The sequence below is a fragment of the Humulus lupulus genome, chromosome 6, assembly GCF_963169125.1.
Source record: "Humulus lupulus chromosome 6, drHumLupu1.1, whole genome shotgun sequence".
NCBI classification, from domain to species: domain Eukaryota; kingdom Viridiplantae; phylum Streptophyta; class Magnoliopsida; order Rosales; family Cannabaceae; genus Humulus; species Humulus lupulus.
In genome coordinates this window covers 88,229,618-88,373,796 of record NC_084798.1, presented here as the reverse complement: position 1 = coordinate 88,373,796, position 144,179 = coordinate 88,229,618, and the positions used below count along the sequence as shown (strand labels likewise).

The window sequence follows — 144,179 nt, the reverse complement described above, 5'->3', positions numbered from 1 at the left end:
TCACTGTGCTACACGCATAAGAGACTGTGAGCAGTTTCTAGGCTCCACAATTTTAGTTATTTAAATATTAAATAAATAATGAGATATTCTAATATGATTAAAATATTATTATTTAAACAAAAATCTGATAACTAATTAGTTATTTTCAAATTGTTTAAAATAACTAAGATTTTATTTTAATATATTGGATAAGATAAATATAGGATATCAGTTTTTCAGAACGTAACTTTTCAGGGATAGAAAAATATCTAGAAATCTCTCTCAGAGAAAGAGAACAGTGATACATACAAAAGTCACTGTTCTTCACAAAACCTAGGTCCAAACTTTATCAAATCTCATGTGTTGAGAACATCTGATAAATAGATTTTGCCTATTATTTTGTATAGCGAGCCCACACTCGTTCTTTGTGTGCTGAGAACATTTTGGAAGATCTTGGTGTGAGATCTCAAGGATTTAGCCATACAAAAAGATAGCAGCAAGGAAGGACCTAAGGTAATTTTTCTATTCATGTCTATGATTCAATATATATATGCATGTGAAGAAGTAGATCTAGAAATCTTGTGGGATTAAATTAACAATTTGATTGTTGTTCCGCTGCGTATAATCTCTAATTTGATCAATAAAAACCAACAAATGGTACATATATATATATTGAATCTGTGTGGGTTTACTTTTATGCATTTATTTATTTTGATGAATGAATGGATGGCTTAATATGATTGAATGCATGAGAATGTTGAATCGTTAATTGTATGGTGTTTTTGGGTTAGGATTTATTTATGATTAGATCATTGTGTAAGCCATTAAAGGGCATAGGATTTATGTAATTTTATTTGGTTTTTGACACCATAAAATTGTAATTCCAATCACACAAAAGTCAGAACGGAGCCCGGGGTTCAGAATTTAGCCACCGCTACTCCGAGTCACTGCCTAGACGTCGTACGGACCGTACAGACGAGTCCGTACAGATCCGTACGGTTCTGTACAGTTCAGTCCCAGCAGCCCCGTTTGACGCCATGTGTCCCCGTCTTGCTGGTCCCGAATTTTTTTTATTTTTCTGAAATTATTCTGTTATTTTTTAAAATTTTAAAATGTTAAATATCCTATTTATTAGAAATTTGATATTTAAATAATGTGATAATTTTGTTATCCTAACAAACTTTTTGAAAATATTATTTCAAAATTTAATTTTAAAAATAACAGATTTTAATTAAATATTTCAGTTTCTAATTTTAATTGAAAAGAAAAATAAAAATAATGATTATTTAAAAGTTTGCTTTAATTAATCAAAATAATTAGAAAATTATTTTCTTATTATTATTCTGGACTAACAACGACATATATCTTACCAACAGTAAAGTAAAGAAGCCTGATGGAGATCAAGGCGATTTTATTTTATTTTTATAATTTTATAAAGTGGTTGTAAAATTAGAAATACTCAAAAGCACCCAGTTCAACATTTATTGTTTATTTATTTATTCATTTAAATAATTATTTTCATGTGATTGATGTGATTGATAATATGTTCATGCATTTTATGACATAACATAAAAACCCACACAGTCATAATCATGCATCTCATTAGTAGAAACATGATTATTAGGATTGTCCTATATGTTTATATATGAATTGTTTTGCGAAATCAATTGCATGTAAATTACTTAGTTTTAATTTTGAAAACTTGTTAAAATATCACACCAATTTTTTAAGTCTTTATGAATTAATTTCTTTAAACCAACTTTATTTTAAAATTATTTTTTTAGTAAAGTTTAAATGAACATAATTGGGAATTTAAAATTGGATATGGACCTAGAAACTCGCTTTCTTTCCAATTTTAATTATGTTCTAAAGGTTTAAAGATGTTATAATTAATTTGGAATTAATTAGGTTAAAAACACTTATTTCATAATAGTGAGTGGGACAGGGTTGATATCTCAAACATAACCCATGGTCTCCATTATTAATATAACACGGTGAGATATGAATAGCGTCTCGCGACGACTTTGTTTTCGTCCCCCTAAGGAAGGTGTCTAGACATATTAATAGCAAGGTTGTATTTCTTACAAAGATAGGAACAAATGATGTATTTTAGGCTTGACCGACCCTAAGGCGGCATGTCCTAAGTTAAGTCATGAACTCTGAAATAATGGGTTACACTCACAAAGCTATGATTAAGCATTTGCAGTGGATAATCATAACTTGACCAAACTAAGCGGTACTTTAATGTTTAAAAGAGAAAATAAAGAGTTATTTTAAGTTTTAAACAATAAAGATAAGAATGTCTTATAAATTCTCTAAAATTAATTTGACCGACCCTAAGGTGGCACTTTAATTGTTAGAAAAAAATTTCGTGGAAATTAATCTATATTTTATGTGTTTTAATTGTGCTCATGCATCATGTTTAATTTCCGAAACTTTGATATTTATTTTTCTAAATATAATAATATTTATTTGTATTTATTTATTGCCAGCAAAAATGTCTATTGGTGAATTACACACCGATGCTTTTCTCAAATCCTTGGTTTTTGAACCTGAAAATATGCAACATTGGTTTCGAGGCATGTTGACCATTTTTTCTTATAAGAAGATGATGTCAAAAGTCTGTGAAAAACCTCCAACAGAACCACCTCTGGCTACTAGCTATGAAGCAGAAGAAAAATATGCAAATTGGATGAAATCCGATCGGTTGGCACATTATTGCATGCTTTCAACCATGCTTGACAAAACAAAGGAAAAATATATACACTATGACTCAGCACATGAGATGTGGCGAGCAATGACAGAGGACGTCTTTGCTGAGTGTCATCGTTTATATCAAACAAAAAAGGTAAATAAGATTTACATATATTTTTTCAACTTTGAATAGTAGATTCAAATACTATGAATATCATATTCAAAATTTTGGATAGTAGATTAAAAAATATATGCCACTAATCTATTTTTCTTTTGTTTTTCCTTTTGCAGAATCAGAACCCTGAAAAGGAGGAAGAGACTGATGAGGATTTTGGTAGCGAGTAAAGAGCTAGAGAAGTTGGAGGGTAATTTTTATTTAGTAATTTTATTGTTAGTTGAACAATTTAAATTTCTTTATTTTGTTTTAGAAATTTTAGATTTCTTTAAACAAAGAAAACTACAGTCTAGAAACCTAGTTTATTATTAATAATTTTGATTATGAATGTTTGGAAACTTATTTCTAATTTTTTGCATAACATTTATTTCTTTTATTAATAAAGTATTTATTATTGAAAGAAATTATCTATTTACTTGTTATGCAAATGCTTTGGGATAAACAAAGTTTACATACTTATAATGAATGAAATTTTTTTATAATTCTGAATTATTTAAAAACAGCTAATCCTAAATCTATTAAGCTGATTCTGATAGTGATATCTGTAGCACTTGAGATTGAGCCATATTGGTCTAGACAGAATAAATAGGCTTGTAAAGGATATTCCTTTAAGAGAACCATCTATTGGATCTCTCCCTGTTTGTGAATCCTGTCTAGAAGGCAAAATGACCAAGAGACCTTTCTCTGCTAAAGGTTCAAGAGCCACAGAACCACTTCAGCTAGTACATACGGATGTTGCAATCCACTTAATGTACAAGCAAAAGGAGGTTATGAATATTTCGTCACTTTCATTGACGATTATTCAAGATATGGTTACCTATACTTGATGCAAAGAAAATCTGAAACTTTTAGAAAGTTCAAAGAATTTCAAGCAGAGGCTGAAAAGCAATTAGGTAAATCACTAAAAGCTCTTCGATCTGATCAAGGAGGAGAGTACTTGGATTGTGAATTCAAGGACCATTTGCGTGAGCATGGCATTCAATTCCAACTCACTACATCGAAAAAGTCACAGTAAAATGGTGTTTCAGATAGACGGAATAGAATGTTATTAGATATGGTTAGATCAATGATGAGTTTCTCATCATTATAACTGTCATTCTGGGGCTATGCGATTCAATATGTTCTATACATATTGAATGATGTTCCATCTAAGTCTATCCGATAGACACCCATAGAATTATGGAATGGTTGTAAACCTAGTTTACACCATTTTCGAATTTGGGGGTGTCCTGCACTTGTGCTTAAAGGAAAGACCGGGAAGTTGGAATCACGTTCTAAAAGTGTGCATGTTTGTGGGATATTCCAAAGAGACTAGAGGTGGAATTTTCTATAGTCCAAAAGAAAATAAAACATTTGTATCGACAAATGCAACTTTTCTTGAAAATGACTATGTTAATAACCACTAACCTCTCAGTAAGGTTGTTCTAGAGGAGAAGGTCTCAAATGAAGTCGCAAAGTCACCATCAACAATTAATGATAAAACAAACAAAGAAACCACAATTCCTAAAAAGGAAAAACCAGTGCAACTTCATAGTGGGAGGATTGTGAGACAACCTATTCGCTACGAACATGAGGCACACGTTCTTGTATCAGACACTGAAAAGGACGATCCATTGACTTTTAAAGAAGCAATGGAAGACCATGATGTTGATAAGTGTCAAGATGCCATGAATTAAGAAATGGAATCAATGTATTCCAATTCAGTCTAGGAACTTGTAGATCTGCCTGACAATGTTAATGCCATTGGATGTAAATGGATCTACAAGAAGAAAAGGGGTGCAAATGGAAAGGTAGAGACCTATAAAGCAAGGCTTGTGGCCAAAGGCTACACACAGAGAGAGGGTGTGGACTATGAAGAAACATTTTGTCCTGTTGCCATGCTTAAGTCCATTCACATACTTTTATCCATAGCTGCCATCTATGATTACGAGATATGGAAAATGGACGTCAAGACAGCCTTTCTGAATGGCCACCTTGATGAAACCATTTATATGGAACAACCAGAAGGGTTTATTAAGAAGGGTCAAGATCAAAAGGTATGCAAGTTGTTGAAATCCATATATGGATTGAAACAAGCATCAAGATCTTGGAACTTAACATTTGATGAAACTATTAAAGCATATGGTTTCAAACAAAATGTTGACGAAGCATGTGTTTATAAATACATCAAAGGGAAAGTTGTGGTTTTCTTAGTTCTTTATGTTGATGATATCCTACTTTGGGAATGATGTAGAGACATTATCAAATGTAAAGAAATGGTTGGCTAACAAATTCTAAATGAAAGATTTGGGAGAAGCGAGCTATGTTCTAGGCATTAAAATTCTAAGAGATAGAAAGAACAAGCTCCTAGCACTTTCACAAGCAAATTATATTGATAAAGTGCTTGAAAGATTCTCTATGGATAATTCCAAAAAGGGTCAATTTCCAACCAGACATGGAATTACTATTTGCAAAGATCAGTGTCCAAAGACACCACAAGAGCAAGAGGATATGAGAAAGTATCCCTATGCATCAGCTGTAGGGAGCCTAATGTATGCAATGTTATGTACTAGACCTGACATATGTTATGCAGTAGGGATTGTCAGTCGTTATCAATCAAATCTAGGTTTGGAACACTGGATTGCGGTGAAACATATTCTCAAGTATCTCAGGAGAACGAGAGACTATATGCTAGTATATTCGGGTAGTGACCTCGAACCTACTGGATACACTGACTCAGATTTTCAATCTGACCAGGATAGTAGAAAGTCTACTTCTGGGTCAGTATTCACTCTTGGTGGTGGAGCAGTTGTCTGGAGAAGCATTAAGCAATCCAGTATAGCTGATTCTACCATGGAAGCTGAATACATAGCAGCTTGTGAAGCAGCTAAAGAAGCAGTTTGGCTGAAAAAGTTCTACACAGATCTGGAAGTGGTTCCAGAAGTGGAGAAACCACTTGTTCTTTACTGTGACAACAGTGGAGCAGTGGCTAATTCTAAAGAACCAAGAAGCCACAAGAGGGGAAAGCATATAGAGTGCAAATACCACTTAGTCAGAGAAATCGTACATAGAGGAGATGTGTGTCCATTCTGAGAATCGCATCAGAACACATCCTGGCAGACCCGTTCATGAAGACGCTTCCTACAAAGCAATTCGAGGGTCATGTACAAAATATGGGATTGAGAGAAATGGGAGATTGTTAGGAGTGTGTCCTAAAAGCATGTAAAAGACATTTGTTTTTTTCTGTGAATAAATAAATACAATGGTTTATTATTATTGTTATATTTAGATTGTTAAATTATTGTTTGAATAATTTTGTAAATATCAGAAAAATTCCATATTCATTATTGAGGATGTGATCTTGTATTAGTACGAGAGAATTAAGATCACATGAATGAATAAAAATAGTCAACAACAACAAATTAAAGTTATGGAATTCTTTAATTGGAGTTGTAAGTACGGTTTGCTGAGTATCATAATGATACAAATAATCTAGATTCAGATTATTGATGTGGTAAGACATCTCGGTAAAGGTGCTTTATATAATATGATTATATATGACATGGACAGATATGAATTAAAGTCTTTATCCAAAAACCATTTAACAATAAAGACTTGAAATTCATATCATAACTGATGATCATTTATAGATCAACCTAAATCCTGAGTGTTCATGAACTCTTGTTCATGTTTATTAAATCTTTTGATTCATTCGTTAAGGTCTCTTCAAAGAATGAGGCTAATGACTTTTGTTTTGGAGATTTAATATCATGGATGGCTGGGAACATGTATCAACAATACGGAATCTAATCTTTCCTAACGGATCGTATATTAGTTCCCTTAAGGGTTAATTCTGGAACTGAATGATTTTGAGCTCAAATTTATAATTAGATTATAGATTAATTATTCGCTAGTGAATTAATGGTACTTAAGGAATAAGAAGTAAATTAGAAAGGTAAAATGGTAATTCTTCCATTCTAATTTATGAACTAATTTATTAGAGGGTTGAACTATTGTAAGATGGTTATAGCAATGGACGACTTAAGATAAGATGTAACGCTCTACTACCTTAGAGTCGTTACTAAGTGAGTTTAAAACATAAATCGTGCTTTTGACTGACTCTACGTGGTTTCTAAAACCAAAAGTGTGACTAAACCAGAGTTTAAGGCTGTACTCTTTGAAAATGTTTAGTTTCATTGAAAACATTAAGTATCAAACATCTGGGATCCCAAAAATAAGGTTTACAAAGTATTTACAACTCAAAAATAGATTTACACCAGGTTAACTATCAAAAGAATAAGTTAATACAGCCATATACAAAATGCCCCCAACCAAAGCAGTCGGGCAGGCCGAACATGTACGCGCCGCCCCCACGCTCTCCATACTCATGGCCGGTTGACTTACTCCTTGCTTTTACCTGCCACACAGAGCACCCGTGAGCCGAAGCCCAGCAAGAAAACTCATACAGTATATAACATATGCATAGAATATAGGTGACATATAATCCACTAATAAATAGGAAAACCATCAGACTGAACAAGCACGGCCATGCCGCCCCAGAGGCCTTACCTAAGCCTGGGGTCTCGGTCCTTACCGTAAGGATAACTCACGTATCCATTGGGCCCCACCCTGGCTATAAGCATCCCATGTGCTAAGTGTTACTTCCGGCCCCAAGGCCGTTCTCGGCCTTCACCACTCTCGGCCTTAGTCGTTCATTTCATTATAATCACACGTGTTGATGGTGAGAACTCGTCAACTAAGTTGAGTTGGAAAAATTATCAAATCAAGTTCACTAATCGGAAAGCTGTAAAAATTTGAACAATAACTCAAGAACAATGATAGAACAATAATGGAGAATTCAGTCGTTCATTCACACTCAAGCCTCTGCTACAGTAAAATTTCCAACCCCTTCCCAGGTGGTCTTAGAGTTCATTTTATAGTAGGCTCTAATGGCCTTAGGTACATAGTGGTCCAAGAGACCAAGTGGTACATATGTACTGTGTCAGGGGAGTGGCTTCAGAGGTTGTGGTCGTACATCCCGTACAGAATCAGGTGTCAGGAGGATGTCTCCACTACTTGTCTGTACCCATGTCTGATGTGTGGTGGCAGGCGTAGTGGCGCAGGAGGTAGTGTTGTCAGCTCTGACCTATGGCCGTAGACGTATGGACCATGACTCTTACACCAGCAGTCTCACTGGCACTGGTATCCGTACTCAGTACTAGGTCGTACAAGCATGTCCCATTCGACTCGTACTGTGCCCCCTAATCATAGGGGTCTCAAGGTGTAAGGAACGGGACCTTTGGTGTGAGGTGGAGATCTTGTGTCCTTGGCATGAGATGCCTGAAGTCTCCCAAGGTCACTCACGAGTCTGGGCAATAGGCATATGGCCTTGGCGGACATCTAAGGATGTGTGGCGAGGCCCTTCTTGGCGAGGCCATGCGTGGCGAGGCCAAACTTGGCGAGGCCATGCGTGGCGAGGCCCCTCTTGGCGAGGCCATGCGTGGCGAGGCCCCTCTTGGCGAGGCCGTGTGAGGCCAAACTTGGCGAGGCCATGCATGGCGAGGCCATGCGTGGCGAGGCCCTTCTTGGCGAGGCCATGCATGGCGAGGCCCCTCTTGGCGAGGCGGGGACACTTGGTCACTTCAGCCTATGGCAAGGCGAGGGCTCACGGGGGCACTCGGGTGCGCGCACAAGGACGCGAGGCGGGGCCTCGCGTAGACAGACGGGTGCGCGCATAAGGACGCGAGACGGAGCCTCGCGTGGGCACTTGGATGCGGGTCACTGATGGCTGCGCGTCACGAGACCCTTGAGACTTAGGCGGTACCCACGCAAGGCCAGGCCAGACCTTAGGTGAAAATTGAGCGTCTACACTTGCCCCCCAGTCTAGGAGAGGACCTTTAGGTGCTCTCATAGACTATTCACCTTGATTCCTATAAATAGGTCCTCATGCATGGCCTAATATTTTCACCTTACTCCCTTGGCTTATTGGTTTGGAGAGCCCTTCTTTTTTCAAGAGGTGAGGGGTTCAATCCCTCACAACCTCATTTTCACCATAGTTCCTTTTATTTGTTTTATATATATATTTTTTTTTTCACCTCATCATTTTTTTTTTTTTACATATGAGCTAATTTCTTGGTGTGTCTATTTTATGACGCGCATCTTTCTGGTTCATTCTTGCAGACGCGCATTTTCGACTCTTTAGTGCTTTTCGCTCGCCGACCTCCTTTGGACCCCAACCTCGCTCTCTTAATCGCTTGAGGTATATTTTCTTTCCTTCTCCCTTTTATATATATATATATATATTTTTTTTTTTGTTTATCGGGTCCAAACTAGCAGTACTTGGGATGGGGTACATTAGTCTGACCATATGCACGCCCCTCCTCTTTGTTTTTTTTTTTTATACCCTATAGTAGGCCATTTAGGGCGTTTGCATCTAGAGGTATTAAGCCTATTCCTTTGTGTTTTGTAGCCTTCCCCTCGTTTATACGTGAGCCCCTTTTTGCTGTTGGGACGTGGTTTCATGGCCAGTGACGGCCCGTCCGACATACCCCCGAGGGCTGAGTTTATTGACCTGTCCTCAGACTCAAAGTCCCCTGAGGGAAACCCTCACCAAGACTATGACTCCTTAAGGCAAGCCCGTATCCGCCACCTTGAGTGCATGGCTGAACTTAGGCGTAAAATTTGGGTGGTGGAGAGCGAAATTGACTCGGTGTCGAGAGGAGATGGAGGATCTTCACCCCTGGGCCTTAGTGACCATATAGCACGTCTTAGGAAGACCCTTTTTGAATTGCGGTGGGAGTTAGAATTTATGGAGGGACACATTCCGCCAGAACCTCCCACTCCCTCCTCGCCTGATGACGGTCATGGGGCTTCTAGCTCCTCTCCCCAGCCCCTAGTCTCAGTTTATCCTAGCTTAGTGCTTCCGCCATCGCTCCCTCGATGGAAAATTCTTGCTAGGAAGAAAAAATGGAGGGTTAAGTGTTCTGCCTCTTCCTCACATATTTCTTTTGATTTTGCAGATATGCCGAAAGCACGCAGACAGGTGTCCGTCCAGGAAGAGGACGACGCCCCTCCACTGGCATCCAGCCTAGTGTCCCGTGTGTCTTCGAATAAATTGAAGGAGATCGTGAAGCACTACCGTATTGCTCCAGAATACGCCCTATATGCTCCCCAGGAGGCATGCCGGGCCGATCGCCCTGAGAAGGGTTTTGTGGCTTTGAGTGAGCAGATTTTGAAGGTGCGTGGCACCATTCCTTTGCACCCATTTTTCGTGGCGGTTCTCAACTACTTTGATTTGGCCCTTCTTCAACTGTCGCCCAACAGTTGGTTGACTTTAAGTTGCCTTTTCATTTGGTTCAAGGGGAACGTCAAACGCGCCCCGACGGTGCAGGAGGTGCATTCCTTGTATAACCTCATGGGAGTGCACAAGTCCAAGGGCTTCTACTACCTGCAGAAGGCCAACAACGAGCTCCCCTTAATAGAGGGCTCAGTGTCCAACACAGGGCCTTGGAAACAAGACTTTTTCTGGGTAAAGGGGCCTCTCTCGGTCCGTGAAGGCTTTCGCGTCGGCCCTAGTAAGTATCCTGGTCTTTCTCTTCTTCTTATTAGAACTTACTGTTTTGCACTCTTGCTTGTACTGACATTGGCGTGGATCTTGCAGGGCAATTTGCTGATCCCTCGGTCATTGGGCCGGAGGCGGAGGCCATAAACAATCTCATTAATGCAGACTCCGCCCTGAAGAAGGCGGCGGTCCTATTTACTGTGGCGAACCTCAACCGCCACCAGCTGTCCCCTGTCTCTGACCCCAAGCTCTTGTGGTCAGTTACTGGGTCTAAGAAGGCTATGGCTATGCCGGCTAGGCCGTCCCTACACGACGGTGAGGCCGAGGAGGAGATGGAGGATGCCCCCCTCGAATGTGGGGGATCTCATCAGCGCCCCCTGTCCCCCGGGGGATGCCCTCTCTATGGCTCCCATGACCAGGACATGGCCTTTCAATCTCTAGACCCGCAGGCCGCGGCGAGATGTTACGCTCCCCCTGGCCTTGGTGGCTGTGACGCCTTCCCTCAGGTCCCTCATGATATTGGCTTACCGGATGCTGATTTCGTCGACCTCGCGGAGCCCCCTTCTAATGTACCAGGGTCTCAGTTTTTCTCCTTCCCTGCGCCTCCTCTTGCTTCGGCGAGTGGGTCGTCCATTCCTGTCCAACAAGATGCTCCTAGCGCGGAGGCGGAGCCTTGGGTGACTAGGATGGCCTCATCTTATGCGCAGCGTTTCATTCAAATTGCCTCGGGCCTCCCTGTCTCCGATTGGAGGGGTCTAGGGAATGTGACTCAACCAGACCTTGGGGAAACCCTAAGGCATGTCGCGGCCTGGGTGAGGTCTTGCACCTTGCGTCGATTAGTATTATGTATAGATGTACATGTGTTTTTCTTTTTGTTACTTGTCGCTGACGCCATTGACTTTCTTGTGCAGATCTACATCGTGTCTCTTCGGCATGCTGACACGTCCGGCGTCCTCTCCACATCTACTGCTGAGAGGGACTGCCTCATGGCCCGGGTCTAGGAGCTCGAAAATGAGCTTAGCGAAACCAAGGTCCAGCTGTCCAAGGCCCGGACTAAGTCTGCCAACTTGTTCTCGAAGAGGGAGAAGGCAAAGGCCCAAATCAAGGAGCTAAAGGGCAAGGCTAGACGCTTGGAACGCGAGCTTCAGGGGGCCAAGGCCACTGCGACTGTGTCGCAGGAGAGGGTTACTCAACTGGAGACCGAAGTCGAGGCCCTTACGGCCGAACTACAGTCAGCGCAGGAGAGGAACGCTTCCTTAGAGGCGGCGAGGGCTTCCTGGGAGGCGGAGAGGGCTTCCTTGGAGGCGGAGAGGATCACCACCGAGCGCAGGTCTATAGATCGTGCTCTTTACAATGTGTGGAGGCAGGATCCCAACTTTGACTTCTCCTCTTTTGGCGAACAGGCCGTTGCCCGAGTGGCCTTGTGGAGTGCCCACCATAGGAGGCCTTGAAGTAGTCTTGCTCCTTTTTTATTTTCTTTTTACTTTGTAATATCATTATCAGTGCTACTTTTCTTTTGGTAACTCTTGTACTATTTCAAGAACTCTTCTTTTTTTTAATGTATAAATACATATGTTGCAGTTTATTTCTTGTTCTATTGCATTTGAGGCCCTTTTAAGCCTGTATGATGGGGTTTGGTTGGTTCCCCTTTTTTTATCTATCAGGCTGGAGGTCCTTTGGAGCCCATGCGAGAGGGTTCACTGGGACCTCTTTTGGTGCCTCTTGGTTGCTTCTATAAGGATATTTTGACCCCTTGGGTCTTAGTTATCCTTTTACGTTTTTCTTGCGCGCGCTTATTATTTCTTTGCGAGAAGCGTCCTTCTCGTCATTATTCATAGTACTATTTTTGCAAGGGTCTCCTTTGGGACCCTTTTTGGCTAGGCGGCTTGGTGGCCGCTCTAGACTTATTATTATTGTCATCACCATACATTTTTTGTAAGTCCCTATGGCCTCCCTTGGTGTTCATAAGGGTAGCTAATCCTTGTGATCCCAAGGGATGCCTTGTAAGGACTTCGTTTAAGGCCCTAGTATAGGGGGTCCCTTTGGTTTTGGGTCACTTCCTCTTGATAGAGGGCCCTTTTTAGGATACTCTTGGTAGAGGGTCCTCTTCTTTTTTTTTAGGGGCCTCCTTTTTAGGAGGGCTAGGGGTCCTCTTGGTAGAGGGTCCCTTTTAGGGGTCTCGTTTTTAGGAGGGCAAGGGGTCCCTTTTTAGGATCCTTTGTTATAGGGCCCTTTTTAGGTTCCCTTTGCTAGCCGCCTGCTGTCGCCTCCTATCCTGCCCCCCAAGTGTCTGGTGAAATTTATTTCGGCAGGCACTTTGGCTGATGCCCACGCAGCGAAGGAAAATAATACATGAGGTTGCGAACAGTTTCACCCATAACATGCAGTTCCATTCATCACATTCATAATAAACAGTCTCATACAAATAGTTGCAATGGTACATATGAGGTTTTCGTATAAAACAAAAATAAAAAGACTCACACCTACTTAGGAGGCTATCTAAGTAACCTCTTTGATTTCTCCCTATCATATTAAGACAGCGTGCAACACTTGTCCTTTTACCATCGGACATGGGCGCCTTACTGGTAGTACTTCCTCAGGTGCTCTGCGTTCCATGCTCGGGGTATGATGGTGTCGTCCATGCGAGCCAGCTTGTAAGTGTTCAGGGGGACGCATTGAGCAACCTGGTAGGGCCCCTCCCAATTCGCCCCCAGCACTCCTGCGCCTGGGTCTCGTGTGTTAGGGAGTACCTTCCTTAGCACCAGGTCGCCAACTCTGAAAGTTCTCTCTCGCACCCTCGAATTGTAGTACCTTGCGGCGCGCTGCTGGTATACCGCCACCCTCATTTGTGCTTTTTCTCTCTTCTCTTCAAGCATGTCTAAGCTTTCGGCCAGGGCTACGCGGTTGGCTTCGTTTCCATATGCCTGTACCCTGTGGGACTTGACTCGCATCTCGACTGGGAGTACGGCCTCACACCCATAGGCCAAGGAGAATGGGGACTCCCCAGTAGTCGTGTGTGGGGTGGTTCTATAAGCCCACAGCACATTTGGTAGCTCATCTACCCAGGCTCCCTTCATTTTTTCTAGCTTTGTCTTCAGGTTCTTCTTAAGGACCCTGTTTATGGCCTCCACTTTCCCATTGGCCTGGGGGTGCACAACCGCGGAGAAACTCCTCCTTATGCCCCTTTCCCTACAATACTCATCGAAAGCTCCTCCCTCGAACTGGGTACCATTGTCGGAAATAATCTTGTAGGGTACTCCATATCTACAAATAATGAATTTGTTGACGAAAGAGGTGATATGCTTGGCGGTTATCTTCACAAGGGGTTCTGCTTCTACCCACTTAGTGAAATAATCCACTGCCACCACAGCGTACTTTGCTCCACCCCTGCCTGTAGGAAGAGCGTCTATTAAATCTATCCCCCAAATAGCGAAGGGGGCTGGTCAATTCGCTTGGGGTTTTCCGAGGGTAGTTGGCGTGCCTCTGGCATTTGTCGTATTTCGTGGCAAAGTCATGCGCATCTTTCTCCATGGAGGGCCAGTAGTATCCTTGTCTCATGGCCTTCCTAGCCGTGGAGGGTCCGCTCTCGTGGTTGCCGCACTCTCCCTCATGTATCTCCTGTAACACTTTCAACGCCTCCTCCTCTTCTACATACCGCAGGAGTGGCATTGAGAATCCTCATTTGTAAAGGACCCCATCTACCAGGGTGTATCTTGCGGCCTTGTACACCAACCTCCGGGATTCGTTTTTATCCGCAGGCAAGGTTCCTTCTTCCAGGTACCTCTTGATTTGCTCGGTCCATGATTCCCTTGGGACACTAATCATGTGCACGTCTGCGCCTTCGATGCTGGGCTTTGGTAAGTACTCCATGGGTATTGATTCCAAGATATCGCCATCTTTGGTAGATGCCAGCTTTGCGAGTGCATCGGCATGGGTGTTCTTTTCTCTGGGGATTTGCTCTATAGTATATGCCACCAACCGTCCCAGATAGCCCTTCACCTTCTCCAAGTAGGCTGCCATCTTGGGTCCCCTCGCCTGGTACTCCCCCTTTACTTGGCATACTACCAATTGAGAGTCACTGAAGATTTGAAGGCGCGTCACTCTCAGTTCCTGGGCTAAACGCAGGTCAGCTAAGAGCGCCTCGTACTCTGCTTCATTATTGGAGGCCTCAAATCTAAATCGTATTGCGCAATACATTCTGTGTCCCTCGGGCCCAGTCATCATGATGCCCGCTCCTGATCCTCCTTCATTTGACGCCCCATTAACATGCAAACTCCACTCCTCTAAACCTCCTAGCTCTTCCTCTGTAACAGGTTGCTCCCCTTCTTCATTCCTTCCTTCATTCGGCTGATGGGTGAGCTCTACTATAAAATCTGCCAGCACCTGTCCATTGATGGAAGCCCTTGGAGTGTATACAATATCAAATTGACTTAGCTCGATCGACCATTTCATTAGTCTCCCCGAAGTCTCAGGTTTATGTAAGACCTGTCTCAAAGGACTATCTATTAGGACTTCAATTGTATGTGCATGGAAGTAAGGCCTCAACGTCCTCGAAGCCACCACTAGCGCATAGGCCAATTTTTCGATCTCTGGATACCGGTTCTCCGCGTCCACCAAACGCTTGCTGATATAGTATACGGGCTGTTGCTGCTTCTTCTCTCCCTTAACCAGGGCTGCGCTGATGGCATGCTTAGACACTGCCAAGTACAGGTACAGCTTCTCGCCCTTCTCTGGCTTTGCCAACAGGGGTGGCTTCCCCAGGTGCTCTTTCAGCTTGACAAATGCTTCCTCACATCTTTCATCCCAAGAGAAATTTTTTCTCCCTTTGAGGATGTCAAAGAATGGGAGGTACTTGTCGGTGGACCTTGAGATAAACCTATTAAGGGCCGCCACCCTTCCCGTTAGGCACTGCACCTTCTTCTTATTCTTTGTCGGGCTCATCTCTATTAGTGCCTTTATCTTGTCAGGATTGGCTTCGATGCCTCTGGAATTGACCATGAAGCCCAAGAATTTTCCTGAGGATACCCCGAAGGTGCACTTGACTGGGTTCAACTTCATCCGGTATTTCCTGAGCGTGTCAAACATCTTACCAAGGTCTTTGTTGAGCTCTGCTGCTTCTTTGGTCTTCACTAACATGTCATCCACATATACCTCCATATTCCTTCCTATCTGATTGGCGAACATTTTATTCACCAGCCTCTGATAGGTGGCTCCCGCGTTTTTGAGCCCGAAGGGCATCACCTTGTAACAGTAGAGCCCTTTGTCTGTAATGAATGACGTGTGCTCTTCATCTGCCGGGTTCATTGGGATTTGGTTGTATCCTGAGTAGGCATCCATGAAACTTAGTAACTCATGTCCTGCTGTCGCATCTACTAGCTGATCTATCCTGGGAAGTGGGAGGCTGTCCTTAGGACAAGCTTTATTCAAGTTCGTGAAATCGACGCAAGTTCTCCACTTCCCATTCGGCTTCGGCACGAGTACTGGGTTCGACACCCACACAGGGTAGAAAGACTCACGGATGAACCCGTTGGCCTTCAACTTGTCAACCTCCTCCTTTAATGCTGCGTATCTTGTTGGGTCTAGCGCCCGCCTCTTTTGCCGGACGGGCCTTGCCTCTGGGGAGATGTTCAGGTGGTGGCACATCACACTGGGATCTATGCCCACCATGTCCTCATGACTCCATGCAAACACGTCTAGATTATCTTTAAAAAAATTCATCAACTCCTCCTTCACGTCACCTTGCAGGCTTCTCCCTATCTTCAATTTCCTTAGGGGTTCCTCCATCACCGTAACCTCCTCTACTTCTTCTACTGGTTCTGCTCTTGACTCATCCACGACTTGAGGGTCCAGCTCTTGCGGACCTCCCGTGGGCATACATAGCGCCTCATGTACCACCATGGCCATTAGCTCACGCGATTTTGCAGGCGTGCGGAGTGAGGTGTTGTAACACTCCCTCGCCTCCTTCTGTTCTCCCTTCATACTAGCGACCCCTCCTGGAGTCAGGAACTTGACAACCAAGTGATATATTGAATATATGGCTTTCAATTCTCTTAGGGAGGATCTCCCCAATACCGCGTTGAAAGCTGATGCACAATCTACTACAACAAAGTTAGACATGACTGTAGTCTGCCGGGGTTGCTCCCCCATGGTAAGTGTCAATTCGATCATTCCAAGGGGTTGCACTGAGTCCCCTATGAATCCGTATAGGGACGACTGGCAGGGCTTCAGGTGACGAATGCCCAGTCCCATCTTTTCCAAAGCAGGGCGATATAGGATGTCCACCGAGCTCCCGTTGTCCACTAGGACTCGATGCACACGCATATTTTCCAATTGAACTGTCAACACCAGCGGATCATTGTGGGGAAAGTGTACCCCCTGTGCGTCCTCCTCAGTGAACGTTATCGAGTCGTTTTCCCCCTTGAAACTCTTCGGGGGTCGTTGTTCTAAACTCATGACGCAGGGAGGCGGACTTCGCCGAGCCTCTCTTGCATATCTATCTCGCCCCTTCCTAGAGTCTCCCCCAAATCCTGGACCTCCAAAAATGGTTCGGACCTCCCCCTGTATTTCTGGGGCTCGCTCTTGTGCCTGGGGTGCTGTGGGCTCGTCCTCTGGCCTTTGCCTTTCTCTCCTGACATAGCGGCCCAAGTGCCCCCGGCAGATGAGCTCCTCAATTTCCTCCTTCAGATGGATACACTCTGCCGTGGTGTGTCCGATGTATTGGCAGTATCTACTGGGGTCCCTTTTGGACCGATCCTTTCTCATTGGTTGGGGCTTTTTGAAGGGCACTCGATCTTCATTGGTGATGTAAATATGCTCCCTGGTGTCCGTGAGGTTCGTATAGTAAGTATAAGCCGTTTGCCTATGATCACCCCCTCGTTTGGTTTTCCTCTGCTGGTCATCTCTTGGCCCATCGTAAGTTCTTTTCTTCTTTGCTACATTCGATCCGTCGTTAGTTGGGGGCTTCGCGTGGGGCTCCTCCTTCCCCGCCTTTAGGTTTGCGTGGCCATCCTCCACACAGATGTACTTCTGCGCTATCTCACAGAAGTCATCTAAGTCAGTGACTTCTCTCTTCAACATGTTGTCCCACAACTTGCTTCCTGGGAGCACTCCAGCGGTAATGGCCATTTTTAACTCTCGGCGCGTTAGGCTCCCCACTTTTGCAGCCTCCATATTGAACCGGTGAATGTAGCTCTTCAGGCTTTCATTCTCCCCTTGCTTCACATTGGCCAGGCTGGTACCTGGCATCGTGTAGTCCCGCACGGCATGGTGATGTTGGAGGAATTCGTCAGAAAACTACTGCCAAGACCTGATGGACCCCGGCCTTAGTCTTTTGAACCATTTGTAGGCGGGTCCTTTCAGAGTAACAGCGAAGCAATGGCACCTGGCACCACTTCCGATCCCCCTCAGTTTCATCAGATCATTAAACGCATCCAGGTGGTATTTCGGATCCGTGTTCCCTTTGTAAGGGGTCATATTGGGCTCCTTAAAATTGGCAGGGAGTCGGATTGCCTGAATTTCTCTCACAAAGGGTGACTCATGGTCGAAGTCCTCCTCAAAGGCCTGGCCGCCTGACGCGGTGACGATCTTGCTCCGTAGGCTCCTCATCTCCGTGTCTAGGTCCTGCCTCCTCTTGCTGAGAGTGTCCCTCAAAGCGGACGGGCTAGGATCCGCCTTTCCCTTGCCTTCTCGAGGCGCCACAGGGGGGCGTGGTCCCTTTGCCCGCCCTCTTCTTATTGAGCTCCTCCCGCAAGTCTGAGGGTGCTCTTTTGGAGGTGACCTCATCCTCATTGCGAGGGGCAGCGTTGGTCCTCGGCGCTGGCTTCTAGGCCTACTTAGGTGGTTCGGGGTGATCACGTTGCTTCGTCAGGGGGGTGTTACTGGTTGAATGTCGGGTTCTCCCATCATCTACCGGTACAGTGGTCTCCACCCCATCCTTGCCCTTCTCCTTCCTCTTAGGCAAAGTTACTCTTGACTTACCCTGCAGCAGGCCGTTAAGGACCTCTTGCATGTTTTCCAAGGTGGTTTCCATCCTTTGGTTCTTACGGTGGAGCTCACGTATTTCCTCTTCGTAAAACCGGGATTTCGAACTCGAGCTCATGGAGTGGACCCGGGGGTGCTTATCATGCCTACGGGCAGAAGGGCCCGGGTCTTGCCGGCCGGAGTTCGGTGCCTGCGGCGGTTTTGGAGGAGGGAACTCGTCAGCGTTTACCGGTGGGGCTCTTGGAGGACTTCCTCCAGGTGGAGCGGCTGGTGATGAGGCCACCCTATCACCTCCGTGAACTTCAGGGTCTTTCGGGGGCTCCACGTCTCTGGGTGGAGGAGCGTCCTTCATGGAGGCCTTCAGCTGGACTCCGTTCAGGTGATCCTCTAACTTCCGCGGCTCCCTCAGTCGCTTCGAGCGTCTTGGCATCTTCTTCTTGCTGGAAACAATGGTGGAACAGTAGCTTGAAACTAACGTTCCCACAGACGGCGCCAAACTGTTGACGGTGAGAACTCGTCAACTAAGTTGAGTTGGAAAAATTATCAAATCAAGATCACTAATCGGAAAGCTGTAAAAATTTGAACAATAACTCAAGAACAATGATAGAACAATAATGGAGAATTCAGTCGTTCATTCACACTCAAGCCTCTGCTACAGTAAAATTTCCAACCCCTTCTCAGGTGGTCTTAGAGTTCATTTTATAGTAAGCTCTAATGGCCTTAGGTACATAGTGGTCCAGGAGACCAAGTGGTACATATGTACTGTGTCAGGGGAGTGGCTTCAGAGGTTGTGGTCGTACATCCCGTACAGGAGCACGTGTCAGGAGGATGTCTCCACTACTTGTCTGTACCCATGTCTGATGTGTGGTGGCAGGCGTAGTGGCACAGGAGGTAGTGGTGTCGGCTCTGACCTATGGCCGTAGATGTACGAACCATGACTCTTACTCCAGCAGTCTCACTGGCACTGGTATCCGTACTCAGTACTAGGTCGTACAAGCATGTCCCATTCGACTCGTACTGTGGCCCCTAAGCATAGGGGTCTCAAGGTGTAAGGAATGGGACCTTTGGTGTGAGGTGGAGATCTTGTGTCCTTGGCATGAGATGCCTGAAGTCTCCCAAGGTCACTCACGAGTCTGGGTGATAGGCATATGGCCTTGGCGGACATCTAAGGATGCGTGGCGAGGCCTTTCTTGGCGAGGCCATGCGTGGCGAGGCCCCTCTTGGCGAGGCCCCTCTTGGCGAGGCCATGCGTGGCGAGGCCGTGCGAGGCCAAACTTGGCGAGGCCCCTCTTGGCGAGGCCATGCGTGGCGAGGCCGTGCGAGGCCAAACTTGGCGAGGCCCCTCTTGGCGAGGCCATGCGTGGCGAGGCCCCTCTTGGCGAGGTCGTGCGAGGCCAAACTTGGTGAGGCCATGCGTGGCGAGGCCCCTCTTGGCGAGGCCATGCGTGGTGAGGCCCTTCTTGGCGAGGCCATGCGTGGCGAGGCCCCTCTTGGCGAGGCGGGGACACTTGGTCACTTCGGCCTATGGCAAGGCAAGGGCTCACGGGGGCACTCGGGTGCGCGCACAAGGACGCGGGGCGGGGCCTCGCGTAGGCAGACGGGTGTGCGCATAAGGACGCGAGACGGAGCCTCGCGTGGACACTTGGATGTGGGTCACTGATGGCTACGCGTCACGAGACCCTTGAGACTTAGGCGGTACCCACGCAAGGCCAGGCCAGACCTTAGGTGAAAATTGAGCGTCTACAACACGTATAGTACATTTCGAAATAATCATTCAAACATATAATAATTTATTTAAGGTTATACATTTGCACATAATACAATCTAGGGCCGTGCCCTGCAATATCACTGTGGGCCCATGCCCTGTTCTCGAGTGTTACGGTTTTCTTACCTTTCAATTCGATAGCCTTGATCAACCGACTCCTTGAGCACGATCCTACTCGAGCCCTAGCGCTTACCTAAGAAAAATCCATAAGTCAAAGTCATTACCAAACCTCAAGTCTAAAACCTAGCCTCGGGACCAATCCCGAGCCCCCGGGAAGTCCTAGATCCCCAAAACAAAGTGGCGGAATCGAGCCCCGAACCCTAGGTCAAAATCCCTCAACAAAAACCCAAAAATCCCCTTCTGTGAACAGTGCAGCGCTACAGCGCTCTAAAGAGGGTGCTGTAGCGCTACAAGCAGAACCACACCCCCCAGAAACAGGGGCTAGCGCTACAGCGCCCACTGACTAGCGCTGTAGCGCTAGTTGCAGACCAGCAATACCCAAAATCGCTTCCTGCGATTTCCTTCTACCATGTCAACCCCAAACTTGTCCAAATCTTTCCCAAGCCCAAAAACAAACTTATCAACACCTCACACTCATCCCAAGCATCCCAAGAACTCATACCCCAAGCTCAAGCAACCCAAAACTCAAGATCCACCATAATGAACCCTAAAACCAGAAATTCATTCAAACATCAAAGATAGGGTCTTAGAAATCATACCTTGGATAGAAATTCGACCTTAAGTTGAACCCTAGACCTCCTTAGCTTGCTCCTTCACAACCTTGACCTGATTTCCCCAAAAATCCCATCTATTTAGCTCAAATACACAGCTCAAACCAGTCAAGCCCTAAAACTGAAATCTCCAAGAACTTACCTCAAATTTATGATGTGATCTTGCTAATCCCTTGCCAATCCTCAAGTCTAGCTTAGGATCCTTGATGCTCAGCCTACCCTAGCTCTCCACTAAGCTTAACTCCAAGAAAAAATGAAGGCAAATGGTGGGAGAGCCACAAACCGATTCTTTTGGAACAAAACCCTTCAACTTTTCTCTCTTTTCCTTTCTCTTCCTTCTTTCTTTCTTTTTCAGCCTTAACTGTTTTTCTACAAAATCCACTAAGTATAAAGCTCCCTTTAACTTATCTCAAACAAGCCTAAAGACCAAAATGCCCTCCCTAATAATTCTAAACCTTTTCGCCCATAAAGGGACATTTTAGTCATATTACCCAAATTCCCACTAATTCCTCAAGTGTTCCTAATAATTCCCTCTCGCTACCCAATACCTAATTAATCACCAATTATACATTCCTCATCATCAAGATTAACCTCAATATATTTTTCCAAATTCTCATTTAAATTCCCCAGGCTTAACCCAAGCCCGGTATAGATTCCCGCTTTGACTTTTCCGCTAACCCGCTCATTCTAGGATCGTCTCGAGTCACAGATCACAGATATCAACACAGTCATGCCCAAAATGGCCAAATTACAATTATGCTCTTTCTAAGATAATCAGGTCTACATGCATACTAATTCACATAGTCATGCATCTCAAATAATCAAGTAGTCATATAACGTGCATTAAATCATAATCATGCATTAAACTCATTAAAGTCACACACAAAATCCCATTATGCCCTCCAGGCACACTACTCAAGGTCCTTAAGCCTTAATAGCGAATTGGGTCGATACATAAGATTTTTGTAAAAGTATATCTATAACATATAGAGTGCAATTTTGAATTTATAGTGGAGAAATATCATAATTAATAAATTAACTATTATAATTAAAGAGTTTAATTATTTAGTTTCAATTTATTGGAGCTTAATGTTATAGGCCCATGGTCCCCGAAATGGCTCAAACAAACACTTGCAAAGGTAAATACAAAAAATGGGCAAAATGACTTATTTGATAAGTAAAATATTTTTCTATGCATCAAACATAATTATTATATAATTATGTGTAATTAATTAATTATTTAATTTAACAAAAATATAATTAATTTTGAATTAATTTATTTTTGGGATTTTTGGTATTTAAATAATAATAAAAATTGGGAAAAATCACATGCCATCCCTAGCATGTGGTACACGTGTAGCACAATGCACAGTCACTGTGCTACACGCATAAGAGACTCTGAGCAGTTTCTTGGTTCCACAATTTTAGTTATTTAAATATTAAATAAATAATGAGATATTGTAATATGATTAAAATATTATTATTTAAACAAAATCTGATAATTGATTAGTTATTTTCAAATTGTTTAAAATAACTAATATTTTATTTTTAATATATTGGATATATTAAATATAGGATATCAGTTTTTCAGAACGTAACTTTTCAGGGATAGAAAAATATCGTGAAATCTCTCTCAGAAAAAGTGAACAGTGATACAAACAGAAGTCACTGTTCTTCACAAAACCTAGGTCCAAATTTTATCAGATCTCATGTGTTTAGAACATCTGATAAATAGATTTTGCTTAATATTTTGTATAGGAAGCCCACACTTGTTCTTTGTGTGTTGAGAACATTTTGGAAGATCTTGGTGTGAGATCTCAAGGATTTTGTCATACAAAAAGATAGCAGCAAGGAAGGACCTGAGGTAATTTTCTATTCATGTCTTTGATTCAATATATATATATATGCATGTGAAGAAGTAGATCTAGAAATATTGTGGGATTAAATTAACAATTTGATTGTTGTTCCGCTGCGTATAATCTCTGATTTGATCAATAAAAACCAACAAAGTTCCCCAGAAAACTTTGTCAATTTGTCAAACTTCAAGGCATAATCGGTCACTGATGAGTTTCCATGAAGTAAACTGCTGTACTCTTCAGCATTTGCAGCCCTGATTGTATCATTGTAATACTTTTCATTAAATAGAGTTCTAAACTCTTCCCAATCTAGGGCATTAACATTTTTAGTCTGGGATATCACCTCCCCCCAGATTCGGGCATCCTCGCGAAACATATATGTGGCACAGGCCAGCCACCCTCTCATTACCAACCACCCTCATAAAGTTTAGGATGGTGGTAACCATGATCATCCACTATTCGGCCTTAGCTGGATCTGCACTACCCTAAAAAATTGGAGGGTACTATTTCTTGAACCTATCATAAAGAGGTTCCCATTTGTTCCTAGCCTCTGGTAGTTGCTCAACTATTGGCACCATAAAGGGTGGTGCCTCTGGCAAGAATTTCCCTACAAGAACATGTTGTTGTCTCATGAGGAAGATCTCTTCTTCTTGCCTCAATACCCTGGCTTGCAAATCAGCAAGCACCTCCTGCCGGTTCTCAGGAGCTGGCAAAGGAATTTGACCCTGATTGTCATTATTGTTACCTTGTCTATTATTTTGGCCTTGATCTTCCTGGCCATCTGATGACTCTATCTGCCTTGGAAGCATACTTCCAAGCTTATACCATGTTGCAATAATCAATTCGGCCAGTTAGACAGTAATAACTAAATCTCTTGCCGCCTCACGTTCCAAGACCAAGCAAATAATCACTCACATTCAATAGTCATGCTAATAAGCATGTCGATTCATATTCATATCCAAGTATGGTGATAATTAGCATGTGTTGATATTCATTACAAATAACAATGCTAATAAACATTTTCTGGCATTCATAACCATATAATAATGTTCATAAACATTTTCTTACATACATGTATCTATGACAGCGCTAATAAGTGTATCATGACCTACATGTCCATATAACAACGCTAATGAGTGCTTCGTTTGCATTCACAAGCATTATCAATGCTAATAAGCATATCCTTTTAAATAATGCAGCAGTCAAGGGCCAGACCCAATCTGAATATCTCATGCTACCTAATAAGGCATGCAGATAAGACATTTATATCCTATTTAAACAGTTAAGCACATAACCACATAAATAGTTACTGAGCTCTGAGTGAAGCTTGTCTTTAGTAGCAAGTGTACATGCCCAGCCTATCTTCAGGAACCCTTACCTTGGCACGCTCTGATATCAAGTTGTAACGTCCTGGTTAGCCAAGACCATTACACTATGTATTTTAAATAGTGCTAAACTTGCTAAAAGAGTCATTCGGCCATAAACGTGCAACTAAATGTGATTAATGGTCCAGGGTTAGAAATTTTGGTTAAAAGGGATGAATATTTCATTAAAACGTTAAGTTGTACATGGGATCCCATAATAAACGTTCACCAAGTTTTTTATGGTTCCAAAAGGATAATTACAACTCAAAAGTTACAACCCATCGACCTAAGCAGCAAAAATAGGGTTTAACCCTAGTTCCTCTGAGAATCTTTGGCTGTGGTGGTCAAACGGCCACACATGTACATGTCACCACCTAAGCTCTCCAACTCATGGCTAATCCAGCTTTTCTTTTCCCTTTCTCCTCTGAGAACCCTTGGCCGTGGTGGTCAAGCGGCTGCATATGTACACGTCGCCACCTAAGCTCTCCAACTCATGGCTAGTCCAGCTTTCCTTTCTCCTTACGTGCACCACATAGCACCCGTGAGCCAAGGCCCAGCAAGAAAACTTTAACATGCTTATAAGCAGTTAATATTACGTTACCAAATCATAATAAGCATGCCCAACAATAATAACCCTACTCATGCATGCATGTCATTCATATAAATGACCACAGTGTCATATGGGGCCAGTTTCCCTAAATAAAATGATTAATTGAATCCTATCGTGGCCCTTTGTCCAAGTTACATGATTAATAAATCACATTGGGGCTCAGCGCTCTGGATATGAGACTAATAAGTCACCCCGAGGCCTATTTCCCTATCCTCTGTATAACCAGCCTTGGAGGTGGCCAAGCATACCTGGCGCTTAATTTTCCACGATCATTGGGTCGGACACGCGTATGATGCGCTCCTGATTAGATCTAACCATATCAATCAACGCTCAGCGCGCTATTTTTGCCCTTGACTCATAAGTCAATGCTTTTCGACCAGCGCTCAATTCTATTGTCATCCTTGAATGATAAGTCAATGCTTTTCGACCAGCACTCAGCGCTATTGTCTTCCTTGAGTCATAAATCAAGCCTTTCCCAAATATATAATACTAACAGGCACTCATCATACAACAAATATCCATAAACAAAGAATTCAACATGCTTAATCAATCATTCACATGCATAATCATAATCATGCACATTTACAAGGGTCCAAGCCCTAATCATGTACATCACGTATTGGGTGCAGTTTTCTTACCTCAAGTCCGAGTGTAAAGTAAAATGATAATGACCCTCGAGCATGACCCTGATCCCGAGCCCCTAGTGATAACCTAGTCACAACCAAGTATATAATCCCGTCAAAAATGAGTAAATAAAGGCTTCCGGATCGAGTCCTGGCCTTTGGGACGTCAAATCCTGCTAAACCGGATAATAGGATCGATCCCAAGCCCTTAGGTTTGAGTTTTCGCACTCAAAACCCTTCCAAGGCTCAAAACTCCTTACGCGTCATGGCTCCAAGCATCTGAGTCGCGGCCTGCCCAAGTTAGAGGCCCCAGCATCTCCTTTCACTGAACACATGCCACGGCGCAACCTCGCATCAGGAAACAACCCCTTACCTCTGGGTTTAGGAGGGTTGCGGCGCTCCAAGAACAAGGCCGGGGCCCGACCCCGCGAACCTAGAATTCTCAGCTCTAAATCCTTCCAAAACTCATCCCAAATCCATACTAAACCCACCATTCAATCTCACAACATCCCTCGAACCTCCTAGGCAACAAAACCCGAGTTTCCACTAGATCAAAAACTCACCACACCGAAAAATCCAAATCAAAACTCAAGAAGCTTAAGGAAATAGAAACTCATAAATTCAAAGCTTGATTACCTCTGATTAAGTTGTTTTCCAGCTAAATCCTCTGGCTATCAAGCTTCTAATCTTCCCTAGAATCGTTGACTCTAACCTTGCTTGAATCGGAGTTCTAAAACTCGAGTTTCCTTCGAAAATGCTATCGAACGCCAAAAAGAGAACGGAAGAGAGAGAGAGAGAGAGAGAGCGAGAGAATGTTTGAACGATCTTTTTTGTTTCTGTCAGGTTACTTCGAGCTTAAGTAACCTTAAGCAAATCCCAAGGCTCGAGGTACCCCAAAAACGTCCCTGAGGGTAAAATAATCAAAATCCCCAGAATTCCCTCCTGATCTCACTAACTCCAAATATATCCTCAAATATATATTCTCATTACCTAATAACCCGGTAATGTACTAAATACCCAAAATACCCCTTGACTCACCCCGAGTCGAGTATTGGTCCCATTGTGACTTTCCCGCTAACTTGCTCCCTTGGATCGCCTCGTGTCGAGTAACCCAAGTATATCCACATAATAATGTGGTCTCACACATATCACATATATGTCAAATATGCCCATAACATGTCAAATTACGAAAATTTCTCTTCTGATAAGAAACAAGCTCACATGCATATTTAATACACCAAACACATGCATATCAAGTCATATCACAATATAACTCACATAGTCATATAATAACACTCGTACATAACACATAAGCACATAATTTCCATAATTTGTTATCCTGACCCAAAGTCTTATTAGGTAATTTGGGACGTTACAATTTTGACTCACAATATTGCTAAGAAAGCATTAAGGTTAGATGATGAGGTTGTTTAGAATGTATTGGTTACAAACTTTCTTGTACCTTTGTAATTTCTTCTTGTACTTGCTTGTTTATCTAATGGAAGCTCTACTTTTTTAAAAAAAAAAAAACTGCACTTTGTATTTTAATAAAATCTTTCTGAACTCTCTAATTTATAAATTATTCAAATGTACCCATAAATCTAATTTTGGTCAAAGTTTTTTAAATTAAAATCACAAATAATTTGTCAAATTAATAATTCAGAACAAAAGCATAATTATGGCTAACAACCGTATTGTTATATTCAATTTTTCTTCATCAAAATTAGATTTAGGATTGTATTTGAATTATTTTACAAAATACAAATCCAAAAAGTGAGTTATCAAAACACAATGTACAAACAAGTAATGAAACAAAATAGAAGATCCAAAATTGTTAATAATATTAAATTTAATCAATTAATTTTGAAACGCCTAAGACTATATTTGGTATGAATGAATGAGAGTAGGATGAATTGAGTATTTTGGAAGGATAAAGATTATGATAGATGAGAAGATAGTAACTCTCATTTAAATTGTTTGGTATTGAAAATAAAGTTGGAAGGGTGAAAAGTAAATTAACTATTCAAATTAGCATAATATCCTTTCTAGCATAAATATTTGTTACTTTTTTTAAATTATAATAATAATATTTAATATATTTTGTTTGTCTTTTTCTTCAATCGTTCCAAAAAAAGATTCCATTGTTTGGAGGGAACTTCTTCTTCCATCTCTCATCGCCCTTTCTCTCTACCTCTTGCCAAACAAATCAGAGTAAATGATCTGAAAGAGGCCATTTCTATATACAAGTGCGAAGAAAATGCCAATTTCTTTCAAAAATAGGAAAACAAAAGTGATCACAAAATCAAAAACAAAAGTAGTGTAATGTTAAAAAGAAATAAGTAGATTAGAAATTATACAAATAACAGCAATTGTAAAACTATATAGTTGGGGGGAAACCCTACATAATTTCAAACAGGTAGAATAAGCACACAAGAGACTCCACAACATTAGCATAGCTTAGCTTTATTACAACAAATAAATTTTGCTCTAAATGATAGCACCTCCATTCATGTGGAGCATTGCATCGATTAGGTCATCCTCTTCCATTCCCAACTGCAAAAACATAGATATGTATACATATCTAAATAAAACATATATACAAAAACACATATATAATAATAAGTATTATTATTTAAAATTAAAGTGAGACCTTTTCTGGAGTGTGGAAGGGTTTAACGTAGCGACCATCGTAAAGGAAGACAAGAGATTTGATGTCCAAATACATTTCTTCACAATAACGCTTCATAAGAACCTCAAGAGGGGCAGTTCTCTTCATCTTAAACGACAGTTCACAGTCATCCTTTACAAAACCAAAATTTAAGAAAAAATATATATGAAAATTGTGACCGAGGCCCAAATATTATTAACTGGGAAAAGCAAACAGAGAATGTTCTCTGTTAAAAAAACAAAAAAATCAAAATGGAAAAACACAAGACTAACCCACATAACAAACAAAGCTAAACTGACTAATACTAACAATAATATTCTCATTCTGTTAAATATGTTATCAGTTTGTTTTGATTTTTATAAGATCAAACAAGAAAGAGAGGTAGACAAACCTGGCCTTTCACTTTGAGGGTGATTTGCATTGATTGAACATCATTAGGGTTCTTACCGTTTTCCTTTTCCCCTTCATCGTTGGAGTTGGTTCTGCTAAACATTTTTTTTTTGCTTTTCAACAGCAATTTCACTGTCTTGTTTTCAATTTTGAAGAAAAGAGCTCTTTCTACTTGAATGATTTTCTTTTCTTTCTTTTTGTTTTTTATAAATTATATAGACAGATTTCACTCTCTCTAACCTTTTTCTTTTTTCGAAAATTTATTAATCTCACTGTTGATATTTTTTCTTGGAAATATGTCTTCGTTTTTTATATTTAATGCTTGGTAACAATATTACCAATACAGATAAATGTTTTCTTCTCAGTCGCATCATTTATTTCAATTTAATTTTATTTTGTAAGTGTAATCGTACGTTTACTAAAAAAAACTAAAAATAACAAATGAATAAATAAACATTTTTTTTTAGTTTAGAATTACAAAGTAGGCAAATTCAAAATCTAAATGAGCAACCGTCTCATCAATCAAATTTGCAGCTGACACTGTTGCCAAGCTAATACTTGCACTAAAAAGAAGCCTATAAAACTGACACTGTTGTTTCTACCGTCAAGTCTTGAAAAAAGCATGCACGATTTTTTTTTTCCTAAAAATTGTTTGCCCTCGTCAATTATTTATTGCTAATTTACACTTTATTTGCAAAATATTCATAAAAATAGAGTTAGAGCATCTCCAATCCATTACTCTATATATGGTTATGCACCAACACCAAAATTAAGAAATTTTAGTACTATATTTTTTTTCCATTCCAACCACAACACCAAAAATTACACCAAAAAATATATTATTTATTATTATATTAATTTTTAATGAAATAGAATATTCTTTTTATTATTATATTATTTTATCATTTATTTATTTAATATTAGAATGTAAGTTTGTAATATTTTAATTATCTTTTGTATATTTAATCAATTTCAATGTTAATTTTATTTTCTTATAGTGTAGAGTAAGAATTTTCACACAAATTAAAATAAATTATATAAAAAATTAATTATGAAATATTTGAAATTTTATTTAAAAAATTAAATTATGTGTATTTATAATTTAAAAAACTCAACATAAAATATAGACCCAAATAATACTCATATGTTTATATATATATATAAAAGATATAAATATATTTATATTTGAAAAAAAAAAAAAAGTTTTGCTGTGTGAACAGTGCACGACATATATGTCGTGTCACTGTTGACACACGGCTAAATGCTGTTAAGTTTCCCATTTGATTGGAGGCATTTCAGCACACCAACCCCATATATATGGGATAATCCCGTTTGGTTGCAGATGCTCTTAGTGAATTGAATTGAATTGAAAACCTATTGGGCATGCTACCCATTTATCCTTCACTGAACTTAACTTAACTTTTGACTTTTGAGTCCCTAGTCTTCATGCTCCAGAGAAATTATTTAGTGGCATTAGTACGGTATAGCTAATAATCACACCTCTCTAATCCTTCAAAATTTGTTGGCTCTGAATCTGACCATTAAAAAACTTGCATAAATTGGCCCAACCCACTACAAGATGAATTGGGTACGGGTTATAATAATATAAGACGAGTTCAATCCGCACCCACTACTTAATTTTTTTTGTTGGTATATATATCTATATTTTAATAAGAATAATGAAATGTGCACCCAAAATCTACACCCAAATATAACACAGAGACATGACAGTATTTTTTAAAACAGTGAGTCTCAGTTTTAATAAATGTAATTGAATAATCAAGTCTGTCACGTCACTGTGTGTGTAATGTTTATGTGTATATTTTGGGTGCACATATCATTACTTTTTTAATAATAATCTAAACCTAAAATTATAACTCATAATCTCTTTATTGAAAGTTATAAAGTTTGTGACTCTTTCAATTTGTTTAATGAAAATATTGAATTTTGGAATGTGAAGTATTGAATTATTTAAATTTATATATGTATGTATTTATTTTAGAGCAAAAATATTACTTATTTTAATGAAAGTTTTTGTTGCTATGAGATTAATGGTGGTAACTTAAGAATTGTATATAAAATGGATTTTTACACAAAATACCTTATTTGGTCATATTCTTACTGTTTACCCAAAAATGGCTCCTGATGATGTGGCAAGATTTCTTACACGTGGTTCGCTCGTGGCAGTTTCGAGTGAAGGGATCCTGTTCGACCATTGACCAGATAATTATTAATGCGTCAAGTCTCTTGATTAGGTGCGACCAGTCTGGTCGCATACTCTCATTTACTTCCTTTGGGATACGCAATATTGTAATAATTACATTTATAATGTTTCCTTTTATTACCTTGATATGATGATCTTAATTGTAATTAAGGCCCATCGGCCCGTGTAACCCTCTTGAGCCTATAAATAAGAAGAGGAGGGCTCAAGGAAGGGACTGCTGGACTTTTGAACTCTTAATCTTTGTATTCAGTGAGAAAAGCATAGTGTGGTTATCCACCGAAATTGTATTCTTCCCAAGGCTTGTGAAACTCAAGAATCCTAGTTCTTTGATCACATTAGTGAGATTCAATATCAATAAGAACACTAAGTGGACGTAGGTCATTACTGTTATACCCATATTTCGAGCCACGATGAGTGTGACCTCGAAAACTGAATGCATAATGAATGAACTCGTAAAGTCTGGAATATGTGCGAAATCTAAACATCGAGCCTGCGAAACAGAGACGACTTCGAAGATGGTAGCCTCGAAATCCTCACAAGCTCGAAAGGTAGACCCCGAGATGCATCTGTTCTCGAGGATGACCTCGAATCAGGGGCTCCGAGCCTGACGCGCGTACGAGCTCGAAGTCATGTGGCCTCGGGATATGTTATAGCTCGAAAGTCAGTAAGAAACCTGGGAGAATATGGCCTTGGTGATATAGGATAATAACTTTTAATATCCTATATGAGTCATCTATAAGAGACACGATCTACATTTATTACTGTATATCCCCTACAATCAAGGGATATTATTTGATTAGTTATACGCCCCCTAGTCTTCAGGGGACGTTTCCTTTTATATTGGATTATAGGCATTTAAGGCCATTTAATTTATTTGGATAAAAAGAGTAACTACCCAAAATATGTGGGATAGTATTCTGAAATCTTCTCTATAAATAGAGAGGTCATGCACCATTGTAAAGGACCGAACTTTTGTGAGCCTAAGGAAAACTCTGGAGAATTCATCCTTGAAGGGTTTTCAGAGATATTCTTAAGTCTTAATAAGAAAGACTCGTGGACTAGGCAGATTTAACTGCTGAACCACGCAAAAAATCGTGTTTGTATTATCATATTTTTATTGGCCATTACTGATTATTGTTTACGTTGATAACTCTAGAAATTAGAGTTATTTTACCACACTTTTTAAGCTAAAAATGATTTAGTTCTTAAGTTTTTAATTAAATTATTAAGTTTTAATTACTTTTTAAATTTATTAGTCTTATTTAAATTTTATAGATTTTTGTGTATTTGTATAGTTATATTATTGTAAAATATTATAGTTTAATTATTTAAAATTAATATTGTTAAGTTAGTGGTAAAAAAATGTTGTATTATTGAACTTAAATGTAAAATATAAATTAAGTTATAATTAATATTTTCAAAGAATTAAATTGATTTATTTTAGAGTTGAAAATATTGTATTATGATTTATTTTATATTTATTTTGTAGGGAATGTATGCTCTTAAAAAGAAAGAAAAATGAAGGACAACATGGCATTTTCAAGAAAACAAAACAAAGAGTTGACATTTATAGAAAAAAAAAGGCTTCATTTGGGCCCAAGCCCAACAGCTTCTCCAAGCTTCCTCCACCTCAGGCCCAACACCACTCCCTCATGAAGTCATCCGCCTGGCACCGAAGCAAGCAATTACTCCAAGGGTCTTCAGCATATACTTCAACCATGCATATACACCCAATATCATCACATGCTACCTTCCTCATCTTCATCACTCAAGGGCCAAACGGCCCAAGCCTCCAAAGCAGCCAAATTCATCAAGTCTTCAGCATATATCACCATTTCCTTTAGCACCCACTCGGTTCAGCAAGCCCATATGCCACTGCCAACACAGCCACAAAAAGACCCCAAAAATCACATTTTCATTCCCAATATTTTTCACCCAAATATCAATTTACTCTTCCCTATTTTTCTTACTTAAATAAACATTCCTAATTCATTTTTTTACCCTAGTTTTTCACTAATATTTTACCCAACCAAACATTTCATCTTTCCAATACTCTTACACTTACTCTATTTATCCTACCACTTCCCAACACAATTAAATTAATCAATTTATTTATTTTAATTTGATTAATTTTATCTCCATATTTTGCCTATAAATAGAGTCTTGTAAGACCATTTGGGGAGCTCTTCTTCTTCATATTTTTCTACCTCTTCTACACATTTTTCTCTCTTCTTTTCACTAGTTTCTCTCTACCATTTTCATCTTTTGAAGAGCATGTCAAGTATGTTATTTTGTAATGTTTATCTAGTTATGAGCTTCTAATCTTTTTCAAAAGTTATTAAGATGATGATGAAGCAAAATGTAACTAGATAGTATTTTTTATTGTATGTTGATTTCCCACTTGTGTAACATTGTTTATGGATTTTTTCTATCAATGATATGCATTTTTCATCTATTATTGAGTGTTAAAGCATATTACACTTAGTTCTTTATTATGCAAAAATATGATATTCTTTGATTAAATGTTTTTCATTAAATTGTTCACATCTAATTCTTAGAGCATAAGTATCATATTTTGCCTAAACATAATCTCTTTGATTTTTTGTAGTTTCATTAGGTTGTAACACAACTAATGCTTAGAAATTATATCTTGTAAAAGTGAAGAAAAATCCTACCTTTTTGAAAGAGTAGCTTGTGCTTGAATAGAAAATATATTTTGAAAAAATATATAGTGTGATTTATTTCAACTATATTAAAACTTGGGAATCAATATACTTATAAATACTATTGAACTTGCATTTTGTGGATTCTAAAATCTTAATAATCTTATTTTATATATCTCATTTGAAAACAATTTTTCTATTCAATCTTAAATCTTTTTTATTACTTGTGTTTTATTTTTCTAAAACAAAATCTCATCAAATATTTGGAACTAGGTTAGAATATTCTTGCTTTGTTTGAAATAGTTTCTTTTGATGTTAGTCAACTCCCATGGGTTCGACCTCGTACTTACATGAACATTATATTCCGAAACGATTCGTGCACTTGCGAGCTTAAATATTAAAACACCCTCTTTTGGGATCAACAAGTTTTTGGCGCCGTTGCCGGGGAGTTGCTAGAAAGAAACGATCTTTCTACAAGGTAAGTAACATTCTTCTACTAGTTATTTTATTTTTATTTTGCACTATCATCTTTAAAAAAAAAAAAGTAAAAAATATATATATTTATATCTATAAAAAAAATCAAAAAACAAAAAAAAAAAGAGTAAAAATCGAAAGAAAAAAAAGTTATACATATATTTATTTATATTGTTATATATTATATTATATATATATATATATGTATGTATCTTGGTAGTTGATGACATTTAGTGCCTCCTACTTACATATTAGTTGAGTGCATTAGTGCCTCCTAACCCTTTTTCTTTTTCTTTTAATTTTTATGTTTGTAGTTGAGTGCATTTGTGCCTCCTAATTACTTGATAGTTGAGTGCAATTTTTGCCTCCTACATACTTGAGCAATTTATCTCTTCTAGTGATGGCATTAGTGCCTCCTAGCTTTTATTTTATTTTATTTATTTTTATTTATCTTAGTTGATGGCACTAGTGCCTCCTAAGTTTTATTATTATTATTATTATTGTTGTTGTTATTGTTGTTGGTTGATGGCATTAGTGCCTCCTAATTTTATTTTTTGTTGATCATTTAGTTGATGGCAATAGTGCCTCCTAATTTTATTTTTTGTTGATCATTTAGTTGATGGCATAAGTGCCTCCTAATTTTTATATAACTATTTACTATTGCTATTGTCATTTTATTTTATTTCTTCTTAATTATCGCATTTAGTTAGTTGTAATTTTATTGTTTAAGAAAATACTTGAAAAAAAAAACTAAAAAACAAAGCTTGTTCTTTCAACATAAGCAATTTTTGCTTAAAGGAAATTTGGCAAAGTTCTCATCCACGCTTATTAATTAACCTCGGGGAGTTGTTATTAAGTTGTGAGTAAGTGGAATCAAATAGGCCTGGGAACAAGTTAAACCAAAAAAATTAGATAAAAAAAAAAATCATAAAAATCATAACAAAAAAAAATTATTTATTTATTTAAATATTGTAATCTCTTCTTGTTATAAGTATGCTCTGTGGTTGCGGTTCTAACTGATCTTCCACATCAGAAATTTGTTTTCTTGTGATTGTTTGTGTTACTTGGTGAAATCTGTGACATTGTATGCATCAGTGGCATCGTAATTCAAAAAATCGTTTGGTGAAAAAATTAGTGTCTGTACGTGAAATTGAAAGTGTTTTTGAAAGTTTAAGCATAATGGAACAAGAACCTAATGTTGTGCAAGAAAAAACTCTTCTTGAATACTTTTCACCTATTTCATCTAATGCTCCATCATGCATTGTTTTGCCCACTACTAATGCTACTCATTTTGAACTTAAACCATCAATCATTCAATTGTTACCATCATTTTATGGTTTAGAAAGAGAGGATCCATACATGCATGTAAAAGACTTTTTGGAAATTTGCTCAACCTTTCGTTTTCAAAATTTTTCAGATGAGTCGGTTAAACTTAGGTTGTTCCCTTTTTCCTTAAAAGATAGAGCCAAAGCTTGGTTAAACTCACTTCCAACTGGAACCATAACTACTTGGGATCAACTTTTTAATAAATTTCTTGCTAAATTTTTCCCCATGTCCAAAACTGATAGTTTAAGAAGAGAAATCTCCGAATTTTATCAAAAAGATAACGAAGAATTTTATGAATGCTGGGAAAGATTTAAATATTTATTATTAAAATGTCCCCACCATGGTTTTGAAAAATGGAGACTTGTGAAATATTTTTATGATGGTTTAACCCCTTCGAACCGACAAATGATTCAATCCATGCATACTGGAAAATTTTTAAAATTGCAAGGTCAAGAGGCTTGGGACGCTCTTGAAGAATTGTCTGTTAATTCACAACAATGGAATTATTCTGAGCCTAGGTCTAGAGCCAACCCGTCACCGAAAAGAGAAGGAAAATATGAAATAAAAGAAGAAAGTGATTTAAGAACATCATTTGATAAATTAGCAAGAAAAGTAGAAGCCTTAGTAATAAGTCAATCTATGAATTCTCATGTGCAACCTAAAAAAGATGTTTGTTCTTTATGTGCTAGTCCATGTCATAATGCTCAATCATGTCCTTCTTTTGTTGAAACATTTTCTGAAGAAGCTAATGCTTTACATTCATATGGAAAACCTTCTTCTAATAGCCCGTTTTCCAACACATACAATCCAAATTGGAGAAACCATCCCAATTTTTCCTGGAGACAAAACCAACCACAAGTGAATCAAGGAACCCAATTCCACATGCCAAATCCAAATCATGCCCAACCAAGTCAACCTTACCCTCCACAAAGAAAACCTTCCTTAGAAGACACCTTACAACAGTTCATGCAATCCACCCAACAAATCTTACAAAATCAGTCTCAATCCATTGCCAAACTCGAGACACAATTGGGTCAACTTGCTAATGTTGTAACTGAGAGAGAAAAAGGAAGATTTCCTAGCCAATCCATCCCAAATCCTAAAGGCCAATATGAAATAGGAACTCCTAGTCATAAAGAAGAAGCTAAGTCTATTTCAACTCTTAGGTCCGGAAAACAAATTGTCAAACCCGATTACATACCTCAAGTTGAAAAAGACCAAAGCCAACCTCAAAGTTCCAACACAAATGACCTTTCAAAAGATGATGCTCAAATCCTTCCTTCCATCCCAAAAGCTCCTTTTCCACAAAGATTAATTCCACTTAAGAAAGGCAACCAATATAGTGACATCTTAGAAGTTTTCAAACAAGTAAGCATAAACATTCCTTTCTTAGATGCCATTAAACAAATTCCTGCCTATTCTAAATTCTTAAAAGACCTTTGCACTGTTAAAAGAAACACAAATGTTCCAAAAAAGGCGTTTTTAACTGAACAAGTTAGCTCCATAATTCAATATAAAAGCCTTGTCAAGTATAAAGATCCCGGTTGTCCAACAATTTCATGCATCATTGGCGATCATTTCATTAACAAAGCTTTACTTGATTTAGGAGCTAGTGTGAATTTACTGCCTTATTCTGTGTATAAGCAACTTGGTCTAGGAGAATTAAAACCAACTTCTATAACACTTCAATTAGCCGATCGTTCAGTGAAAATTCCTAGAGGTATTGTAGAAGATGTTTTAATTAAAGTGGATAAATTCTATTTTCCTGTGGACTTTATTGTTCTTGACACTCAACCTGTTGAAAATGCTCATGCTCAAATACCCATCATTCTAGGTAGACCATTTTTAGCTACATCTAATGCAATTATCAACTGTCGTAATGGTGTATTGAAATTATCTTTTGGAAACATGACTGTTGAATTAAATGTTTTTAATGTTGCTAAATCTGTTGAGTGTGAGGAAGTGCATGAAGTTAACATGATAGAGAGTATGTGTGAAGATGATGGAAGTGACTTACTTGATTTTTGTGAAAAATACTTTGGTATAAACTTGCATATTGATGATTTTCATGATGAAGTGAATTCTTTGTTAGAGTCTATACCCTTAAATGAAACCAAAGTTGAACCATTTTCACCCTTAGATCATGTTCAATCAATTTCTGAGTCTCCAAAGTTAGACCTTAAACCTTTGCCAGAAAATTTAAAATATGCTTTTCTAGGAGAGTCTGAAACCTTGCCTGTTATCATAGCATCTGCTTTAGATAAAGAACAAGAAGATAAATTGTTAGATGTCCTTAGAAAACATAAGGAAGCCATAGGTTGGACTATTGGAGACATCAAGGGAATTAGCCCATCCATATGCATGCATAGAATCCATCTAGAAGAAAATGCTAAAACCTCTCGGGAATGTCAAAGAAGGTTAAATCCAAATATGAAAGAGGTCGTTAGGGAAGAAGTACTTAAACTGTTAGATGTAGGTATCATCTACCCTATTTCTGATAGTCAATGGGTTAGTCCAGTTCAAGTAGTGCCTAAAAAGTCTGGGATCACCGTTGTTGAAAATGAGAAAAATGAATTAATCCCTACTCGAGTACAAACGGGGTGGAGAGTGTGTATAGACTATAGAAAGCTAAATAATGTTACTAGAAAAGACCACTTTCCTTTACCCTTTATTGATCAAATGCTTGAACGTTTAGCTGGCCATGCATATTATTGTTTTCTTGATGGCTATTCGGGATATAACCAAATCCCCATTGCCCCTGAAGATCAAGAAAAGACTACCTTCACTTGCCCTTTTGGAACCTTTGCATATCGTCGCATGCCTTTTGGTCTTTGTAATGCTCCTGCAACTTTTCAAAGATGTATGATTGCAATATTTTCTGATATGGTTGAAAGAAATCTTGAAGTGTTTATGGATGATTTTTCTGTGTTTGGAAATTCTTTTGATGACTGTTTGCACCATCTGTCTCTTGTTTTGATTCGCTGCAAAGAAAAGAATTTAGTTCTTAATTGGGAAAAATGTCATTTTATGGTTAAAAAAGGAATTGTTTTAGGTCATGTAATCTCATCTGAGGGAATAGAAGTTGATAAAGCAAAAGTTGATCTTATTTCAAAACTTCCCCCACCTAAAACAGTAAAAGAAATTAGATCATTCTTAGGCCATGCCGGTTTTTATAGAAGATTCATAAAAGACTTTAGCAAAATTTCACGCCCATTATGTCATTTGCTCGGAAAAGAAAATGCTTTTGTCTTTGATAATGATTGCCATGTTGCCTTTGAAAGATTAAAATCCCTTTTGACTAGTGCACCCATTATTCGCCCTCCTGATTGGAATATTCCTTTTGAAATAATGTGTGATGCTTCTGATTATGCTATTGGTGCTGTTCTAGGACAAAGAATTAACAAGTTACCTCATGTAATCTACTATGCTAGCAAAACTTTGAACGATGCTCAATTAAATTATTCTACAACTGAAAAAGAATTGCTTGCTGTTGTGTTTGCATTGGAGAAATTTAGGTCTTATTTGTTAGGATCTAAAATAATTGTCTATTCTGATCATGCTGCATTGAAATATCTCTTGTCGAAGAAAGATGCTAAATCTCGCTTAATTCGTTGGATCTTGCTTTTACAAGAATTTGATTTAGAGATACGAGATAAAAAAGGTTCTGAAAATGTTGTTGCTGATCATTTGTCTAGAATTGTTGTTGAGACTAATAATGACTCCACCACTATAACTGAAACTTTTCCTGATGAACAACTCATGCATATATCTTCTTTGCCTTGGTATGCTGACATTGTGAATTATTTGGTCACTGGTGAAATTCCTTCTCATTGGTCTAAGCATGACAAATCTAAATTTTATTCTGAAGTGAAACATTTCATGTGGGATGACCCTTATTTGTTTAAATATTGCCCTGATCAAATAATAAGGAGATGCATTCCAAACTGTGATCAACTTAAAATCATATCTTTTTGTCATGATCATGCATGTGGTGGACATTTTAGTGGTAAGAAAACTGCTTTGAAAATTTTACAATGTGGATTTTATTGGCCTACTATTTTTCATGACACTTATGTTTATTGCAAATCTTGCGAACGTTGTCAAATGTTAGGAAGTGTAACTAGAAGAAACATGATGCCTTTGAATCCTATCCTTATTGTTGAAATATTTGATGTTTGGGGCATTGATTTTATGGGTCCATTTCCTAACTCTTTTGGTAACTTGTACATTCTTGTTGGTGTTGACTATGTGTCTAAATGGGTTGAAGCTGTTGCATGCCACACAAATGACCATAAAGTTGTGCTTAAGTTTTTGAAAGAAAATATTTTCTCTCGGTTTGGCTCACCACGTGCTATCATTAGTGATAACGGTACACACTTTTGTAATAGATCTTTTGAGCATTTAATGAAACAATATGGTATTACACATAAAGTCACTACACCTTATCACCCACAAACTAGTGGTCAAGTTGAAATATCAAATAGAGAAATTAAGCACATCTTAGAGAAAACTGTCAATCCATCTAGGAAAGATTGGTCCTTAAGACTCATTGATGCATTATGGGCATATCGAACTGCATACAAAACACCCATTGGAATGTCCCCCTATAGACTTGTGTATGGAAAGGCATGTCACTTACCCGTTGAGCTAGAACATAGAGCCTATTGGGCAATTAAGCAATTGAATTTTTCCTTAGACAAAGCGGGTGAGAGAAGAAAGCTTCAATTAAATGAGTTAGAAGAACTTAGGCATGATGCATATGATTATTCCAAAAAATATAAGGATCGAATGAAGATTTACCATGACAAAAACATTTTGCGAAAAGATTTCTCTCCCGGTCAAAAAGTCCTTTTATACAATTCTCGTTTGCATCTCTTCCCGGGGAAGTTACGCTCTCGGTGGGTAGGTCCCTACATTGTTCGCACTGTTTTTCCACATGGAGCCATTGAAATTGAAAATCCTAATAATGGTAATGTATTCAAAGTGAATGGACAAAAATTGAAACCATTTTTAGAATTGAAAACTGCTAAAGTGGATGAAATCCTTCTTGAGGATCCTATTTACCATGGTCCTTGATCGCTTTCATCAATTATTGATAAATGTGTGTTTTATTTATGTTTTTAGGTTAACTTCTTGTTTTGATTTTTGTTTCTTTTTTATTGCACTCTTGACATGCTCTATGATGAGGTACGACCATTCTAAACTCTAAACTCTTTCACACTTCAATTTATATTTGTATTTTGATACATTGAGGACAATGCATAATTTAAGTTTGGGGGTAGTGGGTTTATTTGGTTACTTCTTTCATGTGTTGAAAATGGTAGAATTTTTTTTTTTTTTTGGGTAGAATTTCTATTATCTCTCTAGTAATATATATTTATATATAGTTTTGTACTTTTATACTTTATTTTCTATCAAAAACTATTAAAAAATTAAAAAAAAAAAAAAAAAAAAAAAACCTTTGGTGATATCCGTTTTTCCTATGATAATACCCTTGATTGAGTTTGATTTTAGTTTAAAAAAATATATATATATGAATCTTTATTAAGCTTTGTGTTTAATTCTTGGGTCAATTTTGCTTAAAAAAAAATGAAAATTAAATTTTGAAAAATAATTATTCATCATAATATGTGAAATAAATAGTTTATTACAACAATTTTTCCTAAATTCACATAATAACTTGATAAATAGTTTTGGACTTCTAATTTAAAATATATTTTCAAAGCAAGATTGACTATGGAATTAATTACATAAGGTTAATGTTGATTCATATTTTTTATAAATTATTTTCAATGTGCAATCTTTGAGGACATTTTTGATATCACCAAATAAAAAAAAAAAAGTGTATTTTTAATTTTTCTTTTGCTTGAGGACTAGCAAAATTCTAAGTTTGGGGGTGTGATAACTCTAGAAATTAGAGTTATTTTACCACACTTTTTAAGCTAAAAATGATTTAGTTCTTAAGTTTTTAATTAAATTATTAAGTTTTAATTACTTTTTAAATTTATTAGTCTTATTTAAATTTTATAGATTTTTGTGTATTTGTATAGTTATATTATTGTAAAATATTATAGTTTAATTATTTAAAATTAATATTGTTAAGTTAGTGGTAAAAAAATGTTGTATTATTGAACTTAAATGTAAAATATAAATTAAGTTATAATTAATATTTTCAAAGAATTAAATTGATTTATTTTAGAGTTGAAAATATTGTATTATGATTTATTTTATATTTATTTTGTAGGGAATGTATGCTCTTAAAAAGAAAGAAAAATGAAGGACAACATGGCATTTTCAAGAAAGCAAAACAAAGAGTTGACATTTATAGAAAAAAAAAGGCTTCATTTGGGCCCAAGCCCAACAGCTTCTCCAAGCTTCCTCCACCTCAGGCCCAACACCACTCCCTCATGAAGTCATCCGCCTGGCACCGAAGCAAGCAATTACTCCAAGGGTCTTCAGCATATACTTCAACCATGCATATACACCCAATATCATCACATGCTACCTTCCTCATCTTCATCACTCAAGGGCCAAACGGCCCAAGCCTCCAAAGCAGCCAAATTCATCAAGTCTTCAGCATATATCACCATTTCCTTTAGCACCCACTCGGTTCAGCAAGCCCATATGCCACTGCCAACACAGCCACAAAAAGACCCCAAAAATCACATTTTCATTCCCAATATTTTTCACCCAAATATCAATTTACTCTTCCCTATTTTTCTTACTTAAATAAACATTCCTAATTCATTTTTTTACCCTAGTTTTTCACTAATATTTTACCCAACCAAACATTTCATCTTTCCAATACTCTTACACTTACTCTATTTATCCTACCACTTCCCAACACAATTAAATTAATCAATTTATTTATTTTAATTTGATTAATTTTATCTCCATATTTTGCCTATAAATAGAGTCTTGTAAGACCATTTGGGGAGCTCTTCTTCTTCATATTTTTCTACCTCTTCTACACATTTTTCTCTCTTCTTTTCACTAGTTTCTCTCTACCATTTTCATCTTTTGAAGAGCATGTCAAGTATGTTATTTTGTAATGTTTATCTAGTTATGAGCTTCTAATCTTTTTCAAAAGTTATTAAGATGATGATGAAGCAAAATGTAACTAGATAGTATTTTTTATTGTATGTTGATTTCCCACTTGTGTAACATTGTTTATGGATTTTTTCTATCAATGATATGCATTTTTCATCTATTATTGAGTGTTAAAGCATATTACACTTAGTTCTTTATTATGCAAAAATATGATATTCTTTGATTAAATGTTTTTCATTAAATTGTTCACATCTAATTCTTAGAGCATAAGTATCATATTTTGCCTAAACATAATCTCTTTGATTTTTTGTAGTTTCATTAGGTTGTAACACAACTAATGCTTAGAAATTATATCTTGTAAAAGTGAAGAAAAATCCTACCTTTTTGAAAGAGTAGCTTGTGCTTGAATAGAAAATATATTTTGAAAAAATATATAGTGTGATTTATTTCAACTATATTAAAACTTGGGAATCAATATACTTATAAATACTATTGAACTTGCATTTTGTGGATTCTAAAATCTTAATAATCTTATTTTATATATCTCATTTGAAAACAATTTTTCTATTCAATCTTAAATCTTTTTTATTACTTGTGTTTTATTTTTCTAAAACAAAATCTCATCAAATATTTGGAACTAGGTTAGAATATTCTTGCTTTGTTTGAAATAGTTTCTTTTGATGTTAGTCAACTCCCATGGGTTCGACCTCGTACTTACATGAACATTATATTCCGAAACGATTCGTGCACTTGCGAGCTTAAATATTAAAACACCCTCTTTTGGGATCAACATACGTGCTCTTCTTTCACTGTTGACGAAAAATGGCGTCAACAGTTTGGTGCTTTCATTGAGAGCCTTAAGCATTCAGTCCCTGAGTAAGTCATGGCCACTAATGATCAGAACGCTCCTGAGGAAAATTATCCAAGACGTCCTGGGAAACAGCCGATGGAAAACCCAGATGTCGACGAAAGGAGTGGATCCTCCGATTCTAGAGGACCGCCTCCCCCACCAAGAGATGAGGATATGTACTACAATCCTGAGTGATATGTTCCTATTGTGGAACTCGAGAACCGGCAACTGAAACAGCAGTTGGCACAGGCCAACAAACGGAATGAGGAGTTGGCAAGGATAGCCGCAGAGGCGCAGGTGGCTCAGCCCCCGCCTCCGCGTGAAAACCAAGCCCCTCCTCCAAGGGATGTACACGTTCCTCCCCGTTGACCCCGTGGGCGTCCACGGAATGATGCCGCCACGAGGAGGCCGGCTCAACCTACGACACCCACAAAGCCATCCGCTCCACCTAGGCCCCAGAGGAGTACTCGGGCTAGGGCCCCAATTAATCCACCTGTGGAAGCACCTGGGGAAATTGAGAACAACCGAGCCCCTGCAGAGGCTCGGACTCAAGCCCCTGGGAATGCACCACACGCAACCAACCCATCTCGGGTGAACTCCGAACCGTTTAGGCCGCGAAATGGGTGGTAGCCACCGTCACCCATACGGTGCCCTCCATCACCAATAAGATATGTTTCGCCTCCTCGCAGGAATACACAACTAGTTCGAGATCAGAGCGAAAGGCATGCGGAAAGGAGACAAGGAAATAGGGGAGCTTACTAGGAACGGAGAGGTGCCCCATCAGAAATAAGTCAAACATCCCGGTCTCGCACGGCAGAGACGAGGCGGCATGGAAGAAATCCATCTCGAAATAACTATGCGATGAGTGTTACCAGCGACGATTCTGGAGACACCAGGTCGGTCAGCAAGCATGACCGAGGTCGTAAGAATACTGGAAGCCGCAGAAATCGCCCCGACCTGCGAGAACACCTGAATCAGAGTCGGGGTAATGTCGACCCGATAAATCCGGACCTAAGGGATCGCTTGAATAGGCGCAGAGATCCCTCACGAAGGCGCGAGCTTGGAATTGTGATCGATGACAACCGACTCCAGGCAGTACCTCTTGCGGACCCAGTCCAAGAAAGAATTGATCAGCTCGAAAAGGCCTTTAGGCTTTTGAAAAACGAGCAAGAGCATGATCGATATGAAGATTCTGATGAGGAGCTTGAACCATTTGCTCCCCATATTTCCAACACTCCATTTCCGCAAGGGTTTCGGATCCCTCACGTCCCAACGTTCAAAGGAAAAACCGACCCATATAGTCATCTGAGTACGTTCAACACCATAATGAGGGCCAGTAACGTGGGTTACGAGCTTAGATGCATGTTATTTCCTGCATCATTGACAGGACCAGCTAAAAGATGGTTCGAAAAATATAAGAGACATTCAATAACCTCTTGGGAGCAGTTGTCTAAAGACTTCAAAGCCATGATGGGGGTTCGACCTGAGGCGTCAACCCTAACCAATGTTCGGCAACAACCAGGCGAAACATTAAAAAGTTACCTTACAAGGTTTAACTTGGAAGTTGCCCGAGCTCGGAACGTGGATGACAGTGGACACTTAATGGCTGTCCAGGCCGGAGTAAGGCTAGGAAGCGCCCTCTGGGATGATATGCAAAGAAAACCGGTGAGGTCCCTAACCGAGTTTAATAGACGAGCGCAGAGGTTTGTTAATGTAGAGGAAGCGAGGTCGACACTTAATGTGACTTCCCAGCCCGAAACTACAACGATAAACGTAAACTTTGCCTCAACCTCGGCGGACCCAGTAGCTTCAAAGCCTGCTGTGGAAAACCCTTCCAAGAGGAAAAAGAACGAAGGAAGTAACCCCGAGGCTGAAGGAGGAAAGAAAAAGAAGGGGGAGAGATATTTCTCCGTGTATAGAGTGTACACCGAGCTCAACGAGTCTCGGGAGAACATATACCTGGCTAATGAAAACCAGGTCCCCTTTAGGCGTCCGGACCCGATGAGAAATCAAAAGTCCAAGAGGGATTCAAGCAAGTATTGCCGATTTCACAGAGACACCGGGCATACTACCGATGAATGTCGACAGCTGAAAGTCGAGATCGAAGGATTAATCTCGAGAGGTTACTTTAGACAATATGTCAAGAACCAGAGTACTAATCAGGCGACTGCGAGCCAGAGAATAGCCGCGCCTTCGACCACACAAAATAATAATTCCCGAGCTCGGGAAAAAGATAGGCCCCCGCCGATAGATGGAGAGGATGTAATAACCATCTCGGGAGGGCCTCATCCCGCAGGAGTGGGCAGGAATGTCCAAAAGAGATACGTTAACGAGCTAAAAACTGGGGATGGGTCTCCTTATGAACCCGAACCTAGGGCTCCAAAAAGCCAGAGGATTGAAACACAACCAATAACCTTCACTGAGGAAGACACGTCCCATGTCCAGTTTCCTCACCATGATCCGCTGGTCATCACTCTCCAGCTGGCCAATAAAAGGGTCCACCGAGTTCTCATAGACAATGGGAGCTCAGTTAACATCCTCTACAAAGCAACCCTCAAGAAGATGGGACTCTCCCTTCATGACCTGAAAGCATGTGCAACTACTTTATATGGATTTTCAGGAGAAAGGACCGCCTGTATGGGATCCATCGAGCTCCCCGTAACCTTGGGAGACTACCCAGTCTCGGCAACCAAGATGATGGAGTTCGTGGTAGTAGATCTACCATCAGCCTACAATGTGCTGCTTGGGAGACCTGCCCTGGTTGGGCTGGGGGCAGTCTCATCGGTAAGGCATCTGGCCCTTAAGTTTCCAACCCCAAGCGGTGTTGGAACATTGAAGGGAGATCAATTGGCTGGGAGGGAGTGCTACAACATTTCCTTGAGAGGAAAGAAACAGACGAGCGCACAAACACTCGTCATTATTCAAAATAAAGACGGGACAGTATTAGAAATTGATGAAGAGATCGATCCAAGGGTTGGGGAGAAAGCTGACCTCGAACCCTTGGAAGAGCTCGAAGAAATTTAGCTTGAAGAGACCAGTCCCGCGAAAAAGGTGAAGGTTGGAAAATACCTCCAAGATGAGACAAAATAGCAACTAATTTGCTTTTTGAAGAAGAACCAGGATGTCTTCGCGTGGTCACACTCGGACATGGTGGGAATAAGTCCAAATATAGCAAGCCACGCACTGAATATAGGTAAAAGCTTCCCTCCGAAGCAACAAAAGCGAAGACAGCTGGACGAAGACAGAAAAAAGGCACTAAAGGAGGAGGTTGACAGGTTAAAGGCAAACCGATTCATTAGGGATGCCTTTTACCCTGACTGGGTAGCCAATCCGGTGTTGGTCCCAAAACCCAATGGGACGTGGCGGACCTGTATTGACTACTTAGATCTCAACAAAGCTTGCCCGAAAGACTGTTTTCCGTTACCAAGGATTGACCAGCTCGTGGATGCCACGGCGGGGCATGGCCTGATGTCATTCATGGATGCCTATTCTAGATACAACCAGATTCCCATGCATGCCCCCGACCAAGAACATACGAGCTTCATAACGAATAAGGGGCTATACTGCTACAATGTCATGCCATTCGGGCTTAAAAATGCTGGGGCCACATACCAGCGGCTCGTGAACATGATGTTTTCAGAACAATTAGGGAACAACATGGAAGTTTATGTTGACGACATGCTTGTCAAGTGTCAACTCAACAAAAACCATGCTGATGACCTCGAAGAGTGCTTCGGCGTGCTCTGAAAGTATGACATGAAGCTAAACCCTCAGAAGTGCACTTTTGGGGTATCTTCAGGAAAATTTCTGGGTTTTATCGTGAACTCTCGTGGAATCGAGGCCAACCCCGACAAGATCAAGGCCCTGATTGACATGCCCTCACCTAGAAGGCACAAAGACGTCCAAAGTTTGACTGGTAGGATGGCAGCCCTAAGCAGATTCATCTCGAAATCTATGGACCGTGGTCTTCCATTTTTCAACCTATTGAGAGGAGGTAAGAAATTTGAATGGACGGAGGAGTGCGAGCTGGCCTTTCAGGAGCTCAAAAAGCACCTTGCGGAACCACCCATCCTGTCAAAACCCGAAACGGGAGAAATACTGTACCTATACCTTTCAACCACCGAACACGCAATAAGCGCAGTACTCGTTCGGGAAGAAGAGAAGGTGCAAAGACCAGTTTACTACATCAGTAAAAAATTACTGGGGGCAGAGTCAAGATACCCCTTGATGGAGAAGCTGGCGCTTAGTCTAATTCATTTGTCCCGTAAACTCCGCCCCTACTTTCAGGCGCATCCCATCCATGTGCTGACTGATCAACCACTTAGACAAGTCTTGTCTAAACCAGAAGCTTCAGGTCGAATTCTTAAATGGGCTGTTGAGCTCGGACAGTTCGAGATCACCTACCCCCGAGAACGACCATTAAGGCGCAGGCGTTGGCAGACTTTATAATGGAATGTACTGGTATGACCAACGATGAAGTCATAACCCCGGCCCACGAGCTGTGGAAACTATATGTCGACGGCTCATCCAATGAAAATGGATCGGGGGCAGGAATCATTTTGATTACCCCCGCAGGAAGCAGATTTCATTCTGCCTTGAGATCTGACTTCAGAGCGTCGAATAATGAAGCCGAATACGAAGCTTTACTCGCGGGACTTCGTGTAGCAAAAGAGCTCAAAGCCAAAGCTATACATTGCTACAGTGACTCCCAGCTCGTGGTTAATCAAATCTTGGGAGAATACCAGGCTCGTGGCACAAGGATGGCAGCTTACTTAGAGAAGGAAAAATCCGCATTAGAGTGTTTCGAATTTTATGCGATCGAACAGGTTCCCCGAGAGCGGAACTCAAATGCAGATGCTTTAGCTTGACTTGCTACCTCCACTGAGAATGATGAACTAAACGTTGTCCCCATTGAACACCTCTCGGCACCTAGCATTAACGAGCCGGAGGAGGAAGACGTATGTATGATCGAGTCCGAGCCAACATGGATGACCCCGATAGTGGAATATCTCGAGACCGGTGTCCTTCCAAAAGACCGGAGTCAGGCTCGAAAATGAATGTATCAGCTTCCCCGATACACCATAATGGACGGAAAGCTATATAGAAGGGGGTATTCCATGCCATTACTACGATGCGTAACTCCACTCGAAGCCAAGAGGATCATCGAAGAAATTCACGAAGGGTTCTGCGGAGACCATACTGGGGGGCATAGCCTGTCCAAGAAAATCATACGCCAAGGATATTTTTGGCCCACCATTAAGTCAGATTCTTTCAAATATGTAAAGAAATGCAACAAATGCCAGAGATTTGCCACGATTCCTCGAGCTCCACCATCCGAGCTGACCATGTTGACATCCCCATGGCCATTCGCAGTATGGGGAATCGACCTCATTGGCTCTCTCCCAACTGGCAAAGGTGGAGTAAAATATGCTGTAGTCGCGGTGGATTACTTCACAAAGTGGACGGAAGCTAAACTGCTGGCAACAATAATTTCCACAAAAGTCCTTGATTTCGTGGTAAAGAACATTGTATGCCGATATGGGGTGCCGAGGAAGATTGTGACCGATAACGGAACCCAGTTCGATAGCGACTTGTTTACCAACTTTTGTGAAAAGAACGGAATAATAAAGATTTTTTCATCAGTGGCTCTGTAACGACCCAAATTCGCTAATAAGGCTTAAGGGCCTTGATTAGCGTGCCAGGAGGGCATGATGGGATTTATGTGTGATTTTAATGATTTAAATGCGTGGTTATGATTTAAAGCATGTTATATGACTATTTGTTTATCTGAGATGCATGACTATGTATGTTAGTATGCATGTAGGCCCGGATCGTGTTAGAAGGGCATAATTGTAATTTTGGCCATGTTGGGCATAACTGAATTGATATGTGATGATTGTTGAGACCACATTGTGATGTGGATGTATCTGTGAATTGTGACTCGAGGCGATCCCAGTGAGCAGGCTAGCGGAAATTCATGACGGGAATTTATACTCGGCTCGGGGCGAGCCTGGAGGTATGAACAGGAATTCAGAGAAATAGATTGAGATTTATTTTGATGATGGGGGATAATTATTTGGTGATTTATCAGGTATTGGGAAGCAACGGGAAAATATTAGAGACACTTGAGGATTAGCGGGAATTGGGTAAATGACTAAAATGGCCCTACTTGGGAAAAAGGGTTTAGAATTAATAGGGAGGGCATTTTGGTCAATTGGCTTTTGAAGATAGAATAAATAAGGCTTTATACACTTAGTGGATTTTGTAGAATAGAGTAAAGGGGCTGAAAAAGAAAGGAAAAAGGAAAGAAAGAAAAGAGAGAAAACTGATGGGTTTTCTAAGGGATCAGTTTGGGGGTTCTAGCACCTCTTCTCTTCATTTTTCTTGAGGTCAAGCTCAGTGGGGAGCTAGGATAGGCTGTGCATCAAGAATCTTAAGGTCACACTTGAAGACTTGGCAAGGATTAGCAAGAACATCTGAAACTTGAGGTAAGTTCTTGAGGATTTCTGTTTTAGGGTTTTGGCTGGTTTGAGCTGTGTTTTGAACTGAGTTGTTGGGAACTTTAGGGGATTTCTGGGCAAGCTTTGAGGATGAACAAGCTAAGGAGGCCTAGGGTTGAATCAAGGTCGAAATTTCATCAATGGTAAGAATTCTAAGCCTTTAACTTTGTTGTTGATTGAATTTCTGGTTTTTGAGTTCATCATGTTAGATTTTGAGATTTGGGTTGAATGTGATTGGGTTTTGAGTTCTTGGGATGCTTGGGATGAGTGTGGAGTGTGTATAAGCTTTATTTTGGGTTTGGAAAAGGTTTGGACAAGTTTGGAGTTGAAATGGGAGGAGAAAATCGCAAGATGCGATTTTTGGTTCTGCTGGGCTGCAACTAGCGCTAGTCAGTGGGCGCTGTAGCGCTAGCCCCTGTTCTGGGGGGAGTGTTCTGCTTGTAGCGCTACAGCGCCCTATTTAGAGCGCTGTAGCGCTGCACTGTTCACAGAGGGGAATTTTTGAGTTTTGATGAGGGATTTTGACCTAGGGTTCGGGGCTTGATTCCGCCACTTTGTTTTGGGGATTTAGGACTTCCCGGGGGCTCGGGATTGGTCCCGAGGCTAGGTATTCGGACTTGGGGTTCGGTGTTGACTTTGACCTATGTTTGTGCCTAGGTGTGCGCTAAGGCTCGAGTGGGATCGTGCTCAAGGAGTCAGGTGATCTAAGCTATTGAAGGGAAAGGTAAGAAAACTATAACACCCGTAGGATGGGGCGTGGGCCCATAGTGTGATTGCGGGGCACGGCCCTATATTGCATGTTGCATGATGAGATGATTGCAGGGCGTGGCCCTATACTGCATTACATGTTAGGGTGCAGATTTAATTGAATTAGCATTTGTTTGAATGTTGCTTGATTTATGCTATGTGTGATTATGATGAATTGAACGGCAAGGGCCGAGAACGGCGTAGGCCGGGTACGACAGTGGGGCCGGAAGTAACACCTAGCACATGGGATGCTATAGTCAGGGTGGGACCCAAGGGATACATGAGTTATCCTCGCGGTGAGAACCGATACCCCAGGGCTTTGGTAAGGTTTCTGGGGCGGCATGGCCGTGTTTGCTTAGTCTAATGATTGACTTGTTTATTTGTGGATTATCTGTTATGATAAACTGTATACATTGCATATGTTATGTTCTGCATGAGTTTTCTTGCTGGGCTTCGGCTCACGGGTGCTCTGTGTTGCAGGTAAGGGCAATGACTGAGTCAACCAACCATGAGTACGGAGAGCGTGAAGCGACGTGTACATGTTTGGTCTGCCCGACTACTTTGGTTGGGGGTTTATTCGAAAATGGCTGTAATAATCTATGATTTTATGATTTCTCAACTGTAACCTTATTTCAAGATGTAATTAGTTTTCAAACCTTATTTTGGGATCCCAAATGTTTAATAATAGAAGTTTTAAATGAAACGACGCATTTTTCGAAGATTACAGCCTTAACTTTTAATTAGTCACACTTTTGTTTCAAAACCTCGGTTAGCGAGTTCATTGCACACTGTTTTGTCTTAAAAACTCACTTAGTAACGGCTCTGAGGAAGTAGGGCGTTACAGGCTCATCCCCAGGCAAATGGCCAGGTCGAGGCTGTAAACAAAACTCTTAAAAGTTCATTAAAGAAAAAGTTGGAGGAAGTGAAGGGACATTGGCCCGAAGAATTGCCCCAAGTCCTATGGGGTTATAGGACCACTGCTTGAACTTCAATGGGACATACCCCGTTCTCTCTAGCATACGGATGTGAGACTATGTTGCCTATTGAGGTCGAAATTCCAACAGTCCGAACTTGAATTTATGACCAAGACTCGAAGCACACTCATCTCGAAGAAACCTTAGACTTGATCGAAGAAAAAAGAAACGAGGCACAACTAAGGAACGCTGCCTACCAGCAACGAGCTACCAGGTATTTCAACAAGAGGGTTCGAGATCGAAGATTCGGTGTGGGAGATCTGGTGTTAAGACGCGTGTTCTTGGCGACACGAGATCCAGCAGCTGGTGTGCTCGGGCCGAATTAGGAAGGCCCATACCAGATAGAGTCAGTCATCCGGTCCGGTGTGTACAAACTTGCAAGATTGGACGGGAGCCTGGTATCGCGAGCATGGAATAGCGAACACCTTAGACCTTACTATCAGTAGTATAGGAAGTGTGTTGCTTGTAACCATGATTGATTATCTGTATTAATCTGTCTATTTTCGAATTCCATTAAATAAGGATCTATTTCGTTCAATATGTTATCTCTTTTTATTTTTGCAATCTCTCTTAATTTAATAACCTATGGTCACACTCATAGGATATTAAGGGGGCATCATTGGTACATATACCATCAGCTTAAAAGATAAAATAACATACACGAAAAACATAAAAGAATATGGATATAACCAGATACGCGAGCTAAGATAGTTTGGACATAACCGAACTATCAAAAACATAAAAGTATTTGGATGTAACCAGATACACGAGCTTAAATAGTTTGGACAACCAAATTATCAAAAGATAATAATGTTTGGATTTAACCAGATGTGCAAACTTAACAGGTTTGGAGCAAACCAGCCAAAACTAATCGACGATAAGTAGGAACCTAAACCTACTTTGAGATAAGTCGAGATCAAGGCTGGAATATCTTAAAAGAAAATAGTTTCGAACTCTTAACCTTGGAGTAAAACCCAAGGACAAGAAAAATTAATTAAGAAAAAAGATATAACTAAACCATTCACATTACACGCCATATAAGTACTTTCGAGTTCGTGGTTAAAGTAATATCCGATTTTGATGAATAACGAGATCGGAAGCGGATAATTCGAACAAACTATGCGTGAATGCATCGAGTTTCGAGCTTAAATCCAAACTATGTTTGTATGAAGAAATAAACATAAACTCATTAATATAAAATATGCAAAATATTTCGAGCCAAGAAATGTAAAGCATATATAAGTTAATATAGAAAGAAATTGTATCAGCCCTGTAGGCATAAATTAAAGTAATTACAAAAATAAGGGGACGCAGCCCCAAGATAAGATTCCCCCGAGATCAGATTTAAGAAGGAGGAGTCTCCTTGGCCTTCTCAGCATCAGCAGCACTGGATCCCTCAGGACGAATAACATGACTATCCTCCTGAGCACATTCGGAGGCAGCCTCCCGAGCAGCCTCTTCCACCTCGAGCCGAGCATTCCACTTATCCAGAAGCTTCGCCTCAAGAGGACCTAAGAAACTGGTGTCCAGGTCTTCGTTGTTGGCCCACAATCTGTACATGGCTGAGTCAACCGCCTGGTCCTTCTTCTCCTTATATTCAGCAAGGAGACGAGCCTTCTCGCCCTCAATTATGTCAAAAGTAGCGGCCTGATCTTCTTTGAGCTTTTTGTTAGCCTCATGGAGCCGAGCGTTCTCCTTCTCAAGCTCCTCCAGCCTGGCATTCTCTTTCTCGAGCTCCGCGAGCCTAGTATTCAGCCTCTCAAGCTTGGACGCTTTGGCCTTAAGCTCCTCGGCTCTTACCTCAAGCTTGTCGTTTGCTGCCTTCAGCTCGTCGCCCGCCTTGAGTTGAAGATCCTTTGCCTCTTGAGCATAAGACTTGCTCGAGTGGATCTCGTTATTCAACTTATAGTTTAGCTGGGCAGTAAAGGCAAGAGACTGATGAAAAAAAAAACCCGTCATTAACGCCAGGACTGTGTAAATATAACAAAGAAGTAGAAGAAAACTTACCGCGGCAGCGAGCTCGATACTCTTCTCATAGAGAGCAGTGAAATCTCGAGCGTTGTTCAGGTATTTCCATTGAGGAGCTTTGAGACTGCTGAAGCTCTGGCTGATTCGGGACATGACATCCGAGCCCAACGTAGACCCATGGGACCCAGCTGCATTGTCAATTACATACTCCTCCATGTGAGTAGAAACTGACAGCTTGTGAGTTCGAGAAGCGGAAAGCTTTCTAGGAGGCGGACCAAGTGTCGGCCGAACCGCTACAGGAAGTTGGGGCCCGGTCATGATAGAGGCATCAACCTGCGAAGTCGGTGCCATGGTAGAGGCATTGACCTGCGAAGTCGGTGCCACGGTTGAGGCACCGACCTGCGAGGACGGCGCGGTGCTGGAATTGGTAACAGGCGGAGCTGGGGGAGGAGGCGTCTTCTCGGCCCTCTTAGGGACTTTGGCAGGCCGGTCCAACTTCCGCGACCCCGCCCTGGGACTCTTGCTCCTTTTGGCGCCACCACTCTCGATGATATTGTCGAGGTCGGAGTCCATGGCACCTGCACGGTTCCAATCAAAGTTAGACATAATGATAATAAGCTTGAAAAATAAAAAAAGAAAAAACCAAGTAAAGAAAGACCTAATTGGAACTCTCCCCCGAACTAGAGCTCGGGGACCATGAAATTCCCCCATCTTCAGAAAAGGCGGGGGGGGGGGGGGGGTACCTTCCCTATAGGTGGACGTCAACCTCGAAAGGTCCCTATAGTCTTTTGTCCCATATTGGACGGCTATCCCGTTCCACACCTCGTTCGGACTGTACATGGTGTCATACTTCCCGAGCCAACTATCAAACCTATGAACTCGATCGTCTACCCGAGTCCATATATAGAAGTGGTATCTATCATACGGGCATGAAACTAACCTATCGGGTTTATGCTTTAACAAGGTGGGGGACCACATTCTCGAGGTAAGGATGACTTTACCTTCTTCATCCGAGTCTGAGCTCGAGGCTTCATCATTAGCCTCATTCCCCGACGGTGGACTCCTTCGGCGAGCTGGAGGTGGAGGCCTCACCTCCCTCCTCGGGGGAAGGATGCCTATGGGCAAAGGCACCTGCTCCCAATGATCATACTTCTTGTTGGACCAGTCCGAGGTGGACTGGCCATCTCCCAAAAGCCTGCAAGCTCGGAGCTTATCCTCATGCAAAAGGTACGAGAGAGACCTCATGCCGTAAGGGAGTTGGAGTAGAGCCTGTCTATGCCCCTTCATTGCCTCGTCGGGAGTAGGATGGAGGAAATTGGCTGGAAAATAAGACACATGGCAACTAAGTACGAACCTACAAATAAGAACCCGAGCACAGAAATAAAGAAGGTTGGAATACTTACGAATCCGCCTGAATGAGTAGCATCGAGACGGGGACAGGCCGTCTGTCCAGAAGAAGGATTTTTTGAAATCAGGTGGATGATTAGGGAGATCCTCAAACACCTTTTTCTCTTTGGGATAGCTCAAAAGGTAGTAAAAGCCATCTCCTCCCCGAGCTTGGGAGGGATTACTTTTCAAACAGAAGAGATACAAAATCTCTTGCGGCGAAGGTCCTTCCCACCTCAGCTCGTGATATAGTGACCTCAGGGCAGACAGAACCCTGTAAGAATTGGTGTTGAGCTGGAACGGAGCCAACCCAACAAAATCCGTGAAGTCCTTGAAAAAAGACTTCAAAGGCAATAGCGCTCCTGCCTTCATGTGTTCCTGACTCCATGCCGCGTACCTCAGCCTGTTGTCAGGGTTCCCAGGGGCGTAGCAGCTCTGCTCGATAGCGGTCGGAGCTCGACACCTCAAGGAGCTTGACAACCTGAGGCCATGGAGGGCTAGAATATCAGTTATCTGACTTGTCGAGGTAACCGAGCTCCAATAGTGCTCGGCTTCGAAGATTTCTCTCCTCGGTTGCGAGGTAGAAGGCTCCCCCATAAGTGAAAATTGGAGCTCTCCCGGGCTGTACGCAACAGTCACTGTCAGTTTGGGGTCGAGTGGGATCGGCCTGGGCCCTGAATTGGATTCTGGGTAAATAGCCTCTCGAAGGATCCTCCTTTTCTTCTCTATGACCTCGTCAATTTGGCGGCGGTAATGAGCTCGAATATCCTCCTGTTCGCGTGCGAGATCGTACTAGCGAATTCGACGTTGATTCCGAGCAAACAGCGACTCCGGGCTCGGGGTTTTGGGCGAGTAAGGGATTGCCAGCAACGACCCCCACCGTTTTTCCAGATTCTGTGACATCTAGCGAGAAAGAAAAAATAGTGAGGGCCATGCATGCAAGAATTACGAGCTTGACAGGACAAGCTCGGAGTTTAGGAACAAAACGAGCTCGATACTAAGATCCTTATTAAAAAGTCAGATCATGTATTCCACGAAAAGCAGGAGGAGAATGGACAATTTTTTTTTAAAATCCCAAAAATCAGGGGAAAAAGAGTGGCGGATAACCAGAAAAGGTAATCTTGGGTATCGTGCATTCATCAAGGCCAAGGTTTTATACCCGATATCTTGGTGTACAAGAAATGTCTTTTAAAATTTTAAAACCCAGAAAAAAGAGATCTTGCTTGAACATCAAAACTGGGTATGGAACCAGTGATGTAAACTCAGTATGGAGACGTAAACGTGGAATCCTATCGGTCAAAAATTCCCTAACGTATCGTACTAAGAAAGTAAACTAGTACATTCACAGAAAAAACAAAAACAATATGAACAGAAACTGGCATAAGGGAAAATAAAGATTGGACACTTACACAATAATGGCGATTGCAGAGAAATCGTTGATTGAAGGAGAAGCTGCAGATATGAGCTTACGGTCTCGAACAGATTGGCGGTCCTCTGTTTCTTCGGCTGAGAAAACATGCACAAGCAAAAAGTTCCCAGGGAGAGCTTTCTGGTTTTGTTTTTGTTCTTTCCTTTGATGCGTGTAAAATAAGAGGAAGAAGAAGACCTTGTATATATAGAGGGAGAAAAGTGATAAAAAGGATTAATCTGAGCCATTGGCTAGAATCCTCATAAAATCCAACGGTCAGGGATCGACGACATGATGGCACCGAAAAGGTGGCAGACAAATGATCGTGGGCAGATTTCCAAGGTACTCGAGTGCCATGAATGAGCAATACCCAACTGACGCGTGTCCATTCTTAAGTATGTGACGGTACGATTCCCGAAGAAAGTAGTTCAAAAGTTTCCTTCTCTTAGGATTCGAACAAATACTTTTGAGGGGGCAAGATGTTATACCCAGATTTCGAGCCACGATGAGTGTGACCTCGAAAACTGAATGCATAATGAATGAACTCGTAAAGTCTGGAATATGTGCGAAATCTAAACATCGAGCTTGCAAAACAGAGACGACTTCGAAGATGGTAGCCTCGAAATCCTCACAAGCTCGAAAGGTAGACCCCGAGATGCATTTGTTCTCGAGGATGACCTCGGATCAGGGGCTCCGAGCCTGACGCGCGTACGAGCTCGAAGTCATGTGGCCTCGGGATATGTTATAGCTTGAAAGTCAGTAAGAAACCTGGGAGAATATGGCCTTGGTGATATAGGATAATAACTTTGAATATCCTATATGAGTCATCTATAAGAGACGCGATCTACATTTATTACTGTATATCCCCTACAATCAAGGGATATTATTTGATTAGTTATACGCCCCCTGGTCTTCAGGGGACGTTTCCTTTTATATTGGATTATAGGCATTTAAGGCCATTTAATTTATTTGGATAAAAAGAGTAACTACCCAAAATATGTGGGATAGTATTCTGAAATCTTCTCTATAAATAGAGAGGTCATGCACCATTGTAAAGGACCGAACTTTTGTGAGCCTAAGGAAAACTCTGGAGAATTCATCCTTGAAGGGTTTTCAGAGATATTCTTAAGTCTTAATAAGAAAGACTCGTGGACTAGGCAGATTTAACTGCTGAACCACGTAAAAAATCGTGTTTGTATTATCATATTTTTATTGGCCATTACTAATTATTGTTTACGTGCTCTTCTTTCACTGTTGACGAAATATGATGATCTTAATTGTAATTAAGGCCCATCGGCCCGTGTAACCTCTTGAGCCTATAAATAAGAAGAGGAGGGCTCAAGGAAGGGACTGCTGGACTTTTGAACTCTTAATCTTTTTATTCAGAGAGAAAAGCATAGTGTGGTTATCCATCGAAATTGTATTCTTCCCAAGGCTTGTGAAACTCAAGAACCCTAGTTCTTTGATCACATTAGTGAGATTCAATATCAATAAGAACACTAAGTGGACGTAGGTCATTACCATCTTATTGGGGTCGAACCACTATAAAACGAGTGTTATTTACTTTTCATTTGATTTTCTTCTTGTTTTCATCTCATTTCTTGTCGTTATTTTGACTCCGTTTCGTTGGCCAAATCAAGGGTCAACATTCTGGTGCTTTCATTGAGAGATTAATCAAGAACTTTAAGAAGATCAAATGGCGAAGACACCCAAGAGAGCTGGACAGACTTCTGGCGCTGCATCCACTCAGCCTCCTCCTCCAAATGTGGCTAAAAACGAGCCACACTTGGATTTTGAGGAGGAAGAAATGGACTCTGAAATGTTGAGGACAACACTAAGTGTGTTGCAAGACAAGTTGGCCAATCTGAGGGCCAATCAAGAGAATGCGGCAGAGACCTTGGCGCAACAACAGAGGGAAATCAAGCGTCAGTGTTAGGAGCTGAATGAGCGGCAGGCGGACCTGGACCACCGGCAAAGAGATGCCATGGCCGCCTTAGAAGCAGCCATTCAGTCGGCTCGGGGACAAACTGCACCGACTTCTCCACCGGATCAGTCACCAAATGCACCACCGCAACGGGCCCCAAATCCGAGCCCTCCGCTTCAGCCAGCAAGCCCTCAAAGGCTGAAGCAACCACTTGCTGCTCAACAGGACATCCCAATTCAGGATACTGAGCAGCAGCCACCTTCTCAAGCTGGTCGAGGCAATCCCCAGCGCCAGAGGCAGAATAGGATCGGGCAGCCTCCTCGAAGCTCTAGACGCCCAGGGGCCAATGAGCCAAATCTACCGATCAGGGGGCAACGTCCTTCTGCTAACAGAAGGCACGATGATTCAAGTTCTGCAGTCAGGGGACCCCCACGGCATAATAATGCACGGGGACCCACTGACCAACCCAGGCCTCCCCCTGACGCTCGGGAGATGCCATATAGAGGAGGAAACAGCGTGACCAGCCGGTCACGCTATAGTCGGTCGCAGTTTAGGGATGACCATGACTATAATGAGGCTGCTTCCGACAGGAGGAATGTTGGTCGAAGGCATGAGGAAAGAGGTGGGGATAGGAACTCCCCACCAAGAGAAAATAGGCCTACGAGCCAAAATGTTGGGGGGCAGCCCAGACATCATAACGTCTTTGATCGGCTGGGCGCTAGCGAATAGAGGTGCAAAGATGATGACCTGAGGGACGTGCTCAACGACAGGTGCGAGAGGTACAATGAGTACGCTCCTCCGGCACCATTCGCCCCAGCAATCCCAGACGCTGTACAGGCCAAAATTGATGCACTAAATCAGGCTGTCCAGCAGTTGGTGGGAAGCCGGACATCCCACATTGAGTACGATCGGAGAAGAGGCACTCCGTTCATACAAAGGATAGCTATGGATGAGACCCCCAGCAAATTCAAAATGTCAGTGTTACCCAACTTCGATGGGTATGGGGACCCAGTGTCTCATGTAAACAAGTTTGAGATACAAATGGATATTCAGAAGGTGTCTGATGATGCCCGCTGCAGAATCTTCCTCGCCACCCTATCTGACACCGCGTAGGAGTGGTTCTTTAAATTTCCTCTTGCTAGTATAATATCATGGGAAATGTTCGTGAAGGAATTTTACAGACAATTCTACGCTGGTCGCGTACACCCCACTGAGGCCAACCAGCTGGTTGAGATACGACAGAAAAAGGGAGAGCCCTTGAAGGAATACATTCAGCGTTTTATGCAAGTGGCTGCTGGAGCTAAAACAGTGGGCGACGGGGGAAAAATGATGGCCCTAACTGCTGGGTTAAGGCGCCATTCTCCCCTCTAGAATAGCCTAAGAAAGAATGGGTTAAAGAGTACCCAGGAGTTTCTTAATCGAGTTGATCGATACATCAAGCTCGAGGACGCGATTGCCAACGAGGGGAAATCGCCTGCGAAGGACAAGGGACCAAAGGAAGATCCCACCAAAGCCTCCAACGGGTCGGATAAACCCAATGGCAATGGCAAAGGTAACGGGAACGGTAATGGTAAAAATGGTGGAAAAAGGGCGAACAATGAGCCATCAACGTCCAAAAATAAACGCCTTAAAGGAAATAGGTACGAGCCGAGATTCACCAACTATACGGCCCTTGTCGAAAGCAAGGCGGAGGTCTACCAGGCAACCAAGCGACCAACACCTATAAGGAAGGATATCTCCAAGAGAGATACAAAAAAAATTTGTTGTTTTCACAACAACTACGGACATGACACCAACGAGTGTAACCAGTTGAAGGACGAGATTGAGTTCCTCATCAGACAGGGACACCTAAGGAGATACGTACGAGCCTTAGGAGGATCTCAGCAAGAGGCTCAAGGGGACAACGAGCAGGCGCCTGCACGCCAATGCTCGCCACCTTTACAGCCAGCTCATGTGGCAGGTACGTTACTCACCATCTGTGGTGGCCCACACCTTGCAGGAGATAGTGGGAAGGCAAGGGAGCGGTATGATTAGACCTTACGCCACGACCAAGACATCGAGATGATGAGTGTGGAGGATCGTGCACCTAAAAAAGCTCGAACAGAGGAGGATTTGATAACCTTCTCCGAAGACGACGCTCAGCACGTACGATTCCCACATTCAAATTCGTTGGTCGTTGATGTCCAGATTGCCAACATGATGGTTAAGAGGGTGTTGGTGGACACAGGGAGCTCAGTCAACATCTTGTATAAGTTTTCACTAGAGAGGATGAAGTTGTCCATCAAGGACCTGGAGCCGTGAAACCAAACCATATATGGTTTTTCTGGTGAAGGACTCGTGCCAACAGGGTCGATTAGGCTCCCAGTTACAGAAGGAACTGTGCTCGTGAACAAGACATTACTCACTACTTTCATAGTAGTTGATTGTCCTTCAGCGTACAATGCTGTAATCGGGAGGCCTATTTTGGTCGACCTGCGAGCTGTGACCTCAGTTTGGCACCTTGCCATGAAATTCCCAACCGACGCAGAGGTATGATGCGCATTGGGAAATCAACGAGAAACGAGGGAGTGCTACAACTCCTCGATATCTAAGGCGAAGAAAGGTGGATCGAGGGAAATCGCCGGAAAAGAGTTGCAGACGGCTAATGAAGTACAAGCCCAATCAGGTGATTATGTCACCAAATAGGGTGTTGCCCAAAGGAGGATAGGGACTTGGATCCTCGCTTTGGGGATTTTGATGAAGAAGTAGGACCCATCGAGGACCTTGAATAGGCCCAACTCGATGAAGCAGATCCGACCAGGGTTGTGAAAGTTGGTAAAAATTTAAAGACAACAACCAAACAAAAACTGGTGGAATTTTTGAAGAAGAACCAGGAAGTCTTTGCTTGGTCGCATAAAGACATGGTTGGAATAGACCTGACAGTTATTAGCCATGTCCTGAACATAGACAAAAGTTTTCCACTAGTACAACAAAAAAGAAGGCTTCTTGACAAAGATAGATCAAAAGCCTTGAAGGAAGAAGTCGAGAAGCTAAAGGAGAACGAATTCATCAGTGTAGCGTTTTATCTATCGTGGGTCTCTAATCCCATACTAGTACCTAAGCTGAATGGAAAATGGAGAACGTGCGTAGATTTCACAGACCTTAATAAAGCCTGCCCAAAAGATTGTTTCCCACTCCCGAGAATAGACCAGCTGGTTGATGCCACTGCAGAAAACGAGATCCTATCATTCATGGATGCATGCTCTGGGTACAAAAAGATCAGTATGCACCCAACTGATGAGGATCACACTAGCTTTCAGATCGATACAGGGCTTTACTATTACAAAGTAATGCCCTTCGGTTTGAAAAACATTGGTGCAACTTACCAGCGACTAGTCAATCACATGTTCAAGGAGCAGATCGGTACAAACATGGAAGTATATGTTGATGACATGCTGGTTAAGTCGAAGAAGGCAGAAGGACACATAGGAGACTTGCAAGAATGCTTCAACGTCTTGAATAAATATCAGATGAAGCTAAATCCCCTCAAGTGTTCCTTCTGAGTTGGATTAGGGAAATTCTTGGGATTTATTGTAAAATCACGAGGAATTGAAGCTAATCCCGAGAAGATCAAGGCCCTGATCAATATGAAATTGCCAACAAAGATCAAAGATGTTCAAAGTTTGACCAGAAGGATTGCTGCTCTAATTAGATTTATCTCCAAATCGACAGACAAGTGCGTCCCGTTCTTTAATCTACTTAGAGGCAACAAGAAATTTGAATGGATGGAGGAGTGCGAACAGGCATTTCAAGCTTTAAAGATGCATATGTCGCAGCTGCCTATCCTATCTAAGCCGATCGAAAAGGAAACTTTGTTCATATATTTGGCGGTCACCGAATACGCTGCTAGTGCTGTCTTGGTAAGAGAGGAGGAGAATGTGCAAAAAGTCGTCTATTATGTAAGCAAAGGGCTAATAGGGGAAGAGCTGCGGTATGCTCCTATTGAAAAATTAGCCTACTGCTTGATTTTAGCCTCCAGAAAGCTATGGCCATACTTCCAAGATCACCCAATCACGGTTTTAACCGACCAGCCTCTACGGCAAGTTTTGCAGAAGCCGAAAGCCTCAGGCCGATTATTAAAGTAGGCGGTGGAACTTGGGTAGTTTGAAATCTCTTACTTACCACGAGCAGCAGTAAAAGGACAAGCTCTAGTCAACTTCGTCGTAGAGCTCACTAGGCTTCCAGACAACGAGCAAACAGAAGAGCCTGAGCCTCAAAGTCAAACTCCCTCTTGGAAGTTGTTCATAGATGGTTCTTCTAATGAGAACCACGCTAGAGCCAGAGTGATTTTGGTGACGCTTGAAGGACATTGATTCCATTGCGCAATCATATTCGACTTCACGGTGTCCAACAACGAAGCAGAGTATGAAGCACTGCTCGCAGGGTTATGATTAACCAGAGACATGAACATAAAGTCACTTGAAATCTACAGTGACTCTCAGTTGGTGGTTAATCATATCATTGGAGAATATCAGGCTCGAGGTCTAAAGATGGTTGCCTACTTAAATAAAGCAAAAGATTTGTTGGCATTGAAAAGTATACTCTCCAGTAAGTACCTCGCGATCAAAACTCAAACGCTGATGCTTTGGCCAAGTTAGCAAGTGCCAAGGATTCTGACACACTGAATATAGTACATGTTGAACGGCTTTCCGCACCAAGCATCCAAGTAGAAGAAACCTCTCTGGTGATTCAGGCGGCGGATACATGGATGGCACCTTTCATTGTGTACTTGACGCACGGCGTGTTACCGACAAACAGAAACAAAGCCAGGACTCTTCAGTGGCAGGCTGTTAGGTTCATCATGGTCGATGGAATTCTGTACCGAAGAGGATACTCTATGCCAGTCAGGTGTATTTCAAAAGAAAAGGTCGAAGAATTGATGAGAGAGGTCCACGAAGGCTTTTGTGGGGACCATGCTAGGGGGCAGAGTTTATCAAAAAAGATCCTATGACAAGGATACTTCTGGCCAACAATGAATGAAGACTCGATGGAATTTGTTCGAAAATGCGACAAGTGCCAGCGATTCTCCAAGATTCCGTGAGCAGCCCCTAATGAGCTAAAGCAGATGCAAAATCCGTGACCATTCGTAGTATGGGGTATAAACCAAATTGGATCTTTACCCACAGGGAAAGGCGACGTCAAATACGCCGTGGTGGCTGTTGATTACTTCACAAAGTGGGTCGAAGCTGAGCCACTTGCAACCATAACGACCAAGAAAGTACTGGATTTTGTGGTCAAGAACATTGTGTGTCGCTATGGATTGCCAAGAAAAATTGTCTCAGACAACGACACACAGTTCGATAGTGATCTGTTCACGGATTTTTGCTAGCGGCATGGAATTATCAAAAGCTTTTCTTCAGTTGCTCACCCGCAGGAAAACGGGCAAGTCGAGGCTGTCAATAAAATGCTAAAGGATACTCTGAAGAAAAAGCTTGAGGAAGCAAAGGGGGCATGACCAGAGCAGTTGCCCGAAGTCCTCTGGTCATACAGAACATCCCATCGAACAACAACAGGTCATACTCCATTCTCCTTGGCCTATGGATATGAAGCTATGTTGCTTGTTGAATTAGATCCACCATCGCATCGACGGATAGCATACGATCAAGATGCTAACAGTCAATTATTGATGGAGTCTTTGGATTTGGTCAAGGAAAGGAGCGAGCAAGTCCAACTCCGAGTAGCAGCTTACCAGCAAAAGGTTGCCCAGTATTTCAATTCTAAAGTACGTGAAAGGAAATTTAATGTGGGAGATCTGGTACTTAGAATAGTTTTCCATAACACCCGCGACTAAGCTGTTGGAGTACTTGGACCTAACTGGGAAGGACCCTACCAAATCGAAGAATTCCTCCATCCAGGCACTTACAAAATTGCTCGCTTAAATGGAGATCTCGTTCCTCATTATTGAAATGGAGAAGACCTGCGCAAGTATGATCAATAAAAAATTCTTCTTAAAGAATTGGCTTGTATTAATTTTACTTTTTACAAGTTTATGAACAAGGGTTAGTCATTTTTTGTGACTGATCACTTATAAGTGTAAGAACATTTTAGTGATCACTCGTATAGACACGATTTGTCCATTTATTACAAGAAATAAAAGGGGCTGTGCGCAGCCAGTCAATCTTGCCATCTATTGTATTTATTACAAGTATTTGCTCATTATATGTGTTGTTTTGCTATATTTTCATTTTTACAAGTATTTATTTCGAGCATAAATGTTCGAACAGGTCCTAGTCAAGGCAAGTGACCGAGGACCTAAAGCTCCTCAATCACTTGGGGGCATATAAGGTATCTAGTAAGCAAAGCATATCAAAAGGTATGTAAACACACGAGCAAAATAAGTGAAAGCATGCTACGGTACTTAGAGTATTTTTCAAAATTTTGTTATTTTGTGAAATCAAACCAAAGTACTATGCTAAGTTCGGTCATGCGAACAAATGTTATAATAAAATGTAAGTATTATAATATAAAAAATGAATCCCTTTACATCGCGAGCAGTTACTGCTCGGATGTAATTGTCTATTAAAAGAAAAGTTGCCCGTGCAGCAATAAAAATAGAAATTGTCTTGACTACAGGATAAAATAAAAGAAAAACAAAAATAACTATGAGGTAGGAGGGTCTTGAGGATTTTCCTGGTCGACGATGGTTCCAACTTCATTTTTCGTGCCTTCAATTCCTGTGGCTAGGGAGATTTTTGGGGAGGCAGGGATATTGGCTCTCTCTTCTACCTCCAGGCGAGCAGTGCAACAGGCTATTTCAGTTCGCCTCAAGCGCTCGGAGAGATAATTGAAGTTGGCCCCACGGTTGTGCTTCCAAAACTCATAATAGCATTGGAGGGTGGCTCCCTTATACCTCTCCAAGTTGCTAGCATTGGTCTCCTCAAGCTCCTTGACACGCCCCTCCAGCTCCTCAGTCTCCTTTCTGCTTGCGATCAGCTCAGCCTCAAGCTATTTTGCCTCTTGAAAGTTAAGTTTAGCACAATCCCTAAACTTCTCTTTGTCTTCATTGGCTTTGGTCAGGGGAGTCTAAAACTGTTGAAGCTCTTGGGCCAGCTTGGAGATCCACTCGAGCAGTTCTGCGTTTTTCCCCTCGAGCACCTTGACCTCCTCAGCATGCTTGGCGTTGGATTATTTGGAATGAGTAATCAAAGCCCCCGTGTGGTGCCAGTCGGCAGTCATAGTCAGCATTCCATGCGATCAGAAAAGATAAAGCTGTTAATAAAAAGAAAATGACAAGGTAAAATAAATAAAGCTCAACAATAGAAAACAGCTTACACTAGCTATCTCGTTCAGTGCTCGGTTTATTATTTGATCGACCTCCATGGAGTCTGTGCCGACGATGGCCTCTCGGCTACGTTTGTGCTTTGAGAGTTTGTATATTCTCTCTTTGGCCGATCTGACCACGGTGCTTGTCAGGACATCTCCAGGTTGATCGCGAGGTGTCTGGTCGGCGGGTGCTGGTGGGGTAGGATTCTGATCAGCTGGTGCGGGGGGAGATGTCTGATCGAGTGGAGACGGAGGGGGCATTGTTTCTCTTGAGGGAATGGCTGCTGGAGGATCCCCAGTTCGGGCCTTTTTAGTTGAAGGAGCCTTGCTGCTCTCTCCATGGTGTCGCTTGCTCCCCTTCTTCTTGCTAGAAGGAGCAGCAGGTGCGCTGTAAAGGTCAAACACATCTCCAGATGACATATCTGCAAGTAAGGAAACATTGCGAGCAGTTAGACAATATGTATAGATGGATTTGAAATGAGAACAAGGAAATTGTAAGTAAAATACTCGAGCTATAACTACTGGTCGCTACATTACTTACCGAACTACCGCTACACTCACTCACTGCCTGGAAGAAATTTGAATTTAAATGGGGTGTGTATCTAAAGTTGTCGTCCCCGTCAAATAGATGACAAGGAATGGGAAAACTATCTAAGAGTGAGAGGTCAGTATCGTTCTCATCTGAAGATTCATTAATGGGCGTAGGGTGTTCGGAAACCTTCTTTTTGCCCTTTCCCAATGGAGCAGGGAAAGCGTCTGCTCGCGGGGGTTCTGGAGGGTTCCCTGATTGTCACCCCAGTTGTCCTCCTCCTCGGAGGTTGTGACACATCTTGGTGCTGCTCGGGAACTTCTCCACCAGTAGCACTCTACGCCGTTGATTCCCTCACATCCTGGTGAGGTGCTAGAAGACCGACCAGCATTAGGTTGGCCTCAGTGACCAGTTCTTTGACGATTTTCTCTGCGTCGGTCATGCTAGCCAGAGATGTTGCTCGAATCTCCATTTCTGGAGTAGGAGTTGGTCATTGCCATGGACTTGCAGAGTACTAATTTTCTAAGAAGGATGCAGATAAAATAAAAAGAAATAAACGACTAGAGAATAAAGAAATTACCTCCTTGGGCAAAGGCTAGGTTATTGGCAACTAGATCAGTGGTTAAAAAGTACTCCTGGAAGTACATTCCTACATTGGACTTGTAGGTAGTCTCACTCAGGAAGATGCGAGTCGATTCCTGGTGACAGAAATGAAAAAACCCCATGTTGTCTTGGTTGGGGCTGGATTTAAGATCGAACAGGTAGTTGATCTCATGTGGCATAGGAACATGCCACTTCTTATGGCTATATAGGATATAGAGAGCAGAAAGCATTCTATACCCGTTTGGAGTTATTTGGAAAGGAGAGACCCTGAAATAATTGGCCACTCCTTGGAAAAAAAGTTGAAGAGGCAAGATTGCTCATGCCTCAATATGGTATCTCGACCAGGAGCTGAAGGCACCGCCAGGCAGGTTTGCTCGCTGGTCATTGGTGGGTTTGAATAAAGTTACCCCAGGAAGTCCGTACTTCCTGAGGTAATTGGTTAGCATCCTAGCGGTGATTTGGCTAGGAGGGGCAACGTACCATTCGATGTCTGGTCGAAGGAAGTCCCGGGGTTGGGCCTGTGTTTGATTCCTGGCTCAGGGGTGTTTTCGGCTCGACTGATAGTCAAAGGAATTTCAGCTAGAGGAGCAGACTGATTTTTTGAAGGGTTGGTTGATTTCTTTTTTTGGGCAGTCGATTTTACTCGGCCCATGTTTTCTGGTCTAGTCGAGGGATTATCAGAAGGGTTGCGAGAGAAAGGAATTTCGTGGATTAGCAACGACGGCTGTTCTTCGTCTTCGAGCAGTTGAGCTAGCAGGTCGTCATCGATTGGCCTCTCACCTCCCCATCGATCTTGCATGAAAATCTGCGAACAGAGAAGGGGAGATGAGAATTTACGGCCAAAAGACCAAGAGGTGTATAAAGTTGGAATAATGTTGCTCGTGTATAAAAGTTAAGCTTTTATACGACCAGCAGCATTCTGACAAAAATACTAAATCCTATGCGAACAGTGTGGAAAATGGATTAAAAAGCAGAAAGTGTTAAAAATTGAATTTTTACTTCAATTTTACGCCCTAAATTAATAATCCCGACTACCGAACTGATTCCTAACCCCAGCAAAGTGTTATTTTCCTACCATATTAAACGCAGATCAGCATACCCATTTACCCCAAAGCAATTTTTTCAAGAACTCAGAAACTCAGAATCTAAAATGGATTGCATGGCATCTCAACAACTGAAAAGTTCGAGAAACATACTTGTATAGAGGATGGAGTAGAGTTCTATGACGCTAACTCAATTTGGCTAGGGAGGAACTTTGTAAATCGTCAAAGACCGTCTGAGCTTCTGAAGATTTTGCGCCTTGTTCTTCGGTGTTCTCGAGGATAAAGGAAAAGCGTAAAAAGTGAAAAATGATTATGAGGGATTATTTATATTAGTCGAGGAGCAGTTACCAAGGTAATCATGAGGGGTAACTTTCCAAGGCATGGGTAAGTGCAACAGCTGTTAGACCACTTTTGGGAAACCGAAAAGACATGATTAGTTGCCTTTTTTTGAGAAGGCATGGACGACTCTGATAGATTTGATGGGGCATGCGAAAGGTCGGTCACCTAAGTTTATTTTATGCTGGTCGTAGTAATATAAACTTGGGGGGGGCAAATGTTTACCCAGAAATGGCTCCCAATGACGTGGCAAGATTTCTTACACGTGGTTCACTTGTGGCAGTTTCGAGTGAAGGGATCTTGTTCGACCATCGACCAGATAATTATTGATGCATCAAGTCTCTTGATTAGGTGCGACCAGTCTGGTCGCATACTCTCATTTACTTCCTTTGGGATACGAAATCTTGTAATAATTACATTTATAATGTTTCCTTTTATTACCTTGATATGATGATCTTAATTGTAATTAAGGCCCATCGGCCCGTGTAACCATCTTGAGCCTATAAATAAGAGGAGGAGGGCTCAAGGAAGGGACTGTTGGACTTTTGAACTCTTAATCTTTGTATTCAGAGAAAAAAGCATAGTTTGGTTATCCACCGAAATTGTATTCTTCCTAAGGCTTGTGAAACTCAAGAACCATAGTTCTTTGATCACATTAGTGGGATTCAATATCAATAAGAACACTAAGTGAACGTAGGTCATTACCATTTTATTGGGGCCGAACCACTATAAATCGTTTGTGTTATTTACTTTTCATTTGATTTTCTTCTTGTTTTCATCTCATTTCCTGTCGTTATTTTGACTCTGTGTCGTTTGCCAAATCAAGGATCAACACTTACATATATAGTGTGAGGTGGTAATTTTTATTCTATACGGTTTTGCTTTTTCTCTTATACAGGATTAAAACTTTTAATATTTCAAAAATATTATTTGACTTGATTTCTGTATAATATTCTCACGATAACACCTTCAAAATGTTTATCTTCCGTGACCGAAAAAATTAGTAGTGTGTCCTGCTTGTCCCCTCTTCTCCTTTTATATAATAAGGGTGTTTGTGCATGATGTCTGTATACAGAGATAAATATATAAAAAATAGAGACAGAAAGAGAAATAGAGCAAAATTGTCTAGCTAGGAAGGTTAATGATTTTTGTCATTTTATGACTGTGAAACCGCCTCACACCTAGCACTTGACACTAGTGTCATCTTTTCATCATATTTCTCACTCAAATAATAATATAAGTTAAAGTTGCATCATCTTTTTTTCAAAAGAGAGAGAAAGATGGGTGAAGTGTAATTTATATTTTTTTATTATAATAAAATAAAAGTTACAGAAAACTTTATCAGGTATTTATGAGGATTTGGCATGTGGATTTTTTTTACTTTATTAATTATTTTCTCTGATTTAATTATTGAATACATATCTTTTGTGTGGTATTATTATGATTATATAAAATATAAGAATATATTAGAGATGATCAATGTCTTATTGTCTTGGTTAGTTACCCTTTACTACTAACAAAATGCAAATAGAAATGTACGCATTAGGGGTACCTCTTATTGTTGTTATGTTATTTTTAGTAGGGATTTATATTGTTGCTTCTAAGTTTATGTTGTGTTGTTAGTCTGTTGTCTTAATGTTCTTGCTATCCATATTATTTTTGTGTTGTTTATTGTTATTCTACATTTATATTACTAAAATCGGTAGTAATTAATAATATGTAATATAAATTTTATTTATTTACTCATTACATTCACTTCTTTTTATATTAAAAAAAGCTAGCTTGATAAGATGAGTCATGATGATAAGTTCATATAAAGTGACATGTGGTCATGATGGGACACTATATCAATTTTCAATATTTTGAGAAGAGTCTTATAGCTAGTTTTTTATATTAATATTAACTATGCAATTAAAAGAAAAAATTATATTTGATGGTATTCGTAACACATTTACTCTCATTGTTCTTTCTTGTGCCCAACACCTCTCTCTTCATCTCTTTCTTTCTTTCTTTCTTTCTTCTTTCTCTTTGGATTTTCACAACAACAACACCATCAAATAACATTGTTGATTTTCTGGTCACCTTGTGACATCACATCTTTTATTTAAGATTAGACTATCATACTTCCAATATTTTTAAAAAAAAATGTGTTTGTAGTTATCGTTTGGTTGTTTTCTAGTTTTTAAGTTTGTTTTTGTTCATCTTTGAACTTTCTATCTCTAGCAGAGTTTGAGCTAATCATCAAAGATTTTATGGATATTATTTTATCTTTGTTGCCTGCATGTGTGTGAAAGACCATGAAATGTGTAATTTTTTTAAAGAAATAAATGGGGTTTGTGGGATTTGACCTCTTATCCAAAGATGAGAAGAAAGTATGATTATGAATTCTATGTTTTTATTTTATTGTGAAGAAAATGCGCCACATTGTGTTACATACCCTATTGATTATTGAATTTTTTTATGGCTATTTTTTCAAATTTGTAATGCTGAATGATTTATTTTAGTATCTGTTTTGTTGTTTTTCAATTCTGTTCTATTGTGTTGTTTGTTAGCTGTCTTACTGTTGTTATCCAGATTATTTTTATGTCGTTCAATATTTTTTTTCAATTGTTATTTTATTTTATTTTCTTTTATTTTTTGTTGCTTTAATGTTTATGTGTGTTACTTTTTGAGGATGTTGTTGACGGGGAGGGGAGAGTAGTGGCGAACAAGATTTTGAAGTTAAAGAAGAGGAGTATTTTGTTATTGAACAATTGTTGTTTATTACTTTTTGGTTCATTGTTATTCAATTTTTTTAATTAATTGTTTTAATGTTGCAGTTGAGATGCGATGATATTGATGTTCCTAAGTCAGATGTTGTTTTTATATATATTTTATTCCACTTTTTTTTTTATTTCTATTTCTTATATTCTTTCTACTTATTTTCCTACCACTCTCTCTCCATTTGTTTCTTTTATATGATTACACGTTACCCTCTATTATTATTATTATTATTATTATTATTATTATTATTATAAAGTGCATGTTTGTGACACTTGGAGGTTGGAGCACCACACTCGATGATATACTGTCCATTCTCTCTCTTTTTTCATTTATTGTGCCCAACACCTCTCTCTCCATCTCTTTCTTTCATTTCTTCTTGTTCTTCTTCAAATTTTTAAGACAATGTTGTATTGTTGTTCATTTGTGTGTTGATCTTGCATTGTCTGTAAATGGTGTATGCTAGGATCACTGACAATAACGTCAACACAACATGCCAACAACCTGACAACAACAATGTTTTAAATTGAAAGTAGAAAATACTCTCCTTGTTCTCATTATATTACTCAAAATTTTAATTTAGTGTTTTCCCTTTCAGATATTCGAAAATAACCAGAAAGAAACCAGACATCAACAAAATTTGATGAATAAATTAGACCATCAAAAAATTTCACTCGATTTGATTTTTTTTTTGGTTGTTGCCTTGAGAACTTGTTGTGGTTTTAGGTATTGTTGCTTTTGCAAAGCTTGATTGGCGGCATCCATGGATATTTTTCATTGCTTTGAGGTTCTTTGCCATGGGTGATCAGCAAAGGAGAAGCTCCCTATTCACTACCAGACAATTTTTGTTATTTTATTTTTGGGTTTCGATTGCTTACCTATTTTTGTCTGACCAATTTTTCTAGGATTGAATGGTGGTTTTCTGTTTTTTGCATGTAGATTTTGCTATTGTTGCTGTCAGATCTAGATTGCTAGCAGCTATGGTCTAGGATTGAATGGTGGTTTTCTGTTTTTTGCATGTAGATTTTGCTATTGTTGCTGTCAGATCTAGATTGCTAGCATCTATGGTGTTTTGACGTTGTTGTGTGATCGGTGTAGTGGGATGCAGGAGAAGGAGAAGCACACTCTGCCTGAGAGAGAAAAATTGTTACTGTATTTATGTAAATAAAAATTTGGTACGGTATAATTAGATTTTGGTTATAATAGAAATTTTCCGTATATAAAACTTGTTTATGAAAAATAGATAAAAAAAGATGTAGTGTTACTTGAATTGATGTTTAAATATTAGGGAAAATTTTCATTATAAAACTCAAATTGTTGAAATTATTAATGTGTGTATTGATGAGTTTAATAAAATTTATAATTCGTATAATTTAGATAATTATTAGAATTTTTTTTGTCAAGTTTGAGATACGACAATATTTTATAAAGTTATTATTCATAATGACATTGATGAGTAAAGATGGTATAAGTTTGAACTTTATAGTCTACAATTATTTACTCTTTTTTTTAAATATCATAAGTTGATAATTTTGAACTTTAAATCAACACAACTCGCCCAAAAAACCGCATAAATTTGCCCATAAAAAATCCGCCCAAACATCATACTTGTTGGGCAGTTATGAGTTGCATTTTGCTAAAATTGCCAAATAAAAAAACTGCACAAATTGCCCAAAATCTGCCTAATCCGCCTGCTGTGCACCCCTAGACATTAGTATCAAAGTGTGTATTATTTTTTTATCATTATTACTATTGGGTGTTTCTATGGTAGGGGCTAGAAAAAGAGTCCCACCGGTGGGGCTCTTTTGTGTTCTCGACCAATGAACAGTTTTCGGCGTGATTTTTTTTATGACAGTGTATATTGTAGTTATTTAGAGCATCCTGCAAATTTTCAGAATATTCTGAAAAATTTACAGTTTTGAAAACTAAGTTCAAACATGTTTTCCACTCGCATAAAAAATTAGTAACGCATGCAACAACTTGTTTTTAAACTAGTTTTCGACACTTTAAATTATTTAGAATTTTTCAAAAATTTGCATAATGTTCTAAATAACTACAATATACATGGTCATAAAAAAATCGCGCTGAAAACTGTTCATGGGTCGGGAACACAAAAGAGCCCCCAACTCTTTTTCTAGCCCCTACCATAGAAATTCCCATTACTATTTTAGAGAAATTATTATTTTACTATCATTATTATTATTTTAGAAAAATTCTATGGTGTGGGCGTACTAAATGCCCGCACCAATGCGGGCATTTTTCCTCTAAATTTATTGGTTAAAAATGAAAGATGCGCCACAACGGGTGTATGCTAACACTTCTCATTATTCTAGGCTCCTCCCTTTCTTTTCAATCTTCCATGTTTCTTCACTCTTTCTTCTATGTTTCTTCACTGATCAAGAAAAACTCACAAAATAAAAATACAAAGCTGGTTCACCTCCCCACCCTTCTCCGTTCACATGCACCACCGCTTTCAGTGACACCCGTCTCACCTCTCTTAGGGAAAGCGTCCACCATGGCGGCGGAACACTACTGAGGAAAACAATACGGCAAGATCAAAAGGCCTATCATGCGGCTATTTTTTTTTACCATAGATCTCTGAACATATATAAGTTAGATTTATTGGATACATTGAAATTATAGTGTCCCAAACCACCAATATTGTGGCTTTAAGTGGCTTAGACATTTACAATTTTACCATAGTTGCCTAATTTTTTTTTTTGGTGGAATTCGATCGGATTTCGATCAGAGGAAGAAGATTAACATTTTTTTTTTGGAAAGTACACATTTCTTATTTGTCTAGAGGATTAGCTTTTTTTTTTCTAAGTGCATGTAGTTGATTCCATTTTAAGTACTGAAATTGCTTATTGAATATTATTTTATTTGGTATATGTGTGTTGGGAAGTTAAAAAATAGTTGCTAAACTTGAAAAAAATGAAGCAGAAAGAGTATGGTGATAATGACTTCTCTCTTCAACTCTTTCAAATGTGCATTAGTGAAAGGAAATAACCCAGAATTCCAAATAAAATATTTTGAACTCTATTATTTTCCCCCAATTACATAGAACTACTCTATTCATTCGGTAAATCATCAACTTATTAAAGGGTCAACTAAAAAACTTGCACTTAACAAAAAGAGACAATCTTTGGGAGTTTGATAGAAATAAAAGAAAAAACCTAGTTTTGGAATGGCTATCTAAGAATAGATGAATGCAAACTAGTAATAAAAGATGGAAAAAAAAACTGAAGTTGTTGCATAGCTAAATTCAATAGTACTCACGGGTTCAAGGAAATATTTTTTATTTTTCTTTTCTTTTTAAAAAAAAACTATATTAATTATATGTAGTGAGAATTACCAGACATCCCATCTTAATTTAAGATTGTGCAACCTTCAATTTTAACTAGTAATATTTATCAAAAATCAACTGTACTCGTACACTCGCACCAGAGATGGACCCTATTATTTTTTAATTATTTTAATAAAATGTATAGGGAAGTTCTCCAGTGACGCTACTTTAGTCCGTATAGGTGCAAATCTTTTTTCAACCTTAGATCATATATCCAACAGCTGCAATTGATTTGGTTAAAGTAAGTTTGGATGTATTGGAATATTATTTAAAGTTGCGAATACTTACTTTCAACCCACATGCTTTCTGGCGTCTACCTCATATTTGTCAGATAGTGAATTTGTAATGACCCAAAATGACTAATAAGGCTTAAGGGCCTTGATTAGTGTGCCGGGAGGGCACAATTGGAAGTTATGTGAATTAATGGTAAAAATGCATGATTATATGATAAGCATGCTTATATGATTATTTGGATAAATGTGATGCATGACTATGTGTACTAGTATGCATATAGGCCCTGATTAGGTTATAATGGCATATTCGTAATTTTGGCCTCTTGAGGGCATAAATATAATTAATGGCGATTAATTGTTGAGACCATATTATTATGTGGATATATTTGCAGCTTGTGACTCGAGGCGATCCTAGTGAGCGGTTTAGCGGAAAAGTCACGGCGGGGATTTATACCCAGCTCGGGGTGAGTCTGGGGGTATTTATGGGAATTTAGAGAATATATTGGAGGCTATTTTTTATTGAGGAAAATAATTGGTGATTAGTTAGGTGTTGGGATGTAAGCGGTAAATATTAGAAACATTCGAGAAATTAGCGGGGACTGGGAGCAATGACTAAAATGCCCTTAGAATGACTTAAAGGTTTAGGATTTATTGGGAGGGCAATATGGTCATTTGGTCTAATAAGAGGATAATTCATATTCAGCCTTTATGGACTTAGTGGAATGTTTAGAATGAAATACAACCTGAAAGAAACAGAAGGAGGCAATAAAGTAAGAGAAATAGAACACTTAACCTCTCCCTTTTTCACTCATTCGGTTCCCTCTTGCATCACCATCTCTTGTGGAATTTTGAAGCTTTAACTCATGAAAGCTTAGGCTGAAGCTTGGGGTTAGGATCTTTGGTGAAGCTAAAGGATTTAGCAGGAGTTAGTCACACAATTGAGGTAAGTTTCAAGGTTTTTCTTCAACATCTGGTTTTGGTGTTGAAATGGATTTCTGAGCTGAGTTTTAATGGGAATTCTAGGGAATTAAGGCTGAGGTTTTGAGGAGTGAAATCTAAGGAGGTGTGGAGGATAGCCTAAGGTCGAATTTCCCCATTGAAGGTAAGAAACTCTGGACTTGGTCACTTGAATTCTGGACTGTTATGGTTTCAGTTAAGTTTTTGAGCTTCAAGCTCAATCATGGCATTTTCTTCATTTTGGGGTGCGTGTGCTTAAGTTTTATATGATTTGGTCATTTGGGGTGAGTTATAGATGATGGTAGGCTTGATTTGGTGTTTGGTTGAAGCTTGGAAGGATTTTGTAGAGGTTTGGCTCGGGGAAAATCAAAGGAAGAAAACTAGAGTTCGGCTGTGCTGTGACTAGCGCTGTAGCGCTAGCCTTTGGAAACTACAACGCTAAGCCTAGTGGTCTGGGAGCTTTTTGGCTCTGATTTTGGCACTATAGCACCCTGCTTGTAGCATTGTAGTGCTACCCTGTCTCCAAAAGAGGATTTTTGCCCGGAGGCTCGGGGTTTGATTCCACCACCCCGTTTGGTGGAATTAGGGCTTCTTGAGGGCTCGGGATTGGTCCCGAGGCTAGGTTTTGGAATTGAAGTTTGGTATGGTTCTAATTTGTGGCTGTGACTAGGTGTATGCTAGGGCTCGGATGGGATAATACTTGAGGGTTGATTTCATTGAACAAAGCTAGCGGAATCAAAGGTAAGAAACTGCACCCGGTTATGTGTTAATGATGTGACTAAGAGCTCCCTATATCTGTATGATGTCATAGATGGTATTATGCCATTGGACATGTAATAAACGGCCTAAGAGTGCCGGAACAAATATTTGTGCACAGGGCACGGCTCGGCCATTGGTAGCTGAGGACAGCTTAATATTCACTGAGCTCGGTTTAAGCGGGCCGAAGTCAGTGGGATAAATAGGGGATGCGACCTAAGGGCATCGACCCTGATTAATATGTGAATTGATTATTAATGTTAATTGATGAGCTTGGTATGCGAAATGCCTGATTGTGTGAATATTATGGATTGTTGAGTATATAGCTATGCTTTATGGGTTGTTTAGCTGTTGATTTGTAAATTGATTGCTTAATGGCTATGCTCTATTATTTGTTTTCTTGCTGGGCCTTGGCTCACGGGTGCTACGTGGTGCAGGTAAAGGCAAGGGCAGAGTGGACCAATCCTAAGTTGGAGAGCTTTGGGGTTGAATGTACATAGTCAGCTGATCGGCCGCCACGGCCGAGGAGTGGTACAGGACAGGAAAAGCCTAAATGTCTGTTTTGCCCTTAGAATGGCTACTAGCTGTACTTTTATCCTGAAATTTTGTAAACTATCTTTTAAACATTATTACTTTTGGGATCCCATGTACAAAAAGATGTTTTATTATGGAAAATGTACTTTTGTGACCAAAATCTTTTAACCATAGTCCAATTATAGTTTCAGTAACACTTTTCTAACTAAATGACTTGATTAGCAAGTCTTGCACCTTTATAAACACACAGTGTAATGGTCTTGGCTACCCAGGGCGTTACAGAATTGGTTTTGGGAAATGTCATGTTCTAGGCATGATACCTTAGTAAATTTTTTTAATAGGCTAACATAAGTTACTATCCCAAATATATGACAATTTCAATTTTTTGGACAAAAATGCCTCTGGCATTCAAATACTCGTTTTCTTTCTCAGTCTGAACTCTCTCTCTCTCTCTCTCTCTAACATCTCTCATTCTATCACTCTCTCTCTCTCATTCTAATCTTGTAGATCTCAAAAAAATACCAAAATTTAAAAACAATTATTTGAAACGGACATTTAAGTGAAAAAATATGAACCTCCAAAGTTTTCGTCAAATTTTAATGCACAACATCGAAATTGCCTCGAAACACCATCGATTTTGCATCGAAACACCATCAAATTTGCATTGAAAAGCATCGTTTTGGCGAAAAATCAAGTTTCATGATTGCATCTCAAGAACATCGAAATCGCATTGATTTTGCATCGATGGTGTTTCGATGCTCTTTCAATGCAATCATGAAAACTTGATTTTTTTGGGCCAAAACGATGATTTTTCGATGCAAAATCGATGGTGTTTGATGCTCTTGCGATGCAATCAGGAAACTTGATTTTTGGCCCAAACGATGCTTTTTCGATGCAAAATTGATGGTGTCTCGATGCAAAATCGATGGTGTTTCGATGCTTTTGCGATGCAATCATGAAAACTTTTTTTTTTTAGCCAAAACGATGCTTTTTCGATGCAAAATCGATGCTTTTTCGATCGATATCGATGGTGTTTTCGATGAAATATCGATGGTGTTTTGATGCTTTTATAATGCAATCATGAAAACTTGATTTTTGGCCAAAACAATGCTTTTTCGATGCAATTTCGATGCTATACACTGAAATTTGACGAAAACTTTGAAGGTTCATATTTTTTCACTCAAATGTCCATTTCAATTTTTTTTTAATTTTGGTATTTTTTTGAGATCTACAAGATTAGAATGAGACAGATTGTGAAAGAGTGAGAGAATGAGAGACGTTAGAGAGAGAGAAAATGATTGTTTGAATGCTAAGGGTATTTTTGTCCAAAAAATTAAAATTGTCATATATTTGGGATAGTAACTTATGTTGGCATATTAAAAAATTTCACTAAGTTACTATGCATATAACATGAAATTTCCCTTGGTTTTTTGTTTAACATAATTTTTTTAGCTTTCTTTTTCCTTACCGAACAAAGCATCTGGGGGCATTTTTTCTATGAGAAAATTTGTGTTTTTAAATATTTTTTTTAGATCTTGTACTTTGTCTTCTCTCTCAACCCATCTCGCCATGGTTGAACTCAAGCAAAGGATCCTTATAACCAAATCGTCGTCGAATAACTCAAGAAGATCATCCAAATTCTCACCTGTGAAGGTATCCCGATGCTTCTTAATTGCCTCTACGAAGCCTTCGTCGACCCTAACCTTCCATCAAGAAAGAATCCATGAGGCTCCTCACCGTCATTTGTGCCACCCATGGTGATTCCACATTAACCCATGAGTTCGTTCAGGAGTTATATACGAGCACCAACACTTTCCAATATTATCTTAGGGAAAATTGTCTGGGAAATAAATTTGAATATATATAGGGATATTTGTGGCATAAGTACCCAAAGTTTTGGGTTTGTACCCGGCATAAACCCAATTTTTTTTAGTGGGGAAAGTACCCAAAGTCACTAAAAGAGTAATTCCGCCAGTTTCCATCCGTTTAGCTCCGTTTGGTGATGATTGGACTAACATGTGTTATATCCTTATTGGTCCAGCTCATAAATATTTTTAAAAAATTATTTTAAATAATTTTAAATATAAAATTAATTAAAAAATACATTTTAATTTAATAAAATTATATAAGAATAAATTTTTAAGAAAAATATTAAATCTGACTTAATTTAAAATCTTTAATAATTAAAAAAATTAAAATTAAATTAAACTAAAACAAACAAAAATAAAACTTCACTTTCCATCAACAACACTCAAACCATTAACCATCCAAAATTCTTCAAGAACACATTACAAAATACCCAAATCAAATACAAACCTAAAAAATTCAATTCCCAAATCAAATGTAAACCTAAAAATTTTGATACCAAAATACAACCTTGGTTCAATCAATTCCCAAATCAGCCAACAAATGAGTTCAATATCCAAATAAAATACAAACCCGTTACTCAGAAATAACACACATGTACATATATATAATTATTTATATATTGAAGGAGTCTTGTATGATCGTGTGAACTGTTCATTTTTAATTAATAATTTAATTGGTGGGATAGCATTTTGTGTTGGGGGGAGAGTGAGATAACACCACCTCAGAATTTAGAATCTACACAAAAATTAGATTGACAGAGACTAAAAAAAATTAAGAAATAACTTACAAACCCAAGTAGATGGATAGTCTTCTTCAACCTTGATGAAGCTTCAAATCCAATGCTTATACATGTTGCAAAACATTTTCCTTATACTCTATTTCCTAGACACCATGGATACTTGAGGCCTTTTCTAAGAGGAAATGAGGATTGAGATTGAACAAGCCTTAAACTCTCAAAGTCAAGCACTTTATTTGAGAGTTCTTGGAGAAACTAGAGATTTTTGGAGCTAGAGAGAGAGAGAGAGAGAGGGTAGAGAGAGATTGGAGAGAGTGATCAAATCTTCCAAAACACTATTTTGACTCTTATATAGAGTAGGCACCGTCATTAGATCTAACCAATAAGATTAGACTTGTAAAACACGTCATTAAGAGCATTTCACGTAATTTGTACGTACTATAGTAGGCGACGCGTATCCTGCATGCAGGTTATGTATCGCCTGATAAGAGATATGTCACCTACATGCAGGCGATGCATCACGTCTTAGCATTTTTTAAAACCCTATGCATCAAGCGATGCTACGCCTCTTAGGTGGCGACGCATCACTACCCTTTCTGCTTTTTGACAATTCCAAAGGTCCTAAAAATGCTCTAAATACTACCAAACTTTTTGGGAACCCTTATATACCTTCATACATCACTTTGGACCTAAAAACACATTTTAAAAGTGCCTACAATTGAAGCTCAAATTTTACATCTTCACTATGTGAAATTTACTAAGTGTTTATACCTTACTTATATTTTAACATTTATCTTTTGTATTTAACCAATCATAACATTTTGTATCCAGTGAAAAAGTTGATCATGAAAATATATATACGCAAGTGCACGTAATCGATTCAAGTAATATATATGATAAGTAGAGTATCGTTCCCACGAAGACTATCTTCCAAGTACCACTAATTGTTCTTTTAATTTCTATTTGGCAATAAAAAATTAGATGAATTTAATTTTAAATTATAAAATTAAACTAAGAACAAGAATCACTAATTAAAAGATTTAAATCAATATTAAAAAGACCTAGGGTGTTAATTTCATCAACTTTTCATTCTACTAATTTTATTAATCAATTCTAAATTTCTTTCTTCCTATTCTAATAGTAGGTTAACATAATTTGATTCCTATTCTTTTTCAATATATAAGATCTCAACCTATATGCAGGTTTTCTACATCTCTGTGATAAACTTAAACATATAGAAGACATTAAGCATGGAAACCTAATTACTACACAAGTCATACAAGTACTTTCGTCTAATATGCAACCTATGTCTATATAATGATAGCATATTCAATTCTCATCTTTCGAATTTTGAATCAAAATCATAAAAGCAAGCAAATATTGATCAAGTATTCACTAGCATTAAACACACATTATATAGATTAGAGTAGAGAAGAAAAATCAATAGAACATCATAACTAAATTAGATAGAAATCCAAGTGACTATATTAAACCATAGATAAAATTTGTTTAGTTCATATCAGACATGACTAAATCAACAAAATAATAATTCAAAAACATAAGATTCACAAACTTAAAGAAGAAAGAAAAATATAAAAATGCAAAATAACTATCCTAAGAATCAAAATTAGTCTCTAAAAACGTAATTAAAAACTGAACTAATGACTTAATTAAACCCTAAATACAAATTTGTAGTAGAAAAACTACAATAGCTGTGTTTTTCACATGGGGATTGCGACTTGGCCTTCTCTGGGTCGCGGCCCGTGTCTATTTTTTAGCCTTTCTGATTCCGTGTAAATCCTCAGGCACCACGACTCAAAAATCATCAAGTCGCGGCCCGTGTCCATTTTTCCCCCTTTGATGAGCCTCTGATTTCCTCTTGAGTCGCGACTTGTAAGTCCAAGTCACGACACTAATTGCCTCCAGCAACCATGCGTCTCTGACTTCGCCTTGAGTCGCGACTTATAAGCCCAAGTCTCGGCTCTAATTCCATTTTTTCTCAAATTACTTCTTTCAATCCGTCTCTTCATCCAAAACTGACTTTCAATCGTCCTTTGCATCATTTTGAGTCCAACAACTGCCAAAAGCATCGTTTCCCCACCATTTTCACTTCTTTTTACATTTTTCTCATGATTCACCACACCAACCTACAACAAAGACAAACAAAAGCGTACTCTTGCACAAAACACACATAAAGACTCAAGATTTCCACAAAAACACATTCTAAAATGACACTAAAATGAAGTTATCAAAAGTCTTTTCCCCTACTTGAATCCATTAGGGTCTGTTTAGTATACATGATTGGATTGACTACGCTGGAAATGATTAGACTGGATTGGATTAGATAAATTATGTTGACTTCAATACTGTGTTTGGTAATGTACTGGATTGGACTATGTTATAAAAAAAAAAGAATTTTTAAAAATTCAATTAATTTTATAAATTTAAAATAAATATTTTAAGTAAAAATTGATTGAATTATTTAAAATAATAATATTATAAATTTAAAATTATTTGTTACAAATATTATATATAAAAATAAAAAAGAATACAATATGATATATATACCATAGTAAAGTAATATATATATATATATATATTAGATACAAGCAACGTGCAATGCATATTTGCTTAGCTTTATTTATAGAATTTATTAATTATATTTATTAAATTTGTATCATTGTCATATAAATTTTAAATAAATAAATAATATTATATATAAAAGAATGACATAAACATATTAAATAAAAAATTAATCCAAAACATTGTTTATGATTTTTTAAATATATAAATATAATATGATAATATTTTTAAACATTAATGATAATTTTTTAATAAAAATTAAGATAATGTATTATATATTATTATTATAATGATATTTTATAATATTTAATTATATATTAATATAAATATTAAATACCTACTTTTGTATTAAATATTATTATAATAATAATATTTTATAATATTTGAATTCATATTAATATAATTATTAACAAATTAGGATTATATATATTGACGCGATTTTTCGCCAACAGTGTATTAAGAAATAATAAGGGCAGATTAGTGCTTAATGGTAAACCATAAAGAAAATAACAAGAATTCACTCAAGAACCCAGAACTTTTACGTGGTTCAATGGTTAAAATCCACCTAGTCCACGAGTCACTATTATTACTATTTCTCTCACTATTTTGGCAAAGTTTCGGTATTACAGAATTATCTCTTTTTTCTTGTCCAACATTCCCAGTATTTATAGGAGAATTTCGTGGACAGGTTTGGGTAACCGCATGAGTCAATCATGCATTTACATAATGTCTATATTCAATACAAATAATTCCCATTTATATGGGGATATGATTTTATAATAGAATAAATATGTCCCTGCTATCTCGGATAATAAATATGACAGCCTAGTCATAAATAAACGTATAAACATATCCTGAGTCTTTGGGGATCCCAGAATATGCATTATAGTTGAATCGTCACAAGCTGGATATCTCCTCCAAACTCGTGCTTCGACAGTTATCTGATTTCGAGCACGTGCTTGACAACCATTGTGTTCTTAGTTCGTGATAAACTCAAGACGCCTAACACCATGTCTAATATTTATGAATCCCAAGCTGTCCACATGAATAATAAGCAGAAATTCTACTTGGTTATTTTTCCGTGTATTTATCTTACAGCTGTACCCGAGCTGAGTGAATGAAGTCCTGCTAAAATTAGGGTACAACATTTGCCCCCAAACTCCTTCTCATGTATGATGTCGTCATTTTCTGACGTACACAGTAGGGGCTTTTAGACTCCTGTTACATAAAACCATGTCTGCCTACTACTCAAGTACTGGACACGTGGTCTACTGCAATTAGCGTCTGTTTGGGTTTCAAGGACTGCAATAATTGTCTTATCAACTTTTTGCCGCCATCTAGTCTATTTAATCTTGCCCCTTGGATCTCGAAATACCCCAATTGGATTGCCTAGATTAATTTTTGTAGTTTACGTATAAATAGGGTGATTAGATTTCAAACCTCACCACCTTTGCATTTGAAAATTTCCCATTTCTAAACTCTCAAGCTTCCCTTCTTCCCTAGAATCCCCAAAACTGTTCATCGTGCCCAGTCATTCAGAAGCTTTCCAGGAGCTTTTCGTGATCCGAATCTACATTCTTCGATCATCGAACACATCACCTATAAGTATCTCATCCCTTGGTTTGGAAAATTTCTTTCCTTTTTTTTATCCAATGAGATTTTGTTCTTAACAATGTTCGTCCACAACATTCATTGTAATCCCGCTAGCCTATTTCTAAATATTTATAGGGAATAGGTTTTGATTTAGGCTTAATGGATGAATCCAAACATGTTTTAGAATTAAGACGTTCATAAAACTGGGGAAATTTCTAGGTAAATCTGGGTAACCCTAATGGTAAATTGGGTTAAAGGATACCCACTCGGGTTAAAGAAACTGAAAGATCTTTAGGTTTAATGCTAGGCAGCTTAAGGGTTACACTTCCTTGAGTGGTTTCACACTAAACCACTTTCCAAGGGAAAGTAGTGGGTTTGACATTTCTGATACGCGGATCCCGAAGTATCTGGGGATTGTTAGGAAACCGAAGCGCGTAGCTTTGGATATCGCGTGGCACCACGCGATGGGTTTCAACTAACTTTAGCTCGCATAATGAGAATAACCTGTTTCATCCTTCGTATCCCCGCGATATAGTTATAGATCATCTTAGGTCGCCTACTAACTAGGTCACTTTGTCGTCAGGCGATCTGATCGCATCTCCCAAGAAGAAATCCGCGAGATCATCTACCCAATGCAAAGAAAAAGGGAAGCAGGTCACCCCTGACTCTCCTATTCCGCACTTCGGTCTGGTTGTGGAGAAAAAAGTTCTTGTCGACCCCAACGCGTTCTTCGAAGCCGAGCACATAGTCTCGAAAATCAAGACTCAAGGGAAGGTGAATAAAATTTTGTTGAGTCACAACATCGAGAAGGGAACTGGCAATCTCCTAGCCTGACCTGCGTTCGAAGGGGAACAGAGCTGTTCCCCTTTCCAAGACGACTACGCAGCCTGGAGCGATGACCATCTGAAGGTTGGGGCCTTGCTTCTCCTAGACCAATACTTCGTAGACTTTTTAAACTATGTAAAACTGGATCCTTTCTAGCTCCCCCCAAATTCATACAGACTTTTTGCGGGGTTGAAATATATGTTCTTGAGGCACGAGTGGGAGGTCCCTTTTCCAGCAGATATTTTGCTCTTTTTCTGTCTCAAAGCAAGCCCCAACCAGAGAGGACGCGGTGACGGGTTTTACTACCTCACGCAATTTCCTAACTCCTCCTCCGTCATCGATCTTCCCAGCCATCCAAACGACTATAAAGATTTATTCTTTATATCGAATTGCTTCAAGAATTACGAACACCGATACTTCAATCGTCCTCGTAAGTCTTCTACCTTTGCAAACTCAGCCCATGAATTTATATCAATATATATTTTTAACACGTCCTGATTGAGTTTTTTTTTCATGCAGCCATATTTTCCAGGACGGAAAAATCGGTGACCCTTGGGGGTTAGTATGAGAAATTGTCCAAACTTTCCCCCGGGGAAAAAGATTATCGTCAGGTTGTGAATGACATCATGATGCTGGCCTGTAAGCTGATCAGTGAGGGTCAGACACCGAGGTTCCCTCTTCACAAAAGGCCCTGCCAACCACTGATGACACCGATGAAGAGGAGGCCGAGGTGCCTCTCATTCGGAAAATACGGGCTCCTAAAGCTGATCAGCGACCTGATCCTGACTGGGTTGCTTCTGGGGCAGCAGCCAGCCCCTTTGGCCAAGGTAACCCATACCCTTCTAGGGAGTTAGACTGAGCTGCTGCTAACTTTAGGTTAATGCATTTTAACCCCAACCAGCTAGTTAGTCGCCAACCCACTGACCAGGACCTAAATGTAACTCTCCTTCAATGTGTAGATCGTTTAGTAGTACGTTACGACCATAGTTATCCCACTCACACCATTGTAGTTGAAAACACAACGAACTTTATGTCTTCTATTTTTGAAGAGTACAGAACCAACCTTAGGATCTGGCCTTCTCTGCTTCAGGAAGCATTTGCTCCTGGGTTTAGACAGTATGTAGATGAATCCAGCCCCGAGGAGGGACCTGAGCCCACTAGGACCTTAGAGATTATATCCTTAGATTCTCCCTCCCCTCCATTAATCCCAGGGCCGAAGGTCATGCTTAGCCTGGCTCATACATCCGAGCTGGTGATTATAGATTCCTCCCCCAGCCCAGAAGTTAGGATCTTTATTTTCCCCATTTTCTTTCTTTTTACATCTTTGAGATGTTTCTTTTATGAATAAAATCTTTTGTTCTTTTCAGGTGAAGAGATGGAATCAACATGAGCCCCTGACCTGAGGACTGTCTTTCATGCTAAAAAGGCCGGCACGAGCCCCGTCGTGAAGAGGCCCAGGGTGGCGAAGAAGGCCACCCCTACAACGGGGAATACTTCGAAATCCCCTACTAAGGGTAAGGACGTGAGCTCATCTCGAGAACCAACTCCGATGACCTCTGTCACTGTTAGGTAGGTTCCCCCTCCCCCACCTCGACTAATGCCTCCTCCTCAAGTAATACAAGCCAATGCCCCCACCGTCTGAATACCGGTTGATCCTCAGGATCTGGAAAAGATCCCTAAAGCCTTTTGGGGTATTTTATATGAGACATCGACTCATATGGTGAACCACACCTATAAAGCCAGTGTGAGGTACCTGATAACCATAGAGGAGCGCAACTCGGAGAATGTCTTCGAGTCTGCCATGGGGATGAACCTCACTGTGAGTTCTTCTCCCATATCTAGTGATGAATTTATTTTACTATGTTCTTCATCTTATATTTTTGACTTGTTTTGTTATTTTGTAGTCCCTCCTGGCCCAATACCGAAGCATAACTCATGCGAGGGCCAGAAATGAAGAGCTCCTGGCTGAGCTGGACGCTACCAAAGTTGCCTTGACTGTTGCTCAGGAAAACGAACATTCTGCAAAAGCTGCCTTGGAAATTGCTCAGAAGAATGAGCAAGCTGCAAAGACCGCATTGTCCGCCTCCCAAGCTTAGGTCGCAGAGGCGAACTTTCGTGCTGACCAGGTTCAGGCAGAGAATGGAAAGCTCAAGGCGAAGCCACTCGAGGCCGAAGCTAAAGCCAGGGAGGAAGTGGCTCTATCATCATCATCAACCATGGAGGAAATGCTCTACCATTGCTGGGATTTCAACTAGGATGAGAACTTCTCCTTTATGGAGCCCGGGCTGTGGGATCAATACCTTGCAAAATTCAAGGCTTGGCTTTTCCAAGAACCCTCGGAAACTGGTGAGGCTTCCGGAGCAGTGGAGGGAGATGGCGAGGAGGTCACTTCTGCGGGGCGAGCCGACGGGGCCCAATGACCTCTTTTATGATTTTCTTTGTAATTTCCTAGCAATCTTTTGGTATTAAACAATTGTCTTCAGGCTTAGCTCAAGGTTATTTCTCCTCGAAATGACAATTTTATTTCAATATATATCTAACTTGTGGTCTATTTGTATTTCCTTTATTATCTTCTCATGCTTATGAATCCTTAGACTCTTGTACATTCGGGATTTTAGGAATCGACTTTTAGATCGAGATAGATTTTATCAAAATTGGTTATGTCCAAGTTTTTGTTCACCTATTTCCGTCACACCTGTTAAGAATCAGGCCTCGAACCTGGCTACATCCAGGGTTTTAGATGATTTAAACTTAGTTCGCGCTAGGTTTATTGAAAACTCGAGCTTTTCCAAGCTTCTAAGTTTTCAGACCTGGTTACATCTAGGGTTTTAGATTATTTAAACTTAGTTCGCGCTAGGTTTATTGAAAACTTGTGCTTTTACAAAGCCGTTGAATAATCAATTTTTCCAAGCTTCTAAGTTGTTTGACCTGCTTATATCAAAGGTTTTAGAGGATTTAAACTTAGTTCACGCTAGGTTAATTGAAAAGTCGAGCTTTAAAAAGTCGTTGAATAATCAATTTTTCCAAGCTTCTATGTTTTTTAATCTTTTCCGAGTAGGCTTAATTTTTCCAACCTCAGTTATGTGCCCGCCAAGTAACCAGAATGTATAAACTTTCTTGGTTGCTTTTACAAATATGAGAACACGAGCTTGCAATAACAACACTAAGAAATAGTTATTTAACAATCCATCTATTATATAATCAAAATGACTTTTATAAATAAGCCTTACATTGATGGTGGTACTATTGATAATACTTTTTCAAATGCAGAGCATTCCAGGTTCGTGGGACTACTTCCCCATTCAATCGAGCTATCTTGAAAGTTCCCTCACGTAGGAATTCCACAACCTGGTACGGTCCCTCCTAGTTTGGGCATAATACACCATCCTTGGGGTCTTTATTTGCCAAAAAGACCCTTCGGAGAACTAGGTCGCCCAATCCAAATCTGCCCCCCTTAACTTTAGAATTGAAATAACAAGTGATTTTTTGTTGATATTGGGCGAGCTGTAACTGCGATTCTTCTCATTTTTCTTCAATCAGATCGAGAGATGTGTTAAGTAGCCCATCATTCTATTCTTGATTAAATGTCCTTTTCCTGTGAATAGCTACCATGTCTTAGACTGAAAGCATGGCCTCACTTCCAAAAGTTAAAGAAAAAGGAGTATGCCCAGTGGAGGTCCTGTGAGAAGTTCGGTAGGCCCAAAGTACTTGCAGGAGCTATTCGGGCCATAGTCCTTTGGCTTCGTCTAACCTCTTCTTTAGGCTTTCCTTAAGGGTTTTGTTTACAGCCTCGACCTGCCCGTTGGCTTGTGGGTATGCTACCGATGAGAAACTGTTCGTGATGCCATATTTTTCACAGAAGTCAGTGAAGAGATCACTGTCGAATTGTGTCCCGTTGTCTGACACAATTTTCTTAGGAAGTCCAAATCAACATACAATATTCTTCACCATGAAGTCTAGGACTCTTTTTGATGTGATGGTTGCCAGAGGTTAGGCTTCTTCCCACTTCGTGAAGTAATCGATCGCCACCACTACATATCGAACTCCTCCCTTTACCATAGGCAGGGAACCTATTAGATCGATTCCCCACGTTGCAAATGGCCACGGGGATGAAATCATCGTTAGCTCGACTGGATCAACTCGGGCAACTATGGTGAAACACTGGCATTTTTCACACTTCTGAGCATACGAGATCAAGTCTTTCGTTAAAGTGGGCCAAAAATAGCCCTGTCTTAGTATCTTTAGTGCCAGGTTTTGCCCCCCAACATGATCCCCACAAAATCCTTCGTGTATTTCTTGTAAAATGGTTTTGGCTTCCTCGGGAAGAACGCATCGCAGGAAAGGTAAAGAATGACCACGCTGATATAGAGTTCCTGTAACGCCCCAACTCCAGGGATCGTTACGGTGCACATTGCAAACAGTGCTAAATTCGCTAATCGAGTCATTTGGCCATAAACGTGTAACTAAGTATGATTAGCGGTTTAGGGATTAAAAATTTCGGTTAAGATATAACGTTTCACTAGAACGTTTACTGTATACATTGGGCTCCCAAAAATATAATTTAAAGGTTTATTACAAGAAAATATTTACAACCAGCCGATCTAAGCGGCAAAACGGAGTTTAATCCTAGTTCCTCTCCTTCAAACCTCGGCCATGGCGGACGAGCAGCTGCATATGTACACATCGTCACCTAAGCTCTCTAACTCAAGGATGGTCCAGCTTTCGTTTGCCTTTACCTGCACCACATAGCACCCGTGAGCCGAAGCCCAGCAAGAAAACTCAATATGCTCATGAACAATCATATCATGATATCAAATCATATCTGGCATGCCTAGCAAACATAACTTTATTCAAGCATGCAAATGAATTCAAACAATGCTGGGGTATCCAGGATAAGAAATCCTGCCCTTCTGATTGGATGACTATCAAGTCAATCCTAATCAGATGAGTGTCTCGACACTTGAGGTTCTGGTAAACCATATTGAGTGACCAACAAGCAAGTCACTACGGGGCTCAGTACCCAAAGCCATGCATATGATGATCAAAATGATCATACAGAGATTATAGCTCTGAACATATGAGTGAATATCACTTTGAGGTTCTGTTAAACCATAATGAGTGACTGACAAGCATGTCACTATGGGGCTCGGTGCCCATAGCCGTGTAACGAAACCGTTACCTGGGCTTTCCTGCAATGGCTCTAATCAGATGAGTGACTGATGGGTAAGTCACTAGTTTTAACAGATGAGTGACTGATGGGTAAGTCACACAAGCGCTTTTAGTTTTCATCGAACTTGAGGTCGGTCCGGCATTAACGCTCTTCTGAGTCATTTAATGCAGATGTCGATTAGATCTAATCTTTATTGGCTTGCCTTGAACATGCTAAGGTCGTCTTGACTTATGAGTCAGCACTGTGTGACCAGTGCCCAGTACCACTGCCGAACCTGACTAATGAGTCACAGCTTCACAGTTGATACTGACACCTTTGCCAATTCTGACTGATGAGTCAATGCCATGCACAAGTAAGCAATGCTACCAAACATATGTCATATGTCGTATATTCAAACGTAGGGCATTCAACATGCTTATTTAACAATTGCTAGCACAATTATGATCATGCACAAACATAGAGACTCAAGCTCTGATCAATCTCATAGTTAATATTCATGGCATGCCCTAATCACATGTTTCTCGTGCATCACATGCTTCACACTTAATCATCCAGCATGCCTCATTAATAACCATATGCAAATGAGCAAGATTTCTAAGCATTCAATATGCTATCAATGTTTACATTTAAACATCCAACATGCATCAAGAATAACCATGCATGTCACATATGGGGTGCAGTTTTCTTACCTTTGGTCCAAGCACGGGTGACCAATAAACGAGCCACAAGCACGATCCCGATTCCAAGCCTCTAGTGATAACCTAGTCACAACCACAAATGGTGATCCAATGAGTTCAAGTTCTAAAACCAATCCCAAAACCAAAACCTAGCCTTCAAGACATCAAATCCCACCAATCTGGGTAATAGGAATGATCCCGAGGCCTAAAACCAAGTTCCCGAGGTCAAAACACTCAAACGGGCTCAAAACCAACCAAGGGCTGCGGCCCTAGAACCTTGACTCGCGGCCCCCAGCCACTCCAGGAGCAAGGGCCGCGGCGCCCAGCAAGGCCAACAAGCCCCCACCAGCTTCATCAAACCAGGGCCGCGACGCCCAAGAATAGGACCGCGGCCCAACTTCAGGCCAGCCATTTTTCTCCGTTTTCAACCCTTTAAAACCTCCCAAAAACATACCTAAACACCCCCAAATCCAAAAATCAAAGTTCCCAAACATCCCCATGATCCAAAACCCATAAAACCCAAGCTTCAAATCTAACAAAAACTCATCAAAACACAAAATCCAATTCAAGCTTAAAAACTATAAAAACTTAAAACTTGAATTACCTCCAATTGAGTTGTTTCCAACTAAATCTTCGGGCTAAAAAGCTTCTAATCTTCCCTAGGATCGCTATGCCTCAATCCTCGCTTAAATCCGAGTCCTAGAACTCAAGTTACCTTCAAAAACACGACCGGGAGACGAAAAGGAAACTTAGAGGGAGAGAGAACGTACAGAACATTCTTTTATTCTTTTAAAAGGTTACTTCAAGCTTAAGTAGCCTCAACCAAATCCTAACGTTCGGGGTCCTGAAAACACCCCCGGGAACATTATAATCAAAACCTCCAGAATTTCCCCCTGATCTTACTAACTCCAAGTTTATCACCAAATACTAATTCCCATTTCCCAATAACCTGGTAATGCTTTAAGTACCCCTTGACTTACGCCAAGTTAAGCTTAAATCTCATTGTGAATTTCCCACTAGCTTACCTCCTAGGATCGTCTTGTTCTGAGTAACCCTAGCATAACCAAACAATAATAAAGCACCACACACATTTCACATATATGCCAAATATGCCCGAAATGGCCAAAATATGAAAATCACCAAATTACTCAAAAATGAGTTCACATGCATATTTAATACACCTAAACATGCATATTATCATTTAATAACACAATAAATCAACTATGACCCTCCCGACCTCCTAATAAAGGTCCTAAACCTTATTAGGAAATTTGGGCCATTACAGTTCCATATACTATTATGTATCAGGGAGCTTGATAGAGTATTTTTCTTGCGTCTTTTCTATCGTCAAGTAAATTTTATATTGCGAGGTACTCCATTATGGGAGTCATCCAGGTCGGTCTTATATCGATCATTCTGGCCTCCATCATTTCTCCTGTCACTCTCGGACTCTCCAAGAACTCCACCAGCACCACATTCAATGTCTCAGCCTCTTTGGTGGTAGCAAGTCATGCCAAAGAATCAGCATTAGAATTCTGCTCGTTGGGTATTTGTTCAATAGAGCTGTACTCAAATTCAGACAGTTCTCCCTTTACCTTAGCTAGGTAGGCCGCCATCTTGGTACCTCGAGCTTGATACTCTCCCAATACCTGATTGACCACGAGTTGGGAATCGCTATAGCATTGGATGGTTTTCGCCTTGAGCTCTCTTGCTACCCTCAGTCCTGCTAGTAAGGCCTCATATTCGGCTTCGTTGTTGGATGCTTCAAATCTGAACCTCAGAGCTGTATGAAATCGATGCCCTTCTGGGGAGATTAAGATGATCCTAGCTCCTGATCCGTTCTTGTTTGATGACCCGTCAATGAAGATTTTCCATAATTCCTGCATCGACTCCCTCAAGAGGTCCTCTTGACAATTGGTGAATTCAGCCATAAAATCAGCAAGGGCCTGGCTTTTGATTGAGGTCCATGGCATGTACAATATCTTGAACTAGCTAAGTTTGATGGCCCATTTTAAGAGACGTCCCGACATTTCAGGTTTTTGCAAGTCTTACCTTAAAGGTTGGTCGATCAAGAAGTTGATTAAATGGGCTTGGAAATATGGCCGGAGCTTTCTGAAAGCCAATATCAGACAGAATGCCAGCTTCTCTATCAGTGGATATCGTGACTTGGCTTCGAGAAGTCTCTTGCTTACATAATATACTGGTTTCTGAGCACGGTCTTCTTCTCGAACTAACACAGCACTGACTGCATTCTCTGTCACGGCCAAATAAAGGAACAAAGATTCTCCAGACATAGGTTTAGATAATACCGAGGGATCAGCCAGGTGCGTTTTTAGGTCGTGGAATGCCTGTTCGCAGTCCTTGATCCACTCAAATTTATTGTTTCCTCTTAGCAAGTTATAGAATGGAAAACACTTGTCAGTGGATTTTGAAATGAAGTGATTCAATGCCGCTACCCTTCCAGTTAGGCTTTGAACTTATTTACGCGACCTGGGTGAGGGAATTTCTAACAATGACCTGATTTTCTTAAAATTCACTTATATTCCCCTTGTGTTGACTATGAACCCCATGAATTTTCCAGATGCCACTCCGAAAGTACATTTATGGGGATTCAGTTTCATGTCATACCTCCTTAATATTCCAAAACATTCTTCTATATTGGACACATGGTTATTGGCAGTTTTTGATTTGACAAGCATGTCATGACATACGCCTCCATATTTCTCCCGATCTGGCTAGCGAACATTTTGTTGACCAAGAGTTGATGTGTGGCCCCGGCATTCTTCAGCTCGAAGGCATAACTTTATAACAATATATGTTATGTTCGGTCATGAAGCTGGTATGTTTCTAGTCCGCAAGAATCATCGCGATCTTGTTATATCCTGAATATGCGTCCATGAAGGACATAAGCTTGTGACCTGTCGTGGCATCTACCAACTGGTCAATCCTTCGCAGTGGGAAACAATCCTTTGGATAAGCTTTATTTAGATTGGAGAAGTCGATATAGGTCCTCCACTTCCCATTTGGCTTTGAGACCAACATGGGATTGGTGACCTAGATTGGGTATTTTGCCTGCCGGATAAACCCGCATTTTAATAAACGAGCTACTTCTTCCTCAAGAGCCTCAGCTCGGACCATTCCCAAACGTCTCCATTTTTGGGATTTTGCAGGCACATTGTTGCCCAAATTTAAGATGTGCATGATTACATTTTGACTTACTCCCACCATATCTTCGTGCGACCAAGTGAAGACGTCTAGGTTTTCCTGTAAGAAATCAACCAACTCCTTCTTCCATTTATTGTCAAGATTCTTTCCAATCTTTATGACTCTTGAAGCTTCTTTAGGGTCGATGTTTACTTCCTCAAGCTCTTCTATGGCTTGGAGCTCTGATATGTCTTCGCCTACCCGTGGGTCAATGTTGTCGTGTTGGGCGACCTCACTATCCCCTTTTTGCTGAGGTTCATCCATCCCGTGAGTAACTCCTACTTCCCGAGACCCCTCACCTCCATCATTTATGACCATCGCTTGCTGCTCGGGTTGTGATTTTCCCTTCATAGAAATGCTATAGCATTCCCTGGTGGCGAGCTGATCACCTCTGACGGTGCATATTCTCGCAGCTGAGGGGAATTTCATTGCTTGGTGGCAGATAGAGGTCATGGCTTCAAATTCCATCAGTGCAAGTCGTCCCAAAATCGCATTGTATGCAATTGGACAATTGATTACCACAAACTCGAGCAACTTGGAAACAGTTCGCGTCTCTTCTCCCAATGTCACCACTAATCCGATCTTCTTGATGGCTGCTGACCCTTCACCAGAAAACCCGTACAGAGTCATCGAGGTCGCCTTCAAATTAGTTACGGATAACCCCATTTTTTCCAGGGTGGACCTGAAAAGTAGATTCACAGAAATTCCGTTATCTACTAGTGTTCTTCGGACCCTTCGGTTGGTGAGCAGAACGGTTACCACCAGCGGATCGTTATGTGGGAATTGAACGTGGCTAGCATCTTCTTCTGTGAAAATGATTGGTTGCTTTTCAAATTGTTGTTGTTTTGATAACCGTTGTTCCATGATGAAATCCACCCCGTTATGGGACTTTAGTTCGTTAATGTATCTCTTTTGGGACCCCGCTGCACGTGCCCGCCAAATGAGGTCCTCCCGAAATGGTGGTTATATCTCCCACTACTATTGGAGGAAGGTCGACCTAATTTCCTAAAGCTCCAGGTTGGCTTGTCGGAGCTTCCGGAACAGGTACCAGGGTCTGCCCAACGGGCTTACTCGGATTCACCCGATTTCGGGCGTACTAGGCCAAAGGTCCCACCCTAATGAGGGTTTCAATCTCGTCCTTCAGCTGCCGACAATCATCAGTGTTATAACCAATGTCGTTGTGGAACCGACAAAACTTTGAGGAATCCCTCTATTAGGAACGAGTTTCCTAATACGTAGCGGAAAGGTGGTGGGTTTGGCCTAGTGTACAACAAATATTTTGTAACATATTTAAACTACCTTTAAATATGAAGATCCATTAATATACATACATTAATCATAAGAAAGTAAATAGAAAACATACCTCTCGATGCCTATCAAATGTCCTTGCTATCTTTTCGTAATTTGAATGAACTTCCTATCCAAGCTGCTCCCAGGTACTCACACCAAGATCTTCCACAACATTCTCTACACCTCAAGAAGTGTGTGCGCACTTAGAGAATAAAGGATAGTTAATTTGTGATTTTACTTGATGCAATCAATACATGAGATCAAGAGAATAAGGCCTGAAATTGGTTATGTATCTTTTTCAGGGAGAGATAGAAAAGTATTGTTCTATTTCACAGAGCGAATTATTGAGTCTGATTGACCCAAAACGGGTATGTTTTAAATATTTATACTCACAAGCACACGAATCGTATTTATAGAATAGTGTTCGTGTAAGCACGAGATCGAACCCAAAGGAGTTGTATAAAATAAAAAAGAAAACTATTTTAAATCAAAAGTAATAAATTCTAACCTAGCTTCAAAGATTGATGAGTTTTAATATTATGAACATAAAATAGAAGATTGAAAAATAAAGCTATTTAAGAGAATAAAAATAAACCAATAATGATTTGAAAGTAAGTGTTAAAAGAAAAGATTATTAAGATACTAGAATCCACAAAACGTAAGTTTAATAATATTTATTAGTATATTGATTCCCAAGTTTTAGTGATAGTTAAAATAATTCAAACTATCATTTTCCAAATAGATTTATAATTTTAAGCACAAATTACTTCTAAAAAGATAGGATTTTTCTTCACTTTTAAAAATTACAATTTGAAAGCATTTAGTGTAAATCAATCTAATGAAATAACAAATAAATCAATGAACATTATTTATAAGGCAAAACATAATATTTTTGTTCTAAGCATGGATGTGTACAATTTAATGACACATCTTACACAAAGAATATTATGTTTTTGCACTAATGAAGAACAAAGTGTAAATATTATCTAACAATCCAAAATATGAGATATTAAAGATGAAAGACATATATGAAGAAGAAAATCCATAAACTTTGTTGCATTACAAGGGAAATCAACATACAACATAAATATTACCTAGTTACAAGTTGCTTCATCATGATCTTAATAATCTTATGAAAAAGATTAGAAGCACATAACTAGAGTAAAAATTACAAAATAAATGACATACATACTTGCAAATGCTCTTGAAAAACCCAAAATGGAAGAGAGAATGGTAGAGAGAAAATGGGAGAAAAGAAGATGGTAACCAAAAATTCAGCACCCTAAAACGGTCTTGAAATTCCATATTGTTGACCCTTGTTTTGGTCAACTGACACGGAGTCAAATGCTTGATGTGATAGAAAGTGTTGAAATAGATCTAATGGAAAGAATAGTAAACGACACAACAAATTATAGTGGTTCGGCCCCACGAATTGGTAATGACCTACGTCCACTTAAGCTATTATTGATATTGATTCTCAAAAGAGTGATCAAAGAACTAGGGTTCTCTGAGTTTCACAAACCTTAGAGGGATAAATAATACAATCGGAAGATAATAGATATAATTCTCTTGTAAAGCATAAACTTAAATTAACCAAAAGTCCCTTCCTTAAGCTATTTCTCTCTATTTATAGGCTCAAGGAGGATTACATAAATTAGTTACAGATATTCTTTCCTAAATAATCAGATCATCAGGAATCATGGGAGATAATCTCGGATATGATTACAATTGCACAAGATCATCTCAAAATATGCGGAGTATACGACCAAGCTGGTCGTATATAAAATCCAAATGTTATGCCAGGGGAATCTCACTGTTCGATGGTCGAATAGAACCTCTGCCAGGTGTCAGCCACGTGTTAAAAATGTCCACCACGTCATCCACGCCTACTTTTTGGATAACATTTGCCCCCAAGTTTATTTATTACGACTAGGAATAAATAAGCGTTTAGCAAAATGACCCTTCGATTACCCCACCAAATCTGTCAGAGAAGTTCGTGCCTCCTTGGAAAAAGTGACCTACTCACGTCTAATCATGCCTTTTCGGTTCCCAAGAAATCCTATGACGGCTATCACTCTTCCCCATGCCTTGAAAAAAGGAAACTTATGATTACCTCTTTTTTTATATCTCAGGCGATATATATAACTTCCAGAACTTCCTTTTCCCTTTTTACAAGCTATTTTTTCCATCAAGAACTCTTCCAAGTCAGAACCCAAAATCTCTCTGAAGACCATCCTTCGATGTTCCAGGAATCGTCCGTTCGCACACCTACACTTAGAATTTCTTCGGAACTTCATAATCTTCATATAGGTAAGCTTCAGAACTTTTGCACCCTTCATTTTGCTATGCATGCTGATTTAAGTTAGCTTTTTAGGTTCTGATATTGCTCTGTGTTCTTGGGTAGAGATGCATGAAAATAGGGCATTTGTCGAGTGATGCTAGATAGGGTGGTGTATATTTGCCATTTAGGAGTTATGAATCAGTTTGATAGTCGAGATCATAGATTTAGGACGTAAAATCAAAGTAAAATTTTGATTTTTATGCTAGTTGAAAAACTGAGTTTTTCCCGCCCTTACTGAAGTTGAAAAAGCTTTTTCAGAAAAAACTTTTTTCTTTCACTTTTTGATCTGTTTTTCAAACTGTTCGCATGAAAATTTTAGTTTTTGTTAGAATGCTGCTGTATAAAAGTTGGACTTTTATACACGAGCAACGTTATTCTAACCAACTTTTTAGGCTCTTCTTCCTCACCTCCCCATTTTTCTGTTTGCAGATTTTAATGCCAGATTTGTGGGGAGGTGAGAGGCCGATCGACGACGATCTACTTGCGCAGCTGCTCGAGGGCGAAGAACAGCCAGCTCAGTGCGTCCACAAGATTCCTTTCTCTAGAATTTCTCCTGCCAGAACCCAACCAACTCCAGTCAGAATGGGTCGTGTCAAGTCCACTGCCCAAAAGAAGAGAAAACCTTAACACCCTTCAAACCCTCCAGCCCAGCCTGATTCGCAAGTTGGGGTTCCCTCGACCAGTGGTCAAGAAAACATTGTTCCAGACCCTCACATCCAAGTTAGGGCTCACCCTCGACATTCAGTTCTTCCCGATGTCGAGTGGTATCTTTCCCCTGTTAGCCAAGTAACCCCCAGGATGCTAGCCAACTACCTCAGAAAGTATGGCCTTACTGGGGTAACCCTCAAAATCCCTACTACGGATCAGAGGGAAAATTTTCCTAGAGGCGTTTACAGTGCCTGGTCGAGGTATCACATAGAGGTTGGGGCTACCCTCCCTCTCCATCCATTCTTCCAAGGGGTGGCGAACTACTTTGGTGTCGCCCCCTTCGAAATTACACCCAACGGATATAGAATGCTTGCTGCACTCTGTATCCTCTATAATCATAAAAAATGGCCATAGCCTACCCCCCATGAGGTCAATTATCTTTTTGACCTTAAGTCCAACCCCCAACAATCTAGTACGGGGTTTTTTCATTTTTGTCACCAGGAGACCAACCGAACCTTCCTGAGTGACACCACCCACATTTCCAACGTGGGGAAATACAGTCAGGAGTATTTCCTTACGTCTGACATGGTTGTGAATAACCTGGCCTTCGCTCGAGGAGGTAAATGCCTTTTTCCACTGGTCGTTGTTTTTACTTAGCAAATTTCCTTGCATTTTTCTGAAACATCTTGTGTTTTTCAGGCCCATGGTTGCGACCAGACCCAACACCAGACATGGTGTTGAGGTCTACCATGTTGGCCAGCATGACGGACATTGAGAAGAGCATCAAGTCTCTGGTCACCGAGGCCAACTTAAGGCTAGATGGCCTCCTGGCCCCTCACCAGGATTTGAGGGAACCCACGGCAGTAAGTGCCACTGCTGAGGAAAATCACGAGCAGCAACCACCAGCGTCTCCTCCTCGACGGAGACCGACTGGGGTTACAATCAGGGAAGCCACTGGCACTCCCCTAGCAGAAAGGTCTTCTGCCCCTCAAGGAAAGGGAAAACAAAAGGCAGCCAAGCCTGTCGTAGACTTAGACGAGTCCTCTGACGAAAATGGTATTGTTATTTCACTCTTAGATAACTTGCCAATTCCCTGTCATTTATTCGACGGGGACGGAAATTTTACATATGCTCCAAACCTAGGGCCAGACTTCTTCATGCCAGAGAGTGAGCGTATGACTGGTAGAGTCAATAGTGTAGCGACAGTAGTAATAGCGCAGGTATTTGACTTTGTAATTTTCTTTATTTCTTTTCTGAAGCGACATAACTTGTCATCTATTTTTGGCTTATTGTCTGCATGTTTACCTCTTTTGCAGAAATGGCTTCTGCAAACGTTTTGGATCTATACAGCACTCAGGAGGAGGAAGAGGTCCGAAAGAGGAAATCGACCAGGAAACATGACGATGAGTCCAGTCAGGTGCCTTCGGCCAAGAAGAATCGAGCCACCGATCCTTCGAAGGATGGGCCCTCTGGCCAAACATCTGCCCAGCCTCCTGCTCTTGTCGAGAAGTAAATTTCGCCTCCACCTGCTTCCGCTGCTATGACTCCATCACCTCCGGCCCCTACCGAACAGGCCCAGCAAGCCGAGGGTGTTCCCCCTGGGGCTAAACTGTCGGGCCGCTCCCTAAGGTCAGCCAAGGATCACCTCGCTCACATCCTTAAGCATGACCATTGCAGAGAGGCCATGGCTGAAGCAGAAAAAATGGGGGTCGAGCAGATCCTCAACAAAGCCCTCAATGAAGTGGCCAGTGTAAGTAATCTTCCTCCTATTTTGTGATCATGGTCTTGATTTTCCTTTCTGAAGTCAGTCTAATTCTTATTCTTTGATTGCAGGCAATGCTGACCACGATGGCTGCTCATGCTCGTGCAGGTGCAAGTGTCGAGCAGTCCCATGTTAGGGAGGCGAAGCTAACGGAGGAGCTTCAAGCCGCGGAGGCGAGGCACGCGGGAGAGCTGGAGGTGGTGACCCAGCAAAAGGATTCTTTGGCTGTGGACCTGGCAGAGAAACAAGCCTCTCTGGAAAATGCCAGAAAATAGAGAGATGAATACCAGGAGGCCAGTCGAACCCACTGGTGCGAAGTCAAGAAGCTCCAGGAGGAAAATCTCGTGAAGGATAGGAGCATCACCGTCCTCAAGAGCCAAGTGGAGCAACTCAGGCTCACAAATGCCAAGGACCTGGAGAGGTAAAAGAATGTGACACTTTGATGTTTCTACGACTTCTGGAAACACAATCAAAGTGCCAACTTCAGCTACCTTCCAGAGGATGCCAGGACAGCTGAATTGGCTCGTTGTGCTGCTCGGTTGGCTGCCGAAGAAAGGGCCAGAGTTCTTGCCTCCCTAGAGATTTCGCTGGCCACGGGGATGGATGGAGGGGAAGCTGCAGAAGACGCAGTCGACCAAAATGCTCCCCAGGATCCTCCTGCTGCTTCTTAGCCTGTTTTTATGTTATTTTCTTTTCTTTTTCCTTGCATGACCCACAGGTCATGATGTTAAGACAATGTTTACTTTTTTATTGCTGCCTGGGCAGCTTTACCTTTTAATTTAACATTTACATCCGAGCAATACTGCTCATGGTGTAAAAGGATTCCTTTGACATTATAACATTTCTGTTTTATTATAATATTTGTTCGCATGACCGAACCCTGCATAGTACTTTGGCTTGATTTAGCAAAATATAAATTTTGAAAAATACTCTAAGTACCGTAGCATGCTTTCACTTATTTTGTTCATATGTGTACATACCTCTTGGTATGCTTTGCTTTCTATGTGCCTTATATGCCCCCCAAGTGATTAAGGAGCTTTAGGTCCTTGGTCACTTGCCTTGACCACAACCTGTACGAACATTACTACTCGGTATAAAATTCAAAACTTATAATACAGCAAAACAACACACGTAATGAACAAATACTTGTAAAAAATTACAAATTTTGGCAAGAATGACTGGCTGCGCACATTCCCTTATAATTCTCTTATTTAAATGGACTAAACATGTCTTTACAAGTGATCTTTGAAGGATCTTACACTTATAAGCGATTAGCCATATAACATGACTAACCCTTTTTCAAAACTTGTAAAAAGTAAAAATTAATACAAGTCAGTCCTTTAAGAAGGACTATTTTACTGATAATACTTGCGCAGGTGTTCTCCATTCCAATAACGCATAACGAGATCTCCATTTAAGCATGCAAGTTTGTAAGTGCTTGGATGGAGGACTTCTTTAATTTGGTAAGGTCCTTCCCAGTTTGGTTCGAGTACTCTAGCAGCTTTGTCGCGGGTGTTTCAGAAAACTCTACGAAGTAATAAATCACCGACATTGAACTTTCTCTCTTTTACTTTGGAGTTAAAATATCGAGCGGCTTTTTGCTGGTACGCAACTACTCGAAGTTGGGCTTTCTCTCATTTCTCCTCGATCAGGTCTAGGGACTCCATCAACATTTGGCTATTTTGGTCTTGGTCGTATGTGATTCTTCGATGTGAGGGCAGATCTAACTCGATTGGCAACATAGCTTCATACTCGTATGCTAAAGAAAATGGGGTATGACCTATTGCTGTTCGGTGAGAAGTCTTATACAACCAGAGTACTTCAGGCAGCTGTTCTGGCCATGCTTTTCTTTAGGGTATCCTTCAACATCTTATTTACTGCTTCTACTTGCCCATTTGCTTGCGGATGAGCAACTGAAGAAAATCTCTTGATGATGACATGCCTTTCGCAGAAGTCTGTGAACATGTCACTATCAAACTGGGTACCATTGTCCGAGACAATCTTTCTTGGAAATCCATATCGACAATCAATGTTCTTGATGACAAAATCAAGTACTTTATTTGTCGTTATGGTTGTGAGTGGTTCAGCCTCGGCCCATTTGGTGAAGTAGTCGACCGCCACAACTGCGTATTTCAACCCACCTTTTCCTGCTGGCAAGGGCCCGATTAAATCTATACCCCATACTGCGAATGGCCATGGACTTTGCATCTGCTTTAACTCATTAGGAGCTGCCTGTGGGATCTTGGAAAACCTCTGACACTTATCACATTTTCGCAAAAACTCCATCGAGTCGTCGTTCATGGTTGGCCAGAAATAACCCTGCCTTAGGATTTTCTTTGATAAGCCCTACCCTCCAGCATGATCTCCATAGAAGCCTTCATGTACCTCCCTCATCAGCTCTTTAGCCTTTTCTGGTGTAACACACCTGAGCAGTGGCATTGAGTATCCTCTTCGGTATAGAACCCCATCGACCAGGATATACCTAACAACTTGTCTCTGAAGGGTCCTGGCTTTGTTTCTATCTACTGGTAGTATACCGCTCGTGAGATACTCCAAGTATGGTGCCATCCATGTATCTGCTAACCGGACCTGCATATTGGTTTCATCTGCTCGTATGCTTGGCTCGCGCAGCCGTTCAACTGACACTATATTTAAAGTGTTAGCATCCTTTGCACTCGTGAGTTTGGCTAAGGCATCTGCGTTTCAATCCTGATCTCGAGGTATTTGCTGGAGGGTATATTTCTCAAATTGTGCCAACAGATCTTTGGTTTTGTTCAGATAGGCCACCATTTTTAGGCCTTGTGCTTGATACTCCCCTAAGACCTGATTCACTACCAGCTGTGAATCACTGTAAATATCCATCACTTTTATGCTCATGTCTTTGGCCAACCTTAACCCAGCGAGTAGGGCTTCATACTCGGCTTCATTGTTTGAAGCGGTGAAATCAAACCTAATTGCGTAGTGAAATCGATGCCCTTCTGGCGTTATCAATATCACTCCTGCTCCTGCATGAGATTCGTTGGACGATCCGTCTATGAATACCTTCCATGAAGGAGCTTCAACTTGAGGCTCAGGCGCATTAGGCTTTTCACCCTGCTCGCTGTCTGGGAGTTCAGTAAATTCGGCAATGAAATCAACCAAGACTTGTCCTTTTACTGCTGTTCGTGGTGAGTATGTTATATCGAACTGCCCGAGTTCGACTGCCCATTTCAACAAACGACCAGTAGCCTCTGGCTTTTGCAAAACTTGCCGAAGGGGCTGGTCAGTCAAGACTGTAATTGGATGGGCTTGGAAGTAAGGACGTAACTTCCTTGAAGCCAAAATTAAGCAATAGGCTAATCTTTCGATGGGAGGATATCTCAATTCGGCTCCGATTAACCTCTTGCTCACATAATACACCGCCTTTTGTACGGCTTCTTCTTCTCTTACTAGCACCGCACTAGCAGCATATTCGGTGATCGCCAGGTAAATGAACAAAGTTTCCCCATCTATAGGCTTTGATGAGACGGGAGGCTGCGCCATGTGGGCTTTTAAGGCTTGAAAAGTCTGTTCACAGTCTTCATTCCACTCGAACTTCTTGTTGCCCCTAAGTAGATTAAAGAAAGGGACGCATTTATCCGTCGATTTTGAAATAAATCTATTGAGGGCGACAATTATTCCAGTCAAACTTTGCACATCTTTGATCTTTACTGGAGATTTCATATCGATCAGGGCCTTGATCTTTTCGAGATTAGCTTCGATTCCCCTCGAATTGACAATGAACCCCAAGAACTTCCCTGATCCTACTCCAAAGGAACACTTGAGAGGATTTAGCTTCATTTGATATTTATTCAAAACATTGAAACACTCTTGAAAATCCTTCACATGTCCTTCTGCCTTTTTTCACTTTACCAGCATGTCATCAACGTACACCTCCATGTTTACTCCGATCAACTCCTTAAACATGTGGTTAACTAGTCGCTGGTAAGTCGCACCAGCGTTTTTCAATCCGAAGGGCATTACTTTGTAATAGTATAGCCCTGTATCGGTCCGAAAGCTAGTGTGATCCTCGTCAGGGGGAAGCATACTAATATGATTGTATCCTGAGTATGCATCCATGAATGAGAGGATCTCATGGCCTGCAGTTGCATCGACCAGCTGGTCGATCCTTGGGAGTGGGAAGCAATCCTTAGGGCAGGCTTTATTAAGGTCTGTGAAATCCACACAGGTTCGCCATTTTCCATTCGGCTTGGGAACCAGTACTGGATTAGAGACCCATGATGGATAAAACGCCACCCAGATGAACCCATTCTCCTTTAGTTTTTCAACTTCTTCTTTCAATGCTTTCGATCTGTCTTTATCGAGCAGCCTTCTTTTCTGCTGCACGGGTAGAAAGCTTTTGTCGACATTCAGGACATGGCTGATGACTGCAGGATCTATCCCAGCCATGTCTTTATGTGACCAGGCAAAAACTTCCTGGTTCTTCCTCAAAAATTCCACCAGTGCGTGTTTGGTTGTTGTTTCTAAATTTTTGCCGACCTTTACCACTCTGGTCGGAAAATTTTCGTCGAGTTGGACCTCCTCAAGGTCCTCGACAGGTCCTACATCTTCTTCAAAATCCCCAAAGCGAGGATCTAAGTCTCTATCCTCACTTTGGGCAACACCCTATTTGGTGACTTCATCACCTGATTGGGCTTGTACATCAATGGCCATCTGCAACTTTTCTGGGGGAGTACTCCTCGACATACCCTTCTTGGCCTTAGTGATTGAGGCATTGTAGCACTCCCTTGCTTCCCTCGAGTTTCCCAATATGCGTCCTACCCCTGCGTCTGTTGGGAATTTCATGGCCAGGTGCCATATTGAGGTGACGGCCCGAAGGTCAACCAGTACGGGTCTTCCAATTACAACATTGTAGGACGAAGGACAATCAACTACTATGAAATTAGTGAGTAATGTCTTGGTAGCGAGCGCTGTACCTGCTATTACTGGAAGCCTGATTGACCCTGTTGGAGCGAGTCCCTCGCTAGAGAAACCATAAATTGTTTGATTGCAGGGCTCCAAGTCCTTGACGGACAACTTCATTCGTTCCAGCAAAGATTTATAAAGTATGTTAACTGAACTTCCTATATCGACCAACACTCTTTTCACCATCATGTTGGCAATCTGAACATCCACGACCAACGGATCAGAATGGGGGAATCGGACATGCTGGGCATCGCAATTAAAGAAGGTTATTTCACCGTCCTCTGTCCGAGCTTTCTTTGATGTCCGATCCTCCACAGTCATCATCTCGATGTCCTGGTCGTGGCGTAGGGTCCGAGCATATTGCTCCCTTGCCTTTCCGCTGTTTCCTGCAAGATGCGGGCCTCCGCAGATGGTGAGTAAGGTTCCAGCCACGAGGTCAGGCTGTAAAGGTGGCGAGCATTGGCGTGTAGGCACCTGCTCGTTGCCACCTGGAGCCTCTCATTGGGAAGCTCCCGAGGCCCGTACATATCTCCTCAAGTGTCCTTGTCTAATAAGGAACTCGATTTCATCCTTCAGCTGGTTGCACTCGTTTGTATCGTGTTCGTAGTCGTTGTGAAAATGACAGATGTTGGTGGTAACCCTTTTTGAAATATCCTTTCGAATGGGAGCGAGTCTTTTATAAGGCACATTGGAACTTGTGGCCTGATATACCTCTGCTCGAGACTCGACAAGGGCAGTGTAGTTGGTGAACCGTGACTCATAACAGTTGGCCTTAGCGCGCTTGCTCTCGGAAGTAGAGGGTTCGTTATGGGGCCTCTTCCCCCCATTCTTGTTGTTGCCATTCTCGTTACCGTTGGGTTTTGACCCATTGGCGGCTTTGGCGGGGTATTCAGACCCTTATCTTTATTTGGGGTCTTTCCTTCGCTGACAATGGCATCCTCGAGCTTGATGTATCGATCAGCTCGATCAAAAAATTCTTGGGTAGTTTTAACCCCATGCTTCCTGAGGCTACTCCAAAGAGGAGTACGGAGCCTAACTCCTGCAGTTAGGGCCATCATTTTTCCTTTGTCTTCCACTATTTTGGCCCTAGCTGCTGCTCGCATAAAACGCTGGATGTAGTCTTTCAGTGGTTCTCCTTCTTGCTGGCGTATCTCGACCAGCTGGTTTGCCTCAGTTGGGTGCACACGACCTGCATAGAATTGTCCGTAAAACTCCTTTACGAACATCTCCCAAGATACAATACTTGCAGGAGGGAACTTAAAGAACCACTCCTGTGCAGCATCAGAAAGTGTTGCAGGAAAGATCCTGCACCGAGTGTCTTCGGACACCTTCTGAATGTCCATCTATATCTCAAACTTGTTGACATGAGATACTGGGTCCCCATACCCGTCAAAGTTTGGAAGTGTGGGCATCTTAAACTTACTGGGAGTCTCTGCCACAACGATCCTCTGAACGAAAGGAGTGACCCTTCTCCTGTCGTACTCGATGTGTGATGTTCTTCCCCCGACCAGCTGTTGTACTGCTTGGTTTAGGGCATCTATCTGGGCCTGAACGGCTTCAGGAATTGCCGGGGCCTCTCGTGCCGGGGGAATGTACTCGTCGTGCCGTTCCCAGCAGTCGTTGAGTACATCCCTTAAGTCGTCATCTCTTCGCCGTTGCTAGCTGGCTCCGAGCCGGCTGAAGACATTGTTTTGTCTGGGCTGCCCCCCAGCGTTACGTCTTGCTTGTTGGTCTTCTCTAGGTGGTGGGCTTCTGCCTCCACCTCTCTCCTCATTCCTTCGACTGGCATTCCCTCTGCCTAAGTTGGCCTCATTGTAGCCATGCCCATCTCTGAACCTCGATTGGCTAAAGTGGGACCTACTGTCTCCTCGGTTGCCTCCTCGGGCTGGAACTTCCTGAGCGTTAGGGGGAGGCTTGTGCTGGTTGGTAGGTCCCCGTGCATTATCATGCCGTGGGGGGCCCCTGACCACAGAGCTTGTCTTTGAGTTCCTTCTGTTGCCAGAACGACGATGTCCCCTGCTCGGTGGGTGCGGCTCTTCACCCCCTGGCGTCTAGGGCTACGGGGCTGCTGCCCGGCCCTATTCTGGCTTGGCTGTGGGGGATTGCCGCGATCAACCTGACATGGAGGCTGTGTCTCAGGGTCCCTAGGTCAGACATCATCTTGAGGCATTGGCGGGTGCTCCGGCCTTTGCGGCTTGTTGGCTGGATAGGAGGGCTAGGATTGGGACCTCTTTGAGGTGGCCCATTTGAGGGTTGATCAGGTTGCGAGGCAAGTGCAGCCTGATTCCTAGCCAATTGGAAGGCTGCTTCGAGGCTGCCATGGCCTCCCTCTGGCGACGGTCCATCTCTACCTGTCTTTCACTCAGTTCTTGGTGTTGATGCTCTATTTCTTGCTGTGGTCGCGCCATGGTCTCCACAACACTTTCTTGACTGGCCCTCAGATTGGCTAATTCATCTTACAAGACTCCCAGAGTATTTCTCAGTGTTTCAGAGTCCAGTTCCTCCTCATCAAACTCCAAGTGTGGCTCATTCTCAGCCATATCCGGAGGAGGAGGTTGAGATGGTGCCGCGCCAGCCGCCTGTCCAGTTTCCCTGGTTGTATTTGCCATTAATTCAACCACTTTGTATCAAGCTCTCAATGAAAGCACCAGAATGTTGACCCTTGTTTTGGTCAACTGACATAGAGTCAAATGTTTGATGTGATAGAAAGTGTTGAAATAGATCTAATGGAAAGAACAGTAAACGACACAACAAATTATAGTGGTTCAGCCCCACGAATTGGTAATGACCTACGTCCACTTAAGCTATTATTGATATTGATTCTCAAAGGAGTGATCAAAGAACTAGGGTGTCCTGAGTTTCACAAACCTTAGAGGGATAAATAATACAATCGGAAGATAATAGCTATAATTCTCTTGTAAAGCATAAACTTAAATCAGCCAAAAGTCCCTTCCTTGAGCTATTTCTCTCTATTTATAGGCTCAAGGAGGATTACATGAATTAGTTATAGATATTCTTTCCTAAATAATCGGATCATCAGGAATCATGGGATATAATCTCGTATATGATTAAAATTGCAGAAGATCATCTCAAAATATGTGGAGTATACGACCAAGCTGGTCGTATATTAAATCCAAATGTTATGCCAGGGGAAACTCATTGGTCGATGGTCGAACAGAACCTCTGCCAGGTGTCAGCCACGTGTTAAAAATGTCTGCCACGTCATCCACACCTACTTTTTGGATAACACATATTTATAGCCAAAGTGAGATTATTAAAATAATCAATTTAAATTAATTAAATTGATTACATTAATTAAATAAAATAAATATGGTATGTAGAGGTAAATTATAGGGTGTAATGATGATGTTGTGGTGAAAAATGTGTAGAAAAATGGGTAAAAAGTTGGCATTTTGGACATAGGGGACATTGTGGGCTCAAGATGATTATATGTGGCTGGAACAGGCGGCTGTGCCGTGCAATTGGCACGAGGAAGAAGGCAGGTGGTTTCGGCTGGGCTTGGTTACTGGGATTCGGGTGGGCTGGTGTTTCTTGAAAGTGGCATTCTTTTTTATGAGGGCATTCTTGAAAGTGGCATTGCCACCTCAGCCCAGCACCTGCCCTTCTCCTCTCCCAGCCAGCCACACCACGTGGCGCACTCCTACTGGCTGCGGTTGGGTCAAAGTTTCAGCCTGCCACCAGCCCACTCTCTTATGTACTTTGGGCCTTGGACCTTCCTTTGTGAGCTTTAAAGTTCATATTTTGTGGTGTTTTAAAAAAAAAGGCAAAATGACCATTCACCAAAATAGCTAGGTTAATATTAATAATAAGATTTGATTTTTCAAAATCATATTTTATTTTTAATATTTCAGATTTATTTTGTGAACCCCATTTGTTGTTTAATTTCTTTTTAGTGCTTTTCTCCCTCTATAGATAGAGATTCTTCTTTCACATTTAGTATGTAATTTGGAGAGTAAATAAACTATAACAAAATGTCTACTCACTTTCTTCTTAGAATTTTGTGAGAATCATGAGCATAATGGCCTAATCTTCCTAGGAAGGTTAGGGATGATTCCATATGCTAGTGATGTTATTTTGCCACTTTGATTTACTATGTTCTTAATATAATGCATTTGAGTTGTTTATGTTCTTTCATCCTCATCTTTATTTTTGTTATCTTTATTTACTTGTGCTAATAGTATATAGGATTAGTCATGCTCTTTCTATGTGCTTCTAATTAGTAAAAGTAATATTGATACATAATTTTATGTCCAATCTTCTATTGCATTATTGCCCTTGGGTATTTTGTCATTTTTAAATTTTTCATAAGATTAACATTGTGCTCCTAAAGTTAAGAACTTTATAACTCAAATAGACTTTTGTTAGAAAAGAATATGGATTTTAAAGTGAGATTTTCCAAGTAAATGTTGGGATGTGAACTATTTACTTGAGTATTTTTGTAAATCAAGTAACTAAGTAACCAAACAAGTATATGGATGATTCTTGAAACCTTTCTATTTCTCAAACTCTTGATTACACCTTACTTTTATTTCACTTGTCTCATTTTATCATTTCATCAAAAAGACAACACCAAAATCTCAAATCTCTTTTTATTTCAATTTTTATTTATTTCATGTTACTAACTTTTTGTGTTATTTTCTACTAATCTTTTGGTTTTAGGTTACCTCCTTGTGGATTGACCGCCCGATTTTACTACAACTACCGCTTAGTGATTGTCACATTTTGGGCGTTAAATAAATTTTGGCGCCGTTGCCGGGGAGGTAGTTTTCAAAGGTTTTAGTGAAATTTTTACTAAAATGTTTGTAACTTTATTTGTATTTTTGTTAGTATGAATATTGTGTTAGCATAGTGTTCTTTTATTTGTGGGTTATATTTTTTTTATTTACTAATTTTTAGTTAATTTGAATATTATTAAAAAAAAACTTTTTTAGTTATATATCTCTTTTCTCTTTCGGTAAAACATAAAAAAAAAGAGAAAATTATATATATATATATATAAATATTCATATATATATAAAACAAAAAAGTAGAAAAGAACATAATAAAAATATATATATATATATATTTATTTTTGTTTTTTCCTTGCTTTTCTTTTTGTTACATAAAAAAGAATTATATAAATATATAATTTTTTTTTTCTTTTTAGTTAATTCTTATACCATTTATCTTTCTTAACTTATTTTCTATTTTTTATTTTTTTTAGTTTAATAAGTATTTGTAAAAAAAAAGATTAAGCTTGCTATTTTATCTTCACTTCTCTTTTCTTTATTTTTATTATTTTTTGTTGACTATTTTGTTGCTTTATGTTCTTAGTTTAGATCTTTCATTCGTTTTTTTTTCTTAGTCTCCCTTAGAATTTAGTTATTCCTTAAAAAAAAACATAAAATTGTTCATAAAATTTCAATCATAAAACGCTTAGTATTGGGAACAATTGTGTAATATTACAAATGGTAAAAACTGATATTGTTCTGTCTAGAAAAATTGGTTGTTGAATAAGGTTTGTGATAGCGTTACCGCCTACACTTACCTGAGAGCCACGGGGAGTTCTGTCTAGGCAAGTGTGGGTCTAAAGCGGTACCTTGACAACCTTCCCAATCGGCCTAGGAACATTTCGAGCACATACCTTTGCCCTATTACATTTAACTTATTACTATAAGAAAACCAAGTCTGTTATGTCAAAATAAGCAATTTCACTTTGCTTAAAGGTTGTTTGGTCAAAAATGTTTAACTTATGATCTACCATACTTACTCAGCAACCTCGAGGAGTTCTAGTAAGGCATTGGAGATCACCCTAAAACCTCCAAATTTTTCTGGGAACAAGTTTAACAAAAAAATAAAAATAAAAACATAAAATAAATCCGAGAGTGGATGAATCATCACAAAACATCTAGTGACACTTCTTCAAATTCATCCACCACTCCTTCCGGAACTCCTTCCACCAATCCTACTTCTCTACAAACCTTAGCTGATAATAATCCATTCGCAATGACTCGCAATGATGAAATCCAACCAAGAACTCTCAATGACTACCTCCATCCTACCCGTACTTCCACGCCTTCATGCAATATCTTCCCTCCTAATATGCTCACATTAGACTTTAAACATGGCATAATGCAACTCTTGGCCACATTTCATGGAATGGAAAATGTTCTATCAAGTTTGGGAAATATTCAAAGAACGGTTGAATCAGTATGAGAACTGGTGTTTGGTTAGTTACTTCTATGAAGGCATCATGAGTCGTGAGCACTAGTTTGTAGAAATGCTATGCAATGGTGAATTCCTCGAAAAAGAGCCAGACGATGCTCTTGAATATCTCGAAGAAACCGTGTAATGACCCAACTAATTCTAAGACTTTGGACCATTAAAAATACTATACATAGACACTATGCTTAAGAAAAGATACCTACGAAACATTCATAACTTTATAAAAAACTATACAGGAAATGTTGAAATACATAATTTCGGGATAGGGGATCCCATTGTTTGAAAATAAAACATAACTTTAATCTTAAAAAAAATTGTTACAAATCCAAGTGTAGAAAATACATAGAAAACATAATTAAAAGACTAAACACAACATCGTCCTCGAATCGTTCACGCAGTCCATTGACTCCATTCTTCCTCAATACACAACCCCAAGCTGCCATGAATCCTTCCGCCACCATAACTATTTTCCTGCATACATAAAAATAAAGGAATGAGCCTAATGCCCAGCAAGGAAAATCTACTAATAACATAAAACATAAACATAAACATATACTATAACATATGTCATATACTACTACAATGGCCATTATACTACTTGGGGCTCGTTAACTAAACAAGCCATATGCCCAATAGATTTGTGGGGCTTGCTAGCTAAGCAAATCATATGTCCATAAATTATTGGGGATTGTTAGCTATACAAGTCATATGCCCAAGGTCTATCAACATACATAATATAACATAACATAACATATAAACATATAAAATTCTATCCTATTTTCCTTACCAATATCGGGATACGGTCAAAATCCTCTAACGAACTTGGTCACCCTCAGAAAGTCAGTTAGAACCATTTCTGGCGCATACTTTGCAAATCGGTTGAACTGCCGAGCATATTCTGCCACTGAAAAACTCCCTTGCTTCAGACCAGCGAACTCCTCGACTCTTGAAGTGATGACAGCTGAATTGTAGAACATTTTGTGGACAGCTCCATAAATCTAGTCCAAGTCATGGTGGCGACATCCTGAGTTTGCTGAACTAAATCCCACCATATTCTAGCATCTTTCTTGAGCAGAGATGAAATGCACGATATGCGGTCCGTGTTGCTGAGGTTCATGTGCGTTAGGATCGGCTCCACATTTCTGAGCCATTCTTCCATCTCGAAGGGGTGTGTTGTCCCTTCAAAGTTCGGAGCGTGTTGCTTACGAAACCGCTGATAAACTGGCTCCATGTGCTGAGCTGGGTATGGCGCATAGTTCGCCATTGGCTATCCCCCATATGGAACAACTTGATGGGGCGCTTGAGCCATTTGCTGAGGCTATGGTGGAGATGGAGGCGAAGTCTGAGACTGAGCCTGTTGTCGCTGTTGCTGCAGTAATTCCTAAACTTGCTGTCGCATTCTGGCAATTTCCACAGGGTTGTCAACCGTCTGCGGTGGCGCATTGCGGTTGGCAGTAGCACACACTCCCTTTCTTCAAACTGGAGGGGCTTCATTGCTCTCAGGATCAACATTGGAGACATTAGCATTGGTGCGAGCGGACCTTCTGAGCCACATCTTCAGCAGAGTTCTAACAGTTGAGAAAAACATGTTAGAACTTTACCCTAATAGGCTCTAAGGCAAAAATTAATCTAAACAAACATAACTTTGGATCTATAAATTATGATTTCTTTTGAAAGTTATAAAAACCATCTTTATTATTTTCTAAGTCTATTTTTAATCATCCTATATGACTTAATTCTCAGGCTCGAAACTCATCGTTGTTCCAAAGTTAACCATATTGAGGGAGGGCTGGGATCAGTAAAATCGTTCCCACTTCTATGGCTCCCTAACTCTCAATATAGAGAACCCGGTTCATAGATTTGTATCCACCCTCACCAAACTTAGTCATCATTCATTAAATTTATTATTTATTATGATTGCAAAAGAAAATCAAACTCATACATGTTATCAAAATAACAATGATATTAATTTGGAATTTTTTTTTCACTATTTACAATCATAAAAGAAAACAAATAATAAATAAAAATAATAAGGAAACTATTTTATTCTAAAAATCGGGATCTTCTACATCCGATCCTTCATCTAACATATCGTCATCTATTTCTTCATAGTCATCATTATCTTGAGCCTCAAAATGCCCTCCAGGAAGATTCGTAAAAATTCTATGTTTTTGCTCATTGGTGAATTGAAATTCCATTTTAGAAGTAAATGTAAGTATGAGAAAATAATATCTCATAGCTACCGGTAACTCATCTTCATCATCTATCGTCTCCTATATCTCTTCTAAAGTTGCAATCACAGTTGGATAATCTTTGAAAAGCCTAATTACTAAAACATATTGCTCCGTTGATCTCATCATGATTTGCTTAGTTTCTTGGAGGTGACCTATCCCATTGTGGAATAAAATTAGTCTCTGAGTGATTGTTTCTAGCACTCCTATGGTGTTTCTTGGTTCTCTAATTCTTTTTAAGGCCTTAATGGCTCGGATATCCACATAAGTTAATGCTCCATTCATTCTTAATTGAAAACATAAAGGCTAAAATCGTTAGCTATACATATAAACATAATAACTATAACATAAAAACTTACTTGGCGGTTAGATTCGGAGCTTGAGCGTGTGTATCAAGGAGAACTTCATGCGAATGAATCGTTGCTCTGATTCCAACTGTAATGACCCAACTAATTCTAAGACTTTGGACCATTAGAACTACTATACATAGACACTATCCTTAAGAAAACATACCTACGAAACATTCATAACTTTATAAAAATCTATACAAGAAATGTTGGAATACATAAATTCGGGGTAGGGGATCCCATTGTTTGAAAATAAAACATAACTTTAATCTTAAATAAATTTGTTACAAAACCAAGTGCGGAAAATACATAGAAAACATAATTAAAAGACTGAACACAACGTCGTCCTCGAATTGTTCATGCAGTCCATCAACTCTATTCTTCCTCGATACACAACCCCAAGCTGCCATGAATCTTTCCGTCACCATAACTATTTTCCTGCATACATAAAAATAAAGAAATGAGCCTAATGCCCAGCAAGGAAAATCTACTAATAACATAAAACATAAACATAAACATATACTATAACATGTCATATACCACTACAATGACCATTATGTTAGGAGTGTGTCCTAAAAGCATGTAAAGACATTTGTTTTTTTCTGTGAATAAATAAATACAATGGTTTATTATTATTGTCATATTTTTATTGTTAAGTTATTGTTTGAATAATTTTGTAAATATCAGAAAAATTCCATATTCATTATTGAGGATGTGATCTTGTATTAGTACGATAGAATTAAGATCACATGAATGAATAAAAATAGTCAACAACAACAAATTGAAGTTATGGAATTCTTTAATTGGAGTTGTAAGTACGGTTTGCTGAGTATCATAATGATACAAATAATCTAGATTCAGATTATTGATGTGGTAAGACATCTCAGTAAAGGTGCTTTATATAATATGATAATATATGACATGGACAGATATGAATTAAAGTCTTTATCCAAAAACCATTTAACAATAAAGACTTGAAATTCATATCATAATTGATGATCATTTATAGATCAACCTAAATCCTGAGTTTTCATGAACTCCTGTTCATGTTTATTAAATCTTTTGATTCATTCGTTAAGGTATCTTCAAAGAATGAGGCTAATGACTTTTGTTTTGGAGATTTAATATCATGGATGACTGGGAACATGTATTAACAATACGGAATCTAATATTTCCTAACGGATCGTATATTAGTTCCCTTAAGGGTTAATTCTGGAACTGAATGATTTTGGGCTCAAATCTATAATTAGATTATAGATTAATTATTCACTAGTGAATTAATGGTACTTAAGGAATAAGAAGTAAACTAGAAATGTTAAATGGTAATTCTCCCATTCTAATTTATGAACTAATTAATTAGAGGATTGAACTATTGTAAGATGGTTATATCAATGGACGACTTAAGAAAAAAATTTCTGTAAAAGTATATCTATAACATAAAGAGTGCAATTCTGAATTTATAGTGGAGTAATATCAGAATTAATAAATTAACTATTATAATTAAAGAGTTTAATTATTTAGTTTTAATTTATTGGAGCTTAATGTTATAGGTCCATGGTCCCCAAAATGGCTCAAACAATCACTGTCAAAGGCAAATACAAAAATGGGCAAAAATGACTTATGTGATAAGTAAAATATTTTTCTATGTATCAAACATAATTATTGTTTAATTATGTGTAATTAATTAATTATTTTATTTAACAAAAATATAATTAATTTTGAATTAATTTATTTTTGGGAGTTTTGGTATTTAAATAATAATAAAAATTGGGAAAAATCACATGCCTGCACATGCATGTGGTACACGTTTGGCACAGTGCACAGGCACTGTGCCACACGCATAAGAGATGGACTGAGTCTCTTGATTCCACAATTTTAGTTATTTCAATATTAAATAAATAATTAGATATTTTAATATGATTATATATTATTATTTAAACAAAAATCTGATAACTGATCAGTTATTTTGAATTTGTTTAAAATAACAAATATTTTAATATATTGGATATTATTAAATATTGGATATCTATTTTCACAGAACGTAAGTTGTCAGGGATAGAAAAATATCTAGGATTCTCTCAGAGAAAGAGAATAGTGACAAAAACAAAGGTCATTGTTCTTCACAAAACCTAGGTCCAAACTTTATCAGATCTCATGTGTTGAGAACATCTGATAAATAGTTATTGCCTATTATTTGTATAGCGAGCCCACACTCGTTCTTTGTGTGCCTGAGAAAAATTTGGAAGATCTTGGTGTGAGATCTCAAGGATTCAGCCATACGAAAAGATAGCAGCAAGGAGGGACCTGAGGTAATTTTTCTATTCTTGTCCTTGATTCAACATATATATGAGTGTGAAGAAGTAGATCTAGAAATCTTATGGGATTAATCTAACAATTTGATTGTTGTTTTGCTGCGCATAATCTCTGATTTGATCAATAAAAACCAACAAATGGTACCAGAGCCATCTTCACATATATATGTATTGAATCTGTGTGGGTTTAATTTTATGCATTTATTTATGAATGGATGGCCTAATGTGATTGAATGCGTGGGAATGTTGAATCGTTAATTGTATGGTGTTTTTGGGTTAGGATTTTTTTATGATTAGATCATTGTGTAAGCCATTAAAGGGCATAGGATTTATGTAATTTTATTTGGTTTTCAACACCATAAAATTGTAATTCCGATCACACAAAAGTTAGAACGGAGCCTGGAATTCAGAAATCAGCCACCTCACCTCCGAGGCCAACCTTCGAGCCACTGCCCGACGTCGTACGGATGCCGTACGGACATGTCCGTACAGTCCGTACGGTCTGGCCCCGGCCGCCCCATTTTGACGCCATGTGGCCCCGCCTGACGGTCCATAATATTTTTTTTCCTTTCTGAAATTAATCTGTTATTTTTTAAAATTTTAAAATGTTTAAATATCCTATTTTTGAAATTTGATATTTAAATAATGAGATATTTTTGTTGTCTTAACAAACTTTTTTGAATATCTTATTTAATTTTTTTTTTTTAAATAACAGATTTTAATTCAAATTCATTTCAGTTTTAAATAAAATTTGTTTTAATTAAAAAGAAATACAAAAAAATAATGATTATTTAAAAGTTTGTTTTAATTAATAAAAAATAATTTGAAAATTATTTTCTTATTATTGTTCTGGACCAACAATGCCACAAATCCTACCGCAGTAAAGTAAAGAAGCCCGATGGAGATCAAGGCATTTTATTTTATTTATTTTAATTTTATAAAGTGGTTGTAAAATTAGAAATACCCAAAAGCACCCGGTTCAACATTTATTGTTTATTTATTTATTTAAATAATTATATTCATGTGATTAATGTGATTGATAACATGTTCATGCATTGTTTGCCGTACATGAAAACCCACACAGTTATAATCATGCATCTCATTAGTAGAAACATGATTATTAGGATTGTCCTATATGTTTATATGAATTGTTTTGGGAAATCAATTGCATGTAAATTACTTAGTTTTATTTTGAAAACTTGGTAAAATATCACACCAAAATTTTTAAGTCTTTATGACTTAATTTCTTTAAACCAACTTTATTTTAAAAAAGTGTTTTTAGTAAACTTTAGATGAACATGATTGGTAATTTAAAATTGGACATGGACCTAGAAACTCGCTTTCTTTCCAATTTTAATTGTGTTCATAAAGTTTAAAGAAACTATAATTAATTTAGAATTAATTAGGTTAAAAACACTTATTTCAAAATAGTGAGTGGGAGAGGGTTGATATCTCAAACATAACCCATGGTCTCCATTATTAATATGACACCGTGAGATATGAATAGCGCCTCGTGACGACTTTGTTTTCGTCCCCCTAAGGAAGGTGTCTGGACATATCAATAGCAAGGTTATATTTCTTACATAGTTAGGAACTAATGATGTATTTTAGGCTTGACCGACCCTAAGGCGACATGTCCTAAGTTAAGTCATAAACTCCAAAATAATGGGTTACACTCACAAAGTTATGATTAAGCTTGAGAGTGGATAATCATAACTTGACCAAACTAAGCGGTACTTTAATGTTTAAAAGAGAAAATAAAGAGTTATTTTAAGTATTAAACAATAAAGATAAGAATGTCTTATAAATTCTCTAAAATTAATTTGACCGACCTTAAGGCGGCACTTTAATTGTTAGAAAATTTTATCGTGGAAATTAATCTTTATTTTATGTGTTTTAATTGCGCTCATGCATCACGTTTAATTTCTGAAACCTTGATATTTATTTTTCTAAATATAATAATAATATTTATTTGTACTTATTTATTACCAGCAAAATGTCTATTGGTGAATTACACACCGATGCATTTCTCAAATCCTTGGTTTTTGAACCTGGAAATATGAAATACTGGTTTCGAGGCATGTTGACTATTTTTTCTTATAAGAAGATGATGTCAACTGTCTGTGAAAAACCTCCAACAGAACCACCTCTGGCTACTAGCTACGAAGCAGAAGAAAAATATGCAGATTGGATGAAATCCGATCGTATGGCACGTTATTGCATGCTTTCCACCATGCCTGACGAAACAATGGAAAAATATATACACTATGACTCAGCCCATGAGATGTGGCGAGCAATGACAGAGGAAGTCTATGCTGAGAGTCATCATTTATATCAAACGAAAAAGGTAAATAAGATTTACATATATTTTTCAACTTTGAATAATAGATTTGAAGACTATGAATATCAGATTCAAATTTTTGGATAGTAGATTCAAAAATATATGCCACTAATCTATTTTTCTTTTGTCTTTCCTTTTGCAGAATCAGAAGCCTGAAAAGGAGGAAGAGACTGATGAGGATTTTTGTAGCAAGTAAGGAGCTGGAGAAGTTGGAGAGCAGTAGTTTTATTTAGTAATTTTATTGTTAAGTTTAACAATTTAAATTGCTTTATTTTGTTTTAGAAATTTTAGATTTCTTTAAACAAAGTAAACTACAGTCTAGAAATTTAGTTTATTGTTAATAATTTTGATTATTAATGTTTGGAAACTTATTTCTATTTTTGCATAACATTTATTTCTTTTATTAATAAAGTAGTTATTATTTAAAGATATTATCTATTTATTTGTTATGCAAATGCTTTGGGATAAACAAAGTTTACATACTTATAATGAATGACAATTTTTTATAATTTTTGAATTATTTAAAAACAACTAATCCTAGATCTATTAAACTGATTCCAATAGTGAAACATATCTATGACACTTGAGATTGGACCATATTGGTCTAGACAGAATAAATAGGCTTGTAAAGGATAGTCCTTTAAGAGAACCATTTATTGGATCTCTCCCTGTTTGTAAATCCTGTCTAGAAAACAAAATAACCAAGAGACCTTTCTCTGCTAAAGGTTCAAGAGCCACAGAACCACTTCAGCTAGTACATATGGATGTTAGTAGTCCACTTAATGTACAAGCAAGAGGAGGTTGTGAATATTTCGTCACTTTCATTGACGATTATTCTAGATATGATTACCTATAATTAATGCAAAGAAAATCTGAAACTTTTGGAAAGTTCAAAGAATTTCAAGCAAAGGCTAAAAAGCAATTAGGTAAATCACTAAAAAGCACTTCGATCTGATCGAGGAAGAGAGTACTTGGACTGTGAATTCAAGAACCATCAACGTGAGCATGGCATTCAATTCCAACCTACTACACCTGAAACAACAACAGTAAAATGATGTTTCAGAAAGACGGAATAGAACGTTATTAGATATGGTTAGATGAATGATGAGTTTCTCATCATTACCACTGTCATTCACGGGCTATACGATTCAATGTGTTCTATACACATTGAATGATGTTCCACCTAAGTCTATCCAAAAGAAATCCATAGAATTATGGAATGGTTGTAAACCTAGTCTACACCATTTTCAAATTTAGGGGTGTCCTGCACGTGTGCTTAAAGGAAAGACCGGGAAGTTGGAAACACGCTCAAAAGTGTGTATGTTTGAGGGATATTCCAAAGAGACTAGAGGTGGAATTTTCTACAGTCCAAAAGAAAATAAAACATTTGTATTGACAAATGCAACTTTCCTTGAATATGACTATGTTAATAACCACAAACCTCGCAGTAAGGTTGTACTGGAGGAGATGGTCTCAAATAAAGTCGCAAAGTCACCAGCGATAACCAATGAAAAACGGCAAGAGGAAACTGCTAGTTCTAGTCAGAATAGTAGAGAACTTCATCGTAGTGGGAGGGTTAGTAAGTAACCCACGTACTGTGAACACGAAGTTCAAATGCTTGTGTTTGACACAAACAAAGACGATCCATTGACATTGGAAGATGCAATGAATCATTCTGACAAGGAAAAAATGGCAAGAAGCCATGAGCCAAGAAATGGAATCGATGTATTCCAATTTTGTCTGGGTTCTTGAAAATCCACCTGAGAATATCAAACCCATTGGTTGCAAGTGGATATTCAAGAAGAAAAGAGGAGCGAATGGGAAAGTAGAGACTTTCAAAACAAGGCTTGTAGCCAAAGGTTACAAACAGAAAGAAGGGGTTGACTATGAAGAAACCTTTTCTCCTGTAAGAGGGGTTGACTATGAAGAAACCTTTTCTCCATTAGCCATGCTAAAATCCATTTGTATACTCTTGTCCATAGCTGCATGCATGGATTAAGAGATCTGGAAAATGAATGTCAAAGCACCTTTTCTGAATGGCTGCCTTGACAAAACCATTTACATGTCTCAACCAGAAGGGTTTGAATTAAAAGATCAAGAGCAAAAGGTTTGCAAGCTTCTTAGGTCCATTCATGGACTCAAACAAGGTTCTAGATCTTGGAATCTTAGATTTGATGACACAAGAAAAACATTTGGTTGTTGAACAAGATGTTGACGATCTTTATGTCTATAAACAAATCAAAGATGGTATAGTAGTATTCCCCGTTCTTTATGTTGATGATATCCTACTCATTGGGAATGATGTAGAGACATTATCAAATGTAAAGAACTGGTTAGCTAAACAATTCCAAATGTAAGATTTGGGAGAAGCCAAATATGTTCTGGGCATTAAGAGTCTTAGAGATAGACAGAACAAAACTTCGGCACTGTCTCAAGCAACTTATATTGATAAGGTGCTAGAACGCTTTAATAAGCAAAACTCCAAAAAGGGTGATATGCCACCCCATTATGGAGTATTCCTTTCCAAAGATTAGTGTCTCAAAACACCTTAGGAAAAGGAAAACATGAGACAGTATCCCTATGCCTCAACAGTAGGCAGTACGCCATGTGTGTACAAGACCTGACATTTGTTATGCAGTAGAGATTGTCAGCCGTTATCAATCCAATCCTGGATTGAGTCATTGGATTGCAGTGAAGAATATTCTGAAGTATCTTAGAAATACTAGAGAAACTATATGCTAGTATATTAAGGTGGAGACCTGAACCCCATTGGTTACAACTGATTCTGATTTTAAATCAGACAGAGATAGTCAGAAATTGACTTATGGATTAGTGTTTATTCTTGGAGGAGGAGCATTAATCTGGAAAAGCGTTGAACAAACCAGCATTGCAGACTCCACCATAGAAGCCGAGTATGTAGCGGCTTGTGAAGCAGCTAAGAATCAATTTGGCTCAAAAGGTTCTACTTTGATCTGAAAGTTGTTCCAGAAGTGGAGAAACCACTTGTTCTTTACTGTGACAACAGTGGAGCAGTGGCCAATTCTAAAGAACCAAGAAGTCACAAGAGGGGAAAGCATATAGAGCGCAAATACCACTTAGTCAGAGAAATCGTACATAGAGGAGATGTTGTGACGCCCCACGTCACTATGGCTGCTTTCTGGAATGACGACTGGCCCTACAAACCAAGAAAAGTCTTTCCAGTGTGCTTTGTCCTCACTCGCACACTTCCTGGGAAAACTTCCCAGGAGGTCACCCATCCCTAGATTACTCCAGGCCAAGCACGCTTAACCATGGAGTTCTCAAGTGATGGGCTACCGAAAAGAAGATGCACCTTCCTGATATAGGTAGTACCTATCAATCCATTTAAGCCCTCTTCAACTGTGTAGTCCCATACCTACACAGTCTTAGAATCATTACACTTGACCTTCCCCAGGCGGTGTGGGATTGCACAGCTTACCCGGTCTTTCCCCTTACGGATCACGGGATTTTGACTGTCACAGATGTATCCATTCTGAAGTCGTATCAGAACACAACCTTGCAGACCCGTTCATGAAGACACTTCCAGCAAAGCAATTCAAGGGTCATGTACGTAATATGGGATTGAGAGAAATGTCTCACTTGCTTTAAGTACAAGTGGGAGATTGTTAGGAGTGTCTCCTAAAAGCATGTAAAGACATTTGTTTTTTCTGTGAATAAATAAATACAATGGTTTATTATTATTTTCATATTTAGATTGTTAAATTATTGTTTGAATAATTTTGTAAATATCAGAAAAATTCCATATTCATTATTGAGGATGTGATCTTGTATTAGTACGATAGAATTAAGATCACATGAATGAATAAAAATAGTCAACAACAACAAATTAAAGTTATGTAATTCTTTAATTGGAGTTGTAAGTACGGTTTACTGAGTATCATAATGATACAAATAATCTAGATTCAGATTATTGATGTGGTAAGACATCTTGGCAAAGGTGGTTTATATAATATGATTATATATGACATGGACCGATATGAATTAAAGTCTTTATCCAAAAACCATTTAACAATAAAGACTTGTAATTCATATCATAACTGATGATCATTTATAGATCAACCTAAATCCTGAGTGTTCATGAACTCCTGTTCATGTTTATTAAATCTTTTGATTCATTCGTTAAGGTTTCTTCAAAGAATGAGGCTAATGACTTTTGTTTTGGAGATTTAATATCATGGATGGCTGGGAACATGTATCAACAATACAGAATCTAATCTTTCCTAACAGATCGTATATTAGTTCCCTTAAGGGTTAATTCTGGAACTGAATGATTTTGAGCTCAAATCTATAATTAGATTATAGATTAATTATTCACTAGTGAATTAATGGTACTTAAGGAATAAGAAGTAAACTAGAAAGGTTAAATGGTAATTCTCCTATTCTAATTTATGAACTAATTAATTAGAGGGTTGAACTATTGTATGATGGTTATATCAATGGACGACTTAAGAAAAAGATTTCTGTAAAAGTATATCTATAACATAAAGAGTGAAATTCTAAATTTATAGTGGAGTAATATCAGAATTAATAAATTAACTATTATAATTAAAGAGTTTAATTATTTAGTTTTAATTTATTGGAGCTTAATTGTAATGCCCCGAATTCTCCGTTGTGTTTAACGGCGTGAACAGTAGGCCGGGAGGGCCGTACTTGCTTAATTATGTTATTAATTGATAAAATGCATGTATATGTTGATTATATTATGATATGATGTGAAATGCATGCATGTGAGTCCATATTTGTTATTATAGGGGTGTGATGGTAATTTGGCCCGTTGAGGGTAAATTGATTATTTATTCGCACGTTGGTGATATAATTTGAGACCACATTATGATGTGGGTTTGCTCGAGCCATTTGGCATGAGACGATCAAGGAATGTTTAATATCGGTTTGGTCATAACAGGCTTAAGCTCGGGGCTCGGGGTGAGTCTCGGGGTGTTTTAATGATTAGAGTGTTACCGGGCGTTAAAGGGTAACGGGAGGTGAAATATTGGTGTTTGAGGATATTGAGATTAACGGGAATTGGGAAGCGTTAGTTATGATTAACGGGATTAGTGGAAAGTGTCAAAATTACCCTTGAGTGGTTTTATAAGCTTTATTATACCTAGGGGTATAATGGTCTTTTGGTATTTGGATATATATGATGTATAGATGGTTGTAAAACAGAACCCAAAACAGAGTTCCCTTCTTCTCCTTCCCGTACATTCATCTCCATAGTTTCTCTTCTTTGGAATTTTGAGCTCAAGTGTGGAGCTAAGCTAGGAAATCAAGGGGCTAAGGTTGTGGAACTAGTTCAGCCATTGGAGAGGGTTCAATACCAAGTTTGAGGTAAGCTTTGATCATTACTTTTCTGGTTTTGCCCTGTTTTAAAGATAGTTTTCAGCTCTTGATTTTGGTGTGGAAAGTTGGAATTAAGGGGAGTTCTTGAGGTGTTTTACTTGGGTTATGTTGGGGGAGAGTTATGGGTGATGTTTGGAGGTTTAAATGGGTGTTTGAGAGAGGTTTGGGTGGTGCTTAAATTGGGTTCGAAGGGTTGGTTTCAAGGGAAAACGCAAGGGAAGAAAAACAGGGGTTTTGGCTGAAATGGGCGTTGCACCGCGGCATGGCCAGGGTGTGCCGCGGCCCTTGGGAGCTGCTGGGTTTAGGCGCCTCTGTTTGAGGGGCGGGCCGCGGCATGGCCAAGGAGGGCCGCGGCCCTTAAGGAATTTTTGGCCAGAATTAGCTTTTTGGCTCGGGGATGCAAGCCTAAGGCCTCGGGATTGAACCTACTACCCGGTTGAGTAGTGTTTGAGGTCCCGGAGGTTAGGTTTTCGTTTGGGAACCTTTTATTATTCATTTTATTGATGAAATCCCATGATTTGGTTATGACCAGGTAACCGCTAAAGGACCAAAAAGTCGATCGTTCTCAGGGTTGTTCTTTTATTCGTTCTTGCTCGAACCAGAGGTAAGAAAACTGCACCCCAAATGTGACATGCGTGGGTATTCATGAGGCATGTTGATTGTGAGAATATGGACATGGACTGAATATAGAATGTTTAGCATATGTTGCTCATTTGTTCATGGTATTGACTTATTAGTCAGGTTTGGCAAGGGTGCTAGTATCAGCTGCGAAGCTGTGACTTATTAGTCAGGTTCGGCGGTGGTACTGGCCACTGATCATGTTGAGCTGGCTCATTAGTCAGGACGGTCTTAGCGTGAGTCACGCAAGCCAACAGAGATTAGATCTAATCGACTACTAGCATTGAATGACTCAAAGAGCATTAATGCCAGACCGACCTCGAGGGTCGATGAATGAAATAAGCGCTTGGAGGCTAGTGGCTTACTTAGCAGCCACTCTCCCACTTGAATTAGTGACATGCATGGCAGTCACTCAGTACGGTTACCAGAACCTGTTGAAGGCTAGTGGCTTACCTATCAGCCACTCTTCCATTTGAATTAGTGACTTGCTTGTCAGTCACTCAGTGTGGTTTATCAGGACCTCATGTGGTGTTTACTCATTTGTTTGAAAGCTTTATGCTCAGTGTGATTATAATGATAATCATTTGATAATGTTTATATAAAGTGTTATGTTTTCTTGCTGGGCCTTGGCTCATGGGTGCTGTGTGGTGCAGGTAAAGGGAAAGAGAAGCTCACCTAGCCTTGAGTGGAGAGCTGATGTGGTGGTGTGTACGTATGCAGCCGCTTGACCACCACGGTCAAGGTGTTCTCAGAGGAACTAGGGGGTTTACCCTATTTTTGCCGCTTAGGTCGGCGGGATTGTAACTCTACAACAGTAGTGACCATTTTGTACTGAGAACAGCTTGTAAACGTTTTGTTTAGCTCTGCAGAGCAGTTTGTAATAAAAATCTCCATTTCCTTTTTATTGGTTTTATGCCTTAACCTGTTAATTACACTTAGAGCACGTTTTTGACCAAAGGACTCAGGTAGTGAGTCAAATTTCCGGTCCACCGTTCACCGTAACTGTTCTAGGGTAGCCAGGGCGTTACATTAATGTTATAGGTCCATGGTCCCCAAAATGGCTCAAACAATCACTGTCAAAGGCAAATACAAAAATGGGCAAAAAGGACTTATGTGATAAGTAAAATATTTTTCTATGTATCAAACATAATTATTGTTTAATTATGTGTAATTAATTAATTATTTGATTTAACAAAAATATAATTAATTTTGAATTAATTTATTTTTGGGATTTTTGGTATTTAAATAATAATAAAAATTGGGAAAAATCACATGCCTGCACATGCATGTGCTACACGTGTGGCACAGTGCACAGGCACTGTGCTACATGCATAAGAGATGGACTGAGTCTCTTGATTCCACAATTTTAGTTATTTAAATATTAAATAAATAATTAGATGTTTTAATATGATTAAAATATTATTATTTAAACAAAAATCTGATAACTGATAAGTTATTTTGAATTTGTTTAAAATAACAAATATTTTAATATATTGGATATTATTAAATATTGGATATTAGTTTTCATAAAACGTAAGTTTTCAGGGATAGAAAAATATCTAGGATTCTCTCAGAGAAAGAGAATAGTGACAAAAACAAAGGTCATTGTTCTTCACAAAACCTAGGTCCAAACTTTATCAGATCTCATGTGTTAAGAACATCTGATAAATAGTTATTGCCTATTATTTGTATAGCGAGCCCACACTCGTTCTTTGTGTGCCTGAGAACATTTTGGAAGATCTTGGTGTGAGATCTCAAGGATTCAGCCATACGAAAAGATAGCAGCAAGGAAGGACCTGAGGTAATTTTTCTCTTCTTGTCCTTGATTCAACATATATATGAGTGTGAAGAAGTAGATCTAGAAATCTTATGGGATTAATCTAACAATTTGATTGTTGTTCCGCTGTGCATAATCTCTGATTTGATCAATAAAAACCAACACATTTTACTACTTGGGGCTTGTTAACTAAACAAGTCATATGCCCAATAGATTTGTGGGGCTTGCTAGCATAGAAAGTCATATACCCATAAATTATTGGGGCTTGTTAGCTATACAAGTCATATGTCCAAGGTCTATCAACATACATAATATTACATTACATTACATTACAACACAACACATAACATAACATAACATAACATAACATATAAACATATAAAATTCTATCCTATTTTCCTTACCAATACCGGGATATGAGAACAAGGACGGGATTTCGAACACTCCTAAAACCAACAATAAAAATGTGAGTATTTCTAATGAAATAGATGATCAAGAAATGAACTAAACCACCAAGATAAAACTTACTGAAAAGAAACCTTAATTTCAAAGAACTTAAATACCTAACCAAGAGTGGAAAACAACGAGTTAGGATTTGAGTAAAGAAAACTAATGGAAACTAAAGAGTCATACAGAAATGAACATAAGATTAGGAATACATTTTGATGTACTAGAACCGAACTACACCTCGATATAGAAAAATACACTATTTATCTTACTTCCCAAGTGTTTATAAAGCTTATAACCTAACCCAAGTGTTTATCACTCAATAGTAAACCTAGCAGCTTGAAGGCTCTGAACACAACTTGAAGAATGAGAAAAATGGCTGGGAACTAGGTCCTATTTATAGATTTCAAGGAGTGAAAAGATCGATCTTCTTTTAGCTTAAATAAAAATAATGAATATTACTTGAAAAACATTTGAATATTCGTTTAGCAGAGGCTTAAGACTCGATCAAAACGTTCAGAGGCTTGCTAAGATGTTAAGGAATAAAATGAGTCGGTTTCAAATATGTTTGAAAATTTTTCCCTAGGGCCGATATATCGCCCATTGTAGGCAATATATCGCCTGGGCTTATATCCCGAGGCTCTTCGATGCGTTTGTGCGAAGTTCACGTGGTTTTTGTATTCCCCATGTGGCGATATATCGCCCCTATAGCTGCGATATATCGGCATACGCTGAAATATTATACACATAATTGTACTTTTTCAGCTTAATTTGAATTGGGTAAACAACTTTGACTGAGTCATATAACATTTTTAAACTGCTGGCAGGTTCTAGGGTTTTTAAATATTTCTTTTAAAATACTATTCATAAAAAATTGCTTAATTTCTCAATAAACATGCACACGACAAGTGTCATGATCTTATTAGTTCTATCTAAACCTTATAGTATAATAAATAACATCTTTATAATCAGCTATATTAATCAAACCTTTTGTTATAATTAATATTCCTAAACTATAGGTTAAACTTATAAAATCTATAAGTGTTTCTACGAGTGTTCAACTAAGTCCTGGCTTGAACCAAAATCCACAGTAATAAACATACTATAACTACTACTAGCTATTACGACTATCTAACTAGCTAAGTAAAGTTCTGGAACTCTACAATTCTCCCCTACTAAAAAGAATTTCGTCCCCGAAATTTACTTACCAAACAATTCCGGATACCGAGCTTGCATGTCCTCCTCCAACTCCCACGTTGCCTCTCGTTTAGAACTATTGCTTCATAGGACTTTGACTATCGGAATACTTTTGGACCGTAACTGCTTCATTCCTCTATCTAGGATGCTAACTAGTCATTTCTCATAACTCAAGTCTTTCTGGAGTGCTATCATATCGTACTTGAGGACGTGAGATGGGTCTGACACATATCTATGCATCATCGAGATGTGGAACACATTGTGGCTATCTGCTAGAGCTGGCGATAGGGCTAATCTATATGCAACTGTTCCCACTTTGTCCAATATCTCAAAAGGACCTATAAAACAGGGACTAAGCTTGCCTTTCTTCCTAAACCGCTTCACACCTTTCATAGGAGATATCTTTAGGAAGAGTTGATCTCCGACTTTGAATTCCACATCACGCCGCTTGGCATCCGCATAGCTTTTTTGACGGATTTGAGCAGCGAGCATGCACTTTCTAATTAGCGCTACTGCTTCCTGAGCTTTTCTGACAACTTCGGGACCAAGAAGCTGCCTTTCTCCTATCTCGTCCCAATGTAACGGAGATCGACACCTTCTTCCATAAAGTAGCTCATAAGGTGCCATCCCGATAGTTGACTGGTAGCCATTGTTGTAGGAGAATTCTATTAGCGGTAAGTACTTATTCCATGATCCTCCGAAATCAAGTACACAAGTGCGCAACATATCTTCTAAAATCTGTATGGTACGCTCGGACTGACCATCTGTCTAAGGATGAAATGTCGTTCTAAGATTTAACTTAGTACCCATGGCTTGGTGTAAGCTTCCCCAAAATCTCGATTTAAACACCGATCCTCTATCGGATACTATTGCCTTAGGGATTCCATACAACCGTACTATTTCTTGGACATAAATGTCTGCATATTGATCTACTGTGTATGAAATCTTAACAGGCAGGAAATGAGCGGACTTGGTTAGTCTATCTATTACTACCCAAGCCGAATCACGCTGCTTATTCGTTCGTGGCAAACTCGTCACGAAATCCATGGCTATATCATCCCATTTCCATTTTGGAATGCTAAGTGGTTGCAATAAGCCTGCAGGCCGCTGATGTTCTGCTTTCACTTGTTGGCATACTAAGCATTTAGATACATACTCCGCTATATCCTTCTTCATTCCTGGCCACCAATATATTACTTTGATGTCGTGAGTCATCTTAGTTGACCCTGGGTGAACTGAGTACGGGGTACTGTGCGCTTCTTCTAAAATTTTCATCTTAATCCTTTGATTATTTGGCACGCATACCCAATCCTTATATCTCAATAACCCTTGACTTGATATTGAGAAATCTGTGGCCTTCCCTTCTCTAAATGCATCCATATTTGCTACTAATGTGTCATCATGCCCTTGCTCAATCCGTATATCTTCTAACAGATTTGACTGGATTGACAAGTTAGCCAGCTTACCGATGACTATTTATATTCTAGCACTGATTAGCTCCTGCTATAGTGGTTTTTCTATTCCGGCTAGTGCTGCTAGACTTCCATAACTCTTTCTACTTAGCGCATCAGCAACTACGTTTGCCTTTTCCGGGTGGTATAGGATTTCGTAGTCATAATCCTTTACTAGCTTTAACCACTTGCGCTGTCTCATGTTGAGCTCCTTCTGAGTGAAGAAATACTTTAAGATTTTATGGTCAGTATAAATCTCACACCGTTCTCCGTAAAGATAATGGCGCCAGATTTTCAATGCAAAGACCACCGCTGCCAACTCCATATTGTGTGTTGGATAGCGTTGTTCGTACTCCTTTGGCTGCCTTGAGATGTAGGCCATCGCCTTGTCATTCTGCATCAGCACACAACCTAATCCTTGCTTCAGCGCATCACAGTAGACTACAAAATTTTCGTTGGGTGTTGGTACACAGAGTACTGGTGCTGAGCACAGCTTATCCTTAAGCAAATGGAAGCTCTCTTCACACTTATCAGTCCAGTTGAATATTTGCTGGTTCTAGGTTAGGTTTGTAAGCGGAGTGGCTATCTTAGAAAAACCCTCTACAAACCTTCGATAATAACCTGCTAATCACAGAAAGCTTCTTACCTCTGATGCGTTCTTTGGTCTTGGCCAATCCTTCACAGCCTCCACCTTAGATGGGTCTACTGCAACTCCGTCCTTGGATATAATGTGCCCGAGGAATGCTACTTGCGAAAGCCAAAACTCGCACTTCTTGAACTTAGCGTAGAGTTGATGCTCCTTTAGTCGTAACAAGATCAACCTTAAATGTTCCTCGTGCTCGACTTCGTCCTTTGAGTATACTAAGATGTCATCCATAAACACTACGCCAAATTGATCCAAGTAGTCCTTAAAGACCCTATTCATTAAATCCATAAACACGGCTGGAGCGTTGGTAAGACCGAAAGACATGACTAAAAAGTCGTAATGCCCATAATGAGTTCTAAAGGCTGTCTTGGGAATATCCTCTTCTCGTACCTTGAGCTGATGATACCCGGACCGTAAATCGATCTTTGAGAACATGGTCGCTCCTCGGAGTTGATCAAACAAGTCATCAATCTGGGGTAGCAGGAACTTATTCTTAATCGTCACCTTATTCAACTCGCGGTAATCTATCCACATCCGCATGCTTCCGTCCTTTTTCTTCACAAATAGAACTGGTGCTCCCCATGGCGAATGGCTTGGTCTAATGAAACCCAAGTCTAGGAGTTCTTGTAGTTGCGTCTTTAACTTCTTGAGTTTGGTAGGTGCCATTTGGTATGGTGCCTTGGATATAGGCTCAGTTCCCGATACTAATTCGATTGTGGAGTCGATTTCCCGAGTCGGCGGCAATCTTGGCAAGTCGTCGGGAAATACTTTTGGGAATTCATTCACAATGCGGACGTCTCCAACCTTAAGTGGTGTTTCCTTTACCACATCTGTGACGATGGCTATGTATGCTTGACATCCTTTATCTATCATCCGCTGGGCTTTGAGAGATAATATAAGTGGTGTGCGTAGTCCTGAAACTTGTCCCAAAAAGCATAGTCTCTGGCCGTCAAGAGTCTCGAATGTCACTTTCTTGCATTTGCAGTCGATAGTTGCGCCATGCCTTGCTAGCCAGTCCATTCCTAGTATCACGTCGAAGTCTTTGATCTGCAGTTCTATTAGGTCTCCTTATAATTCTACGTCCTCAGTCTTGATCGGTATGCCTCGTACTCCATGATGAAAGAACTACTTTGCCCGAGGGCAACTTTGTTACAAACCTAGTTCTAAATCTTTCACAAGGTGTGTCTAGTTTTTCTATCATTCTTAACCAGATATACGAATAAGGGGCTCCCAAATAAAATAATACAGAACATATATTATTGAGGATATAAACTTGACCTGTGACCACTTTATTGCTAGCATCAGCTTCTCCTTGGGTTAAGGCAAATACCCTGGCAGGAACCATCTTGTCTTCCTTTTTCCCTTCTCGCTTGAGCTAGGGACAGTCTCTCTTCTGGTGTCCTTCCTGACCACAGTTGTAGTATCCCTCTGTGTTTGTCGGGCATTTACTAGGATGTTTCTTCTGGCATTTAGCATATTGCGTGTATTCTACATAACACGACCTATTACTTCTATTTTTCGTCGGTGCCATTTTATCGCTATCGAACTACTTATTGCCAGGATGCCTTCTTTTCTGACCGTTATTGTTATTGGACTGATTGCTGATGTTTTTGTGGTTATTTTGACCATTCTGAGGTTGACTTGGCTGTTTAGGCTCAGACTTACTGGCCTCCTTTTTACTAACATTTGCCTGTAGCCTTTCTACTTCTATCGCCATTTCCAAAACATCGGCATAGGTAGTATTTCTTGGGTTTGCTAGCTTAACCCCTAGCTCAATCTTCGGTCGAAGTCCTCTAACAAACTTGGTCAACCTCAGAAAGTCAGTTGGAAACATTTTCGGCGCAAACTATGCTAATCGGTCGGACTACCGAGCATATTCTGCCACTGATAAACTCCCTTGCTTCAGACCAGCGAACTCCTCGACTCTTGAAGCGATGATAGCCGAATTGTAGTGCTTTTTGTGGTACAGCTCCACAAATCTGGTCAAAGTCATGGTGGCGACATCGTGAGTTTGCTGAACTAAGTCCCACCATATTCTAGCATCTTTCTTGAGCAGAGACGAAACGCAGGATATGCGGTCCGTGTTGCTGAGGTTCATGTGCGTTAGGATCGGCTCCACATTTCTAGGCCGTTCTTCTGCCTCGAAGGGGTCTGTTGTCCCTTCAAATTTCGGAGCGTGTTGCTTAGGAAACCGCTGATAAACTGACTCCATGTGTTGAGCTGGGTATGGTGCATAGTTCCCCATTGGCTATCCCCCATATGGAACAACGTGATGGGGTGCTTGAGCCATTTTCTTAGGCTATGGTGAAGGCGGAGGTTGAGTCTGAGGCTGAGCCTATTGTTGCTGTTGCTGCAGTAATTCCTCAACTTGCTGTCGCAGTCTGGCAATTTCCACAGTGTTGTCAACCGTCTGCGGCAACGCATTGCGGTTGGCAGTAGCACACACTCCCTTTCTTCAAACTGGAGGGGCTTCATTGCTCTCAGGAGCAACATTGGAGACATTAGCATTGGTGCGAGCGGACCTTCTGAGCCACATCTTCAGCAGAGTTCTAACAGCTGAGAAAAACATGTTAGAACTTTACCCTAATAGGCTCTAAGGCAAAAATTAATCTAAACAAACATAACTTGGATCTATAAATTATGATTTCTTATGAAAGTTATATAAGCCTTCTTTATTATTAGAGTGGGTTTCTATACTTAGAAAAATGAGCCATCTTTATTATTTTCTAAGTCTGTTTCTAATCATCTTATATGACTTAATTCTCAAGCTCGAAACTATCGTTGTTCCAAAGTTAACCATATTGAGGGAGGGCTGGGATTAATAAAACCGTTCCCACTACTATGGCCCCCTAACTCTCAATATAGAGAACCTGGTTCATTGATTTGTATCCACCCTCATCGAACTTAGTCATTATTCATTAAATTTATTATTTATTATGAATGAAAAAGAAAATCAAACTCATACATGTTATCAAAATAACAATGATATTAATTTGGAATTTTTTTTCACTATTTACAATCATAAAAGAAAACAAATAATAAATAAAAATAATAAGGAAACTATTCTATTCTAAAAATCGGGATCTTCTACATCCGATCCTTCGTCTAACATATCGTCATCTATTTCTTCATAGTCATCATTATCTTGAGCCTCAAAATGCCCTCGAAGAAGATTCATAAAAATTCTATGTTTTTGCTCATTGGTGAATTGAAATTTCATTTTAGAAGTAAATGTAAGTATGAGAAAATAATATCTCATAGCTACCGGTAACTCATCTTCATCATCTATCGTCTCCTATATCTCTTCTAAAGTTGCAATCACAATTGGATAATCTTTGAAAAGCCTAATTACTAAAACATATTGTTCCGTTGATCTCATCATGATTTGCTTAGTTTCTTGGAGGTGACCTGTCTCATTGTGGAATAAAAGTAGTCTCTGAGTGATTCTTTCTAGCACTCCTATGGTGTTTCTTGGTTCTCTAATTCTTTTTAAGGCCTTAATGGCTCAGATATCCTCATAAGTTAATGCTCCATTCATTCTTAACTGAAAACATAAAGGCTAAAATCGTTAGCTATACATATAAACATAATAACTATAACATAAAAACATACTTGGCGGTTAGATTTGGAGCTTGAGCGTGTGTATCAAGGAGAACTTCATGCGAATGAACCGTTGCTCTGATTCCAACTGTAATGACCCAACTAATTCTAAGACTTTGGACCATTAGAACTACTATACATAGACACTATCCTTAAGAAAACATACCTACGAAACATTCATAACTTTATAAAAAACTATACAAGAAATGTTGGAATACATAAATTCGGGGTAGGGGATCCCATTGTTTGAAAATAAAACATAACTGTAATCTTAAATAAATTTGTTACAAAACCAAGTGCGGAAAATACGTAGAAAACATAATTAAAAGACTGAACACAACGTCGTCCTCGAATCGTTCATGCAGTCCATCAACTCCATTCTTCCTCGATACACAACCCCAAGCTGCCATGAATCTTTCCGTCGCCATAACTATTTTCCTGCATACATAAAAATAAAAGAATGAACCTAATGCCGAGCAAAGAAAATCTACTAATAACATAAAACATAAACATAAACATATACTATAACATATGTCATATACTACTACAATGACCATTATACTACTTAGGGCTCGTTAACTAAACAAGTTATATGCCCAATAGATTTGTGGGGCTTGCTAGCTAAGCAAGTCATATGCCCATAAATTATTGGGGCTTGTTAGCTATACAAGTCATATGCCCAAGGTCTATCAACATACATAACATAACATAACATAACATAACATAAGATAACATAACATAACATAACATAACATAACATAACATAACATAACATAACATATAAACATATCATATAAACAAATAAAATTCTATCCTATTTTCCTTACCAATACCGGGATAAGAGAACAAGGATGGGATTTGGAACACTCCTAAAACCAACAATAAAAATGTGAGTATTTCTAATGAAATAAATGATCATGAAATGAACTAAACCACCAAGATGAAACTTACCGAAAAGAAACCTTAAGTTCAAAGAACTTAAATACCTTACCAAGAGTGGAAAACAACGAGTTAGGATTTGAGTAAAGAAAACTAATGGAAACTAAAGAGTCATACAGAAATGAACACAAGATTAGGAATACCTTTGGATGTACTAGAACTGAACAACACCTCGATATAGAAAAATACACTATTTATCTTACTTCCCAAGTGTTTATAAATCTTAAACTGATAAAGGTTATAACCCAACCCAAGTGTTTATCACTTGATAGTAAACCTAGCAGCTTGAAAGCTCTGAACACAGCTTGAAGAATGAGAAAAATGGCTGGGTACTTGGTCCTATTTATAGATTTCAAGGAGTGAAAAGATCTTCTTTAAGCTTGAATAAAAATAATGAATATTACTTGCAAAACATTTGAATATTCATTTAGCAGAGGCTTAAGCCTCGCTCAAAAACGTTGAGAGGCTTGCTAAGAGGTTAAGGAATATAATGAGCCCGGTTTAAAAAATGTTTGAAATTTTTTCCCTAGAGTCGATATATCGCCCATTGTAGGCGATATATCGCCTGGGCTTATATCCCGAGGATCGTCGATGCGTTTGTGCGAATTTCACGTGTTTTTTGTATTCCCCGTGTGGCAATATATCGACATACGCTGAAATATTATACACGTAATTGCACTTTTTCAGCTTAATTTGAATTGGGTAAACAACTTTGATTGAGTCATATAACGTGTAGAGTCCAATAACTTTACTTAGCTAAGATAGATAGTAGTATGATAGTATGTATAGTATTATCATTGTTACTGTGGATTTTTGGTTCAGACCGGGAATTATTTGGACACTCATAGTAGTACTTATAGATTTTCTAAGTTTAATCTATAGTTTAAGAATATTAAGTTAACCTAAGGTTTGATTAATGTGACTGATATTAAGGATTATATTTATTATACTATAAGGTTTAGATATCAACCAATAGGATTTTAAGCACATGTTATGAATGGTGATTAAGGATTAAGTATATTTGAGGATTAAATTTAATAAGGAGTAAAGTTTGAATGTTATAGGGTCAGTCAGCAGCTTTGAATACGTTGAGGGCTTAGTCAAGGCTGTTTACTCCATTCAAACTTAGCAAAAAATGTGTAATTTCGTGTTTAATTATTCAGCGTGTGCCGATATATCGCAGCTATAGGGGGCGATATATCACAGCACGTAGATACGGAAAACACGAGACGATGCACGGTCGCCTCGGGCATACTAGCCCAGGCGATATATCGCCTACAGGGGGCGATATATCGCCTCCTTCAGCATATGTTCAAACATTTTTGAATTCTTTTCCTTTCAGCCATTCAAACTCCTCCATAAGTCCAGCATCTTTTGAACGAGTCTTCAGCCTCTGCTGAACGATTATTCAAATTATTTTCACCTAAATAGCCATTATTTTTATTCAAGTAAAATCAAGATACTTTCATTCCCAAACTCTATAAATAGGACCTAGTACCCAGCCATTATTCACCTTTTACTCTAAGTTCAGAAACTGCTAGTGCTAAGAGAGTGTGAGAGTGTAAACACCTGGTTTGGGAAAATCATAAGCTTAAACATCATAAGCTTATCAAACACTTTGGGAAGTGAGGTTCGTTAGTATTTCAGTTGTGGTTAGATTGATCTTGCAAGTCTTTGAGGTAAACCCGAAACTCTAGTTCATTTGATTTATGTTATGTTTCCCTTCTCTTAGTCTTCTACTCAGTTTCCTAACCTCATTCTTATTTTGGTTAGGGAATCCAAGTTCTTAAGCACATAAGTTGTGGTAAGCATAATTCTCAATGGTTTAGTCTTCCTATTCATTTTCATTTCTTCTTCTTCTTAAGACTCACTCTTTCTCATATGGTTTTAGGAGTGTTCCAAAAGTCCCAACTCAGTCCATTATATCCCGGTAACTTTGGTAAGGAAAATAGGCTAGAATCTATATGTTTATGTTTATGTTATCTTATGTGTTATGTTATGATATGTTATGAATATGTTATGAATGTGTATGTTTGTAGGCTTGGGCTTATGCCCTTTTCGACTAACAAGACCCCAAAAAGATTGTGGGCATATGCCTATTTAGCTGGTAGGATCCCACTAATCTCATGGGCATAAGCTTGTTTAGTCTATGGGACCCCAAGTAATAATGGCCATTATAATAAGTGTATTATGTGTTATGATATGTCTTTATGTTTCTTATGAAATTATGTTTATGACTATGTGTTAGATTTTTCCTTGCTGGGCATTAGGCTCATTCCTTTCTGTTTATGTGCAGGAAATAAGCTTTAGAGGTGGAAAGATTCGTGACGCTTAGAGGATGTGTATCGATGGTGAATGGAGTCAAGGGGCCGAGCGTTATTCGATTCGAGGATGTAGTCTCATTTTAATTTTTATGGTTTTATATGTATTTTCTGCATTTTCTTATGTAATTCTTTTCATTTAAATCATGTTTTGTTTTTAAAGACAATGGGATCCCAAATCCTTCTTAGTATTCTATTTATTTGTAAGTAACTCTTATTTTTACAAGTTACTCAATAAAATTATGGTATTTTCGTAAAAATGTAAGTTTTATGTATAGTTTCGTTAATGGTCCAAATAGTCTAGATTAGTGGGTCATTACATAACGTTTTTAAAGCTGCTGGTAGGTTCTAAGGTTTTTAAATATTTCTTTTAAAAAACTATTCATAAAAAATTGCTTAATTTCACAATAAACACGCACACGACAAGTGTCATGATCTTATTAGTTCTATCCAAACCTTATAGTATAATAAATAACATCTTTATAATCAGCTATATTAATCAAACCTTATGTTATAATTAATATTCTTAAACTATAGGTTAATCTTATAAAATATATAAGTGTTGCTATGAGTGTTCGACTAAGTCCCGGCTTGAACCAAAATCCACAGTAATAAACATACTATAACTACTACTAGTTATTATTACTATCTTACTAGCTAAGTAAAGTTCTGGAACTCTACAGACCGCGATAAAATCTCACACCGGGACTGGTCCAAGTGCTACTGATAGCACCAACTGACACAAACCATCTGGGATCTATCAACTTTGAGAAGAGGATAGTATTAAGGCCCAACTCAAAGCGTTGAAAAATAAGTATGAGCTCTTAATGACGAAAAATGGCCAAAATCCGCACATGATTGCCCAAGCGGAACCATAAGAACCTTGCTTTGTTTGTGGAGGGATGGAGCATTTAGCTAAGGACTGCTTAGCATTTAATGAAATGAGGGGGGTTTATGAGGAGCAGTGCAATGCCTTAAAGACATATAACAAGCCATTCTCCCATACGTACAACCCTGGTTAGAGAAACCACCCAAATTTTAGTTGGAGCGATTCCAACCAAGCTCAATCGTCTGGAAGCCAATGGAGAAATGAGCAACAAGTTCAACCATCAAAGGCGTATTCTGCACCTCAATACCATGCTCATCCACAACGAAATTCTCTCGAGAATACCCTTCATGCATTCACAGAGGAACAATCTAAACTAAATCGCCAAATGATGGAAGAAATCAAGGAAATGAAATGTCAATTCTCAAAATTTGCTGAATCCTTGGCCATTCTGGAAAAGGAAAACTTCCTTCCCAATCAAAATTTATTGTGCAAGGCGAACACATGGCCCAATCTTCAAATTCCAATGAACAAAATGTTAAGGAACTAAATGCCATCACAACTAGAAGTGGAAAATTTTTGCAAGACTCGTCCATAAAATCCAGCTCTCCCAATATTTCGAAAGTTATTCACAAAAATCTACTACTCAATGCCTCTCCAAAAGTACCATTTTCCCAGGCTTTGAAACCTGTTGGGAAACTTCTTGATAACCGAGCTGAAATCCTTGAGAACTTGACACAAGTGAAGATTAATCTTCTGTTGCTTCACATCATAAAACAAGTGTCGACTTATGCCAAAATCATCAAGGATCTATGCACTTCAAAAATGAATCATCATGTCAAGAAGACTGCTTTCTTGACTGCACAAGTGAGTGGGGTGATTGAACAAAAGACACCGCTGAAATAGAAAGATCCCGACTGTCCCACCATTTCTTGCCAAATTGGGACTCATGAAGTCAGCCCAGCCTTACTTGATCTTGGCGCGAGTGTAAATCTCATGCCTTACTCTGTATACTCACAACTCGGTCTTGGAGAAATGAAGCCAACATCTGTTGTACTACAACTTGCTGACCACTCCACCAAAAAGCCTAGGGGTATTGTTAAGGATGTTTTAGTTCAAATTGAAAAATTATATTACCTCGTAGACTTTCTTATTCTTGACACCCAATCTGTGGTAAACATGGAGCCAAAAATTCCTATTTTCCTCAGAAGACCATTCCTTGCTACGACAAATGCTTTGATCAATTATCGGAATGGCCTAATGAAGATATCGTTTGGGAACATGACTCTTGAAGTCAATATCTTCCACATCGGGAAACAACCCTGAGAAGATGATGAATGTTATCAAACATTCATGATTGACACTTTAATTCCCGAAGAGGTTCAATGCGAAGCAACTTCGATAATCTTGATGAACTCCTCCTTTTGTCTCAAAATGAAAGTCTCGGTTCTATTCAGTCTACTCTTTCAATATCAGATCACATAGACTCACGCAATAGAAGGACTAAGTTTTGGCAACCTCACTTTGAAGAGCTACCTCGTGAGAGGGCACAACCAAAAACTTCAGCTGAAGAGGTTCCAATTGTTCAATTGACACAATTTTTGAGGGTTTGAAACATGTCTTCTTGGGAGATGGTGTAACCTTTCAAGTTATCATCTCGTCCAACCTTCAAAATTCTCAAGAATTGAAGTTACTCAAGCTACTGCGAACGTAAAAATTTGCGATAGGTTGGACGCTTGCTGATATCAAAGGAATTAGCCCTTTAATTTGCTCCCATCGAATCAATCTGAAGGATGAGGCTATCCCTCAAAGAGATCCTCAAAGGCGGCTAAACCCCACAATGAAAGAAGTTGTAAAAAAATGAATTTTTGAAATTGCTAGATGCTAGTATCATCTATCCAGTGCCCGACAGCAAGTGGGTTAGTCCTACTCAGATAGTACCTAAGAAATCTGGTGTAATTGTGGTCCCAAACGAAAAAGGGGTCCTTGTCCCCACAAAAGCTGTGATAGGGTGGCACATGTGCATTTATTATAGAAAATGAAATGCCGCCTCTCGCAAAGATCATTTTCCACTCCCATTCTTTGATTGAATCCTTGAACGTGTAGTTGGTCATCCATTCTATTGCTTTCTTGATGGTTATTCTGGCTATTATCAAATCGAGATTGCATTAGAGGATCAAGATAAGACCACTTTCACTTGTCCCTATGGTACCTTTGCTTTCCGGCGTATGCCATTTGGCTTGTGTAATGCACCAACTACATTCCAAAGATGCATGATGAGCATCTTTAGTGACATGCTTGAAAAATCAATGGAAGTATTCATGGATGACCTAACCATTTATGGAAATTCCTTTGACACATGTCTTCATCATCTTGAAGTTGTTTTAAGATGGTGTATTGAGAAAGGACTTGTGCTCAATTGGGAGAAATGCCACTTCATGGTATCTTCTGGCATAGTCTTAGACCACATTGGTTTTGGAAGAGGAATTGAGGATGATCAATCCAAAGTCAACCTTATCTCCAACCTGCCTACTTCTAAGACTGTCAAAGATGTTAGGTCATTCCTTGGTCATGTTGGTTTCTATAGGAGGTTCATACAAATTTTTTCAATGATTGCTCATTCGCTTAGCAACCTCCTAGCCAAAGATGTTACCTTTGAGTGGACACCTAAGTGTGAGGAATCATTCCAAATGCTTGTAAATTCACTTACTTCCACTCCCATCACTCAGTCACCTGATTGGAATCTTTCTTTTGAGATCATGTGTGATGCCAGCAACTTTATTGTGGGAGCTATGCTAGGACAACGAAGGGAAGGGAAACCCTTTGTCATCTTTGCCCTTGAATTTTTTTTATCATATTTGATTGGGTCACCTATTACAATTTTTACAGATCACTCAGCCGTTAAGTATGTCCTTTCCAAAAAGGATTCGATGGCGCGATTAATATGGTGGATCCTTCTCTTGCAAGAATTTGATATAATGATCAAGGACAAGAAAGTTGTTGAAAACGTCATCGCGGACTAGTTGTCCCGACTTGAATTAAGTGATCTTGCTTATGGTCCACCTATTAATGATGATTTGCCCAATGAACAATTTCTTTCTGTTGCTAAGTTTTCATGGTATGCTCACATCGTGAACTACTTAGTGATAGGTGAACTCCCATCTGAATGGAGTTCACAAGACAAACACAAATTTCTGGTCGAGGTGCACAATTTCTTTTGGGATGACCCATACTTATTCAAGTACTTCCCCGATCAAATCATGCAAAGATGCATCCATGATGATGATGTGTCTAGTGTGCTAACTTTTTGCCACAATGATGCTTGTAGTGGTCACTTTTCTGTGAAGAAAAATGCGGCAAAAATCTTACAATGTGGTCTTTACTGGCCCACTCTGTTCAAAGACACCAATGATTTCTGTTGTTCTTGTGTAAGGTGCCAAAAGTTAGGTTCCTTGTCCCATCAGCACATGATGCCCTTGAACCCAATTCTTGTTATCGAAATATTTGATTATTGGGGGATAGACTTTATGGGAGCATTTCCACCTTCTTTTGTCTACCTCTACATTCTTCTCGTTGTGGATTATGTTTCCAAATGGGTCGAGGCCGTACATTGTTGAACCAATGATAACGATACAGTTGTCAAATTCTTGAAAGAAAATGTGTTATCAAGGTTCAGTACTCCTCGCACTATCATCAGTGAACAAGACACTCATTTTTGTAACAGATATTTTGAAGCTCTTATGCGCAAGTACGATGTACTTCATAAATTTGCAAATGCCTATCATCCACATACCAATGGTCAAGCTGAGTTAGAAAATAGGGAGATAAAAGACATTCTGGAAAAGATGGTAAATCCTAACCGCAAAGATTGGTCTACACGTCTACTATACACTCTTTGGGTAGACTGCACTGCTTTCAAATCCCCTCTTGGGATGTCTCCTTATCGGCTTGTCTTTGGAAAAGCCTGTCATTTACCTATTGAGCTCAAGCATAAATCTTATTGGGCTATCAAAGCCCTAAACTTTGATGTAAATGCTGCAGGTATCAATCACAAACTCCAATTGTCCAATATTGAGGAGTTGAGAAATGATGCATATCACAATTCCAGGATTTATAAAGAGAAATTGAAAATCACTCATGATAAACAAATCCTACGAAAACACTTTGAGCCAAATCAGAAAGTGCATCTGTATGATTCTTGCTTGCACTTGCACCCCAGTAAACTGCAATCGCGATGGACTGGTCCATTTGTAGTGAAGCAAGTGCTTCCCAACGGTTCTGTTGAGGTCGAGGACCCAACCGTTGGGAGAATTTTTTGAGTCAATGGCGAAAGATTGAAGCATTACATTGAGAGTGTGAGTCACGTTAAAAATGTCCGTCTTAAGGACCCAATTTATACACTCTGAAATTATGAATGGTTTGTTTGTTTGTTTTTATTTTTATTTTTCTATCTTTCTTTTGTTTTTGTATGTTTTTCGTTCTTGTATTTTGTTTGTTTTGGGGTATTGTTATCAGGCTATTTACGCTCTCGCCTCATGGACATGGTCATCATCCAGGTGTTCTCTTTCTCGATCTTTTTCATTGAGTATTCATTTTGACATTGAGGACACTGTCTGATTTTTGGTTGGGGATGGTGAGCATTCAGTTGGAAAATCTTATTGTCGTGTTGAATTTTTAAGTCAATTTTTTTCTAAATCATCCAAGCATGAGTACAGCTTGTTATTTTAAGTCAGCTTTTACTATGTTTAGCAATTAAGAAGTAATTTTCAGAGTTCTTTTGTGCACTTTCCAAACATGTGATAAATTGGTTGTTAACACAAATAGTTGAGAGGAATTTCAAGTTTAAAATTTTTCATTTCTTGGTGAGTTGTGAGAGTAGAGAAAACAACTTTTTGAATTTTTATTGATCATTTGAGTTGGTAAAGTCACACCTTTGGAATTTAAAACATGACATTTACTAGAGGGATGTTTTTCATGTAAGAACGAGTCTTTGTAATAAAGTTTAAATTTGAGTTCTATTTATTTTATTTTATTTTTAATTTCCTTTTATTTTTGTGTTGCCTCAAAAAAAATAATAAATGAAAAAAAAGGGAAAATAAAAGCATAGTAAAAAAAAACATGATAAAAAAAATGGAAAATGAAAAAAAAAAGAGAACAAGAGCAACACTTTCCTTTATTATTTTGTAGTTGTTGAAAAAAAAATTATTTCTATTATTATTTTCTGCTTTGTGTAATTACTCAAAAAAAAAATTATTGTTAATTGTTTCCTTTTCTTATTTATCATCTCTAGTTAGTTGTCATTTTATTCTTTGAGTTTTCTCATGTAAATCTCAAAGGTTGTTTGTCATTTGAACAATAAGTTTATATGCCCATAATGTGATCAATACTTGTTCAAATTGCTTGTCCTAAAAAGTTTATCTTTTCTCATTGAGCGTAAACTGTTACATTTCCAACTCCAAGAGTGTTATCCTTCCCATAAAAATACTTTCAATGCCCGTGACGAATTTGGAGTTGAGACCTTTATACTTTTGAGAATTTTTTATACTATTTGTGTTATGACTTGCGATAAAAATGAACGTGGTTTGGTGCACACACACACACACAACTCTGGAATTGCAACTGAAGTATCTTCAATACTAATCTCTGACTTCTTGCTAATATTTTGAAAATGTTTAGAAAATTTTACTTGGTTTGACTTGATTATTCAACTTGATAATTTTATTTTTCGCTTGAATTGCTAGGGACTAGTAATAAGATAGTTAGGGGTTGTGAATAGTGCCCAAAAATACACATTTATTGATTTTAATAGTCAAAATAAATTAAGTTTTAATTAATATTTTCATGGAATTAATATGATGTAATTTATAAATGAAAATATTTAATTTTGATTTAATTTGTTTTATTTTGTAGGAGTTAATTGATATTTTTGGCACTTAGAAACAAAGAAAGAAAACAAAAAGAAAATTGAAGAAAAGAAGAAAAAAATTGCACTTTTGAAGTGAAACAGCCCAGGCCCGGTTGGCCCATGCCTTGCAACTTTCCAACATGCCACGTGGCGATCTCCTCCTCTGCCACCTGTCTGCAAGCAGCCCAGTAGCCAGGGCCTGGAGCATCGCATGACCCGAGTGCCCCGACCTGCCAGCCCGCGCCCAGCTTTCTCCAGTAGCCCAAGACCTGGCCCAATCTGAAGGTCCAACTCGCCTTTACCCAGCTCCTGCCCTTCTCCTCTCCCAGCCAGCCGTGCCACGTGGCGCACTTCCACTGGATGTGGTTGGGTCAAATTTTCAGCCTACCACCAGCCCACTCTCTTATGCACTTTGGGCCTTGGTCCTTCCTTTTTGAGCTTTAAAGCTCATATTTTGTGGTGTTTTAGAAAAATGGCAAAATGACCATTCACCAAAATAGCTAGGTTAATATTAATAATAAGAATTGATTTTTCAAAATCATATTTTATTATTAATATTTCAAATTTATTTTGTAAACCCCATTTGTTGTTTAATTTCTTTTAGCCCTTTTCTCCCTCTATAAATAGAGACTCTTCTTTCACATTTAGTATGTAATTTGGAGAGTAAAGAAATGATGATGCAGTTTTTCACCAACAATGAATTAAGAAAATAACAAGGTTGAATTAGTGCTAGATGATAAATGGAAATAAGAAAATAACTCTCAAGAACACTGATCTTTTTACGTGGTTCAGTGGTTAAAATCCACCTAGTCCACGAGTCTATATTATTACTGCTTTTGTCTCTCTATTTTGACAGAGTTTCGGTATTACAGAATAATCGTCCATTTTCTTGTCCAATATTCTTAGTATTTATAGAGAAATTCCTTGGACAGGTTTGGGTAACTGCGTGAGTCAAACACAGATTTACATATTTATTACATTTAATATGAAATATTCCCATTTGTACGAGGATATGATCTAATCATGAAATAAATAGTCTCCTAATATGTGGGACATTAAACATCACAAGCTGGCCATAAACGATCGTATAAATTATCCGGGTCTTCGGGGATCCGTGGACACGCCATGTGAGCTCGTACTATGGAGGCTGTGCCTTATAAATATTATAAGCTTGTGCTTATCAATTTATGCATCCCTAGCTCATACAACCATCATGAAAATCATGCTGTCTACGTGGAGAATACATGGACTCCTTGGATATTTCTTCCATGCATTTATTTGCCAGCTGTACACAATTTGAGTGAAAGACTCGTGCTAAAATTAGGATACACATTTGCCCCCCAAGTCCCTAGTCGTGGTTTATGACGTCACCTTCTGACCTACACAGTAGGGACTTTTAGACTTCTATTGCAATAAACCATGTCTTCCCACTACTCGAGTACTGGACATGTGGAACACTACAATTGGTGCCTGTTCGGGTTTCAAGGAATGCAATAATTGTCTTGTCAACTTTTTGCCGCCATTTTTTCCTTTGAAACATAGCCCCTCGATCTTGTACTGACCAAATTGGATGGCTCAAATTGATCTATGTCGTTTACGTATAAATAGGATAGACAATTTCCACAGTTCACCACCTTTTATTCAAAATCTTTCTTCATCTTCACTCTTCTGCATTTTCAAGCCATTCTTCTTTCTCAGAGAAAAAAC

General features: G+C 39.4%; 2 protein-coding genes and 1 non-coding gene across 3 annotated transcripts; 1 reads left to right on the top strand and 2 right to left on the bottom strand.

The window, feature by feature from the left end:
- Positions 1-27,635: 27,635 nt before the first annotated feature.
- Positions 27,636-28,681, bottom strand: LOC133784106 (small ubiquitin-related modifier 1-like). The gene is made up of 3 exons (XM_062223610.1): positions 28,377-28,681; positions 27,968-28,117; positions 27,636-27,870 (listed from the first exon to the last, which is right to left on the bottom strand). Exons 1-3 carry the CDS (start codon positions 28,476-28,478, stop codon positions 27,805-27,807), a joined length of 318 nt encoding a protein of 105 aa, XP_062079594.1. The 5' UTR covers positions 28,479-28,681; the 3' UTR covers positions 27,636-27,804.
- A 6,621-nt stretch (positions 28,682-35,302) lies between these two features.
- LOC133787611 (small nucleolar RNA R71) lies at positions 35,303-35,409 on the bottom strand. The gene has a single exon (XR_009872621.1). It is a non-coding gene; the product is annotated as a small nucleolar RNA R71 (small nucleolar RNA).
- Positions 35,410-36,941: 1,532 nt separating this feature from the next.
- On the top strand, positions 36,942-85,245 carry LOC133785279 (uncharacterized). The gene is made up of 6 exons (XM_062224530.1): positions 36,942-36,946; positions 37,480-37,574; positions 38,298-38,492; positions 38,694-39,050; positions 39,297-39,597; positions 85,242-85,245. The coding sequence occupies exons 1-6, from the start codon at positions 36,942-36,944 to the stop codon at positions 85,243-85,245; spliced, it is 957 nt and encodes a 318-aa protein (XP_062080514.1).
- Positions 85,246-144,179: the final 58,934 nt, after the last annotated feature.

Coding starts and splice junctions, on each gene's coding strand:
- LOC133784106 (XM_062223610.1), bottom strand. CDS start 28,478: ATGTTTAGCAGAACCAACTCCAACGATGAAGGGGAAAAGGAAAACGGT. Junction 28,118..28,376: donor CCCTCAAAGTGAAAGGCCAG/GTTTGTCTACCT, acceptor GGTTTTGTAAAG/GATGACTGTGAACTGTCGTT. Junction 27,871..27,967: donor CCTTCCACACTCCAGAAAAG/GTCTCACTTTAA, acceptor ATGTTTTTGCAG/TTGGGAATGGAAGAGGATGA.
- LOC133785279 (XM_062224530.1), top strand. Junction 37,575..38,297: donor TTCTGATAGTCAATGGGTTA/GTCCAGTTCAAG, acceptor TGCTCGGAAAAG/AAAATGCTTTTGTCTTTGAT. Junction 38,493..38,693: donor TCATGTAATCTACTATGCTA/GCAAAACTTTGA, acceptor TGCTTTTACAAG/AATTTGATTTAGAGATACGA.